We start from the raw sequence: 105,322 nt of genomic DNA, 5'->3' as shown, positions 1-105,322 counted from the left end.
ATTAGTAATGTTTTAAATCTAATCCTTGTCTTGAACAAACGTTCATATTATTGTAATTTTCATACGGTCAATTTTTTTCTGAATGTTCAGCTTTAAAGTAGTTAAGGAAGGATATTGCATTGTTTGTTGTGCCTAGAACACACATTAAGTCTTACTGAAATGTACAGAATAAGGGCTGTTTAAAAGGCGTTCAGTAACACGGCATTTTCAATAATCCGGCACCACCAATGTCCCAAATGAAATTGATTAGCAAGTGTCTTGGGTACATGGAATTTTTTTAATCAAGGCAAGTATTTTTGATTCGGGTTTGGATTTTTTTTAGTTTCAGTATCGAGTTATGAAAATGTATGATTTTGACCATCTTTATTAGACGGAAAGTATAAACTGCACGCTGACTGTGGTTACCTTGGAACTTTGACTTTCATGTTAAGTCTATCTTAAACAATATTGATTGATAGGAAATATAGTCAGGATACATAAACAAACATACTAAGAATTTCAAAAAACCACGCATATATTTTTGATAATTTGACATACACACATAACTTTGTTTTTTATTTACATCCAAAATTTACATAAAGGGGTGAAACTTAAAGTACAATACCTGCATGAACTTGTATAAATTAAAATAAAAAACTTATTCAGAACACAATTACACCGATTCCAACCTGCAGACAACTTGTCAACAAGTTAAACAAGTTTCTTGGCCTCAAAGAAACTCTTGAGATGCCTCATTTGCCAGACACCCATTACGAGCAGGATACAAAGCTGCGACAGCGACCACCAAAACACTCTTTGGTTTGTGCTCTCGCTTGTCAATCGGAATCTTTCCTCTCGATACTAAAACAAAATTTTAAACACATCAATGTGATTTTCAATTACTTTGCCTATACAGTAAATATTTCATAACACATTGCATGGCTATGAACTTGAGGATTTATACATGGCAAATATGTTACCTTGAGACGATAGAGCCGCTTTATTGTTCACTTAGAACAATTAACTGAATAATAATAATTTGGAATATTTTGCAACAAATTTAACCTTAATTTCAAAACAGAGAGATGTTAAAGAAAACACAAGTTTATCCGTACAAAATTTCTAAAAGAATCATTTAAAGCAATGTGACAAAAATGTTTCTTAATTTGCAAAGCATTTTCAAACTGAATACATTGAAAATAAAAGAAAACAAATTGAAACATTGAAATGCTTTTGTTTTGAGTAAAACCTGATCATAAACAGGAAAAATTGCCCTTTTAAGTAAACTATAACACAGCAATTTTTGGCAGGAAATGTCAAAACAAAACAATTGAATATTATAGGTTATCTAATCAATAATTTTAATGAACAAAAATAAACCATATAGACCAGCTTTGAAGATAAAATATTTGTTATAGCTTACCCTCTGATAGCTCTGCTCTTTGGTAATTTGATCGACCTGATCCAGCAACTGCCTCACCCTGAGTTGCAGTTCAGTAAGCTTGTCCTTCTGAGCTACAGTTGCATAGTCAATGGCATGTTCACCAACCTGGATGTCTAAGTGTACTCTCTGTAACACATAGCAAACCTAACTGACACTTTGTATCCTACTTTTTTCTGCTTATAATATTCTAGTTTATTTTTTATAAAGTAACTTCTTAGAAAAAAACATGCGTATAAAATGAGAATTTTTCCCTCCCTATTTTTGCTCTAAGCACAGAAAACATACTACTATAACCCAGAATGCCAACCGCATGGTAAAAAGCATTAAGTGTTTTGAGAGAGCTTTGCCTGTCAGAACAAAGCAAGGTAGCGTCACCAGCATGGCAACGCTGGTGGCGTTGCCTACGAATTGACAGGCAAAGCTCTCTCAAAACACTTAATGCTTTTTACCATGCGGTTGGCATTCTGGGTTATAGTAGTATGTTTTTTGTGCTCTAAGTGAGATATGGTAGGGACTAAGATATTGAAAACATATCTAGTCTCAAAGTATCTGAATTATAATAACATTTATCATATCCCTCCAACGAATCTGTAGTATCTGCCTAGCCTTTCCCACCAATAAAAATAATTTTGTTGCAATTAAAGCAATGCGTTGTTTCATATTCCAACGATACCAATTTAAATGTTCTTGCACTTAAACTGTATATACAATGATTTGAGTTTTATTTCAAAATATGTTACAATTATAGGGCCAGATTATTCTAAAATAAACGGTATCAGCATTCTGACACATACTTTCTCCCATAAGTTTGTCAACAACCTTTATCATGTGTAAGCGGGGAGAGTAAATATACGGAAATGGGAATCGTACAATTTTGTTCAGAATTTAAAGGACTATAACATACTAAATTTTTATCAAAATCGTTCGGGCAATTTTTGGAAAAGTCCTATTTTTTCCGTTATTTTATGGGAAAATCCCCATTAAAAATCAAAATTACTAAAAAATGAAAAACTATCAAAATTGTAAGGACCATAACATACTACGTTAAATCAAAACCGGATTTTTTTTTAAATCCTATTTTTTGTCTTTTATGGGGTTTTATGGGAAAATAACATAATTTACAATAACTTTTGAACCGTAATTTTTACAGAAATGGGATTTGTACCATTTTGTTCAGAATTTAAAGGGCTACAACATACTAAATTTTTATCAAAATCGTTCGGGCCATTTTTGAGAAAATCCGATTCTTCCGGTTTTTATGGAAAAATCCCCATCAAAAATAAAAATTTTGAAAAAATGAAAAAAACACCTGGAGATACCATGGATTAGAACCTACATACCAAATTTCATCGAAATCGGACCACAGGTGTAGTCCCTAGCTCTGTACACATCCAGACACACAGACATCACTTCCTAAAACCACTACGAATATATCCACTCACAAACTCTAACTCGAAAATTTTGACGAAAACAATACTTTCTCCGTATACTATGGTATAGGGGGAGAAAGTAAAAAGGATTTTCAATTAAACTAATTATTCAAGATGGGGACGCCACTATGTGCGTAACCCAAATATTAACCCAAATATTAGTGTAGGATGAGTGGCACGATCTTGTAGTCTTGTTAATGACTAAGGCCGACATGTTCCAGTTCCTTAGACACAGCTGTTAATTAATAGGAGCCCATACAGCCAATGGCAACTAAGGGACCTACAGTTTATGTTGGAATCCGAACCACATTTTTGCCTTGGTATTAACGAATTGGTCTAATTATCAGGATAGTACTGCGGATAGTCGTAGTACTCACTAGTGCGGACGTTAATCCACACCAGGGAGTATCACATCCACAGTGCATGCCTATAAATATCCACAATATGTGACCTCCTAGTAGCTGGATTACAGGACGACGCCACCGTCCCAGTCCTGACAAGACTGAGCTCAATCTCTTCAACACTCATGTCTGAGTCTTTTAGTGAAAAAACTGATGATTACCTAAAGAATAGCATTTAAAGCTTTTTATTTGGAAATAGGACAAAGAATGAAGCATACCAATTGTGTGCCTCCGATCCACTTGGTGCTGTTTGAGTACAAACATAAGCCGTGTTCACCAGGAGTATGTGAAGTGAAGGAAATTCTCCCCTCATAACTGTAGACCTGTGAGAATAAAACAATTATTTTACAACAAAAGATCATTACACCCATACAATTTTGCATTGTAGTTCTGAAGGTTTATTCACACAAACAAATTCTATTTTCATCACTCTGTATAAAACATAAAACAAAAAAACAATTAGCTTATTTATCTGCAAGCCTCATCCTTTTATAAAATAAAAACCTAACAGAAATATTTAAACAAGGTTATTAAACAAACATTAGACACCCCTATTGATAAAATTATTTAGGCCCAACTTTTTAACACTAGTAAATTTATTGGCCTTAAATATTTTTACAAAAGTTAAATAAAACCCACAAATCAATTAATAATAAAAAAACTAAATCTTCTGACTGTAAGATGGAGGAAGAGAGGGGGTGATATCGTGTTCGTCAGTGGTGTGTGTTGGTGGCACGATAGCACCAGTGGGTTTCTGTCAGGTTCTATCACAGCTATCACAGATCTGTCTATCACAGATATATTTAGGTTTTTTAATAAATCAAGATTTGAATATATTGTGTGAGTAATCACTAATCAGGCATGTATTTCATGTAGGCCTATTTTATTTTATGTACATAACTATATTTTATTTTCAAACAAAACATTAATTCATACGAGGGTTGCTATTTAAGTTTCTAGCCTATTAAAGGAAACACAATCATATATAAATAAAATCAGTTTTATTGTTTTTCAAAATATTCCCCATTAAGACTTGTACATTTTTTCATGCATATAAACCAGTTTCCAAAGCACTTTTTCCATTCTGAACTTGGTAGCTCCAAAACAAGCAATTTGAATGCTTCGACAGCTTCTTTGGGTGTCAACAATCATTGTCCTCGTAGTTTGTTTTTGATAGTTGGGAATAAAAGTAGTCATTAGGGGCCAAATCAGGGCTGTATGGGAGTGACATTAATTCAACTTTTTGACTAGTCAAAATGCCAATTTTGGAGCCGCCGTGTGGGAGCTGGTGTTTGTTGTCATAAGGGTGAAGGATGATTCGCTCTTCTTTGATTTTTTCAGATTTCTTAAAAAACTTGTGGCAAACAAATGGATGTGTACTACGTTGTATTGATAGTCAAAGGTACTACTCAGAATTTACTATCTTTCGATTCCTCTAATGCCACTGTAGCCACATGCCCAGCAATACCGAAGAAACAGGCAACCATCTATTTCAATGTGCTCTTTTCATGAACTACTTTGGTTGGATTAGGTTCATCTTGAAAGACCCACACAGTGGATTGCTGTTTGCTTTTGGGATCATATGCATATATCCACGATTCATCATCTGTGCAGATGTTGCATACAGCCTTTGAAGCACCTCCTGCAAATCTTTTCTTGAGCATTGCCTTACTGTTACACCAATTGACTCGAGCCTCCTTTTGAGCAATTGTCAGGTTATGATCCATTTAGAACAAATCTTTTTACGCCCAAGTGATCGTGTAATATTTTATTAATACTAGTCATACTAATGCCTCACGGTATGTCACTCGACGACCTTGCATTATCAGTTCCTGCACAGCATCGATGTTTTCTTGCACAAGACCAATTTTGGAAATTGTATGACCTTCACGCTGTTTGTCCTGGAGCGAACATCCACCACGATTAAACTCATTATTAGTACCAGTTTTTCACGGTGCTGAAAGAAGGCGCAAATTCAAAGCATATAAGGCACTAAGTTCATCGGCGCACCCTTGATCCTCGTAATAATCCACGACGAAAGATGTGAAAAATAATTGCACGGTAATGTTCACGTGTTAATTGAATTTTTCACCGTGTAGATAAACTTTTAAAATCACTGTAAAAACACTAATAGTGACAGATTACAATAAGTCATGTTTGAGGTTATGTTCAACAATGCAAGGTTTCCGCCGGAAACATTAGCTGGCGCCTAGCACTAATCAGTGTTGCCAAGGCCAGAAACTTAAATAGCAACCATCGTATGTTAGGACAACCATCCTGAGATTTGAGGCAGGAAGTCATGCATTGAGTAGTTTAATAGCCACACATTCAGATATAATAAAGTTGTACAGTAGGCCTAGCTTTAAGAGTGTTAATCACCCCTCTAAAAAAGGGCAAAACGTGTCTTTTTATTTAGCTGCTTCTGATACGATTTGTCAAGACTGAATAACGTCGGCCGAAACAGCCAAATAATAAACCATGTTTTGACTTAAAGCGTGTGGCTGTTGCGTACTACTAGCCGTTAGCAAAATGTCCAGCTGTTGTTTACGTCTTGTCATTGACAATGACACACTCCAGCCCCTTCTTTCTAGTCATCGATTGGCATGTTTGTATGTAATCAAATTAAATGCCCTTTAATGTAATTGTGATCAAGGTCTAAAAGTATAATCCACCTGAATCACAACATTTTCGAGACCTAGACAATCATGCAAAACACTATTTAAAGAACTAAAATGATTAACTTTACCAATGAAAATTATAATCATAATTACTTGACTAGGAAGAGATGATTTACAATTGCCGATTCACAGGCCTACTGCACTTGAAAATTTTCCACAGTATTTGGGGAAAAAATGTATAGTAAATTTCCATGACAAATCAAAGCTGTTAAACAATAGACAAATTCAAAAATAGGGTATATTACAATGTAATAATAACTCTTTTATAAATGATGTGTTGACTTAATTTTAGTAATTTTATGTGGTCTTTTTAGTCTTAGTCTTAGTTTTGTTTTTATTTTTAGTACCGTACTGTACTTTATGACAATTGGTATGTCAGCTTTGCTGAATTTTTTAATGTAACGTAATGTGAAAATAAAGGATTAATTAGCCTATTGACTATTGAAGGTGGAGGATTAACATGTAACAATGCACCAACAGAATATTTATAAGAATGGGAAATAATGTACGTATGAAGTTTGGGCATATAAAGGCTACAGATAAATGTGATTGGCCATAGTTGTTTTGTTAGGCTGAAACGCTCTGGTTTACTCTCAAAGACAAAAAACATTCTAAATAGGAAGTGCAGTAATTCCAGTGATATAAGATCGCTATGTGTGGCTCGATGTCCAAAGGTAGAGAAGTTTGCCCCTATGCGGAGTCGCGTCTCTAGTACTTTCCGTCTCTAGTAGTCACATATTTACGATGTTTTCAGAATGGCGAGCAAAATGACCCGGCTCTATTTACCTGTCCACACAACCTTCCCCAAGGCCATACCCCCAAAATACAACTACCCTACTGGTGATGAATCAAAGTCTCCCCTCATATCAAACCAACACCTTGATATACCCAGCCAGACAAGTCTCTTGAGACTTAATTTCATGTCTTTGTTTTTTTTTTCATAGGCTAGGCCTAATTAATTTATATTTTAAATATGATGGATAGGATTTATATTTGCCTTACCTCTAATGATTTGAATCAAACTTACCCTAGACAGTATGACTTTTGCATCAGGATCTTTTACTTCAACATGCATTCCGATCCCGGGGCTTGAAGGCATGAACCCTCCACTACGAGGATCATACAGCTCAACTTTGTAGTTAACTAAAAAAGGTTTGTTCAATAGTTTATTGTAGTTCTTTCCAATTACAGTAATTTGAAAATAGATCAATTAAAGTTATGCCCCTAAAATATTCATCTGTAAACTAAACACTTCTTTGTCTGTTATTGCCCCTTTTGGAGCCCCGGGGCTCGGGCCCCCCTGCCAGCCCTCTAGCCGGCCCTGGTATAGGCGTATGTGGTTGTATCGGGAGGAGGCTGAGTAGGACTCATGTCCACAAATCAAACTCCAAATGACCAAGTGTTTAGGACGATAGCTAGATTTCTTCGATAGTCAACAACCTTTTAGTCTTGAAATATCACATCCAACATTGAACGCCCAGAGTTAGCCTACACTAAAAAATACCCCCTCACAGCAAACCTGCAGACTAAGCATATTTCCATTTGCCTGAATTGATTTGAAATTAAATCTATTTAAATAATATTACCGGTAACTAAGGTTTAAATAGTAGGCCTAGCCTATCTAGGTTTGGTGCTATATAAATAAAAATTAAAATCATTATGATATTAAGCTATTATCGAACCGGATAAAAATCTATACATTTCGATATATATCGTTATTCATTCGATAGTATATCATAGGTTCTCTGCGGAAGTGTACCCATAAATAAATTCATAGGCCATATAACATTTTGAACGGTTGGCGTTTTTGGCCTCTGGAGATATCAAAATGAAAAAGAAAATCTGCCCCGGGCCTAGGTCTTACCGTGCCACCATGGTCGGATTTCCCAATAGGCCCTGGCCTATGGGTGCAAGCCCCCAGGGGGCGCATGGCGAAGGAGAAAAAGTTTTTTTTATGTCTACAAATACAAATAAATAGCCATAACTTAACTTAATTTACGGACTCATTTTTAGCGAATTTCCCATATAGGGAATAAGCTATTACCGTAGTACTCATGGTAAGACCTGGACGCGGGACCGATTTTTTTTTCGTTTTGAGGTCCCTAGAGGCCAAAAACACCATCCGTTCAAATTCATATATATATATATATATATTTATATATTTATATATTTATATATTTATATATTTATATATATATATAATATATATGTGTCCGTCAGCACGATAACTCGAGCAAAAATGATCCGATTTTGATGAAATTTGGTACAAACGTGTAAACCTACGTTTATTCGAACGAGTTCGCGATCCAGCATGATCGGACCATGGGAACGGGTGTTTACGGGGGGTTTTATGGGGTAAAAATAGGTTTTTCCCATTTTTGACCCAAAAAACATAAAATTTAGCAATTTATTTCCAAACCATTTTGTAGAGCTTCAAAAAACAAATAATTTAGTATATTGAAGCGTTATTATGCGCCTAATGGTTACGGAGAAAATTCCAAAAAATTGTAAATTTAAAATTCCCATGTTATTCTTATGGAGAATGAGTAAACTGCTGAGTAAGTTTGCTTGTTTATGAACATATTTTGATCAAATTTGGAAAATGTTTTTATTTCTTACTAACTATTAACATTTTACAAAAACAGTTTTACCCTCCCTGATGCAGCAAACCTAAGTACTTGTTAAACTAATTCTATTTAAATCGGGAATAAATGTTATATTTTTAAGTAGACATTTCAGTGTAAATCCAATCAGTCAAATGGAAATTCGCTTAGTCTGCAGGTTTGCTGCGGCGGGGGTATTTAAATAATCTGGCTATTAAAGCATTCTAATTTTTAAGTTTATTGCAAGAAATAATTGTTGGTAAAATTAAACAATGTTTCAACATTAGCATCAACTTCTTTACAACATGGTCTTAAACACGGGAAAAGGCTGTAGGTTTGTTGGCGGTACGCATCGTATTGCCACTGCCACTGCCAGTTGGCTCAGCGCTACTGCTCAGAGGGGTAGGCGCTCATGCGCGTGTCAATGTTTGGTAACCAATGTTAAGACACTGTTACCACCCTCACCTCGCAAAACAAAAGTTACCAACCAATCATTTGATTTGCTTACAACAACCTGCAGGATCAAGTTAAAATGTATCATTCAATAAACTATGACTTCCTCTTTGAATTTAGGCTAACAAAAAAATCTGAGTTTGCAATAGGTTAAAAAAATGCAATACCTACTCTCCAAAGCACCATTTATATTGCTTTGTTTCGCCTTGCGAATATAATTTACTTTAAATTCCATGTTGATGGCCTCCGGATTACTATATATGACTAATAATAATTATGAGTAATATATAATTTAGATGCAGTATCAGACTTACCAACACAAGTAGACTTCTAATCACATGTAAAATATAAAAAAAAGGTTTTTCATGTCTAGTTCATGGCAGTGACACTGGGTGCTAGTGATGACGAAATTTTGTTGATTTTGTTTAAGGGTTAATTCTATGATTTGTGTTTTATTTTCTTGTAATAAAACCAGGGGACAAGCTATTGTTTATTATTATATCGTTTTATTTGGTTAAACGAGGTTTTAAATAACTGGAATAAAAAGAATTGTCTTCAGCTGATCCATAAGGATAGCAAATCTACATAGGGAGTTTGTTTAATCTATGGTATCATGTAGTGTAGTGGCTTCAAATTTCAGGCCCAAAAACTTAAACTCCGTACAGGAGTTACAGGAGTTTAAGTTTTTGGGCCTAAAATTTGAAGCCACTATGGCACCAGCAAAGGCCTTGCTTTGCTGCAGGAATGTTCTGCTGGTTAGATTGATTTGTTTCAGTCCCACAAACGCGAGCTCTCTAGGCTACTTATTTCATAAACTTACTAAAAGTGTTGATGGCATTCGTTAGGGCCAGAACCAAGTAAATTATTCAAAAAACTAGCAATAATACTACATTGTTGAGTGGTGTTTAAGCAATTATGGTATAGGTCTGGTATAGTTTTTAACAAAGGTAGTAAGAAAGTAACTTCAACTAGACTAGGGGGCAGCAAAATTATTGATATGGTGCCAAAATGCTAAATCCGGCTAACTTAGGGTACAGTTTCTTAACTGGGTATTTGTTAACTTTAGGGGCTTCTAACAAATTTCGAAAAAAATATTTTTTTTCATTATTTGGCCTATTTTAAATAATTATTACATTTGGCACTTTTGGGGCAAACGCCTATTTCACCCTGAAAATCGCGTTTGAAAATGGCAAAAAGTTCTAAAAATCTATTTTTCTGTAGGCTACTTTCAATGTGTTTTTACTATTATTTAGGACATTTTAAACACCCCCTGGCACTTTTTCGTCAACTACTGTTTTTGCCCAGAAAATCAGGTTCCCGTTTGAAAAATCATAAAAACTGCAAAGTGCCAAAAAATGCCCGGCCCAATCCTCTGCCAAACTAAATATAAGTTAACTAGCTGTTTGCCCGTTCTACGTACGGGAATCTTGTAGTAAGTTGATACCTTATATTCAGAACAGGAGTTGGTTTGCATATTTAGTGTGCATTTTTCCATATATGCTGCCAAAACTACTACTGTATAGGAATACATATAAACTTTCGCGAATACAATATCTGACAGTTTCAAAGCCAAAACGAATCCTTCGCAATTAAATGTCACCCGATCGTGTTAGTCCATATTTTTTATCTAATGATAAAAGGACTTGCTTTTTAGATATATGAGGCACCATAGTTATTATAATCTCGTACTTAGTTTTATTTTTTTTTAAGTTTTTGAAAATCAAAGTTATTTCCCATTAATAGCATTATTTGTAATTAACTTTAAATGTTAACATATTAATGACAGTTTGAAGAAACCACCTTTATCCAAACAAAGGTTTCTTATAAAATATTACGTAATCTCTAATCGATAATCGATACTTATATCTAGCAAACATTTGGAGGAAATGTGACAAAAAACTCACAAATCTGGGGTTTTGGACGTTTGTAGTTTTACTTCCTAAGTAGAAAAAATGTACCGATATCGTTGTCGAAATGTAAGTAAGTAGAAACAAAAAATGACACTTTGGAAAAGCGAGTTTAGCTACATCTGTAAGTTAAACCTCTGTTACGATCACAGTGAAATCAGAAAGTTCTTCCAAGATCGCAGCAACATCCACGATCACCCACTGCAGTTGTGATTTTTTACTTTGCACTTTACACAACTGTCCTTGAAGGGCCATAAATGAGTGCGGAAACCTTTTTGTAAGCATTAGTGACTGACGATTAAAAAAATGTAAGTTTCCCAGCACTAATACAACACTGATTCACGGTATTTTCCCCGGTTATAAAAACTCAAGAACACTCGTTGCACTTGCAATTAATTAAACAGGTTAAGTAAGGCACAACGTTTCTAATCTCACTTGGTTTGGATGTGCTAACAAAACTTGATCGGAAATGGTTGCGGTATTTGTAAACAACTTTTAATGTAAACATATCAGTGACAGCTAGAAGTGAGAACTAATCCAAACAGCTGATCGTTATTTCATAAAATGTAATAGGAAACATTGGGAGAAAATTTGACAAAAATCAAACAAAATTGGGTTTTTGATTGTTCGTTATTTTGTTTTCAAAGAAGCGAGGCCATGTTTTTATAGCCCAAGACACTCTCACCAATCCAGTAAATACAGAAAAATGATTAGAACCTTGATCGGTACTCTAGTCTTCTAGAAGTAGGCCGCGTAAAATGACAATTTGGCGTCACAGACGGAGTCACAGAATGGACAGACAAACAGACAAACAGATATACAGACAGAAATTGAGATAAGACTCGTTTCGGCTTTCTTAGGCTATGAAACGTAAAAATAACCAAAAACTGCATGATTCTAAGCAATGTACATACAAAACTGTAATTTTATTTATATAGATATCAATCAATCAATCAATCAATCAATAAATCTTTATTCAATACATACAACAAGTGTACATGAATGTGTCATCAACCTAAAACTACTTCACATGATTTCACCTACTTCCCTACTTGCTTAGCCATACAGTTTTTTTGTTACAGTGTTCAAAACTTTCCAAACTATAAAATTCGCTATAAATTAAAAACCCCTTAAGTTTATTTTTGAATTTATTTACGCTACTTTCGTTTCTAATACTGCTGGGGAGGGAATGCATGAATTTGATTCCAATATAATTAGGACTCTCCTTAAATTTTTCTTTTTTATGTTTTTTAGTTATGAAGTTTAGTTTGTTTCTAGTGTTATAATTATGTACGTCTTTCTGTCTTTGAAGTTCTGATTCATGATTTTTAACATACATTATCGTCTTATAAATATAGAGACTGAAAACAGTAAAGAACTCTAATTCTTTAAAATGATTTTTACAGGATTCGTTTATATCGAGATTAAGGATACACCTAATGGCTTCTTTTTGTAAATGTAAAATTTTGTTTAAATTTAATTTACTTGTTCCTCCATAAATTTCTATATCGTAAGAAATATGTGAGTGAATAGTAGCAAAGTAAACCTTTCTTAAGATTTCTCTGTTGCATAATGGATATAAGCGTCTAATAGCAAAAATACTTGAGCTGATTTTATTACATAAGTTGTCAACATGTGAGGTCCAATTAAGTGTGCTATTTAAGGTTAGGCCTAAAAATTTAGTTTCATAAACAAAATTGTTAAACAGTTCTTTTCTAGATTTTTTAGATTCAAACTCAATGAACGTTGTTTTATTTTCATTTAGTAAAAGATTTTTTTCATTCAAGTAATCTTTAATTATTGTGAGTGAATCATTAGTTTTATTTATAAGAAGCTCCATATTCTTATCATGTATCGACATACTTATGTCATCTGCATACAAGCACAGAGTATTATTTTCTACATGTTCAAATAAATGTTTTGGCATCCCTCCCAAGTAGCACAAGAACAAGAATGGGCCCAACACTGATCCTTGTGGCACTGAGTATTTTACTGTCCTAACCTCAGATTTAATATGGTACATTTTATTCCCACTTAAATGAACAATGTTAACAAACTGTTGGCGTCCCTCCAGATAAGATTCAATCCAGCTTAACTCTTTGCCACCAATTCCATACATTTTAAGTTTATTTAGTAACTTTAAATGGTGCACGCTGTCAAATGCCTTGGACATATCCAAAAAGGCACCAATTACTTTGTTGTCCTCATCCAACTTTTCCAACACATTTTCAATATAAGATATAAGTGCTGTAGTGGTGGATTTGTTTTTCCTATAACCATGCTGCTCTTTATCTAATAAGTTATTAATTTCAAAATAATCCACTAGCTGAAAAAGAAAGCATTTTTCAAATAATTTTGAAAGAGCTGGTTGAATTGCCAATGGTCGATAGTTATTTGGATCTTTTTTGTCTCCTTTTTTATATACCGGGATAATTTTTGAAATTTTCAGCTTATCAGGATAAACACCTGTTATAAGTGAAGTATTAATGACGTGTAAAAGTGGCTTTAATAAAACAGATTTAGATTCTTTTATTATTCTAATCGGAATTTCATCATAACCTGATGACCATTTAGGTTTTAATTGGTCTATTATGGATATTAAAATTGGTTCATCAATTGTTTTGCACTTAAACTTAGTGTTTGAAGCAAAATTTTCAGAACTAGTTTGGGTTTTATTCAGATTTGGTAAAACATGATGTTCCACCATATCAGCAAAATTATTATTTAATATATTTGAAACAGCATATGGGTCCTCTATTTCGGCACCATTCTGCATTAGTATAACATTATTATGCACCTTATCTTTTTTACTTTTAGTTTCAGAGTTCACAATCTGCCAAACAGTTTTGTTAACATTGGTCGAGTTCCTAATTTTATTGTTAAAATGATTTTTTTTCTTAAGCTTTATAATTTTTCTATATCTTTTTTTACGTTCTTTAATACAATTCTTTAACTTAATGTTACTTCTATCATTCCTGTACAATTGGTGCTCTGCAATTAATTGGCGGTGCTCATTGATAATTTCATCATCGATCCAGCTGTTATTTACATTACTCGTGACTATTTTAGTTTTTGGAAAATGTAAATCAAAATAATATTTAAGTGTGTTATAGAAGTAAGTAAATTTGTCATCAACATTACAGTTATAAAGCTTTGTCCAATCCTCCTTAGAGAGATCATGAATGAAGAGTTTAATGTTTTCAGGTTTAAATCTTCTTTCAAATTTATGTATTTTAGAATTTATATTGTTTTTACTTTTTAAATTTAAAATTTTGAAGAGTTGTCCATCATGGTCTGACAAAGCTGTGATTAAACTTTCTACTTTAAAACATTTGTCATCTATGTTGGTGATAAAATTATCAATAGCTGATTCATTATGTTCAGTAACTCTAGTTGGTATTTTAATAGTATATTGAAAACCATGCATTTGTATTATATTCACAAAACTTTTTTTCTTTTTGTCTTCCTTCAAAACATCAATATTAAAATCGCCCCCCAGTAGAATGTTACGGTTAATTTTATTAAAAATTCGCAACAGTTCATTTAATTTGTCTAGATAGATTTCAGCATTTTCAGATGGGGTTCTGTAAAGACCCACAACTAAAAATTTTTCCTTCCCAATTTTAATTTCAGTTATACAAGATTCAAATATTTTATCTTGATTAAGTGATGTCAAAGAATTAAATATAATCTAACCTAACCCAACCTAACCTGATTTAACCTAACCTAACCTTGGTTTAACAAAAAATCAGTCATTTTCGGCATATTGCTAACCTAAGCATGGGTTAGGTCGGGTTAGATTAGGTTAGATTATATTTAGTTTGGTAGAGGAGTGTAGTTACCAAACAAAATTTTATAAATAGGTAGATATAATCTAACCTAACCTAACATAACCTAACTTGACCTGATCTAAACTAACCTATAACCATACCTAACCCATGCTTAGGTTAGCAATATGCCAAAAGTGACTGATTTAAAGAAGAAAAATAACGCAAACTTTTAGCAATTTTTACAACTTTCAAACGTCATTTTCAGGGTGAAATAGGCGTTTGCCCCAAAAGTGCCAGGTGTAAAAAGTGTTCAAAATATTACAAATAATAAAAAAAAACACAATTTTTTCAAAATTCGTTAGAAGCCCCTAAAGTTATTGTCGTGAAACTGGCAATAGATCAGCAATAACTCCGCCCCCTTCTAGTACCGCCCCTCCGACTATCACTTGTCACAGTAAAACATCATGTACCTCAATCAGACTACATCATCACTAGGATGACATAAAGTAATCAGGGGTGGGAAATTTTTTTCTTCTAAACGCGGTCAAAATGTCGTTTGGCGGTACCCGCATAGCGTTGAGTATACTAGCTCTCTAATATATAGGCTATGTATAAAACTGCATAAATGAATTAATTCCTTGTTGTTTGTATATGTTAGTCACATAGTAAAACACAAGATATATATATCCTTATAAGGGCCACCCCGATCATAACTTACTATATAAGAAACATATTTAGGCAAAAAAATCAAAAATTAAACGATCAATTTTTCTGAACGCCAGCAATAGATTCATTTTAAGTGATTTTCTATCATGTGACCAATGTTGGGCTTCATAGCTCAGTTATGATAGATATGACCCATATGAAAGTATATACCTAGTCCTTATTTAGGCAATAAAATTCAAAATTAAACGATCATTTTTTTCTGAAATGGCCAGCAATAGATTCATTTATGTGATTTTCTATCATGTAACCAATGTTGGGCTTTATAGCACAGTTATGATCGATATGACCCATATGAAAGTAAGCTATATATGTCTAGTCCCTTACTATGTAAGGAACGCATTTAGGCAATAAAATCCAAAATTAAACAATCAATTTTTCTGAAATTGCCAGCAATAGATTCATTTTTAGTGATTTTCTATCATGTGATTAATGTTGGGCTTCATTGCTCAGTTATGATCAATATGGCGCATATGAGGTTATATAAACCTAGTCCTTTACTATATAAAGAACATATTTAGGCAATAAAATCCTAAATTGAATGATAAATCTTTCTGAAAAATGCCAGGTATAAGTTAGATTCATTTTAGGCAATTTTCTACCATTGGACCATCATTTCTATACAGGGTGGCCGTTAAGTCCTAGGACGACTTTATAAGTTTTAAACTACAAACGATATCACAACCACATTTGGTATACCGTTACTGGAAATTGTAAGCTACTTTTCTGTATACATGGTGGTCGGATATCACCTTTGGGGGACGGCCCGTCGGGGGTCAGAAGAAAATCTTTAATGACAGCCTATGTTGAGTTGTACATCATTTTAAAGGTCTACTTCAACTGAAAACAATGCCGCAAACTGCACTTCAAAAGGTTGATCCATAACTTCATAACTTAAAATGCTATGGAAACACCCATAGTAAACCTTCATCAGAACATCTAATTCCACCACATTTCTCAGTCTACGAGCCAGGCAGCAGACCACGGTCAGTCTCTCTATTATATTGTCAATATGGTCATTCCATCTCAAATTATCACAAATGTTAATGCCGAGATATTTAAAACTATCTTGAGGTTTGATATTAACTTGGTCCATTTTAATTAAAAGGCTGTAGTCTGGTTTGTTTCTGTTCTAAAAATGTAGAAATCCATTTTTTCCTTGATTTAATACCAACTTATTATTATGGCACCAATTAGCCACGCTATTTACACCGGACTGAGTCTTCTTAATTGATTCAGATGGATTTGAGTCGGACACCATATGACAGACGTCATCAGCATAAAGCCATACCTCACCCTGCTGCACAACCTCCGGTAGATCATTAACAAATAGTAAGAAAATAACAGGACCCAAGTTAGAACCCTGCGGAACGCCGGTATTCACATCATGTTGTATCTCTGACTTGTATCTTCTTATTACATGATCCTCACCAAGGTGTTTGACTACTACCACTTGTGACCTGTCCCTCAGAAATAACATGATCCAATCTAATGGTTGGTTCTTATTACCAAACCTTGACAATTTATTTTTTAGTAGGCTATATATGATTAATGCAATCAAAAGCTTTAGTCATGTCGTAAAACAAAGCAAACACATCTTCCATGCAATCAATCTTGTCATGAACTGAGGTCAATAAAGAGAATATAGCATCTGTAGTCGATTTTTTTCCGGAATCCAAATTGATTTTACAGTAAAATTTTGTTTTGGTAAGGTAAGGCAGTAGTCTATTTAGAAAGGCCACTTCAATTATTTTAGAAAAGACTGACTGAACCGCAACTGGTCTATAATTACTTATTACATCTTTCCCGTTCTTTTTGTGAATCGGGATTATTTTGGAAGTTTTGATTCTGTCCGGGAATTTCCCTTCCTTGAAAGATTTATTTATTATTGACATGAGGGGTTTAGCCACCAAGTGAGCACAAGACTTCACGATTATACATGGAATGTCATCTATACCAGAACTAGGTTTACTACATGTTGATTCAATAATCTCCAAGATTTCTTTCTCATCGATAGGCCAAAGACTCATCAAGTTGAAATTTGTCTCCTCCACCGTAACATCTTCCTGTGAAACATGTGAAAATGTTATGGCCACCACCTACAACATTAATAACCTCATAAAAGAATTTATTAAAAGTATTGGCAATCTTCACCGGATCATCAAGGGACCTATCACTTACTTTTATCCAGATATTTTCATTGACAAAAGTATCTTTAGTAAGGCTATGTACAACTCTCCATGATTCCTTACCAACATTCTTGGATATAATAATTTTATTGCCAAAATAATTCTTCTTACAAGAGCTAACCAATTGAGAATGCTGTTTCTTTGCTTCAATGTATCTCGCCTTTACCTCCGTGCTATCCGAGCGCCTAGTCATCCAGTAAAGATCAGTCAGTCTTGCACGAGATCCTCTCACCTCTTTGTTTTTCCAGTTTACATCACAATTACTATTTATTTTAATCAAATATTTAGGGACCCTATATACAGCAAAATAATAGGTAAAAGTATCATAAAAAAACATCAAATAAATCATCAGTGCCTCTACTATCACCGTCTAAAGGCCAACACTCGTGACTCAAATAATAATGAAATTCCTCCATTCCAGTTTTTAAAATTCTTGGTTTCTCAATCTTATATCCTAACATAACAGATCATCTCCCACACTAAATCAATGTGCAACCGGCTATGATCAGACATTGGAGTGACCATATTTATACAATTTATGAACTGAATATCATCGCTAACAAATATATAGTCTATTAAGGTAGCTGTGTTCTGTGTTACCCTAGTATTCTTCTTGACTGTATTAACTAATTTATGGGACATAATAACATCCATAAAGCATCTCCTATGCAAGGTATCTTCGTTGTTGTTGATATTGAAATCCCCGCAAATAATGATGGGAAGATTAAGATCCTTTATTTGATTTAAAATGTCTTCAAAAATCTCAATAAACTGATAGAAGTTAAGATCATATGGAGGTCTGTATGTAACAAGCAAAATAAACTTAAACTTATCGGAAGTAGTAATCACACAAGCACTACTTTCACAGACATCTTCAACCATGATATTTGTAATATTTTCATTTAGTGAGTAGGACTTTATATTAGTATTATCTTTTTTCAATATGGACACCCCTCCACCATTTCCATCCTATCTACATACACTGAATACTTTATTGTAACCATTTATTTTAAAAGATTGATTTTTTACATCATTTAACCATGTCTCGCAAAACATAAGATATCAGGAGAGCTATCATCTATTTCTACTTCAATCTCCTCAACCTTGTTAAAAATTGACCTTATATTTAAAAAACTAATTCTTAATGATGGACTACAGTATTCACATTATGTACAAAAGACTCCATCTCCATTTCTTGATGGATGTCTAAACCAAGTTTTTTTTAGACAAGCTTATGTCTGTTTGACTAGGCAAAGGCCTAGGCCTAACAGTTCTGTATGATCAATTCTGACACCAGACCAGTTTCTATTAGTTAGCCTAGATGGTACATATCTACATAGCAAAATTCCTTAAGGGGATTCATCTTCATTAAGTATTCCATTAAAATAATCAGAGCTGCAACCTACCTTGAAAGATGCATAACTGTCATACTTGGTTCTCAGTTTTTCACAAATCACCTCACATCCGTCTCCACATAGGCTCCTAACATGCAATTTTACTGATTCAGCATCAACTGTGGGTTTTAGTCTTGATATGAATAACCATGAATGCTTAGACGCTACTTCGAGTCCCTCACTAGGTTTCTGTTTCCCAAAAATAGGTTTATTCAACTTAGGCCTATTGTGTGATCCACTTTGAACCTTGCCTTTTCCATCTGTATTTCCCCGCTTATACTCTTCAGTGTTGCTATTACTACGTCTAGACCTTTTGCTTTGGTACACTTTCCATGTCTTGCTGTCACTTAAACTTGGATAATCCTCATCATAATTTGCACATAAATCATTGGGATTGTTAGTTTGAATTGGACTTTTGCTGTAATTTACACTGCCAGGACTAAGTTTGAAACTAAGATTTTCTTGTCTAGATTTGTCAGTTTCCCCCACTCTTGCTACAAGATTCTCATTTGTAGGTTTCTCAACCGTCATTGTATGATTGGAGTTATTTTTCATCTCACGATTGCCACTATGTAGGCCTATACCATTTGTACTCCTTTTACCATTTCCATTACTTGTCTTGTTTTTCTTATTAACTTCACTCAATTGAACTGAGTTTGTCATCTGCAACTTCTCAGCCCTAGTCTGTGAATTGATAGGCCTAGTCTTAACCAAACTTTCAACATTGTCAATTCGACAATTAGTCAAATCATTATCTTTAGCAAGTTTAGTAACCATTGTCAATAATTTACTTACTGAATCGTGCAGTAAAAATATACTCATCAATATCACCTGCCTTATTCACCAATTTATCAACTCTAATGGAGCATTCCTCACAATACCACTTGACATGCTTGGATACCATAGTAATACCGTTGTAATATCGTTATAGTAATATATAGTAATATCGTATATATAGTAGTTATATATAGTAATATCGTTGGGTGTTACTTTCGTGGCGGATCTTACCTTCGACAACCACATTGACGAATATGTAGCAGAGTAAACTGGCTTCTGGGATTTCTCTTTCGATCGACCCGTGGACTGAGCAACACTTGGGCGCTTAGGACTCTGTTCTGCTCTCTTGTTCGCCAGCTGCTCGAATATGCCTGCCCAGTTTGGTCTCCTCATTTAATCGGCCAGATAAGCCAGCTTGAGAGCATCCAGAGGAAGTTTTTGAGATTGGTTGGAGGTCGCCAGGGTCTACAGTATCAGGATGTGCCTGTGGATCAAATGCAAGAAAACCTAAATCTCCAGGATCTTCGGGCGAGGCGCTGTGCATCTGATATGGTCTTCCTCTCCTAGCTCGTAACCGGGTTGATTGATTGTCCTGCCTTGCTGTCTGAAGTGGACATTCGTGTTCCATCTGGTACAAGATCCCAGGACCTATTCGGAAGGAGGCACTATGCACGTGGATACCTGTACCATGGACCCCTTGCAAGGATGCTTCGGAATGGGAATGTCTTCTGTGCCACTTTCGACATCTTCACAGACAGCCAAAAAACAATCCGGAAGAGGGTACTGGCTGACTTCCACCGCTCATCATAGTTACCACCCAAAATTGCTCTTAAATTTTATTTGTTTCATACCAATGAATGTTTCTCTCTTCTTACAAATCTTGTTTTCTTTGTATTGTTGAAATTATATTTACTGTTATCGTTGAAATTCATATATTATTGTTATTTTAAAACTCATATATTTATTGTTATTGTTGAAACTCATTTATTTATTGTTTGTCGTTCATTTATTTTTTCACTTAGGCCTACTATTCTTATTTGTTGTTCTTGTTCATCGGTTGTTATTTAAAGTTCTGCTTTGTGTACGTCTATTTCGATACTGCTCAAATCAAATTGTATTTACTTACTGCATGTCATTGTCAAAAATTATTTTGTATGTTTATGTTTAAGTCAGATTAAGTCATCTATACAACATATTGTAAATTGGTTCTTGACCGTTGGAAGGTAAAATAAATAAATAAATAATAAATAAATACCATTATAAATGTCCAGATCAATTTTTATGCAATTTGGGTGATAGGCCTACCATTGTCCACAAAAACCTTCACAAAACAATCCACAACCATCTCCAGGTATAACTGATTCACAAACCGCACACGGTGCACATGACTAATCATTCTCGTTGATGACTGCACCTCTTTCGGGAGCGAGCTGGCGTAGTGGTTAGAGCGCGGGACTTCAGTCCCTGAGGTCCCGGGTTCGATCCCCACCAAGTCACCAATGGATTTTATCTAAGTGATAATGCCGCAACCCCTAGGTCTAGCCTGAAGTAATGAGAAAAACGATCCCAGGCTCGTGCCTAGCGTCCTAGGACAAAAAAAAACCACTTTCGGTCTCCGTTTCTTGCATCATAATGGTTTCGTTCTAGTTTTTTTTATTCTTCCGCTTTTCAGTTTTGCATTTTTTTGATTTGATTTCAATAGTTTTCCAACTACGCAATGACTAAAAATACTTTAATTCGTACTTTTTCCCTACCGCACATTAAGAAAAGTTTAGTCAATGCGCCATCTTGAATCCACTAATAGCCAACCTATGTAATTAACAAAGAGCCTATAAATAATAAAATCGAAATAAAATTGGTAGGGATTTAAGAAATGGCCAGCATAAGATTTATTTTATGTAATTTTTCTATCATTGGATCTCTTTCAAGCTAAGTTAGGCACTCCCTATGTTATAATCGAGGTGGCCCTTATAATGATATATATATATAGGCCTACCTTGTATTTTTCTATGTGACTAACATAATAGAAGCAGCAAGGCAATAATTTATTTTTGCAGTTTTACACATAGGCCTATATATTGGTTAGAGAGCCTATATATAGTTCTCTAACCAATATATAGGCCTATGTGTAAAACTGCATAAATGAATTATTGCCTTGCTGCTTATATATATATATATATCTGAGAGTATACAGAGAGTATTATACTCAACGCTGTGCAGGAACCGCCAAATGACATTTTGGCCGCGTTTAGAAGAAACAAATTTCCTGCCACTGATTATTTTGAGGTCATATCAACCTAGTTATGACGTTTTACTGTGACGTGTGATCGTCGGAGGGGCGGTATGAGATGGGGGCAGAATTATTGCTGATCTATTGCCAGTTTCACGACGATCCTAAAGGGTCAATCCATATCAAGTGGTCCAGAAATAAATTAATTCGTTGCTTCAAGATTTTTAATTTTTTTCATATTTTTATCCTTGAAAGTGTATGTTATTAGAAGTACAAAAATACATTTATTTTATTTTTATTTTATTTTTCTACTGTATGGCGGCCATTTTTTTTTACTCAAACGGCCATTTTCAGCGATTTCAGAGCTCTGCGTAAAATTTAATATCTCTGGTTCTACTAATCCTAGAACATTAAAATAAAAACCAATCTCTTCAGAAATATCTGAACTTTAATATGGTAATATATTGATGCACTTAAAACTAAATATATAGGTCTAATTACCTGTTTAAAGTTTAACGCAACAATGTTACGAATACTGATTTTAAACAATTTATTTTTATATAAAGGCAATTGACTATGTGTTTGTTATTTTTTTATCTGATAGTTATAGGTGTGTACTCCAAATTCTCAAAGTTTCAAGCTGTGGACTTGCATAAGGTTTTAAATAAAAATTGTCAAAATCTTAAAATTTCAAAAGTTTGATGCTTAATATTTTTGTTGGGCATGAAAATAAAAATTTCAAATTTGGCTCAGATATAGTACTAAGTAAGAGTATTATGCTGTAATAATTTTACTTTGTGGACTCAACTGGTTTTAAAGTTATGAAACATTGAAAAGTACTAAATAAGCATTATAGTCGTAATAGTGTAGGAAGCATAATGTTATATTATAACTCACTATCAATGTATTTTTAACACTGTTATTTTAATCATATATTTTAAGCATTCTGATGTTTTAAAACACTCTTTGTTTTCTGCCACAGGTACAAATCTGTGAGAGGATTGTGTTCAGGGAATTGGTAGACGTCTATTGAGTCGAAATTTAAGTTCAAATTTAATTTTTTTGCTAATTTGTTGCTGTCTACATAAAAGTATTGAATACCTTTAAGGGTTTGTTTTAACAAAAGTTAAACATATCCTTATCATTCAAAATTTGGTTGTCTATGGTACATTACTAATTACATTCACTAGGCCTAATTAGTGAATTTGCTCTTGGTAGTGCCTCCCTACACCATTGCAGGAATTTTTTCCTTGCGCAGTAGCAAAAAATGCCTCGCAGCTGGTATTGTAGTACCTGTGACTGAATATTTCTGTAAGAAATCATTTTATGATACTGTATAGCCACAGCCACCTTTAACTCCAGGCCGCATAGAGTTTGCAACGTCGCAAGTAGGGTTGTTTAGTGCCAGACGTCCCATAAGATAACATGTCAGACATGTATAAGATATGTATAAGACATGTAAAAGATAACATGTACAGTATTATTAATTCAAATTTAGATTTATGAACATATACAAAAAGGATTGAAAATAAAACACATAGCATTGAAAACCAATACAATATTAATATAAAATCCATTTCTATACGGTACATTTAAAGTGGAGTCAATATTTTCCGACGGTGTAGGAGGCACTACAAAGAGCGATGTCACTAATAGAGTCTAAAATGTACCATAGACAACCAAATTTTGAATTCTAAGGATATGTTTAACTTTTGTTAAAACAAGCCCTTAAAGGAATTCAATACTTTTATGTAGACAGCAAAGAATTAGCAAAAAAATTAAATTAGAACTTCAATTACGACTCAAAGGACGTCTACCAATTCCCTGAACACAATCCTCTCACAGATTTGTACCTGTGGCAGACAACAAAGATTGTTTTAAAACATCAAAATGCTTAAAATATATAATTAAAATATAACATTGTTAAAAAATACATTGATAGTGAGTTATAATAAATAATAAAATAGGCTAATATAACATTATGCTTCCTACGCTATTACGGCCATAATGCTTATTTAGTATTTTTCAGTGTTTCATAACTTTGAAACCAGTTGAGTCCACAAAATAAAATTCTTACAGCATAATACTCTTACTTAGTACTATATTTGAGCCAAATTTGAAATTTTTATTTTCATGCCCAACAAAAATATTGAGCATCAAACTTTTGAAATTTTGAAAATTTTAAGATTTTGACAATTTTTATTTAAGCCCCTATGCAAGTCCACTACTTGAAACTGAGAATTTGGAGTACACACCTATAACCATCAGATAAAAAAATAACAAACACATAGTCAATTGCCTTTATATTTAAATAAATTGTTTAAAATCAGTATTTGTAACATCGTTGCGTTAAATTTAAACTGGTAATTAGACCTATATATTTAGTTTTAAGTGCATCAATATATTACCATATTAAAGTTCAGATCTTTCTGATGAGATTGGTTTTTATTTTAATGTTCTAGGAATAGTAGAACCAGAGATATTTAATTTTACGTAGAGCTCTGAAATCGCTGAAAACGGCCGTTCAAGTAACAAAAAAATGGCCGCCATACAGTAGAAAAATAAAATAAAAAAAAAATAATTGTATTTTTGTACTTTCATATATACTTTCAAGGATAAAAATATGAAAAAAATTAAAAATCTTGAAGCAACCACCTCTGGACCACTTGAAATGGATTGACCCTAAAGTTAACAGGTTTAACTTACCCTTAACCCTTTGAGTGCCAACGTCCGGGGAACCGGACGTTTTTAAAACGAGCCAAAAGTGCCAACGTCCGGCCGACCGGACGTTTTTAAAACGAGCCAAAAGTGCCAACGTCCGGCTGACCGGACGTTTCGTAATGATCGAACAGTTGTCATAACAACCGAATGGATACTCGGATTCTTTTAACCCATATATTAACATTGAGTCGAAAGTTACTAGATGCGATACATCGATTTTCGTTGGTCGAAATATCGAAAATTCGATTTTTACGAAATTTTAACCTAAAAATCGCCAGATCGCGCTCGGCATTTTTAGCCCGACCTTCGGGAAAAATCATCGGCATTTTTTGAGCGTTACTTTTATTTCTCGCCTGGCACTCTAAGGGTTAACTGGGCTACACTAATATCAATTGAAAATATCAATTCGATTAGTAACTTAACTTATAAACTTAACTTACCTTCGTTTGATTTTTTTTATGAAACTTAACTTATAACCCAACCTATCCTGTTAACCAAACTAGCTGATAGTGAAATAAACAGATGTTACCACTCAAAGTGATATTTTCAATCAATATTAGCTAAGCTCAGTTAAGAAACTGTACCCCTAACTTATAGGTAAATTCGCTAGCCTAATAGACTAAAATCAGAAAATTGTGCTCATTTTTAAAGCTAACTTATATGTTAGTTTAATTTGTAACTTATAGGCCTTACTAGCCTAGCTAGTATTTACTTGACCAGTGGTAGGCCTACTGACCATCGGAGCAATCGGTAACCCCTCAGAAAGGGCTAAACGTAAGCCTAAGCGTAATCGTAGGCTATAGCCTACTGTAGGGTGGGACTAATACCTGACCATCGGTGCATACGGGCGACTCCCTACTGGTTACTGGCTAAAACAAAAAATGTAAAAGTGGCACAGACCAAGTAGGCCTACCTATCCTTACCCAGAACAGTTGTTTCATCCGGAATTTCTTCAATGAAACATTTCCTTTCAGTCTCACCTATGTGAAAATACAAGGCAAGCGTCGATCTTAAAGTGAAAGTAAATAATACTAACAAAACAGATATCAGTGCACTTAAGTTATTCATATTTAAAAAATATTTTATAGAATCCTCATTCACTTGAAAGAGGTTAGCGTTATTTTTAAGATAGACAAGCAGAAATGTTTCTACTACACCCGGACCCCGTGTTTCTGTTTCAGTTAACACGAGCTTCAGTTCAGTTCAGTTCAGCACCAAACCAAATTTACTACAGACGTCAGACGATGCCAAGCCAATCCAATCCAAAAACTACTACACAGTGACAGTTAGTAGAGACAGTACACGTTAGCATTAGCACTCTCAGACTCAGCCCAGTGCTTCTTTAACAGATCTCCATCATGATCCGTAAATGGTAAACTATTTTACTTCAACCCAGTCCAAAGATAAATTTACACCAGTGAAAACGACCGTCTGACAGGGACGAAGAGCGTAAACCTCAAAATAATAATAAATTTCAAGTAGGAAACGTAAGAAGGTACACGTCAGAAGCATGATGTTTTGACTGGTGCCATAGAGGTGTAATTGGTAAATACAACATAGTATAAATAAATTGCTACCATAGATTAATATGATAGTACAGTTGTAGTACTCATTTATATTGTAAACTAGCAGTCATAACCGTGCTTCGGGAAGAGGACGCTAAAGAGAATAATCATTTTCCATAGATTTCCTGTAAGTAGATAAACTTTTAGTGATCCACTAAAAGTATTAACTGGCTGGTTTCCCAAACATCATTTTTTTGGGAAATAACCATACAAACACAATAGGATGTTTAGTTTGTTAACAAATAGGAAAAAAGAAAGTCAATAACTATGCACTTAAAAAATTAAATGCCTTATTCCCACAATAGGCCTATCAAAATTTATTTATAAATTAAAAACATAAACATGATTCTGTAAAAATCCTACTTTGACAGTTCTCATTTTGTATCACAGCTTTTTGTTGCTGCTTGGTTCAAATTAGCTGTGGTCATCAATTTAAACTATTAATTGTTTTTTCCTTCCACCATGCTATTAATAGTACTGCACCCTGTTGGTAAACCTTATAACTTGTTAATGTTATTTAATATCATAGAACTAACTTGTGTAGTTGAAACAGCTGACAGTTGACAATAGTTATTTGTGCAACAAGTGAGAAAAGTGAGCAATTGACTCACTCGAGAGAAATCCTTACTCACGAGCCCTAGGCGAGTGAGGAATGGTTTCTCGAGTGAGGCAATTGTGAACTCGAGTTGCACATTATACTTTTCCTACAGTTACCATAAAACAAATAAATTGGTGAAGAAATATAACCTATTTTTCCACAGAAGTGAACTTTTAATATAACATTTAATGTGAAGTGACAAATACAAGAGTACAAAAGCTGACCAGCTGATTTACAGCCAGTGCTGCCAACGTATTTCGCGCGCATACGACGTTGCCTACATGTTACGCGTTCACTATTTCGTGCCTTCACGTTGCAGATCTGGAGTGAGACAAAGTAATTAGAGTGAGACAATGTTAACATTGTCTCACTGATGAGCGAATTGGCCACTTTGCTTTCTCAAATCAGTGAGAGAACTTGTACATTGTTAGGTAACTGTAGGAAAAATTCGTTTATTCCTTCTAAATATGATTACTCATAAGGTTAATATGGGAAACTCCAGAGCCACTGGGGCGGAGCCCGAAAGGACTTTATAGATAAGAATGCAATATGTTAATCGGAAATGTGAGCTATCATCACACCTAATTTCAGCCCAACCCGACCAGTATTTTTTGTGTTTACTTGTCACAAACATATGTCACAGCAGCCTCTCTTCTAGTCTTCGTAGCGGTTGGGAGCAGGAAGAACGAATATTAAAACAAGCGAATAGGGATCAGCTAACACTTTATTACTTAAAAAAATTAATCTTTAACAATTTCATCGATTACAAATAACACATTACAATTTACAAAACAAATCGCGACTAACCGAATAAAATACGAATTACAATAATGAATTTAAAAACGTACACGGATTTACAGAAGAAAGGAGTAAGAGTAAAAGAAAGGGGAGACCGCCCGCGCGGACCCTACCGACGTTCGCTACATTCCGGCACGATCTGAGGCTTCAGCATCGCCCAAGCGGAAGCGTCAGCGTGGTCACATGACCGTCATCGGCCAATCAGCACACGCTGAGCGCTCAGCCCATAATTTACTCGCCCGTCTGGTGCTGCAGCCAAACGATCACAACTGTCATTAATGAAACTAACTGAAGCGAGGAACCGAGTCTAGAAGTGTAACATTGTTTATCGCGGCACACGTGCATGCAGATTCAGCACATTCCAAGGCATATCCGGCCAAGCCACGACGTCTGGTTAGGATTATTGTAGGGTTACAAAGTAATGAAATGAATTGGAGTATGAGTTTCAAGGTTCACGTGGAGACTTATATGAAGTTAAATAAAATTCAATATTGCTAAATACGGTTGACACATCAACCTAGCAAATATTCGGTGATAGCCAGAGGGCCAGGTTTAGGGAGTAAGGCCAATCAGCTTAAGCTCAGAGTTAACAAATTACAACAAAATGAGGCAAATATGCCAGGCCGTCACACTCCCCCCACCTCAAGTTCATGCCGTCCTCGGCATGCAGTCTGCCCTTCCAACTGGGCCCTCTGCCGCAGCTTCAATCTACTGAAGTACATTGTACAAATTCTGTCGACGTAGCTTTCTCTGTCTCCAAGTTATGTCAAGATTTGGAAAGGTTTTTGGAAGGTATCTGTCATGTGGCTTGGGCGGATTTAAATTTTATCTATTCCCAAAAGTTTAAACCCCCCTCGAATTTTGATAATACGTCTCTTACTCTTTTCTTCGAATACAATAACAAAAGTTACTAAACAATTTTCCAACACATTACGATTAATAGTCCTTCCGAATTTACAAAGATTACTTAAGTAAATTACTACAAAAAAACTTAACTACATGGTCCACTTGACCATCAATCAGAACAATAACGACAACCAAAAAAAAACACTTACTGCACTAAATACAAAACAAAACTAAATACAAAACAAAACACCCGGAGTGTTTGTGTGTGTACACAAAATTACCGTATTAAACAAAAAGAATCCACAGTAAAAATTTGCAAGATACAACAACATAAAAGGTAATATAACTTAATAAAACTTAACCCCTCATACTAAGTTTTAACAAAAAAACATTTCACGCAAATTCATTATGTCTCATTAAATTTATGTCTCTACATTAAACAACCTAACGCCTATTAATCCCAACGGTGATACAACATGTATCCCTAACACCTAACATACACCTAAAATGTATCCTTATCAAACACTTAACCCCAGCACACAGCATCAGTAAATCGAATTGGATTAATGCCCAATTCACAAATAAAAAAAATAAATTAACAACAACAACAAAAAATTACGGTTGCATTTTCCACTTTCGTAATGATTTAATTACACATCGCGGACCAGCAGACTGTCAACAAATTTTAAACTCATGATTTTAATTTTACTATATCATTCATAGGCCTTACCGAACGCTATCATTTATGTCCACTTAGTCACAAGCATAATGTGTGTGCTCAGCGCATTGGTTTAAATTTTGAACGCTACTCACTCGCTCTGGAGAAGCCGCACGAGCTTTCACTTGGGGTCGATCCATTACTCAGTCACCCCTGTGCATGACCAGTCTACTTGCCCCCTTTTTACATTAACCTTTATCCAACTCATTAACATAAGAGTAAACACAACTACACAAACAACCCACGACACAACATTTTAACCCAACTACCGCTGTAGTTACTTAGACCAGAAAACTTAATGTTTCTAGGAGTGCTCACCAGCCAGGGTTATAGAGCCGGCTATTCTCTAAACAAGGCCTTTCCAGGCTTATGCCAGTTAAATTCTTTAACATATTACTGATTATTTGCAATTTTAACTTTCAAAACTAACTGGTATGGACGAGTCTACGATCCAGCCTATTTATTAGGTTGGGTTAGGAAAAGGGTATAGGGAAGTTAGTGGGAAACAGCGCTGTTTGAACCTTCTCGTAGTTCCTCCATTCCAGCTCTACAGGTGGAAATATCCATTAATTTCAGGTATTTAATTAAATACCAGACGCACGGGTCAAGAACTAAAGATTTTTTTTTTTTTTTTTTTTACCTAAAAGTTGAGCACTCTTTTCAACAAACAATATAGGAGCCTAGTATTCCGCGATAACCCTACAACCGCCTAGGTCCTTCGTCATTGAAACACCCAATGACCTAACAAAAATAACCACCACACATAACCGATAGCATAATAACATAAGAACAAATCGACAGTCACAACACTTATCAACTACCTAGATCAACCTAAGTAAAGTTGTCCATAGGAGATCTCCTGTCAATAAGTAACATACTAGCGTTAGACAAGTTTTCAAATTTGTTACACCGAATTACTTCATGGCCCTGAAACTTCTTCCACGAATTCACGCTCCTGCAGGCGCACCATTCCGTTTTAGTGTCTTGCTTTCCGTATAAAAGTCTTCCCGCCACGTTTACCGATAACTTGATGTCGAGCTCGTTCGAAACATGGTACCATTTACCTTCAGGGTTCGGTGATCACCTCAGTCTATCCTCAATAGCGCTATTCACTCCAACAGTGACTCTATTCACTCCAACAGTGACTCGTGACTGGTTTATAGTTGAAACCTGCCACTGGAACCTCCTGGTCTCCACCAGACGTTTCCGTTGTTGTCAGCCCCCTCACATGAGTAGTGGCCCTGTCTGCGTAGGCCATGGTTGCAGCTCGCTACCCTCCAGGCCGTCATGGAGCAGGTCACGTACTCGTTCTCTCCACCCTAACCACGGCCAGTTAAAGGCGACCGTGCCCTAACAGAAGACAGACAACAATCGTCACTAATTCCACGCTCGAATTCACCAGAGAACGCTGCTGATAAATCAGGCAGGCATTCTACAACTGTCAGTAACCAAACTACCCATGGTTCTGACTTGAGATCTCGCAATTCACATCAACATGACACGTGTCACTTTCTCCAGGGGAAGCTCTCACCACTCTCCCCTACAGCTCAAGTACAACTGGCAGCTGCCAGCAAGTTAGGCCAGGCAGGCGTACGCAGGTACGAGCAAGATTACTCTCACATTCACAGCACTAAACACATTAGGCTCAAGGGACGCTCTCTTATCACTCCCCTCCACGCTCAAGTACAACTGGTAGCTGCTAGCAAGTTAGGCCAGGCAAGCGTACGCAGGTACGAGCAAAAACACTCTTACACTCACAGCACTAAACACATTAGGCTCAGGGGACGCTCTCTTTCCACTCCCCTCCACGCTCAAGTACAACTGGTAGCTGCTAGCAAGTTAGGCTAGGCAAGCGTACGCAGGTACGAGCAAAAACACTCTTACACCTGAGTTACAGGGGGACCACCGGCAGAAAGATTTCTCGCCAACATTTATAAAAAAACACCATCCGTACCAGGACTCTCAGGGTCCCACACGAGTTAATTGCTGCCAATGAACAGGCCTAACTCAACAGTACAAATTTGCAGAGTCTTTAATGGAGCTCATGCTTACTTTGTGACTTCGACTTAATAAACGGTCCCCCACCCAAAAAAAACACAACACTTACACGACACCTGGACCTAGTCCACAGGGAATTTAGCATGTTGCCGTGCCTAATGTAATACAGCGCGGCAAACAAGGCAATCCCAAACGTGGTCAAACACCTAAGGCCCTGTACACATGAGGGCGGCAGCCGCCGCGGTGGCCGCAGCGGCGGCCGCCTAGGACCGTACACATGGCAGCGGTTGGAGCCGCGGTTACGCTGCGGTTGCGGTGTGAATTGACCGTCGCTCGACAGCCAGTACTGTATTTACCCAATTATTTTTCTTTTAAACGCGTAACGCTTGATAATTCTTTTAAGCAAAAAACTCAACTTACTCTTGCCACGAAATCTTTTTTAGTTTATGTCCTAAACGTAACTTAATTTTGTATTTCTTTACTGAACAGTTCAGTGTCAAAGTTTTCTGGTTCCACAGCACCACGCATGGCCATTGTAAACTTACACAACGAGCACTACATCAACTCCAGCCACAACTACACACTATCTTCACCAACACAGAGAACGATGTCCACAGGGCAAGCGCGCAGATGTCTGTGATCCTATAGTAGCAACTGCAGTCAACCGCGGCGGCTACCGCCCTCATGTGTATGCTCTCATGCCAACTCTAGTAACTTCAACCGCACGGGAGCCGCGGCGGTCGAAGGGAAATCTACGACCGCCGCGGTTTGTTGCGGTTGATTGGAAGTGGGCGGTTGCATGTGAACGGTCCCATTTGCTCCTTTGTACTTTCAACCGCCGCGGTTCCCGCGCAATGGCAACCGCGGCGGCTGCCGCCCTCATGTGTACAGGGCCTAAGGCTCAGACCACACCTCTACCTCGCTGACCACTCACCATTAAACGATGCCCATATCCGAATGGGGCATCCTCCAATGCACAAATTTTTTCAGGCTATGCGCCAATCCACTAACCCACGGTCAGCCAAAACTACACCAGAAATATACTTGATATACTTCCTTTCAAAATAAAATTTTCCTAACTGCTTCATCATTTTTCACATTTTCGAAATAATTTTCCCCCGCAAGTTACATTTTTTTTTTATATATACTTTTGCAACTAGGCTAAAGCGAGCATAATTTGACAACCCCAACTCAGTTCAGGGCCAATTACAGGTACTAATTTGGGTTATTTTACTGACTTATACACTAATCAAACCAGATCCATCGGCAGGGACAGTGTCGAGCTACTGCTCCACCAGCAATCCGCAGCAAGGAGTTTCCATGTGTCCCAGTCAACAAGAACAGCAAGGCCTGACTTACACTCCTATATAAAACTGTTCTGTATAACAAACAAAAACAATTATCCAGTGCACATCTATATGAATAAATTTACATATAATTATCACAAACTTTTAACCAGTTTATCAAAATAATAAGAATTAATTCCTTTTAATAACATCAGCTTGACCGTTTATTTTTAACCAATCAAGGGTTCCTCCAATTTTTCACGCCAGCTTCCTCTGGCGAGGGATTAGCCACGTCTCAATCACAATTGTTGCACGGATTAAGGTAAAGCCCTGTCAAAAGCAGGGGCAAAAGAAAATACTTCCCCCATCTCGAAAAAACATTGCAAGCAAAATCGTGACATTTCCCTCGGCCCATTAGAAACTCAACCTTTTGCAAAACTAACGTTTATTCTATGGATAATGCAATTTATCTATAGAAAAATTAATTTATTCATTTTTTTTATATAATGAACGTATATAATGAACACGCCCTACATGGACAAAACAAATTGACATGTCACTTAATTCCTGTTTACACTACACAACGTCTTAGCCCCGCTTTGTTCACTAAACTTATAATTTAAAAACCAAATAAAATATTCCCACTTCACGGTTGTACATCCCCACGTCTATCAGAGGGTCTTGGACCCCTACCGGGTCCGAAGGAGCACCTGCTTGATCACGTATCACATTATCCCTGGGTTAGGTGCATTGGCCTACCGCGGCCCCAACACGCTACCCAGTAGGCTGTCTAAAAATATATATATATTTCCTACCTCGCCACTTATTGTCTACATTAATGTTAGTGGCTCAAATCACGTTTCGAATCCTAAAATTATCCTAAAATTCGTGTCCCTAGGGTACATTTTCCAACTTTCACGCTGTTTTTAGACTAATTATTCATGCCAAAATATATAAAGCCATATTTTTATGTCATCAATGGTTATTAAACTTACAAAAAAGGAGCATATTATAATTTTATTGTCATTACAAACTGACTACCATGACAAAATAAGTCTGTCCCTCGATTTGGCGTCACGACCATTTGGGAAAAATTTTCAACTTTGGAGCACGACAGTGGCAAGCCTGGCGTCGATGGAGTCAGTTGGTTTTAGAGACTAGTTCGGGGTGTACGTCAGGATTGTAGTGGCGGTCGTTTCGAGTTGAAAGGAGGAATTACAAGATTAATAAAGGAAAGATTGTTTTTTTTTTGTAATTTTGGCGTGTCCATGACCGTACGTAGTCATTCGATGAAGTAGACATGGTGTTAATTTTTGTTTATAAGATATTTCAATTGCTAGATTAACCTAGAAGTCCACTTTGTATCCTCGAACATGAGGTGCAGGGCTACCACCAGAACAGAGCCAAATAACTCGTAATTTCACGACCAAAGTTTCACGACCATCGCGGGTTTTTTCACGACCAATCCAGCCTTATGGATTATAGAGTGTTTGGTCGTGACAATAACCTTAATATAATTGTAAATTAAACAGTTTAGTGCAATTGAAACACATAGTTTTATTATAACTAACAGGTTAATTGAAGGATTGTTTAGAAAGATTTAGATTATTCCAGACAATTCACGACCGTACCGCTTGTCCCTGACCATCACGTTTATGATTTCTATCATAAAAATTTCAAAAATTAAAATATCGTCATATTTCAATGTTTTATACACAAAAGAAGCACACCTCTATACAAACATGACGATTTTTTGGGTCTCGGGTAAGTTTTTTCGGAGTTATACAAACTTAAAAAGATTTTATTGGCTTTTTTTCAATTTTTTGAGTTTTTATTTTTTTTCTAGAAAGACCAAATATACCAAAAGCTCAGTGACCTTTTTATTGTTTAATGGTCATAAAAGTAAATTAGTTTATAGCAAAACATAGTTATAAAAATAATATTAACTATTTTTAATATTCATTTAAACGTCCGTTATGGTCGTGACAGGATTTTGTGTTTTTCCACTAAAGATGCTCTTTTAAAAAGAAACTACCAAACATATTGCGTTACCATGGACATTTTATGAAACTTCAAATGTTAATGAAATAAAAAAAATAATAAAAGTTTTGAAAAAAGGGGGAAAAAATTTGCAAAGTGCTTTTCCTGAAAACGTACGTTTTTAAATTTTCACTCAGCTATTACCGTAGGTCTCATGGTAAGACCTAAGCCCGGGACCGATTTACTTTTTCATTTTGATGTCCCCAGAGGCCAAAAATACCATTCGTTCAAATTTTTATATATCTATATATATATATGTGTGTGTCCATACGCACGATAACTTGAGTAATTTTTGTCCGATTTTGATAAAATTTGGTTTGAAGGTGTAAGGCGGGATAAACTTGAATGAGTTCGCGAACCAGCATGATCGGACTATGGGAACGGGGGTTTATGGGGGGTTTTATGGGGTAAAAATAGGTTTTTTCCCATTTTTGACCCTAAAAACATATAATTTCACAATTTCTTTTAAAACCATTTTGTAGAGCTTAAAAAAACAAATAATTTAGTATATTGAAGCGTTATTATGCGCCTAATTGTTACGGAGAAAATTCAAAAAAATTGTAATTTTAAAATTCCCATGTTATTCTTATGGAGAATAAGTCAACTTTTGTAGTTTGCTTGTTTATGAACATATTTTGATCGATTTTGGAAAATACTTTTATTTCTTACTAAACTATTATCATTTTATAAAAAAAATCGTTTTTACCCTCCCTGTTGCAGCAAACCTAAGTACTCGTTAAACTAATTCTATTTAAATAGGTGATAAATGTGCTATTTTTATGGAGGCATTTTAGTGTTAATCCAATTAGGTTAATGGAAATTCGCTTAGTCTGCAGGTTTGCTGCGGCGGGGGTATTTTAATATTCTCCGTAACCACTAGACATACAACAATGCTTCAATATACTAAATTATTTCTTTTCTAAGCTCTACAAAATAGTTGGGGAAGAAATTCCAAAATTTTATAATTTAGGGTAAAAAATGGGAAAAACTCATTTATACCCCATAAAACCCCCCATAAACCCCATGGTTCCCATGGTCCGATCATGCTGGTTCGCGAACTCGTTAGAATAAACGTAGGTTTACACGTTTATACTAAATTTCATCAAAATCGGATCAATTGTGTTCTAGTTATCGTGCTAACGGACACATATATATAGTATATATATATAAATAAATAAATATATATATATATATATATATGAATTTGAACGGATGGTGTTTTTGGCCTCTGGGGACCTCAAAATGAAAAATTAAATCGGCCCCGGGTCCTACCATGAGACATACGGTGATAGCTTATTCCCTATATGGGAAATTTGCTTAATCCGGACAGAACTAACAATAAAATTGGCTTCAGCTGTTCCATAAGGATGGAAAATCTACTAATGGAGTATGTTTGGGAGTATGTTTTATCTAAGCCAAAGCCAAACACAAAAAACATTTTTAGGCCCGGTTTCCCAAACTCATTTAAACTTAGTTTTAAGTTAAACGGCGATTTAAACTTAGTTTAACTTTGATTTGTGTTTCCCCAAATTTAAACTAGGTATTAATCTAAGTTCAAACTAAACCACCTCTCGACTTGGTTTAACTACTGGGGATAAAATAAACTGAGTTCAAATTAAGTGTGGCCTTGCTACGGCTAATTAAATAGCTTATCTTAGTTATTGACAAAGCTTCAAGGATCATCACGATCATACTTCATTCTACATTCATCCAGCTTCAAGGATCATCACGATCATACTTCATTCTACATTCATCCTTCACTCATATTTGAGTTAAAATACGCACCTAGTTGGCATCCCCATCTTAAATGGTAATATATTAAAACATTTCTACGATAATGTTCAACAACAAACTCGTGATAGTATTTAATAATATACATAAGTTTACCGGTAGTGAAACTACAAACCCACAAATTACGTAAGTTTAACTACATAAGAAATAAAATAAACGTATTTAATGATAATGATAAAAAATTTATTATACAGTTCAGAGGGGTACAATTAGGCAACAAACTACTGTTTTTGATTTAAAATGTTGGCAGCGCGGTCCCGGTCATGTGATTCTGATGTCAGCTGACTAGTTTTTTCCTTAGCTTCTGCCTGACGAGACGACATTCATGTCTATTCTATTGTCTCCTGTCCTGACAGTGACAAGACTAGTGAAGTGACTTCCAGAGTTATCATTTATCTAATGTTATATTATTAACATCGAGTACGAGAAGTTGAAAACGACAACAATTATTGTGTTTTTGCATAATATCTTTATTTAGTCAAGAACTACAAATTTTAATCCAACAAGTTTATTTTTTGACACTTGTATCTGAAATGGGAGCTTCAGCATTTCCTGTTATAATCATGTCACTTTTCTGGGGTGGTGTGGGAATCGTACTGCCGTTCTTGGTTCCCAAAGGCCCTAACAGAGGGTAAGATAAAGAAATAGTATTTTTCATTATAGGCCTACTTTCTGGACTTTAGGTCTTAAGAAGTAAAATAGCCTGAAGTAACCAGCCTTTAGGTATAGTGATAACAGTAGTTTAAAATACAAAATACATACATTTCTGATACATTTAAAATGTGAATCATTAAAAAATATGCCAGCACCACCCATAGCCACTGGGAGACAAAATCTCATCCCTGGGTGACACTTGTATCGCCTTAACCAGGGTTAAGTATGTCCCTAGGGTTGGCGGCGCCCGGAGCAAACGTGGTCGGGGTGCCCCCTCCCCCCCAGCAGTAATAGTCTCATTCGCATATTTTAATACTATGTTAATACAAATAGCTGGGTCGATGTTCCCCTTCTTAGGGTCCTAAGCAAGCTTACTCTGTTTAGGCCTTCTAAAAAGGTCGCCTCTGACCTCTTGAGACTAGACAGACGAAGAATTAAATTAACTGTTGAACTGATAACTGGTCATGGGAGATTCAGGAAACATCTACAACGGATGGGCTTATATGATGGTGAACCGATCTGTAGGTAGGCCTACTGTGATGGGTCAGAAGAGACAGCTGATCACGTACTCTTTGATTGTAACGAGCTCTCTGACGCTAGATTGATAACTCTTGGAAATATGGCTAGAGGTAGATATCGGGTACAGTTTCTTAACTGGGCTTTGCTAATATCGATTAAAACTATCGAATTGAAAATATTGATTAATAATCAATATTTTTAAATATATCTATTATAAAATTAAACTATCATAACCTAACCTAACCAACCAAACTTGCTGATGGTGAAAAAATCGCATGAAGGTTTACTAATCGAATTGATAGTTTCAATCGATATTAGCATAGCCCAGTTAAGAAACTGTACCCTAGATATCTTCCTGAGGATGAACTAATTGGGAAGCTAGAGGCATTCATTGGGCGCCTTAACTTGTAGGTGAACAAGAAAGCAATTGTCTGGGGTGCGCAATAATTCGATTTCGGACGAAGTGCTTTTAAGGTCTCGTCCTGCCCCTGTTAGATAAGATAAGATAAGACAAATAGCCGCTGCGCGGCGCCCCCTCAGCCACGGCGCTCCCCCCTTCGGACGGCCCTTGCCTTAACATGTTATTTTATGCCCTGCGCAATAATGTAAAACTTCCCTTTGTATTCATGATCATAGATTTTATATTATAATCATGAATATAAAATCATAAAACATAGCAACAGTCAATCGTTATAAAAGTGGTTTTGTAGATAGGCTCATCACAAAACATAAAAACAAACAAGGTGTGAAGATTGACAGCTCAGAGAAAAAAAAATATGTTTGCCTAGAATATAGTCACACTATCCAACACGCATTAAAGAAAGAACTTGCAAAATAAGGCATTGAACTAGCCTTCAGAACTACAAACCGTAGCCTACTAGAAATGTTTTGACAAATAAAATTGAGATACCGGTAGGTGACAAAATTGATAAAACCGGCCGGCGTGTATAGGATATCTTGTACAGATTGCACAAGTAAGTAGGCCTACATAGGGCAAACAGGTTGTGCTTTCCAAACCCGATGTAAAGAACACCAACCAGATCCTAAACACCATAAAAAAATCTATGTTTGCTCAACACCTTGTAGATTGTAATCACTCAATGAGTGATATTAAGACCGACTTGGAAGTTTTACATTATTGCGGGAAAGGTAATGAATTGGACACACATGAGGAGTATGAAATATATAAAATGAACATAAACAAAGAACGCAAAGAATACATCCTCAACAAGGCCTATAAAGTCATTTCCTACTGCAACGCGTTAAAAAGTAAACTGGGGATGTCCAGACTTTTCCCTAACCCTGTATTACCGGCACTACATACTTGAGCTGAAAGTGCATGGCCGTCCCATAAGAAAATTTCCTCTGTACCGGTATTTTACATCTCAATGATTATACTGCTTTTGAGATTAATCTGTTAAGTATTTCACTTCTTCTTAAGTCAAATCATCTTTATTTCTTTTCTAATTCTTGTTTTCTACTTGAATTGACTTTCTTTCCTCACCTTCCATACGATTGCTTGCAATTTCGGATTTATTTATTGCTTATATAGTGTTACTAGCAGAGTACCCGTCCTACGTACATGGTCGGCATATAAGTTAAAAATGCTTATTGCAGTTATACTCAAGCTTTGCAATTGCGATGGGGGAGGACAAAGTTTGATCAAATTTGCTTCTTTAAATTGACAGTATGTATGGTATTACACATCTACCATAGCCATAATGTTATACCACTTCACTTAAACAATAAAGAAAAATCTATATATATAAAAGAGGATGTTTGTATATATATTTGTTTGTTTGTTTGTTTGGGGGTGATAAATTCGGACACCGCTGAACCGATTGCCACGAAACTTGGTACATACGTGTAGAATGTCATGGAATAGGTTTATACACCATCAATTTCGTGATCCGTCCAATAGGCTCCGCCCCAGTGGCTCTGGAGTTTCCCATGTTAACCTTATGAGAAATGGAATTAATGAATCTTAACAGCTGTTTCAATTAAACAAGTTGGTTCTGTTCTATGATGTTCAATAGCATTAAAGTTACAAGGATTACCAACAGGGTGCAGCACTATTATTTCTTTTACATTTATGACAACAGCTAATTTGCAACCAAAAAGGTGAGTGAGCGTAGCGAACGAGCTAACCTGAAGGCAAGTGAGCGTAGCGAACGAGATAACCTGAAGGCAAGTGAGCGCAGCGAACGAGCTCCAACCTAAAGGTGAGTGAGCGTAGCGAACGAGCTCCAACCTAAAGGTGAGTGAGCGTAGCGAACGAACTTCAACCAGGACGTGATTGAGCCATGCGAACGAACTTCAACCAGGACGTGATTGAGCCATGCGAACGAGATCATCTTGAAAATTAAGAAGTTAAACGGGGCAAAGCCCGCGGGATACAGCTAGTAAATTATTATAAATTCGCAAAAGATCACAAATTATTCATGACATTAAAAACATAAACATAACTGTAAACAATCCTATTTAGACAGTTCTCATTGCGTATCACAGTTTTTTGTCGCTGTTTAGTTCAAATTAGCTGTTTACATAAGTGCAAGAAAAATTATAGTGCTGCACCCTGTTTGGTAAATCTTATAACTTTTTAATACAGTATATTATAGAACCGACTTTTTAGTTGAAACAGCTGACTAAAGTCTTTAATCCTATATTCTAATATGAGCAACTAGCAGAGTACCCGTCCTTCGTAACTAGCAGAGTACCCGTCCTTCGTACGAGGTTGGAATATAAGTATAAAATGTTTATTGCAGTTATACTCAAGCTTTGCGTTTGCAATAAGGGCGGACACAGTTTGATAAATTTGCTTTTTTAAATTTACAGTATTCTATAGTAAACACATCTACCATAGCCATAATGTTCTACCACTTCACCTAAACAATAGACAAAAATAAATTATCAACAATTCGCAAAATATCACAAATTATTTATGAAATTAAAAACATAAACATAACTGTAAACAATCCTACTTTGACAGTTCTCATTGCGAATCACAGTTTTTTTTTGCTGCTTAGTTCAAATTAGCTGTTTTCATAAATGCAAAAAAAATATAGTGCTGCACCCTCCCTGTTGGTAAATCTTATAACTTTTTAATGCTTTTCCATATCATAGAACCAACTTTTTTAGTCGAAACAGCTGACTAAATTCTTTAATTCCCTTTAAATATGAACTAGTGTACTTGTTGTTCGAATTCGAGCAATTGCGAAGCATTACAGGCGACTCACGAAGATTATGAAAATACTCACGATCTACACAACAGTTAGATATAGGCCTAATCAAAATCTTTTGTAAATATCTTATCTTTTCTCAAAAAGCTGATCTTGTTTTTTTAGTGTTTCTACAAATCTTAAAAAAAAAAAACATTATTTCTTTTCTTCTACTTGGTTGTGTTCTATGACTTTTTCTATGTTTCCATTGTTTGCAAATCGATTATTTCAATGATTGCTCAAGAAATGTAGCATATTGTTAATTCAGTTTTGTTTTTAGGCTATATCAAATTGTCCAGGATTTCTCGCGTTTTTCCATTGTAATAATTTCACCAACCCAAGTTTCGTCTACAGATGCAATACGCCAAATAATACCACCTACGTACAATCTCCAAGAAGTGGTAAAAAAAGGCAGAAACCAAGCTATACAATAGATATAAGTTAACTCCATAAGAAATAATTTTAAGAGTTACTGTGATATTAGGATTTTCCACTGATTTGGCAATAGAACATTATATTGCAAAACATGACACGATGCAGAATAAAATTGATTTTAAAATCAGAAAAACCCATTGCAAATACTGTACTTCATTTTGAAAATTCAATAAATCACAATTTAAATATTAACAGCTGTTTCATTAAAAAGTAGTGTAGACTTATGCATATGGTAAACAAATTTGAAGAGGCAACTTTAAAGGCTTCTGGGGCAGAGCCCCAAGGGAATTTACCTCGTTCCTCTTTTGATGGCTCATCTATAGACCAAGACCTTTCTTTAGAGATCCCTACCAAGTTTTTACGCCCAGCCGTTCCCTGAAATTAGCTGGGACAAAAACCCAGTTTTTCCTCCATAAGAATAACATGGGATGGGAATTCAAAGGCCACTGGGGCAGAGCCCCAAGGGAATTTACCACGTTTCTCTTTTGATGGCTCATCTACAGACCAAGACCTTTCTTTAGACACCTCTACCGAGTTTCTACGCCCAGCCGTTCTCTCAATTTAGCTATGACAAAGAAAAACAGTTTCAAATTAATATTATATAGATACTCATAAGGTTAACATGGGGAATTACAGAGCCACTGGGGCGGAGCCCGAAAGGAATTTTGAGATAAGAATATGCCTATATGTTAATCGGGAATGTAAGCTATCATCATGCCAAATTTCAGCCCAATCCGTCCAGTGGTTTATGCGTGATTGAACTTCAATCACACAAACAAACAAACAAACAAACAAACAAACACACAAACACACAAAATTTCACATTTATAATATTATATAGTAAGATGTTTGCTTGTAGGCTATGTATGTATGCTTGCACCATGATCTCGAAAACGGCTCCGACAATTTTCTTCAAATGTTGTAAATAGTTTATACATGGCCTGAAAACGAGTTTACTGCAGTTAGAACTGCCAACAAAAATCAAATTACGTAGAAAAATGAAACTGAAAGTAACATATTTTAACATTAGTCTTATGGGTTGCCAAGTAACCATCTTGGCTGAATTAAATAACAAGGAAGTAGTCTATCCACAGTATACTAGCAATACAAAATACAGTACAAAAGGAAAAACATCAGTTGTTACTATTGAGCAAAGATTATACTGAAGATTACTCGATACATCGTAGCGGGACTTTTTTTATTATCTATGATTGTAGTAAAGGCTAGCAGTCCGGAGTGTGGTAACTGTTTATGACGAGTACCTGGGGACCGAGCTTTGAACGGGGAACATCATTAGTTGACTCTGAAAGCAGTCTTAGTATTGCAGATACATGAATCCATTCCCCACACTCCGCACTGCTACCCTTTACTAATTCTTTCACCATTCCCTGTGTCGTGGACATGTTTCCATCCCTTCGCATAGCATATCAGTATTGCAGATACATTATTCTAACTGCTACAAACTGTTTTCAGTTCCCACACTCCACACTGCTGTTTCCCACCCTTCCACATCGAATCGTCATAAACAGATCCCACACTCCACACTGCTACACTCAACTACAATGTATCAAGTAAGCTTCAGTATAATCTTTGCTCAAAAGTAACAACTGATGTTATTCCTTTTGTACTGTATTAGCGAATTTCCCATATAGGGAATAAGCTATTACCGTAGTACTCATGGTGAGACCTGGACCCGGGACCGATTTTTTTTTTCGTTTTGAGGTCCCTAGAGGCCAAAAACACCATCCGTTCAAATTCATATATATATATTTATATATATATATATATTTATATATATATATTTATATATATTTATATATATATATTTTTATATATATATTTATATATATTTTTATATATATATATTTATATATATATTTATATATATATATTTATATATATATATTTATATATATATATATATTTATATATATATTTATATATATATATTTATATATGTGTCCGTTAGCGCGATAACTTGAGCAAAAATGATCCGATTTTGATGAAATCTGGTACAAACGTGTAAACCTACGTTTATTCGAACGAGTTCGCGAACCAGCATGATCGGACCATGGGAACGGGGGCTTATGGGGGCTTTTATGGGGTAAAAATGGGTTTTTCCCATTTTTGACCCAAAAAACATAGAATTTAGCAATTCTTTCCAGACTATTTTGTAGAGCTTAAAAAAACAAATAATTTAGTATATTGAAGCGTTATAATGCGCCTAATGGTTATGGAGAAAATTCCAAAAAATTGTAAATTTAAAATTCCTATGTTATTCTTATGGAGAATAAGTAAACTGTTGTAGTTTGCTTGTTTATTAACATATTTTGCCCAAATTTGGAAAATGTTTTTATTTCTTACTAACTATTAACATTTTACATAAAAAAAAAAACACTTTTACCCTCCCTGTTGCAGCAAAACTAAGTATGTGTTTTAACTAATTCTATTTAAATAGGGAATAAATGTGATATTTTTAAGGAGACATTGTAGTGTAAATCCAATCAGGCAAATGGAAATTCGCTTAGTCTGCAGGTTTGCTGTGGCGGGGGTATTTTTAATTTGCTATTATACTGTTGATAGACAACTTACAAGTCTTCTGTTTACTTTTTCGTTGTTATTTAATTCAGCCAAGATGGTTACTTAGCAACCCATAAGACTAATGTTAAAATAATGTGACTTTCAGTTTCATTTATCTACGTAATTAGATTTTTGTTGACTGTTCTAACTGCAGTTAACTCGTTTTTAGGCCAGGAATAAACTATTTACAACATTTGAAGAAAATCGTCGGAGCCGTTTTCGAGATCTTGTTGCAAGCATACATACATAGCCTACATACATACATACATACAAGCAAACATTGCTCATATTAGAATATAGGATTAGATTAAGGTATCTGCAATCCTAAAATGCTAAGGGAAGGGAGGGAAACAGGTCCGCGACGTAGGAAGTGGTGAAGGAAGTAGGGAGTAAATGCGAGCAGTCTGGAGTGTGGGAACTGTTTATGACGATTAAATTAAGGTATCTGCAAACCTAAAATGCTATGGGAAGAGAGGGAAACAGGTCCGCGACGTAGGCAGTGGTGAAGGAACTAGTAAAGGCAAGCAGTCCGGAGTGTGGGAACTGTTACTGACGATTAGATTAAGGAAAATGCCGTGGGAAGGGAGGGAAACAAGTCCGCGACGTAGGAAGGGGTAAAGGAAGTAGTAAAGATGAGCAGTCCGGAGTGTGGGAACTGTTTATGACGATTAGATTAAGGTACGGTATCCGCAATCTTAAAATGCAATGGGAAGGGAGGGAAACAGGCCCGGGACAGAGGAAGTGGTGAAGGAAGTAGTAAATTCAAGTACGGTAGTCTGGAGTGTGGGAACTATTTATGACTATTAGATTAAGGTATCTACAATCCTAAAATGCTATGGGAAGGGAGGGAAACAGGTCCGCGATGTAGGAAGTGGTGAAGGAAGTAGTAAAGGCAAGCAGTCCGGAGTGTGGGAACTGTTAATGACGATTAGATTAAGGTATTTACAATCCTAAAATGCTTTGAGAAGGGAGGAAAACAGGTCCACGACGTAGGAAATGGTAAAGGAAGTAGTAAGGCTAGCAGTGCAGAGTGTGGGAACTGTCTGTGGCATTTATGTATCTGCAATTCTAAAATGGTATAGGGAAGGAGGGCAAACAGGTCCACGACGTAGAGAGTGGTGAAGGAAGTAGTGAAGGTGAGCAGTGTGGAGTTTGGGAGTGGATTAATGTACCTGCAATACTAAACTGCTTTCAGAGTAAACTAATGATTTTCCGCGAGCAAAGCTCGGTCCCCAGGTACTTCCCTTTAAATGTGATTACTCATAAGGTTAACATCTATATAAATAAAATTAGAGTTTTGTCTGTACATTGCTCAGAATCATAAATTTTTAGGTTATTTTTACGTTTTATACATTAAAGAAGCCGAAAAAAGTCTCATGTAAATTTCTGTTTGTCTGTCTTTCTGTAACACTCAAGATGGCGTTTTACGCAATCTTCTCCGGGAAAACGAGAATACCTATCTAGATCCAAGTCATTTTAATGTATTCACTGGATTGGTGAGAGTGTCTTTAGCCATAAAAATATGGCCTCACTAATTTGTAAATAAAATTAAGGACGTTCAAAAATGCAGTTTTGTGCGTTTTTTTTCATGTTTTCGTCCTATTTTTATCACATAATCATCTATAAAATAACGAACAGCTGTTCGGATCAAGATTATTTCTTCTAACTGTCACTGATATGTTTACAAATACCGCAACCATTTCCGATCACGTTTTGAAGGCAAGTCCCATCCAAGTGAGATTAAAAACCTGTTTCTTACATAAAGGATTTAATTAACCGCAAGTGGAATAATATAGTGTAACCGTAAATTAAATAACTAGGCATCATCCAGGTCAGGAACCAGAGATTCTTTGTGTATAAAATTGTTCTTGAGTTTTGATAACCAGAAAGAAGACTTAAATTTAATAATGATCGTCGCCAATAGCTTAGAAACAATGTTTCCACTCATTGACGGTGCTTCAATGGCGGTTGTGTAAAGTGTAAAGTAAAAATTACAACTGCAGTGGGTGATTGAAACAGAGGTTTACGGATGATGCTAAACTCGATTTTCCAATGTGTCACTTTCTGTTCCTACCATGGACTATATACATATATAGTCAATAGTTCCTACTCACCGTGTGATGCAATCGCTGGACCATACAGCCAATAGGCCCGTAGCCCATCTCTTGGGTACGTACGCCTACCCAATTAGAACAACCTTTTTCGTCGACGATTTTTGTTACCGGTACTTTTCCTTAGAATACACGGCCTACCTAGGCCTACTTAAGAAATAAAATTACAAACTTCCAAAACACCAACGTTGTGTGATTTTAATCACATTTCCGTAATCATTGTTTAGGGAATACGTAGGCCTAATCTATTAAATAACAAAAAGTTGTTGTATAAGATTGTTTTTTTTTTTTTTTAACTGACACAGATAAGTTTACATTAAAAGTTGTTTACAAATAAAGCAATTAATGGGAAATAACTTTGATTGCCGATAACTTTTTACGAGAAAATCCAAAACCAAGAGATCAATAACCTTTATTAACGCATATAATTGGTCGGATGTACAATAGTTCTTAACCGTAAACGTTGGTTTTTGGTACTGGTTCTTTTCCTTTGAACCGGTAGTAGCAGCAAGAATCATTTTTACGTACCAACACATTACTGTAATTTACAAATTAGTTATCGTTGGTGTTGCACCTTATTTATTACAGGCATATTCAATTTAATTGATGTCTTAACTGTATAAGTTTTGCTTTTTCTGTCTGGATTCCAAAATGTTAGTTTATGCTAAGAAAACGATAACGCATTTTAGTAAAACAATTATTCAGCAAACCATCATGAAATGTTAATACGCTTTAAACGTTGTTTATGTATCAATAGTTCGTGGCCTATTTTGGTAATTTTTATTATAAATTACCAATCTAAATCGTCTATAGTACTTAATTTCATATAGCAAGCCGATTCATGTAGCATTTCAACAGCATTTCGGGTCATCTTCGGTCTAAGTAAATATAAAAAATTTATAACATTAACAAAGAATTCAAATAATAATTGTATATGTACTTTGTTATGCTTAAAGCATAGCAAATTCCCTAATTAAGTTCTGTATTTGTTTGTGTATGTCTGTTGGTAATGCATTAATGATCTAATTTCTCAGTGTTTCACGGAAAGGACAATACCACCTTGATAATGAAAATGTCAACACAAATAAAGTGTTAAACTGTGAGGTTGAGGTAGTACCTTAAATACTTTTAACCATTGTGGAAAGTAAATTTCAATTATAGGTCTACCTCAGGGCTATGCCTCATAGATATTTAAAGCATTTTTTAGTTTAGGCCTAATCATTGGATTTAACATATGGACCAACAAGATCCGGGTGACATTTAATTGCAAAGCATTATTTTTGGCCTGAAACTGTCAGATACTGTATTTGCGAAGGTTTATATAATAGTTTAGTTTTGTCAGCATATCTGAAAGTATGCAAACCAACTGCTGTGCTTAATATAAGAAGGTTTTAACTGACTACGATAAGATCCCCGTGCGTAGAACGGGCACACAACTAGTGGGGAACTACAGAGCCACTGGGGCGGAGCCCGAAAGGATTTTTGATAAAAGAATATGCCTATACGTTAATCGGGAATGTGAGCTATCATAATCATCATGCCAGATTTCAGCCCCATCCGTCCAGTGGTTTATGCGTGATTGAACTTGAAACAAACAAACACACAAACTTTTACATTTATAATATTAGTAAGATAAATATAGTATTATGTCTTCCTTTCACCGTTAAGTCACTGTACTTTTTAGGTTATTCATACAATCTGCATAACTTAGTAATAATGTTCTGCATTATTATTTCAGGATAATCCAGTGTGTACTGATGCTCACAGGAGCCTGCTGTTGGTTATTGTAAGTATATTCATATTAAAGTACCTGGGGACTGGGGGTGGAAAAAAAAATAATTAGTACCTATACTCTGAGGGCATTCTTTGGTCAGTGTAGGCCTAATTGATCTAAATCTTCATTTGTAGTATAGGCCTATCTGCTAAAATTGCCAATTGTAGTTGATACTTGATAAGCACAATAATAAATATAAGAATAAGAATTGTTTATTGCCGTTATACATGTACATGCAATAAGCAAAGTCACATTTAAAATATCTTAGCCCGCTTAAAAATAAACAGATATATAGGCCTAGATCTGAACACAGAATGATAACATTGAATTGTTGAAAGTCTTTTTCAGGAACTCGTTGACACTATACTTAGGGTTTTCCACTAACCAATCTGACAAAACTTTCTTAAATTTACTATTACTAACTTCTTTTGTGCTATGAGGCAGTTTGTTAAACAAATTAATACTAAAAACATTGAAAGACTTGAGGGTTTTACTTAACCTACAATGTTGCCTATAAACATGATGACTAGATCTTGTGAAATGGTTGTGGATTTGGTTTGACAAAGTGAGGTTATCTACATTTTTCTTTAACATAACATAAACACTCAAAAATATATACATTTATCACATTTAAATATGGGCTCGTTTGAACAAGGGCCTACAGTGCTCATCAGGGTCTACATTAGATAAAATCCTCACAGCCTTTTTCTGAATCACTAAAACTTCACTTATTTTTTAACTATTGCCCCAGTACAAAATAGCATAGAGCAAAATACTATGAAAAAAAAAACAAAATAACAAGATCTTAAGTAATAACTAGGTATGCTAAACCTAAGGCGACGCAACATGTGAACAACTTTGGAAAGCTTTGAACAAACCTTAGTAACATGAGTATCCCAAACTAACTTAGGATCAAGATGGAAACCTAAAAGTTTAACGCCACTGTAATCATCTGCCACTTTCGGTGCTCTTACGTCTAGAGAGAAAGTTATATTCTGTGTCTTATTCAAGTTGAGGATAAATTTGTTAGCTGCATACCATTCACCTGCCTCTTTAAGAACTACTTCATTCATAAAAAAGGTCGAATCATCAGCAAACATGACAGTCTCAGCAGAGATATTATCAGGCAAGTCGTTAACCATAACCAAAAATAGGAATGGGCCCAGGACCGAGCCCTGCGGTATACTTAACTCAACCTGGGTAGCGACTGACATTGAACCCAACACTAACTTTTTGTTGCCTATTTGTTAGATAGGCCTAGGATTCAAAAATTTTGATCAAAGGTTTTTTCCAACTTTTTTGAAAAAAAGTTTTTTCCCATAGTATGTCCCGGTCAACGCAGTCGAAGGCCTTGCTCAAGTCACATAACGAAGCTCGAGTGGCTAAGCCTTGCTCAAAACCCTCAATTACTGAGGAAGCAAGGGCCCCGACCGCGTCGGCCGTTGACATACCAGGCCTAATGCCAAACTGATCAGATCAGAAGAAATTAAACCATTGGATTCAAAGTAGTCACTAACCTGAGTTTTCATTACCACTTCCACAACCTTGGCAATGACGGGAACCACAGATATCAGCCTGTAACTGGCTGCCTCGTTTACATCCTTAGATTTATGATTTATAGATAGGTATGAGTTTTGATAACTTCAATTCGTCTGGGAAGATTCCTTCGCTCTAACAAGAATTAACAAGCAAAGTAAGGGTCAAAATGATAAAATCTGCAACATATTTCAAGAGATGATTGGACATCTAATCTAATCTAAATAACTATACAGCCCGATGTGTAACTCACGGGTGATACAAATTCTAGACCACTTCTAGAGGTGCTAGAGAGTTGAAATTTGGCACGCTTGTTGGTCTAGTGCCCAAACCCCTGGGAAAATTCTAAAAAGTGACATTTTTAAATTTTAACCCCCCTGTAATCTGGAATTTCCCCCCCCATGTTATTCTTATGGGAAATAGCATTGAAAATTGCCGATTTTGGTAAGCTCATCTGAACAACTTAGAAACGTGCTAGAGACTTCAAATTTGCGTAGTATTGTAGTAAGAGATCTTACATTACCGGTGGAATATGCAAAAGTCCCATTTTCTAATTTTAACCCACCCAAAAATACAAATGGGCGGAACACTGAAAACTAAAAAAACACTTTTTTTTCAACCGGATGTAGCTCGAAAACGGTAAGAGCTAGAAAAGATTTGAAAGCATATCCAGGAACAGGAATTAAATTTTATACAAAACCCTCTTAGGCGTTTTCCAAAAATCGCACTCCTTCAGCTTCAAAAAACGCCCTACTTTCAAAATTTTGTAAATTTTTATTACATTTTTACCAATTTTCGCCATGTTTTCATACTTAAATAATTTTTTTTTCAAAAACTATTATTGCTTTGTATTCTCCTTACTTTACTTTAAATTTTACTCATTACATGTTTTTTCGTAACTTTACTCCTTGATCCCCAAAACTTAATTTTAATCTCCAAATTTGAAGGTTTTTTGCCACTTTTACGAGCCCCATGTTATTCTTATGGAGAATAAGATTGAAATTTAATGACTTTGGTATGGTCATGTGAAGTGTTTAGAAACGTGATAGAGACTTGGAATTTGGTAGTATTGTAGTAAGGGATCATAAGCTAAGGGTGAAATTTTCAAAAGTCCCATTTTCAAATTTTAACCACCCTAAAAATCCAAAATGGCGGACCTCTAAAAACGACAAAACACATTTTTTTTCAACCGGATGTAGCTCGAAAACGGTAAGAGCTAGCAAAGATTTGAAAGTATATCCAGGAACAGGAATTAAATTTTATACATAGCCCTTTTAGGCGTTTTCCGAAAATCGCACTCCTTCAGCTTCAAAAAACGCCCTACTTTCAAAATTTGTTAAATTTTTTTCAAATTTTTACCGGTTTTTGCCATTTTTTCATACTTAAATATTTTTTTTTTTCAAAAATTATTGTTGCTTTGTATTTTCCTTACATTACTTTAAATTTTACTCATTACATGTTTTTTCGTAACTTTACTCCTTGACCCCCCAAAACTTAGGTTATAAGTCAAAAACTACTGTTACGAATTGGTGATTTGGTTCTCGCTCTTATTTCTGCGTTCTTATTTGACTACCTAGTTGAATTTCAGTTGCCTCTCTTAACTCTAATTTCTTCGGATTTCTTCGTGTTATTTGAGTATTGGTTACCTATTATGGATTTTACGTGCGTTGCTGTCGGATCCTTTCACCAAGGAGATCCAAGGTTCACTGACAGTAACAACTCTCAGTGCATGGCTAATGCAGCCTGTGCCCTCGCCTGGCAAGTGTTCTGCGGGGGGTTCAGTACCAATGCTATTGACGATATACTCATGGCGGGCGATCGCTTGTACACACAATCTCGCCGTGAGTATAGCATCAGTAACAGGTATCTGTACCCTGAGGACCTTTCCAGGGACTTTGTGGTTGCAGAACGTTCTGTAACCATAGAGGAAATTTCACATGTTGGGGATGGGTTGTATCCTCGTTCCTACGCCGAATTGGATGAGGTGGTCCGATCCTTATCATTATTGTTGGAAACAGCCATGCCCGAGGACTCTGTTGATGGCGGCTTTTTGTTTACCGGACAATTGGTAGCAGTAGCTTTTTGGCGTCACCAAGAGCGACTCTACCTCTTTGATTCACACGCGGTGAACGAAGGCCGTCGTCGAGACATTGATGAGACCAAAAATAAGGCTAGGCTGTTTGTTTGTTACAATTTTCCCTCCCTGGCCTCCCTTCTATTGGCAAATACAGTGTTCGTCGGTGGACAGTACTCAGTTACGAATCTTAAATTTTCCATCAATCAAACTGTCCACCCGAGCGCATGCCCAGACTCTGTATTATCACAATTATCTGAATCTGCTTCTGAGGCAGTCGTTAAGACATCTAAAGGTCCTGGTAGACCCAAAAAAATAAAACGTGGTCGTCCAAAACTTCTGGACACGACACGCGAAGAGCAAGCTGACGCGGCAAAGAAAAAGTATAGGGAGTCGCACCCTGATCTTATCAGACAGAAAAAGACTCAGTACTCGCAAGACAATCCGGAGGTTAACAGAGCGGCTGTTGAGCGGTACACCCAAACGCACCCTGAAGTCCACAGGGAGGCTGTACATCGCTATAGCCAAACTCACCCTGAGGTCAACAGGGAAGCGGTTGGTCGATACAGCCAACGAAATCCCGATGCCTCTCGTCAAAGGGTGCAGATTTTCCGGCTACGTAATCCTTTGTTTTCCGATCTTCGTCACTTGCCAGCTTCACTTGCTCGAAGCATTTCTGATAACGGTCCAATGGGGTCTTGGAAGGGGGAGCTGTTGAATGATATTCCAGCTTTTAGTCTTAAAAAAGTTAGTCTTTGGGACAATGATATTTTTAAGTGTATGCACTGTGGCGCTCCACTTTTTGAGGAGGAAAAGGGTAGGAAGAAGTGGTGTTGTGGACAAGGGGCATACAACGTCCTTGATCTAAGTCCCCTTGACGAAGTCTTCTATTCTGATCGTCGTTTCCTCGATAGGGCTCGTGCCTACAACGACCTGTTTGCGTTCTGTGCTTTGGAGGTATCTGGTGGGTACAGGCACCCCAGCGGTCTGTCTTTCTTCAAAATCGAGGGGAGAATGTACCACCAGGTCTACAATCTGTCCGACCCCGGTCAAAAGTTTACCACTAAGGCTGGGGACGTTCAGTTTGTGAACCGGTCCCGTCTTTACATCGACGACGGTGAAGAACGGCGGAACATTGCCTTGGGTAGATCACTTGACGGTGACGTTGCTGACTCTATCAATCGATACCTGTCACAGCAGAATCCATACGTCGCTCACTATCGGCGTTTGGGTAGTGAGCCAGCTGTGAACGCTCACTTGGATTTCCAAGTGACAAGTAGATCTACCCATGGTCCCGTTCTAGGCGACAGGCAAACAGGCGTTGTGGTGCACGCTGTCATAAGCATCGACGAGACAGTTTACGAGCCCCGCAAGCTATCCGTATGGAAAGTTGGATCCGGAAGACCCACTTCTATCAACCTTTTCAGTCCCCTCATGGAACCCTTCCAGTACCCTCTGCTTTATCCTCAAGGCACTTTGGGCTGGCATATTGGTCGCCGCGACAATTTTAACAACAAATTGTCCCAGTATGATTATTCCCGTTGCCTTCTGCTGTCTGAGCCTCGTTTCTCACACTTCGGCCGACTGTCTCAAGCTTGGCAGGTCGAAATGTATGCCAGATACGAGGACGAGAAGCTCAACTACATCAAGTTCACGCAGACGAAGGCAACTGAAAATGCCATGAGGATAGGGCCGTTGGATGAGATTGAAGCGGCGAATCGTGGTGGACGTCAGGTCCTCAACGACATTAACAATGACGAGACAGTTCAGGGGGAGGGTGGGGTACAGGCTGGAAAGGTTTACCTCCCAAGTTCGTTTACCGGGGGGCCGAGATACATGAAACTTCGATACGAGAATGCTATGGCATTGGTCTCACGTCTCGGCTTCCCCACATTTTTTCTCACATTCACGTATAGTGCGACTTGGGAGGAGAACAAAAAAGCCTGTCCTCGAAATAGCGGTCGCAGTGATCCCAGCACGGCCTGCAGAGTTTTCTATATCAAACTGCTGGTACTCCTCCGCGATCTGCGCAGCGGAGCTATGTTCGGTCGGTCTGTCTACATAGTCCACGTCATCGAGATGCAGATGCGGGGCCTTCCACATGCCCACATCGTGTTTAAAATCGAAGGCGATGGACCTGTGCAGGCTTCCGACATAGACTCCCTCATCCGCGCTGACATTCCATCTCCGGAGGAGGCAGGAGGCCGATTAAGGGCGTTGGTTCTGCGTCACATGATCCACGGACCTTGTGGTACGGATCACAGGACCGACTTCCCTTGCTGGGACACTGCCAAAGGCAGCTGTTCTAAATTTTTCCCCAAACCTCCCTGTGAATCAACCCATGTAGACGAGAGGGGCTTTGTAAAATATCGACGTGATTATTGTAACGAGGGGAGTATAACTTCAAGAAACAAATCGATTCCTGTACATGACGGCTGGGTCGTGCCGTACAACTCGGCATTACTACTTAAATACGAGGCACACATCAACTTGGAGGTAGCTTCCACTCGTCGGGTGATCAAGTATCTGTTTAAATACCTCATGAAGGGTGGCTCGCTTCAGAACGTCAAAGTTACTCCTCTTAGTAAACAAGACGATGAAGTTGAGCACTACGTCACGAAGCGTATGGTGGGAGCCAGCGATGCATGCTGGCGTCTCTTGGACTTTCCCATCTCAAAGTCTGAGCCCACAGTCGATTGTCTCCCTGTCCACCTAGAGGGAAAACAGACTGTGTGCTTCCGCCCTAACAACTTGACACACGCCACTTCGGGAGCTACCTCTGACCTGCTCTTGTATTTCAATAGGCCTCTTGACTCGGTATTCGACGATTTGACCTACCAGTCTTTTTTCGAGCAGTACGTTATTCATAACAAACGCCCTAGTAATGCTGAGGTGTACGACCATCCAGACGGCAAGCATTTCCTTACCTCAAGAAAGCGTGGTCAAAAGATCTGTCGTCTCTTCTGGGTCTCGCCAAACAGAAGCGAGCAGTACTTTCTTAGGCTCCTTTTGATGGTCATTCCGTGCCGGGGATACGCCGACCTGCTTGCTCGTGGTGGTGATGGTTGCAAGACATATCAACAGGTTGCGCGCACCCTCGGTTTGGTTGAGGACGAGGACGAGTACCACCAAGCCCTCAAGGAAGCGGCTCGTTTCATGGTCGGCCCGAGGCTCCGCTCTTTCTTTGTCCTTCTGTGCAACATGGGAGCTCCTGCGGCCCTCTTGTGGGATGCTTTCCGTGACGCATTGTGCGAAGACCATTTGGAGCGGAATCCTCTTGATCACGAGGTTGCGTACAAGCTGGCTCTGATTGAGATCGATCGAAGCCTTCGACGTCAGGGATCCTGCTTGGCCGATCACGGTCTCCCTACTGTAGACGACGACACGACCGAACTGGGGAGGGAACTTCTCATCTACGGTGAAAATCGACAGAGATCACTTGTAGATGAGTGGGAACCTAAACTTTCCCGCGACCAGAGGGCGGTCTTCGATTATGTTCGGTCTATACTGCAGGGCCAAGTCTACAGCCGGTCTAAAAAACTGATCTTTCTTGACGGACCCGGAGGCTACGGCAAGACCTGTCTAATACATGTTATTCTTGCATACGTCCGTAGTCGTAACCAGGTCGCTATTGCTGTCGCTAGCTCCGGCATTGCCGCTGGTAATCTGCCAGGTGGCACGACAGCACACAGCATGTTTCGGCTACCACTTGATCTCGGCGATGGCACTGGATATTGGAACTTGACAAACGGGTCTCAGCGAGCAGAACTCATCAGAGCAGCACAGCTCACTGTTTTTGATGAGGCCCCGATGGCTCACCGGTACATTTTTGAAATCATCGACAGATCTCTGCGTGACCTCATGAATTCACCTGAGCCATTCGGGAATAAGATCTTTATCTGCTGCGGGGATTTCCGTCAGATCGCACCAGTTGTTGCAAAGGCTCGTACTCCGGCCGACATTGCCTGTGTATCACTGCGTGCGTCATCTCTTTGGTCAAGTTTCCAAATCTTTTCTCTGTCCACCCCTCACCGGACTTCTGGGTCCACTGCCTACTCTGACTTCCTCCTTCAAGTAGGCAATGGAACAATTTCATCTGTTCCATTTGGGGAAGGCCGTGACTCTGTTGGCCTGATCCCACTGTCCGGTCTGAAATACGTGACATCCCTTCCCGACTTGATCGATTTTGTGTTTCCTGCTTGTGACCTACACCACACTGACAGAATTGCTGGCAGGTCCATTCTTTCAACCATGAACGCCAATGTCCAGCAGATCAACAACACCGTTCTCAACCTGATGGACGGCGTCGTTCATGAGTTGAGGAGTGCGGATTCCGTCGACAAGGAGAACGACGATGGTATGGATGTAGACGTTCACTTGTTGAACCAAGCTACTGGCAAGGGTGTACCAGACCATGTCCTGCGACTCAAGATTGGCTCCGTGTGTCTCGTCATGAGGAACTTGAACATTGACAGCGGACTCGTAAACGGCACTAAAGTGATCGTGACGGCAATAAGACCTCGTCTGATCACAGTGCAACTCCCTGGACAACATGATCCGATTTGTATTCCCCGGATTCAATTTGTTTTCCCGTTCGTCGAGGGGTCACCGCTTCGTGTCCGCCGTCTTCAGTTTCCTCTCATGCTGGCATATTCCATGACTGGCCACAAAAGCCAGGGCCAGACGATTGATCGCGTCGGAGTCGATCTTCGCAGTGACTGTTTCACTCATGGTCAGTTGTACGTCCTGCTCAGTAGAGTCAGGCATCCAGACCATATAGTCGTCCTTGTCCGTCCCGACCGTGTCCAAGGTGGAATCGCATACGCGAAGAATATCGTGTATGACGATCTCCTCCTCTAACCCTGACTTGACTTTCCCTGACTTGACTTTAGCTGTAGGTTGTTGTATATATTTTCTTTTGGTTTTTACTTTAGAAATAAGTCGTTTTTCGTGTATTTTTAGTATTTTAGTTTGGCAGTACGATAGGGGGCCTGCCTTATCAAAAGTCCCCGTTGTTGTATATATTTTTTTCTTCTTTTTATTAGTTAGTTCAGTTTTTGTTTATATTTCTTTAGGTACCTAGTTAGTAACGTTTACTAACTTGTACATTTGTAAATAATTGTAAATATGGTTCCGACGTTTCCTGGCCTCCTCGTGGCGGAACTGGATATGCCATAAAGTTTATGGCTAACCGACAGGGAAACAAACATTACTTGATCTATTTTCATAAATATATATACATGAATATCTACTATAATCTTTTTTGTTAATATAACACTTTACTATTATCTTTGCTATTATCAACTTATTCACTTATCAATCTACTTATCTTATACAAAATTTTACTAACTTGTACATTTGTAAATAATTGTAAATATGGTTCCGACGTTTCCTGGCCTCCTCGTGGCGGAACTGGATATGCCTTGCAGTTTATGGCTAACCGACAGGGAAACAAACATTACTTGATCTATTTTCATTAATAAATTTATAAATATTTACTAACATCTCTTTACTTGAAATACTATAACTGTTAATATAAATAATTGTAAATTAATATGGTTCCTACGTTTCCTGGCCTCCCCGTGGCGGAACTGGATATGCCTTACAGTTTGTGGCTAACTGACAGGGAAACAAAAATAACTTAATCTATTTTCATAAACATATACATGAATATTTACGATGAACTATTTACTTAATATAATACTTTACTATTCTCTACTTATCAATCTACTCGAATATTTTGTGAAATGGTTATTACTTCAATACCGATTTTCGCTATTACAACCCCACAAAGAATTTAGAGATGCGGAGAGTGCTTTCTAGACCACTTCTAGGTGTGCTACGGCTTGAAATTTCTCCGGCTTCTTGGTGATGGCCTCTCACCCCTTCCTCAATTTCTGAATGACGACTAACAGCTAGGGGGCCTGGGGGCGGAGCCCCCAGCGAGCCAAAGGCGAGTATCATATATATCCTTGGTTTTGGATAACTTCAAGATGGTTAACACTTTCAACACTGCACTAGGCTCAACATTTTGCCACACAAAGCTCTGCTTTACACTTAGCACTTTATTTCTCAGAAGATCTTCAGCCGTTGTGGTTACTGGAGGGATGGCATTACGTATCTGGGGGATGACCTCCATGAGAAACCTGCTGTAAACCTCTGCAGTAGGTTGACCTCTTTCCCTCGGAGCAGCATGAAGTTCATCTCTCACCACTTGCCATGCATTTTGAATGGCTTGCTTATACAAGTTTCTCGCTGCTACGTAAGCCCTTCGATCAGTCTCGGTATGTGCTATTATGTACAGGGACATAACATAGTTCTTCTGTGCTTCAAGCTGGGGGGTATACCAGATGCCTGATTTACTCTTAGGAGCAGATAAGTGATTTGTCGACCTCCTGGGGAAACACCAGCTCATAATACCAATTAATACATTAAAAATTGTAGTACCAATTGTATTGGTATTTTTGCCATAGAGTTGGCTCTCCCAGTTAATAAGGGCTAACTGTTCTTTGAAAAGTTCCATTTTGTTATAGGTTATAGGTCTCACAATAACATTAGGGCGAGTTTTTTTTGCTTGTCAACTACACTGGAAAAGAGCATATCAGTAAGAATGACATGATGATCTGACAAAGGAAGCTTAACAACATTCGCCAAAAGCATACACTGTTTCACATTTGTTACAACATTAACCCTAGTTAATGTTAAGTAGTTAATGGCAAGCAGGTCCTCGAGTTGGTTCCCAGACCGTGCATCGACAACCGACTAATTGAAGCTTATTATGAAGAAGTGAACAATTAATGTCGTTCTTAAGCACATCTATGTTGAAGTCACCACACATTACAACTTCAAACTGGCTTCAAACTTAGTGAAATAACTCAGTGTAGCCTCAAGTTGTTGCAGGAAAATTTTCTTGTCACCAGCAGGAGATCTATATAGGAATAATACTATGATCTTAGATTCAATTCAATTCAATTCAAACTTCTTTATTCATTATTTTGTACAATATATAGCCTACATCGAATAGTGTCAGGTTGTACAACTCAAACTAGCCTAAGTGACAATCTCATCCACTCTATGCAGGAGACTGAAAAAGTATTAATGTATTCATTATGACTGAGATGGGTGGAAAAAATTGTCAAAAGAATACAATAAAGTTGATTAGCTTCACATCACATATTTCAAAGTGAAGTTCCAATACAGAAGTAGCATGTATCCAAAACTTCAAAGTCCGTAGCATTGGAGATATAAATTGCCACACCACCGTGGATAATGCTTGAGCGACAAAAGATGCTCCCCAGGCTATAACCTTTAAGGTCATAAATATCGTAGTTGCTGCTATTAAGCCAATGTTCACTAAAGCACAATACTGAAAAATGTTGCACCTTGAACAGCATGTCCAATTCGTCAATTTTGTTGGTTAAACTTTGAATATTACTATAAAATATTGATAAGTTGTTTAAATTAGCCTGCTGACCCTCTAGACTAGGGCTCGACTGTAATGCTAAAGCTGAAGCTAGGCCTACCCCTTCGGACTGGGAAACCCTAAAAAAACCGACTGGTCCTTGCCTTCAGTACTAACATTATGAAAACTTTCACTATGTTCAGCTTTACCAGCTGGAGTCTTGTATCTCTTGCTCACAAATTTTGAAACAAAAACATCGCTTGGCCAAAAATTTGGAGTAAAGATATCGTTAATTAGTTTGTAGGGCACTCCCACTTTGTGACAAGTACTTATCAGAATATCTAGAGTTAAGTTTTTCTACGGTGAACTCCTCTTCTTGGTAACTTAGTCCGTTAAGTCACTTGGTCAAGTTTGAAGGACTCAGCCTAGAAACAAAAAGAGCTACACTTCTCTCCACAGATTTGAGGTTATGAATTTTATCAGAAGTTTGCAGGCTCCCTGTAATAAACTTATTACAACCACGTACGGATCTGTTGTGTTGAATGTTGCTATGCTTGTCAACAGACTTTTGACCCAATCTTGATTTATTTTTTTGGTTTAAGCTCTGATTCATTGGGCTTAGGCTTAAACCCACCAGACTGAAGCCTAGGCCTATTTATGTTGCTACTCTCCTGAGCAGCCGTTTTTTGGATGGGTTTTTCATTGTGATTTTGTAACTTGGGACATAATTTTTAGAGTCAGTAATACCCACGTTATCGTTTACAACATTGATGATAACCGATTGAGTAGATTTTTTAACATCTTGAGGTTGGGATGGCTGATTTAGGTTATGTTGTGAAAGTTTAGATGGAAGTTTAACATGGTTCTTTAAAACTAAGTCCAATTTACTTGTAATTGTCAAATTAGTAGTCACTAAACCATTCACTACATTGAAGAGTTTTCTTAGCAGAGTCTTGTCCTTGTCAGCAGTTGAATCTTTGTTCCTCGTTTCACTCATGTCAAGGCGGCACTCTTCACAGTACCAGAAAACACTACTTGAGAGTTTATTTATCACATCAAACTCTTTAACGAGTAAGTTGGCACATTTAAAATGAAATTTTAATCCACAAATTCCACCGCATCGCAGTGATCTGTCATTACTTTTAATTAATATTTGGCAGCTGCCACAATCCAAGTCTTCACTCCCCGCCATCTTGCAGACGGAATGTATAACAGGCCAAGACCATTTTGAACCTTATTCTTAACACAAAAGTAAATCCTTGTTTAAATTACAATTTATGCATACTCTAAATTGATAAATTAAGAGTGTGTGTCAACAATCAATATAAGTAATTTTACTCTATCCCAGAGGCCAGAATCGTTAAAAGTATTATATTACCAATGGAGATGGGAACGCCACCTTGGTGCGTATTTGTACCTAGGCCTATATTTGATCAATGGATGAGAGTAGAAGTGAGATGCCTTTTGTAGCTTTAATAAATCTTAATAATAATAATAATACATTTCGTAATCTTGATGTTCTTGAAGAACAGGTATATTTGTCTGATTCTACTGATGTTGACTGGTATTATAGGTCTCTTTCCAATGGCACCAAGTAGAGAGTCCTTAAAATGTTGCAACTAGTGATTGTGCACAATCTATAATATTAAAACGTAACAGAGTTTTTTTATTTCACGATTCTGAATCAACCACTTAACGGATTTTCATGATTTTTGTGTTGAAAGAAAGATCATTTTGAGAACTAGGGAATGTCGAAGCCATAATTTTAGTTTAGGGTTTCAGTTTTTTAGAAATTAAGTTTTAATTTTCAAAAGGTCTAGCAGCCGAGGGACGATTTAAAGTCGTTTTAGTGGTAGTTTAATTAACAGCTGGTTTCTAACTGTCATTGAAATGTTTATGTTTCAAGTTGTTTGTATACAATAATATTGATCGTCAGAGTTTGCCCACACACTACTTCACTTCAAAATGTAGTTTCTTTCCTACCGTAAAAGATCTATGTTATCAGGATATGGTGTAATTTTGAACTAAACATTTTAAACGTATAATCAAGTTTTGTCATAAATGCAATCCCTCTAAGTATAAGTGCTTAATACTTTAAGATATAAGTGGTTTACGTGTTGATACATCTTTTTCTAGATGTTTGAATATAAGTATGACTGCATACAGTACACATTTTATTCGTAATGAAAATGTCTTAACCGGTATATTAGGTCTCCAGAAAACTGACCAGTAAGCTGCAGGGTGTCATTAGAAACCAAAATAGATTCATACCATATCATAACTATCCCAGTAGTACTGTATGATTCAAAAACTTGATAAAGGGGTGCATTCCAAAAGTAGACCAAAAGGTTCGGATCTCGGATGGGCTGGACAGGCTTTGCATGGCGGAGAGAAGATACTTCAACTTTTAAAAGTGTATTCCATGTAAATAGGACACCGTATCGCTTTTCATGTCTTCGGCCAACAGTCACTTCAATTGGGCCAAAATAGTCAACACCAGTGTAAAAGAAAGGATACTGTGCCTTGACTACTCGTGACATTGGCAGGGGTGCCATTTGAGGTGGACTTGGTTTGGCGTTGTCAATCCTACAACGCATACAGCTTCTTTGCACTTTCTTCACTGTTGTGCGAAGATTAAGTATCCAAAACCATTCTCTTGTCATGTTCATTACGGTTTCTATTCCTTGGTGGAAGCATTTTTCATGGAAGTTCTTCACAATAAGTCTTGCTACATGACATTTTCCATCTAAAATAATTGGGTATCTTCGGTCAGTGCTGACCTCAGGAGAATTTCGTATTCTTGTAGACATCCTGATGAGGTCTTTCTCGTCAACGAAAGGATCCAATGTGAATATTTTACTTGACTTCGGTAGTGACTTGTTATTTCTTAATAAGGTCTTTTCTTCTTTAAAACTTTTGTCTTGGGAATTCAACACTAAGATGTGTTCAGCCTGAAGAATTTCATCTGGTTGAAGTTCCAGTATCAATCTGGGGTTATAGTTCTTCTTCAGTCTGTCTTTGTCATTTCTATTAATCCTGGATTGCAATATACCAATGTATCTCATAACCCATGCAGTTACTAGTGTTACCTTATTCCAGGAAGAAAATGTTGCCATCTTCCCTTCAATGTGTTTTAGTCTTTTAAGAGCTTTATCGTAACTCGAGGGATATTTAAAATCATCTGATTTCCACAACAGGCCAGATTCATAATGTTCTCCGATTTTCCTCAGTTTTTTCCAAGATTGACATTGCATCGTCTTCTACCGATTTGATTGATTTGTTTACTACTGGAGATGCACCTTAGTTGTCAATTTCAAAGGAACCTTTCACCAAATCATGTAATCTGTCGTGATCAAAGGACAATAAGGTGAAATCGTCAACGAAAATTCCGGACACTTGCCATGCATTGACCACCCTAGGTAGCTCCATGACAGTACGGGAGCATTTGGCGGGCCTTCGATAACTTTACATAACAAGTCACAGTTATCTTGATCTATCAAAATGGTAGGTTTGGCATGAGATGTTGGTAAAGGTTGATCCATTGACTTTATATGAGGCCATCTCTCACGAAGCTTTACTGAATCAGTCGACTGTTGGGGTAAATCTAGAGGTGATTGAGTTCTTACGTTATTTAATGTGAAAACTTCTCCTTCGTAGAGCCCTTTTATTTTAAGTTTAACTCGTCTGGACGTTGGGTCAAAATGTTTAGTTGCATTTGACCAACAAGTGGTAAGGGGTTCAATGCAACCACTGATGCCTAATTTATCGGCTGTAGTAGAATCTAGCAGAGATATGGTTGAACCGTCATCTAAAAGTGCATATGTGTCGATCTGACAGCTTGGACCATATAACGTTACTGGACATGTCCTTAGTAAAACACGGTTATTTACCGAGTGATTGCTTATAATTTCTTCTTTCGATATACTTTCCTGCCTGAAAGTGTTCTGTACTCTGTCCAACCTGATCTCTTGGGCATTTCTAGAGGCACTGTCAGTATGCAGAAGGCGATGGTGGGATAGTTTGCACCCATTGATTCCACAAGGTTTCTTTAACTTACAAAATTTGATGTGGTGACGACGGAAGCAAAAGAAACACAGTTTTTTCTCAATTATCATCATCTTCCACCGCTGCGCGACCTCTGCTTTTCTGAAAAGCTTACAATTATCGGTTTCATGACTCTCCGAGCAAAACATGCAAACGTTTTCATTGGGTGAATTAGTCAAAACTGGTTAGGGGTCACTTCTCTTCCGCGCTGTCTCCTCAGGTGGACGGAAATAAATACTCATAATGGAACATTGATTTTCAAGCCAGTTACAGAATACTTTCAGGTCAGTAGGTTTTTCTAAATGCATGATATTTACATGTTCAGCCCACCTGTACTTCAGAGTATAGGGAAGCTTGCTTAAAAGTTCATTCAACAAAAGAGGATTTATTAAGTACATATTCAAATCCAACGACTCTGCGGTAGAGGTCAGGTTTAAAAGAGTTGTTGAAAAATCAATAAAGCTGACAGCGTCATCCTCCTTGACTGGTTGGAGCATGCGCGCCTTCTTCAACATCGACTCGACTATAAACTCTGGACGTCCAAAACGCATTTGTAAAGTTTTCATTGCTGTACTCAAATTTTTACCTGATATAAATAGAGGTTTTACCATTTTAAAGGCATCTCCCTCCAGACAATTTCTTATTCTGTCAAGGTTTTCATCGTCATTAAAAAGGTGTTTAGTCTTATTGTAACAGGAATAGAACATGGGCCATTCGTCTGGTTCCCGCTGAAGGATGGAAGACGCTGTCGGCAAGAGACAGGTTGGTTGGGGTTAGATGAATTGATAGCTTTTGTAAAGGAGTCAGCTAGTTTACCAATAGCTGTGGACACGATGGCTGACAATGTCAAAGGAACTGACGGTTCCTCATTTAGCTACCTCTCGACTTTGACATTAGAGTCCTCCTCAACTGTAGCAACATTGAAGCTTACCTTGTCAGGGTCTTCATTTTCTTCCAAATGACGACTGCCCAAGACTGAGGCGGACTGATTACTTCCCAAAACCGAAGCAGACTCAAGTTCGGTCCTTACTCTCAGCAGACGCTTCTGTCGTTCTAATTCTCTTGCTTCAGCTTGACGTAGTAGTTCCATTTACCTCTCCTCTCTTTACCTTTGTTGTTCCTGCATTTGACGCTTTATCTCTTGTCTCTGTCGCTCCATCTCCTTTTCTTCAAATTCTTTCAGCCGTTGCAACTCCCTTTCTTCGTGTATTTTCTCTAGTCTGTTCATTTCTTCAATTTCTTCCAGTTGTAATTGAAGTAACCGGAGCTTGCTGGAAGTTGAAGATGTGGTTTTTGACTTAGAAAGGGGTTTTAGAGGTTGACTATCTCCTTCTATTGATTCATCATTCTTGTCATTTGCATTTTCTGGGGAATATCTATTTGGAGGGTGTTCCTCTCTAACTGACTTTCGGATTGACATATTTTTTGACATGATTTATAAGTCTGGTTTTGGCACCAATGTTAAAATTTCAAAGACAAGACTTAAAGACAAAAATTAATAGACTTGACAAAAAAGATGTGTATTTAAATTGGATAATGTTTTCAAAATCATCATAATAATTAATAAAACATATGTTAGTTCAATTAAATAAGAAAGAAGGCAGGCGTGAATTATCACACGAGGCACTATCATGTGCTCTGAAATCTATATGGACTTTCCCCGTATTTGAAGACTTGATAGAAGCTCAGCTCATTTGATTTCTGAGTAAGTTTGAGGGTGGCCATGAACTGGGAAACCTGGGAAATGTGCGTAAATTTTAAATTTTTGCTGGGAAAACCTGATTAATTGTGAACATTTGCTGAGGACACTTCAAAATTGTGAATATCATCTGCCATATCGGACAAATCTTCTTTGTGTACAGTAAAATCCCCGAGATTATCTTCCGCAGTCATAGTGAAATTATGGGTATCTTCTACAGTCACTGTAAAATTGTAAACATTTTCTAAGGTTAAGGCATAAATCATGAACATCTTCCACGGTCATGGCGACATCATCGTTTCCTGTGATCCAGACGAAATCATCAATTTTCAACTGCTCATCTTTGAAAATGCATTTTGCCCGTGTTTTAGCAGTCACAATAATACACACTTGGCTCGACTCAACGTGAGCTTGGCCTGATAGTCATTTTCAGTACTTACTGATCCCTTGGTCCAACTGTTGGTCCAACCCGACCCAAAATAATTGGGGACCTGCAGACCCTTAGTAAAAACGTACACTTGGCGACCAGGAATCATGACCTTTAAAACTAGGTTTTGCTACTGGGAAAACTGGTATCATGAGTGAAATTTTTAGGAGTTTTGTGGCCATCTTTTATTACTTTTCTGTGTAAAGTAGGCCTACCTTTAATCTGTGTAAATTCAGGATGTCCAACAGACCCTGGAAACCAGGAAAACCAAGGATTGTACGTAAGTTTTGACAGGGGCCGGAAAATTAAAAAATTGTCATATTAGCCAAAAATTTGCTTGAAATCACTTTTTTTTTGTTTTGCGTGGTGAAAATTACGATTGCAGCAAACTATCTCAAATCAGGGAGGTTGTCGCAAGTATCACATAAAATGATCATGGCCATTGCCACGATCACGAGAAACCATCATGAGTTTCGCCGCTATTGCAAGATGATCACAGATGTGGCAGCGAAAAATGTCATGGGTGTTGAGATAATCGCAGGAGATGATTGCAGGTGTGGCTGCAATCACGTGAAATCATCACAAGTGTTATTGTGATCGAGGTATATAATCACACTTATTGCCGCGATCGTAAGAAATAATGAAAGGTGTTGACAGGATTGCCAGAAAGATAAATGGATGTTCTTGGGATCACTATAAATCATGTGTGTTGCTGTGAGTGTGAGAAATTATCACAGATTTTGCCGTAATTGTGTAAAGGCTTATAACTTATAAATGTGTGAGGCTTAAATTCTGGCGTTGCCACAATCGTAGTAAATGAACCTGGCCATTGCCGCGGCAACGGGAAATCTCTAAAAATGTTGCCATGATTGCAAGATGATCTCATATGTGGCGGCAATCGCAAAAAATAGTCATGATCGCGGTATATCATCACATTTATTGCTGCAATCTTGAGAAGTAATCTAAGATATGAGATGTAATGTGACATGATTGCTCGAAAGATAAATGGATCTTACTGGAGTCAAAAGATGTTTTCCTGAGTGTTGGTGGGATCGGGTGAAATTATCACATATTTTCGCATGATCGTAACTTGCAAGTAATAATCTATGGAATTGCTGCGATCATGGAAAATCATCACAAATTATATGGCCATCTTAAGTGATCACGGATCGTGAGAAATCTGTAAAAAAAATTATTTATTTTAGCGATGGAGCAGGCAGTCAATATAAGAATAAAAAAAACTTGTTGAATGTTTGCCATCATTCAAAAGACTTTGGTCTCTCAGCAGAATGGCATTTTTTTGCCACGTCCCATGGCAAGAATGCCTGTGACGGTATTGGAGGGTGTTGTACGAAAAGGGCTGTTTCTAAGGCAAGTTTGCGAAGACCATATACAGACCAGCTAACTTCGGCAGAAGAAATGTTTAGAGAAGAACATAAACTTGGAGGTGTTGCAATATATTCCAAGGAATCCCTTGCTGATACACTATCAGCTATTAACATATCAAACACATGCCAGGAGTTAATTTTCGAAGCAGCAATGATTCGCATGCAGACAACAAAGAAAAAGGATATCTACATTCTGGGAATCTATAGACCACCAGTCAAAAATGCAAGAATTGCCCTTGACCTCCTATCAGACACGCTAGAACTACAAGAAGTACACAAGAAAAACCTCATACTCATCGGTGACATAAATATCGACAGGCTCACCCAAGATTCCAAAAACACCATGCTGGAAGAAGAGTTAACCACACAAAACATCTGGAGATATCCTCTAGAGGCCACCAGAATAACCCATGACACAGCCACTTCAATAGACTGTATATGCTCAAACATACCATATGCGTATATTACTGGACAAGTTGTGCATACTGGTCTATCTGACCACACTGCGCAGCTGTGTCTGCTGAAAACACACCAAGAAGACACTTCCCAAAGATTTGTAATGAAAAGAAGCCTAAGCAACACAAACCTAAACAATCTGAAGGCTCACCTCCATTTACAAAACTGGGAACATGTTTACTCTTCACCCAATCTTGAAACCTCCTACAGCAAATTTCATAATATTCTTCAAACAGCACTGGATTATACATGCCCATTAAAGAAAACTAAAATTAGTACAAACAAAAAACATATGAAGTACTACAATCCTGAAGCAAAATACCTTAAAGAGAACTTTTTGAAAGCTCTGCAAAAGTTTGAGTTAACGAACAGAAATGAAGACAAATTAGAAATGATTAGTAGAAAAAGGATATACGACATGAAACTAAGAAATCTAAAAATGTCCTCAACAGCTAGCTTCATAGAACAAGCTGACAACAAACCAAAAGCACTATGGCAAGTTATAAACAAGGAAAGGAAAGGAAAGGAAAATGTGAAGAGAAAACCTTTACAGAATTAGAAATAAATGGCAAACTCACAAACGACACAAAAGAAATGGCCGAACACTTCAACACATTCTTCTCAAATATAGCAGAAAATACCCTTGACCAAAACAGAGCAATCGTTATAGACCCTGAAACAGTGCTGAATGGAGAGGAACCAGTATGCCCAATACACCTTACCCTAACTTCAACATCCTATAAAGAAGTTAAAACGATAATAAACTCCCTAAAAGCAAAAACATCAAGTGGAATAGATGAGTTTTCCTCTAAGATGATAAAGCACTGCTCTCAAGAACTCATCTCTCCTCTGGTTTATCTTATAAATAAATCATTTAAAGAAGGCAAATTCCCATCCGCCATAAAAGTCAGTAAAATATACCCCAAACATAAAAAAGGACCAACTGTAAATGCTCAAAACTACAGGCCCATCTCTCTCATCTCCAGTTTCTCTAAAATCATAGAAAAAATTGCTCTGGCTAGATTAATGGCACATCTTAATCATAACAAACTCTTAACTGACAACCAACATGGCTTTCGGAAGAACAAATCTACATCCTCAGCTATAACAGTACTAATTGAGTACGTCCTAGACCAGATAGAAAACGAACAATACATTTCCGCCATCTTCCTTGATTACAGTAAGGATTTTGACTGCCTGGGCCACGACCTGATATGCAAGAAACTTGAAAGACTCGGTATAAGAAACTCTGCGCTAGAATGGTTCAAAAGCTACCTAGGGACGTTCACAAGTCGTGGAACTGAAAAACTCATCAAATGAAGTCACAGAAAGTTTGAAATCTTCAAAAAGCAAGCTGACGAGAGGAGTTCCACAAGGCTCTGTATTAGGCCCGATTCTATTCATCTTATTGATTAATGACTTCCGCAAACAAATTGAGAGTGAAAATGCTGTTGCAATAATGTATGCAGATGACACAGCCATTTTGATCAAGGACAACACAGCCCAAAGCCTTTACCTTAATTCAAAATCGATCTTAAATAAAGCTATCCTCTACTCAAAGAACAATGACTTAGCAATGAACCCCACAAAAACTACAACTCTGAATTTCAGTAAAAAAAAGACATAGTCCCTCAATTAGAGGATGTAACAATAGAAAACCACACACAATTTCTCGGTGTTATCCTTGATAACAAACTAACATGGAAAGAGCACATCAACCACCTAAGCAAAAAAATCAGTATTGGAATATATGTCGTCAGAAGAATAAACTACATAGGCGGACTCTCTGTGGCCAAAACAGCTTACTTCGCACTGGTAGAGTCGCATCTTAGATATGGCTTGATAGTGTGGGGAGGAGCTTCAACAAAAAATATGAATCGAATTCTTGTCCTTCAAAAGAAAGCCGTAAGAGCCCTCGCCAACCTTGTCCCACCACAGACTTGAAGATTAGCATTCGCAAACCTAGGAATCCTCACAGTGGTGTCTCTCTACATACTTGAAACCATAAAGTATGTGAATGAAATAAACCCCCCGAGAAACCAAGACCTGCACCACTACAACACCCGTCATGGCTCCAAATTTGCACTACCAGTTCACTGAACAACTCTTTGGGAGAAAAAACCTTCCTACACCGGCTGCAAGCTGAGGAACCATCTACCTGACTACCTGAGAGACCTGACTGGCAACAAGCTACACCAGGAGTTGAAGAAGTGGCTAATCGCAAGACCCTTCTACTCAATAAAGGAATTTTATGAAAATTATGGAAATTAACATGTGCAATTCACTATTGTATTGACACTATTGTAATTCTTAACGAATTAACAATAAAGAATATTGTATTGTATTTAAATTTTGTTCTGAAGAAATTAAAGGGATTTCCTACATATTAGTACCAAAAGAAGAAGTAGAATCAAATGAAGCAAATCTGATTCAAAGATTTAAAATCTGTGAAAAGGTTCCAGAAACAAGGTCATATCACAAGTTTGTTCCACAGAATCCTAGCACTATACGGTGTTATATTCATTCAAGAAGTGACACCTACAGTGACCACAGAGTTTCTGTTTTGCCATATTTCAAAACAACATTTTTCAGAGAAGATGACATTGTAGTGTGTGTTTATGAGCATAACTGGTGGATTGGTGAAGTCAAAGATGTGAGTCTTGAAAACGCTGACTTGTTGATTCATTTCTTCTATCCCCATGGACCTCATACTTCATTTAAGATTTCTAAAGATGACAGAGTTTGGGTACCAGTGACAAAGATTTTGAGGAAGTTATTACCAATGGAATTTACAACTATGACAGGTCGAGGCTACAACATAAGCATCAAGTTATCTGAAGAAATATCGCGATTACACAACACAGTGCTGTATTTTGGACAGATGTAGCAAAGTTAGTTCCGCCAAAACTCTCCAGGAACTGTTATGCACACAAACCAAAAATATTTTGTAACTGTTACTTTAACATGTATTACACGAGTCAAGAAACATAAACAAAAATGTAAGTAGGCTAACACAGATCTAGTTTTCAACACACATTTTTTAAATATATTTTAGTCCTTATTGTTGGAATTTTTGAAACATTTCTACACGATTCTATTTATTTATTCATTTACATAAGTTAGTTAGGATACAATTTAGGCCTTTTAATATGCTGATAAAGGTATATAGGGCTTAAGTAATTATTTTTTTCTGTTCTACTCTTTTTAATGTGGCAATTCGGAAATCGCCATATCTGTAACATAGTATGATGATTGGCTTTTAAGAAAAAAAAAAAATACTTATGCTCAAAACACAATGATGAATTTTTATATTTCACTTATTATCTATTAGAAGTATATTTTGATAAAATTTCAAATTTTTAAGTTTAGTCCTTTTTGAGATACAGCACTCCGAAAAACTGATATTTTGCTAAAACGACAATATTTTTTTAAGGCTCGTAAAACTTAAAGGATGGAAATGACAGATCTCAAATTTTTTCTAAGTGTAAGCACCTGTTACATCCTTGTGGGGAAAAATATTGAAGATGTGTTTTCATCCCTTCCATAGGAAATAAATTCATAGTCGGCAATTTGTTCTAATTGAAACCTAATTTTTCAGTCAAATTTTAGGTAGCCTAATTTGCTTACAAGATACAACAACTTTGGTCATAACATTAATTGTAGATGGTTTGATTTAGAATTAGATGATTTTTGTTTCAAGTTGATATCTTAATAAATAAAAAAGTTATTAGACTTATCGCTAACCCTTGAAAACGCGTGAAATGCGCAATCTTCTTACACAAAATGGCCGCTAGCAGACAAAGCATTGATGAAAAAATTTTGGAAAATATTTTCTTGTGCTCTCAGATATATATTGTACCGGTAACAGAAAATAAGCAAATAAAAATTAAATAAATTATGTCAGCAATAAAATATTTTTTTATTGGTTGATTTCATTCAGATTGACCCAACAACAAAGTCTTGGATAAATTGCCAGGTGAGCCCAAGGTGTACGAAAGCATTGATAGTTTGCTTGCAGATAATTTAAACGCCCATCTAGAATCCCCAACAGAGTTTTTAAACAATATAGAGGTCAGTGGATTGCCAAGACACAGATCTTAAACAAGGGGGCAGTGGTTTTATTGATGAGGAATATCTATACACCAGAGGGCCTCATTAATGGAACAAAAGTGAACAAAACGGTTAACAGTTTAATAGAATGAAAAGTCCTAACTGGAACAAGTGAGAGGAACATATTTTGTTTCCGATGATAAAAATGTGTCCGTCTGAAACAAACTTACCATTTAAAATGGGAAGATGCCAATTTCCATAAGCTTTGTCATTTGCAATGACAATCAATAAAGCACAAGAGCAATCACTTAAAAGAGTACCCTAGCAATGTTCTTACCCAGACCCAGTCCAGTTTTCAGTCATGGGCAACTATATGTTGCTTTAAGTAGGGCTACACATTTTGATGGTGTATGCATATTCATCACGGAAAATTCTGACCAGGTGATTTCAGGAATAAAAACTTAGTAGCCTAAGTTATTCAAGGAAGTTCTTTTGTACCTACATAAAGTAGATTTTTTGTGATTATTTTTAAAAGGGGTTTCTTCAAGAAACATTTTTATGTTCTTCAAATATGCTATATATTGGTTTTATTAAAATGTTTTATTAAATTGTGTTTTGAAATCTTAAAATAACTATAAAACTAGTGTACCTGTTGCTCGAATTCGAGCAATTGCGAAGCATTACTGGCGTTATTTTAAAACGAATAACGGTCATAATTTCCGATGACTTTATTAAAGTCGACTCAAAGATTATGGAAATACTCACGATGTACACAATAGTTAGATATAATCAAAATTGTTTGTAAATATCTTATCTTTTTTCAAAAGCTGATCTTGTTTTTTTAGAGTTTTCTACAAATGTTTCCCACTCATAGCGGCGTTAGATTCTCTATAATAACGATTATAAATGAAGAAAAAAAAACATTATTTCTATTTCTTCTACTTGGTTGTGTTCTATGACTTTCTTGTGTTTCCATTGTTTGCAAATCGGCTCTTTCAATGATTGCTCAAGAAATGTAGCACAGTGTTGATTCAGTTTTATTTTAGTAGGCTTGTATCAAACTGTCCAGGATTTCTCGCTTTTTCCATTGTAATAATAATTACACCAACCCAAGTATCGTCTACAGATGCAATACGCCAAAGAATATCATCTACGTGCAACACGCCTACGTACATCAGAATGATGACACTCTTCAGAGGCTGACTGTTATGACAATAAAGATATTCTTATTCTTACAATCTCGAAGAAGTGGTAAAAAAAGGCAGAAACCAACCCATACAATAGACATAAGTTAACTCCATAAGAAATAATTTTAAGAGTTACTGTGATATTAGGATTTTCCACTGATTTGGTAATAAAACATTATATTGCAATTTAACATGACATGATGCAGAAGAAAATCAATTTTAAAATCTGAAAAAAACCATTGCAAATACTTCATTTTGACAAATTCAGTGAATCACAATTTAAATATTAACAGCTGTTTCATTAAAAAGTAGTGTAAACTTTTACTTATGGTCATAATGTAAACAAATCTGCTGAGGGGACTTTAAAGGCCTCTAGGGCAGAGCCCCAAGGGAATTTACCTCGTTTCTCTTTTGATGGCTCATCTACAGACCAAGACCTTTCTTTAGAGACCCCTACCAAGTTTATACGCCCAGCTGTTCTCTGAAATTAGCTGTGACAAAAACCTGTTTTTCCCTCATAAGAATAACATGGGATGGAAATTTAAAGGCCACTGAGGCAGAGCCCCAAGGGAATTTACCACGTTTCTCTTTTGATGGCTCATCTACAGACCAAGTCCTTTCTTTAGACACCTCTACCGAGTTTCTACGCCCAGCCGTTCTCTCAAATTAGCTGTCACAAAGAAAAACAGTTTCAAATTAATATATAGATGCTTGATAACTTATTAATTTACTAAATATAAGACATATACAGCTAGAAAATGGATGGTCTGCTTTCCTGCTAAGGCTTCATTCATTACTGTATTTTACTGTATTTAACGACTTAAGAGTCAATGTATAACACGATGAATTTGTTTTCTAAATTCATATGTTTTTTTGTGGCGCATTGAGCCGCACGGGTTCACTAGTCAACCTTTAATTTTCTGTAGATGGGGCACAGGACATCCTGAAATCGTACCTTGTAACCTACCCTGTAAAAGTATACTATCTTACATGTAGGCCTATTTAATTTACTTTTTAATTGGTTTAACTGGGCTGGTAATTGATAGTAGATACACTAACGATGGCAATTATATTACTAGTTAAAGGTTCTGTGGAAATGTAAAATTATTGTTACTTAGCAACACTACACTATAAACTACAAACAGTAAAAGTGCAATTTGTTCTTACTAATAATTCTGTTTTCCAATTCAGCTGGCTGTGTTGCTACATGGCACAAATGAATCCATTGATTGGGCCCAAGATCGAGAACAAAACATTACTGTTGATGGCGAGAGAATGGGTAAGATAACACAACTCCCATTTAACTATGTTCTACTACATCTATATCTATCTATAGAGACATAAAATACCCGGGTATTTACTCAGGTATCAATTTTTCATAAATACCCGGGTATTTATAATAATTCAGCCACACGCTACAAACAAGGTAATTTAGTATTTTCCCATTAAATAGCATTGCAATGAGTTTATAATGTATATTTTACTTTAGTTATTCAAATTAATAGGAATTTAACACATATACCGGTAGTGCAAATTATGTGTATATTTATTGTTAAATTTTGATAATTTTAGTAGCCTACCTGAATTCCTCTAACTCGTACAGCAAACTAAAGAACTGTATCCATATATGATGATTCATAACTATAGGGTTTATTGTTTGGAGTAAGCTTATTTTTAACTAAAAATGTTTAATGATTGTATTAGAACATCCATACCATAGGTAAAACTAAAAGCCCATAATGTATCAATATTAAAACAGTATTGTGTACAAAACTATTCAGCAAAATTGTTGACAGTAATAGTGTTCATACATCGTCTAAGCATTAAGGACAATATTTCTGGATTAGATGTATACCTAGTACTAAGTGTTGCCCAAATTATATTTTTGTATTTGACTATTTATCATCCACCTTAATGATATTTGATCCAAACACTATAAAACACATTTTTAGGTAAGGTTAAATCAAATCCAAGCATGGACGAAATAAGAAACGCTGCAACAGCTGATCGTAGTATCTTAAGGGTTGCGAACTTTTTTTCAAGCATACACGTATTACAAACCTAATTAAAGCACACTATTTTGTGTTATTTGGTTGAAATTTTGGAATACTGGTGTGCTTAAAAAAAATAGTGCGGCAAAAGTAACTAAATGCAGCAATTAGCTAATTTGTGTGCTAAAATCAGTGCAAGGAAACCCACTTTTTCAGGTAACGTTAGGAAAAAATATATAAGTAGTATTTTGTATTTTTGAGATGATAATATCCTATGTAGCCTACCCTTTTACATTCAAACTTTTAAAACTATATAATGTTCACAAAAAAATTATTTATGTAACTAGTGAGCAAAGTGGCACTTTGCTGCACACGAGAGAAATGTTTCTCGAGTACAGCAAAGGCCATTTGGGCTTGTGTTAAACATTATATTTTTCCTACAGTCACTATAAAGCATAAATAATTAGTCTCAAACATTATACAATAAGTTTTTAGGTTAGGTTAAACCATAGACTAACCAACACAAGTAGACTTCTCATCCCATTGTAAATTTTGAAGCACGTTTTTCGTGTCTAGTTCATGTACGTGACACAAAGGCGCTAGTGTCGATGAAACTTTGTTTCCATTGTTTTAGGGTTAATTTCTTGATTTGTGCTTTACTGTTTGGTTATATAACTAGGGGACAAGTTATTGTTTATGATTAGATCGTATTATTTGGTTAAACGAGGTTTTAAATGGCTGTAATAACGGGAAACAAATTGTAAACAAAACACAACCTCTACATAAACCGTACATGAACTAACAATAAAATTGTCTTCAGCTGCTCTATAAGGATGAGAAATCTACTAAGGGAGTATGTTTTATCTATGGTTAAACCCAAGCCTCAAACAGAATGGGAAACACTACACCAGCTGATTGTAGGCGTAGTATCTTTAGGTGTTACTTATTTTCAAACCCTTATAAACAGTAATAATCAGTATAAACGGAATAAACAAGTAGTTTTATAACTTTCTTACTTACGCACCAAGAAGAAAACAGTTTGTATGCTCGTTAATACATCTTTCTTGATTTTTCAGTAAACATGTGTAATGAAACATATATTCTCAATCACTGATTTCATTATTCTCATACATGTTAGGCCCACTTATAATTATTCTTTCAAATACTACACTTTAGGTTATGTTCAAACCAATCAATGAAGGAAAATAGAATATAAACACGAAATGACAGGTTAAATCTTAGTATTAATAGTCAATCAGCTGATCATAGTAGCAGTATCTTTAAGTATTGCCAACCTAATTCCAAGTGTACACGGATTACGTGCATAATAAAAAACCACACTGTTTTGTGTTGTTTGGTTAGAATACTGGAATATATATTGAAGCGTTATTATGCGTCTAATGGTTACGGAGAAAATTCCAAAAAACTGTAAATTTAAAATTCCCATGGTATTCTTATGGAGAATAAGTAAACTGTTGTAGTTTGCTTGTTTATGATCATATTTTGATCAAATTTGGAAAATGTATTCAAACAAAAAACAAAACACACAAAACAATGGTTTATTTAAATCGTCTGTTTGTTTGGCACCTTGCTGTAAAATAACATATTTTAAAACTGTAACATGTAATTATTTAACTAGGTATACTTATATAAAAAAGTACATTTATAATTATTTTTAAATTTATGTAATACAGCTAGTAAAAAATCTAAAATAAAAGCAACATTAATTCATTTAAAAATGTGGTTCCAAGCGAGTCTCATGATTTTTAATTATAATTTAAGAGGAATAAAGAAAGAAAGAAATTTTAGCTATAAATATAGCTGGAAAATGTATTCATTTCATACTAAACTACTAACATAAAAAAAAACACCTTTTTACCGTCCCTGTTGCAGCAAACCTAAGTACTTGTTAAACTAATGTTATTTAAATAGGGAATAAATGTGATATTTTTAAGGAGACATTTTAGTGTAAATCCAATCTAGTCCAGGCGCTAAACGGGTTGAGTATGCACTGAAAGTCTGACAAAATTTGACTTTTGATTATTGTTGGGGACATCTAGTAGATGAAAAAAAATCGATGATGTCTAGGGTGGTCACAACTCGGGGGGAGGGGGGGAAGTTGCGCGCGTCGGTGGTTTACGTTTCCACGTATAACTCTCAAACGGTTAATGATAGAAAGGTGGTTTAGCTGTCTATCTACGCCTAAATATATTGTCCTTCAAAAAGGTTATTACAACCTTTCTTCTATCTCTTATGCTGTAGGCCCCAATCAACGCTTATTGCAAAAAGGAAAATTTGAAACTACCTTAAAATCAAATATCGGAAGTATTGTACGCGTTTAAGACATGTTACAGATGATTTATGGTTAGAAAAACTAACAAGTAGTACAACAACACCAAGTTTAAGGGAATCTGTGCAAAAACAACAGAGCTACGTTTAATTCTGTAAGAGTAAACGTGGAAAATTCGTAGTAGTATCGAGGCGCGCCATGGATAATACGGAGCCCACAGTCAATATAGGTTTGATGTTGTAAGTAATTATGGGAAAGCTGGATTTTTCTATGCTGTTAGACCATGTTGAGATACGTTATGGACTCCGAAACCGCTTGACAGATTGTATTGAAACTTTCAGGCATTATTAAGCATCTTTCGAGGATGGTTCGAGTGAAGTTTGGTGCAGATCTGTCAAAAGGGCTCTGCTCCAGAGGGTTTTAAGTGGGCCAATGTCAGACTTTTTGATCTACAATGTTTACAAATAAATATAATTTAAAAGCAGATGTTTACTTTCACCAACTGTTTTGTAGGTTTGAATAATCACAACATTCTGTATTAGCATTAGTCATGATTTGAAATAGTGTCACAGTGTTTCTACAGAGTGCAGCACAGAAAACTATTTTACTTTTGAATAAGTCCAAATGTATTAAACCCCAATCGCAGCACACCTGTGCACTCAACGTTTAAATTTTCCATCAGTTTTTTTCATTATCACTTATCAGTGGTAGGTTTAAGGGAGAAATGGTCTTAATCCAAAAAATACTGATGATTTCATCCGAATTACCCTCTGAATTTAAGCAACTACAATTCCCTTAGTGTATTGCTTTCATAATCACCATTATAAGGCACTAGGGCAATCCCTGACTATCGTCGGTTTAAATGTAGAGAAAACATGCTTTTCACACAGACAGATATATTTTGGTAGCGCAGCAACGCGCGCGCCGGGTAACTGCTAGTTCTGCTATAAAATGGTACACCGTTTCATCCCGGTTGAGATTACATAGTAAATATACATAAATTTGATTTTCCATATAGGTAGAGTTAACTTTTTATTAGACGATCCCCTTTATTAAAAAAAAAATGTTTTAAGGGATGGTTACGAATAAAACATATATATCCGCCATTTTCCAATATGGCCAACAACTTTGTTGTTTCTTATAGAATACGCTGTATTTTAGGATTGTTTTAGAATTTAAATGCCATTTAAAAACGTTTTTATTTGTGACATTTTTTCTCTAAGGTTACTCCTTTTAGGAGATACAGCGTGTTATATCTAAAAAAAGGCTTGTGGTGTACATTCGACATCCTGTAGCTCATAAACGAGTAAGTTAAGAGAGAGAGTGCAAACAATAAACAAGCCACATAATAAGTCTACATTCCAAAAAAATATATAAAATACGTTAATAATACTGATTCTGTCGTTTTAAAAATGGCCACCATTTTCAAAAATTGTAGCTTACTTTGATATTGGAACAATTTATTTTATGTTCTTTTTTGAATGTAGATGTGATTTGAAGACTTGTTTATTCTTTGTATTTTCTCTCTTAAACTTACTCGTTTATGAGCTACAGGATGCAGGATGTACTCACAAGCCATTTCTTCTTTGATGTAACATGATGTAACTCCTAAACAAGTAGCTTTAGAGAAAAATGTCAAGAATAAAAAGGTTTGAAAATTGTGCGTTTACATTCTAAAACAATCATAAAATACAGCGTATTCCATAGGATTAACAAAATTGTCAGCCATATTGGAAAATGGTGAACATATTTTTAAAATTTGAAACCACTCAAAAAACATTTTAAAAATAAAGGGTAGTGTCCCATAAGAAGTTAACTATATATCTCATAGTAAAAAAGTTATCTATTGGTTCACTTTAGGTAAGACACCCTGAATATTAAAATGAGGCTCTGGCGTACAGCAGCAAATGCACAATATTCATTCATATGTATTCACAACAGTCTGTATATGTACTGAATGACCTACAGAACGTTAATATAATCTATATAAAGCGGCAAATTCAAATACAAGAACCATAATATACGTAATTCTTTTCATTATTGCTGTGCACAAAAAAGCCAGAGTTCTGTAAAATCAATTTACTGTACTATCTATAACCACTATATGCAAACAAACTGTTAATAACTATATATAATTTTAAAGCGTAAACTATGCACCCCAAATTTTATACCAAACGTTTTGTCGTGCGACCTCGTATAAAAAATCAACAAGGAAAATTTTCATAAATTAATCCGTAAAAGTTAACAAAACATCAAACCTATATTGACTGTGCGCTCCGTACTATAGTTGTCGACAGGTCAACGCCGGCAGAAACCATGGGCCCGTAAGTAAGTTGTCCCTATTCAGACGCCTCCTCGAGACGTAATCCTATTATTGCCGTTTCGCTGGGTGCGTGATGGACTGCATCGACAGTGCAGTATGCCAATTAGAAATTTGTTATTTTATTAATTTCATGAAAACAAATGAAATTAACGCATTGTGATGCGTCTTGAAATCCTGATAAAATTGATATAAAACTTATATAAATTGGCCAATATTTACTATAGTTTATAAGTAAAAAAAAACTTGTAGCATATAAGATTACCTTAAAGATAGGTCAGCACGTACATTATTTATGTTATGTGCGGACCTTATTTTCTCAGTTACTATGGTTACTATACTGTATGTATGAAAATGTTTAATTATATGTTTCTATTTTGTAAACAAGTCTAAAATTTAAATGGGTTAAGAATTGATTTTGCTATTGATCCATCACACTGTTCCCAGTTGTGCGCTATGTCACAACAGATTTTATTAGCTATGGAATGAAGATGACATAATGCTTTGAGTATTGAGTGATTAGTAACCATGCTAACTTTAGTAGGCTGTGATTTGGCAATGAGTAACTATGGCGACTTGTTGAATTTGCTGATGAAGAGAAGGATAACAACAACTAACAATAATCTTTGGACCCCCCCCCCCATAACTTCAATGATAGCCCACCCCTGAATTGGCAAAAATCCCTAAAAACAACAAAAATTATAAAAAAGATTTTATACACGCCTTTAAATTGGTGAGTGATTTCAAAATAGGCAGTCCACAGCCTGGGAAAAGTGTGATGGAAATCAATACCAAATTTAATTCCTAACACATTTAAATTTTAGACCTGTTTACAAAACATAAACATATAAATAATCATTTTTATACATGTAGTAACTGAAAAATAAGGTCCGCACATAACATAAATAATATCCTGACCTAAGGTAATCTTATATGCTACAAGTTTTTTTTTTTTTTTACTTATAAACTGTAGTAAATATTGGTCAATTTATATAAGTTTTATATCAATTTTATCAGGATTTCAAGACGCATCACAATATGACATTTGTTTTCATGATATTAATAAAACAAAAAATTTCAAATTGGCATACTGCACTGTCAATGCAGTCCATCACGCGCCCAGCGAAACGGCAATAATAGGATTAGGTCTTGAGGAGGTGTCTGAATAGGAACAAATTACTTTCGGGCCCATGGTTTCTGCCCAGCGTTGACCTGTCGACAACTATATCCATGGCGCGCCTCGATACTACTACGAATTTTCCACGTTTACTCTTACAGAATTAAACGTAGCTCTGTTGTTTTTGCACAGATTCCCTTAAACTAGGTGTTGTTGTACTACTTGTTAGTTTTTCTAACCATAAATCTTCTGTAACATGTCTTAAACGCGTACAACACTTCCGATATTTGATTTTAAAGTAGTTTCAAATTTTCCTTTTTGCAATAAACGTTGATGGGGCCTAAAGCATAAGAGATAGAAGAAAGGTTGTAATAACCTTTTTGAAGGACAATATATTTAGGCGTAGATAGACAGCTAAACCACCTTTCTATCATTAACCGTTTGAGAGTTATACATGGAAACGTAAACCACTGATGCGCACAACTTCCCCCCTCCCCCCGGAGTTGTGACCACCCTAGAAATGTGACATCATCGATTTCTTTCATCTACTAGATGTCCCCAACAATAATCAAAAGTCAAATTTTGTCAGACTTTCAGTGCATACTCAACACGTTTGGCGCCCGGCCTAGGTAAATGGAAATTCGCTTAGTCTGCAGGTTTGCTGCGGCAGGGGTATTGTTTACATGTAAATCAGAATGATGACAATAAAAATAATCTGTATCAGCTGTTTTTGTTAACTTCAGCTACAAAAAGATATTGACGATAGCATGGGCACTTTCAAGGGCTGAAGGACGGAAATTGGATTTTTCCCAGTCTTGTAACCAACTCCAATAGATTTTTCGTGGCCAAATACCCCCTAGGCCTATAAAAGGAAAAAATATAAAAAATTCTCGGACAAAAAAAAGTTTGCCCATACATGGCGCTTGTTTTAGATTATAGGATTTTCCACTAAATAATTGTTTGGTTTGAAGAAAAAAACCCATTTCTTAAAACTTGCTCTTTATATTATAGGAAATGTTTTACTTTTATTGTATGTTATTTAACCCAGAAAATGAAACACTTGCGATTAGCATGTGGATACTTGTAGAAAATATTAAAGGCTGACAAGAATTTTAGACAAAAAAGATATGTATTTAAATTGGACATTATTTACAAATCATATTAGTAATAAAACATATGTTAGTTCAATTAAAATAAAGAAAGAAGGCAGGCATAAATTAAACATATTAAAGAACACAAATCAATGTGTCGATATGAAACATATTACATCTTTTCCCCTCCAACGGTAAGGACTGCAACTTTAGTCAGGGCCGGCGATGAGTTCCTTTTGATGTTACGATGTCTACTATTCGTACTTGGCCATCGTGACCTGGGTAGACAGCCGAGATTCGGCCAAGGGGCCATGTATTTCTTGGGCAGTTTTCCTCAATTATTATTGCAAGATCGTCAATCTTTGGTGGGTCCAATTTCTTGTGCCATTTGCACCGTCTTGAAAGGCATGGAAGGTACTCGTGCACCCATCTCTTCCAGAAGCTGTCTAGGAGTGATCTAACACGAGCTAATTGTCGTTTACACAGTTGGTCTTCGTTTAGGTTGAATTTGTAAGCTTCTCTTAGAAAATGGTTTGGTGTGATTGGTTCGGGGTCATTGGGATCCAGAGAAACATGTGTGAGTGGGCGAGAATTTATTATAAATTCAACGCGAACCATGAATGTCTTAAGCTCTTCGTCTTTTGGGTACTGGCAGCGCATAACACTCCTTAATGCGGTCTTTACAGACCTAACAAGTCTTTCCCAGCAGCCTCCCATATGTGGTGCTCGCGGGCAAATAAAATTCCACTTTATCCCGTAGTTCACCACGTCTTTTTGGATCTTTTCATGTTTGAGTGACTTACAGCGTTTCTAAGTTCCCTATCTGCAGCTACAAAGTTTGTGCCATTGTCGGAATATAATTCTGAGGGAACTGGTCTTCGGCTGATGAATCGTTGAATCGCCATTATACAACTCTCTGTGTTAAGAGAATGAGCCGTTTTGATATGAATTGCTCGAGTCGAAAAACAGGTAAATAGGACACCATATCTTTTCTCATGTCTGCGGCCAATAGTAACTTCGATAGATCCGAAATAATCCACTTTAGTGTAGAAGAATGGATATTGCACTTTTGAGGTCCTTAACTGTGGTAGTGCAGCCATCTGAGGAGGATAAGGTTTGGCATTGTCTATGCTACATCTCATGCAGCTCCTTTGAACTTTCTTGGCGACTGATTGTACGTTTAAGATCCAGAACTGTTGTCTAGTCATATTGATAACAGTCTCGATGCCCTGATGGAAACATTTCTCGTGAAACATTTTTACGATTAGTTTAGCTGTATGACTTTTGCCGTCTAAAATGATAGGAAGGATGCTTTTGTTCTTCGCTTATTTCTGGTGAACTATTTACTACTCGACATTCTTATTAGAGACTGATCAATGAAGGGATTTAAAGAGAATATTCTACTGGTTTTTGATAGTGGTTTGTTCTTCAGCAGTAAATTATTTTCTTCAATGAAGCTTGCCTTTTGAGACATTGATATCAATGTATGTTCAGCTTTTTGAATTTCCTCTGGTTGAAGTTCTGGTATATTTCCAAAATCTACGTTGACAGTTTTCAGTTTCTTTTTGGTGGTGGCGGTAGTATGGGGCCTTAGCATGCTAATAAATCTGTGTACCCATGCTAACACACGTGTCACTTTTTTCCAAGAAGAAAAGTTTTCAACTGTCAGAAGAGGGGGGTTTTCATCACTGTTCACAACTCCGACGAATTTCTTCTTTCTTTCTTCATTTTCCTTGACTTGTAGTGTGGACGGTTGTATTGACCAGTCACTCGATTCTCGCATTAGAAATGAGGGTCCGTGGATCCATTCAGAATGCATGGCTGAAGTAAATGTTTTGTTACTTCTAGTTGCAACATCTGCCGGATTCTGTTTCGATGGAACCCATCTCCATTCTTCGGGTTTAGACAAATCTTGAATTTCTCCAATTCTATTGGAAACATACTGTTTGAATTGTCTAGGGTAGGATTTCAGCCAATGCAAAACTGTTACAGAATCTGACCAAAATATCTGACGAGAAATAGTTAAGTCAATGTCTTTTATGATGCTACAAGCTATTCTGCATCCAAGAACAGCTGCTTGGAGTTCTAGTCGGGGAATGGTTGTTTGTTTGAGTGGTGATACTTTGGCACGTGCCATAACAAGCATGGTCTTGTAAGTACCTCTGGCACATCCATGGCGTAGATATGAAACTGCTGCATAGGCCTCTTCACTAGCAACAACAAACGTATGGAGTTCAACTTTTTAAATTGTTTTGACGTTAAAATAGCATCGAGGTATGGTGAAGCTCTGCAGACATTTTACTTCTTGTAGCCAGTCTTGCCATTTTTTACCAAGTTCTATCGAAAGAACTTCGTCCCACGTTATGTTTGTTCGCCAAATGTCTTGAACAAGTATTCTCCCTTTTATAGTAGTAGGTACAACTAATCCCAATGGATCGAAAATGGACATAGCTCCTCTTAAAACTTCACGTTTGGTCGGATACCTTGTTTCAACTAACTGTACCTTTTCGGCGTTCATGTGAAATGAAAAGTGGTCAGTTTCAGCATCCCACCACATTCCGAGGATACGTTCTGTAGGTAGACGACTTTCAGGTTGCAGCTGTTTTGTAGAGTTTGCCTTCAAATCTCCCGGCATTTCAAGTTAAAATGTCTTTTGAATTTGACAACCAGTTACAGATATTAAAACCTCCGGACTTGTGAATTTCTGTTATCTGTTGTATTCTAAGTCTAGCTTCTTCTTCTGTATCAGTAGAGTCTAGTAGATCGTCCATGTATTCACTTGAGAGGATCGCTTTACTTGCTTCTGGGTAAATATGTAGAAACCTCTTGGCGTTGCTGTTTACTACATACAAGGCAGTACTCGGAGAACACGTTGATCCAAATATCATTGCTTCCATGATATAGGTATCTGGTTTGTTGTTCGGATCTTCTCTCCATAGAAACCTTTGCGAATCGACATCTTCTTTTCCGATACGTACTTGATGAAACATTTCTTGTATGTCACCTGTGATCACAAATTTTCTTAATCTGAATTTGAGAAGTACGGCTGGCAGAGGGTTCAAAAGGTTAGGACCACTAAGCAAACCATCATTGAATGATACACCATTTGCTTTAGCAGCTGTGTCAAATACTAACCTCGGTTTTTTTGGATTTATTACCCCAAAATGAGGCAGATAATAAGTCCGGTCATTTATTACATTAGCTTCGTCATCACGTAGTTTTCTGATGTAACCTTTTTCTTCATAGTCAGTGATCTTGGCCTTGTATTTGTTATGAAAGTTTTCGTCTCTTGCCATCTTTCTTTCAATACCCTTAAGTCTTTTCAACGCATTATCATAGCTCAGTGGATATTTAAAGTCTTCTCACTTCCATAGTAGGCCGGATTCATACCTATCCCCTACTTTTTTTGTCGTATCTTCAAAAATCTTAAGGGCTTTTTCGTCTTCAACTGATTTTACATTATCATCTTCTACTAGGGACACGCCATAATTCTCGATTTCAAAAGAATCTTTGATAATATCATGAAGTTTTTCACTTTCAAAAGACGTTAAAGTGAATTGACTATCTACTCGCCCAATGTGTTCATGACATTTACCGTGCAATGTCCAGCCTAAACGGCTCCAAGACAAGACTGGAGAGTTGGGAGGACCTTCAATTATTTTCCTTGCTAGAATAAGGTCACAGTTGTCTTGACCTATAAGGATTGTAGGTTTCAAATTTGCTGACAGTAAAGGTTGACCAATTGACCGTAAATGAGACCACTTCTTTTTCAGTTTGACAGTATCCACCATTTGTTTTGGTAAGTCCAATGGTGACTGGGTTCGTACATTGTTTAATGTAAACACTTCGTCCTCATATAACCCTTTAATTTTAACTTTCACAGTCATGGATGTTGGGTCAAAATGTTGGGTTGCATTGGACCAGCATGTCGTGAGGGGTTCAATACTTACCGTTGACGCCTAATTTATCGGCTGTAGCTGAATCCAACAAAGATACTGTTGACCCGTCATCTAAGAGTGCGTAAGTGTCAATCTGACAACTTGGGCCATATAATGTCACTGGACATACTCTTAGTAGAACACAGTTGTTAACAACATGACTGCTAATAATTTTTTTATTTTGCGGTTCGCTGTCCTGTTTGGGAAACCTCTCAATTTTGTCAGTATGGAGAAGACGATGGTGAAACAACCTGCACCCATTTATCCCACAAACCTTTTTTACTTTACATTTTAGGAGCTGAAAAATGAAATTAAATGAAATGAAATGAAAAATTCTTTATTTTACCAGGCAAAGTTAGGGCCACATGGCCCTCTCTTACACTTAACCTGACAAACTTAAGTATAAATAAATAAAAATACAATGAATTTTCCTAATCTAATATAAATATATATATTTAACACATCAAGAACACGTTAAACAAAAATTCAATTTAAAAAATAGTAATTATTATAAATAGAATATATACAAAAGAAAACACATTCACACTCTCACACGCACACACACCAGCAATCGCGCAAAGAAGCAGAAGCCCTAGGACACGCCAGCCGAGACCATTTGCTCAAAGTAGAGATTTTTTAGTGCCGCCACAAACTGGGAGCGTTTATCAAGGGATTTAATGTGTAGGGGGAGCTGGTGACGTCGAAAGCAGAAGAAACATAGTTTCTTTTCGACAATCATTTTCCATCTCTGTGATACATCTGCCTTCCTAAAAACTCCACAGTGGTCATTTTCGTGGCTGTCGAGACAAAACATACAGTTAAACTGTTTGTCTTCGGTAGAACTGGTATAAACCGGCTTTATGTCAGTTTTCTTCTGCCAGAGTTTCTCTTCTGTAGGACGAAAGTAAATACTCAGGATTGAGCATTGCTTTTCCAACCAAGTGGAAAACTCCTTCAAGTTGGGACTGCTTAGAGCATTATTACTTACATGCTCAGCCCACCTGTATTTTAAACTATAGGGAAGTTTGTTGAGACATTCATATAGTAAGTAAGGATTTAATACATAATTTTCTAGATGTAATAATGACTCTGCTGTAGCAGTAAAATTCAAAATATTTGTCGAAAACTCAACAAGATTTGTATTGTCGTCTTCCTTAACAGAAATAAAGAAAAATAAAGAAAATAAAGAAAGAATAAAGAAAAAAAATAAAGAAAGAAAAAATAAAGAAAAAAGAAAGAAGATTAAAATAAAGAAAGAAGGCAGGCATAAATTAAATATATTAAAGAACACAAATCAATGTGTCGATATGAAACATATTACAATACTTATTGGTCTATTATAAGTATTTTTTTTTTTACTATTTGATGGAAAGTTTTTTATGTTTTAGGGAAACCCTGTCGAGTAAGGATTTCATCTTTTCTTCAAAATCCATTCCAAAACATCTCACTTAACAAGGACGTATTCGTCAGTCGCAAAACCTTCAAGCCGATTAATTACCGATTAGTGTGGTTGTACATTGTTGTAGGTGATGGTAAAACAGTTTCATTTTAATGTAAATTTGTGTATATATTGCAACAGTCCTCTAATTTTAATTGTATTAGCTAAAAAATTTAAGTAATAATTTAATGCTCCATGAAAACAACTACTATTTAGAGTATCGATATGAAAATAAATTAATTTTTAATTAACTGTAATGGTAGTGTATTTAGAAATCCACAGTATTTTGTGTTTATTGTTAATAGGATTAGAATGAGCAAATATATATCCATCATTAATCAAATAATTTTGTTTTGTTTCCTACCTTATATAGAGTATTAAATGTTTTCAAACGACAGAAGAATCTCCCAACACAGTTTCAATCTGACATTTTAAGAGTAATTCACAATTATTCCCAAGTTAAAGTCACGACCATGTTTGTGACTGGAACTGATGACAAGACAGACTGACACCTGAGACTGATGGTGGTTGCAGATTGCATTGCTGAGAGATATTTTACAATTGGGATTACTATTATTCGAGGGGGATATTCAGAAAGTAAGGAACGTTTCTGTCTGACGCTGTCAGAAGTACGCCGATTGCGCACATTCTTGCACAGACGTGTTTGTGTACTCAGTGATTGCTCAGCCGACACAGAGCAGAAGTCTCGTTGTGGTGCCCCGTTGTTGCAATATTTAATTTTAAAAGTGTATTGCAATTGAAAATTATACTAATTGTGAGGTACGGTAATAGTTTTTGATGGGTATCAACTGAAAACCTATAGAAATTCATCATCAAGTGTGTAAAGTGTTTGGAAACAACGTAATAAATGAAATTCTTGGTCGGAAATGGTTCATTCAGTTTCAAATTGGCCAAACTAAGGTTAACATCTAAATTTTGTTTTTGCATGACAGTGCCACAAATTCCACACACAAGGAATTTCTCATTCATTCATTCAAATGGGCCATTTTCGCTTAACTACAGTCCAAACCAAGATCACACTAAATAAACAGGCGGTAATGCCATTGACTATACACCTCTACAAATAGTAGAGGTGTATAGTCAATGGTAATGCTCCTCAGGCATGACGTCATCGTAGGCGACGGCAATGACGTAATTTTTGTTTTTTGTGATCAGCTGCTTATTTAATTTTTTCTTGGAAAACAAAAATATAACTAAAAGTATAACATTACATCATTACCGGTGCTTGTTCTAATCTTTTCTTAGAAAACAAAAATATAACTAAAAGAATAACATTACGTCATTGAGGTCATCTATGATGACGTCATGCCTGAGGAGCATTACGGCTTGTTTATTTAGTGTTGCCTTGGTCCAAACCTTGGTCAGAGTGACTTACACTTGATACAAAAAAATGAATGCGTAGTTAGCATTACAGAGCTTTGATTACGACAATGATCTCAATTATCATTCGGTGACTGCGCTCGCAGGCGACAAAACTTTACCAAAGCTAGTCTACTGCTGTGATAAGTGACTAAATAATTTGTTTGGTGACAATGGAGAAAAGTAGTATTTTAATTGTAATTCCAATTGTATATGATATAATTTTTTCTCATAGTATTTTAATTTTATTTCAAAACATTCATTACTTTCTGAATATCCCTTGTCATTCCAACCAATTATTCAGATTCTCTGTGTCCATCAAGTAAAAGAAGAAGTCTCTGCTTAGTACAAAATACATTTCCATCTATTAATATAAAAAATTGTTACATATTGTTAATGAGTACACCTTCATTTGGCTGCACTGTGTGCATACACTTGGATGTACTGTGTGAACTATCTTGATGCTGACAGTAATACCTGTTTTGTTAATGTCCTTCCCCTGTAATAAAAAAATTATTAAAAGTAAAGTAAAACGGATTATGTCCATGTCAAACTCATCTTGGCCAAAGCTGCCTAGGCAATTAAACAATAAAGTGAACTAGGCAGTTAAAAAGCTCAGGACAAAAGAAATGGGACAGAAAAAATGGTTGGTGTGTTAACATTTTTGTAGTTGTTAGCAAACTTGTTGAAGTAAGCTTTTGCAGAAAGGAATTTTCCTCCAAAATTTTGTAAGTCTGTTAAAAACTTGATTCGTATATGTGTTGTTTTTTTAAACAATTAGGAAAACCAAGTAGTTTTTACTCTGATCTGACTTTCAGGCTCCGCCCCAGTGGCTCTGGATTTTCCCATGTCAACCTTATGATTTTTTATATTTAAAAGTAGTTTAGTTTGTTAATTAATCTTATAGCCCAGTCAACAAAGCTCAAAATATGTCCCTCAGCGGGAAAAAATGGTGTAGTCCCGGATTTTTGCACAGTTGTAGGGGATACCCTTCTGAACAACATACTAAAAGTCCTGACTGATGGGGTGTGAGCTATGGGGGGGAGGGGGTGTAAATGTACAATTTTTCGGTTTTCTGTAAATATCTCAAAAACGGTGCCCTCTAGCGGTAAAATGTACATATACAAAAATGAAGAGCATTAAATTTCCAACAATAATGCTCATTACATCGTGTTCCTAAAATCAAAACTTAACGAGATACATGGGTCATAAGAAAAAAAAAAACATTCAGAGTAACTAGTATTATTGTGGTAAAGTGATTGTTTTATACTACATCAAGTTATATAAACTGATAAAAATGTGCTAAATACTCGTCTATGCAGTACAGCTGTTGAAAAAATTGAGGGGAGAGGAAGTCGGGCCGGACTGGAAGCCGAGAGACCAAACAGTGGTAACCGTAATAACATACTGTAATATTAAAACTAAAATAAACTTGCAGAAAATTTTATTACACTTGTCTATTAACCCAGTAACCTAACACATTTTACCTTGCATGAAATGGGGTAGTAGGTTTCTTTTTTTTACGTTGTTTGTAATAGTACCGAGATGCTGAATCCAAATTTTCGACCTCGGCGACCTTCCGTATCACCTCCAAAAACCTTAAAAATCAGCGGAATTTCGCACTATTTTTACGTTTGTCCGATTTTGACCCTGAAGCATCACTTTTTCATAAAAAACTACCATAATCATTTTTAAAGTAAATTAGATTACCTATAATTTAAGACCAAAATGATTAATACAGACCTAATAGTTTTCAAGATATGGCACAGCAAATAATAGGCACCTAAATAAAATTAACAAATTTTGAACTTTTTTAAGTTCGGCTAACGTTAACCCTTAAGCATAACTTTCTCATTATTTTTCATTAAAACAACCATAATTACTTTAAAACTTCATTAAATTGCCCACAATTTAAGACCAGAATGGTGATTATAGGCCTCACACATTGAGAGTGGAATTGTTGGAGGGAAACTGTCAACTGTCATATGGCTAGAGATATTGGCAAGGAAGCGATGTTGAGAGTTTTATGAGGGAAATATGAATAAGTCAGATACAAAAGGAAGAATTAAGTAGTATCTCTTTCTTCCGAAGTTAATACTATGACTGTTGGCAATATAAAGGTGACTATTGACCCTCTCATACTGTTTCACAGGCCATGCGTTCTGAAGCAGTCGGATGAGGAACTAAAGCACTTCTTTACGCATGGATTTTCACCATTACCTCAATCTCAATCGTCATAATTGATGAATGAAAACTAAATTATAGTTCAAACATCCAAACGTCTCCAGTTAGTCAGACAAGTCAATCTTCAACTGATACCCCCCACAGGACGAGTCCATGTACAAAGGTACAAGGGTCATCTAATCACAGACGCCGTCACTCTCGGTGTTCTCCAACCGGCTCCCGCGACAATGCAATTAAATAAATACCTTTCGTCATAGGCCTGGGTTCTATCAATTACTATACAAGTCAATGGTTCTATCCACGAGAACCATTTATTGGAACAATGTACGTGTGTGTGTAGATAGATATGATAGATTGGTTTCCAATAATTTTTTTTAAAATAAAACTTACAATCTGTTGTTGAAATGAAAAAATTTGTTTATTTCTTTATATGGTTCTTTTATAAAATTTGACCTAATTGAATCGCTTGAAACTTAAAATACAAGTATTATTTACATTAAAGGTATTGCATTCTGGAAGAACTTCAAACAGTACCAAGGACGTCCCATAAGGATCTCTGGGGAGTATTTTTATTTTACAGGGCCCACTCAAATATTTTTTAACACCAAGCTTCCACTGCCATAGCTCTGTTTTATATTATTACTTTCGTGTCGTAAATGCAGCAAGAGATAGCTGGAGAGCTGAGTGTCTAGGCAGAGCGCGTACTTCAGCATCATTCTCAATACCTCGTCGTTGACTTTGACCTTGGCAACAATAGCTTCTTGGAAACTGGTTTAGACAACCGAACCATTTCTTGGATAATAAAATGTAGAGGAGAACTTATAGATCTCAACTATAAACCGTGGATTGTCGACAAAAACCACAAATGTTCCTTGTGTAATTTAAACGAGAATGAATCTGCTTTACACTTTGTGGCTAGTTGCCCGGTGTTCAATGACTTGCGACTCTTGTATTTTGGTAAACAAAAAATACAATATGAGGAGTTTGTGGATTATTTGAATGGGAAGGATTGGCGGGGCCTTGGAAGTTTTTTAAAAATTGCATGGAAACGTAGATGGGAGTTAGTTAGGGAATTTAATTTTTAAAATTTTGTATTACAATATGTTTAGAGTATACATATATGTGTATGTATGCATACATGTGTATGTGTATATATGTATGTATATGTGTTGCATTAAGAAGTGTTATTTTATTTTGTTTTAGTGCTTAGTATGTTGATTATGTGGAACAATTTTATTTCATTAATATTGAATGGACATTATGAGGACATTATGCCAACCCAGCAGACGGTCGTATGACCATTGTTGTATGTGCATGAATCAATTTATCGTACCCATTTCATGTAGCCTACTGTACATAATATGTATTTAATAAAGCACTTTCTATTCTATATTATATTCTATTACTTTCCAAGTTCTTCCAACCTAGGGGCAACCAAGATTTGTAAAGAATTCACTTTGAGAGCATTGCAAGGAGTAAATATATTTAAATACAATATTTAAATATATAAGTCTATATTTTTTATTTTTCTTTACATTGGTTACACTGTAAACCTAAGCAAGAAGCTGCAAGGAAACGATTTAGATCTATCTTCTGCAATCACACATGCTGAAACGGTAGCCTACTTACAAGTTTGAAATCCATAAGAAAAAATGTGGATCAAGAATTTCGTTCATTGTTTGAAGAGGCTACCCAAATCGCAGACAACTTTGGATCTTCAATCTCGATGCCTCGAACAGTTGGCAGGCAGGTAAACAGAAGCAACACACCAGCAGAAACCCCTGAAGTGTACTACAAGAGATCTATTTTCATCCCTTGGGTCGACTCTTTAGTAGCTTCTTTGGAATCTCGATTCATCAAGCATAAAGACATATTAAAGGGTTTCGACTGCTTAATACCATCAGCCGATGGATCACATTCAAAGAAAGAAACACCTCAAGACGGAACAAAACGTAATTTTCTGCAGCTATGCAGCTTTATGAAAATGACATAAGTGAAAGCAGTGGAAACAACGAGAAACTTCTCACCGCTGAGTTTGAATTGTGGCACAACAGCTTCAAGACCCAGGCTAACATACCAAGAAATGCAATTGATTTGTTGAACTTATGTGACATGGACTTATTTCCCAATATCCACACTTTGCTGAGAATATTGTGTACCATCCCTGTGACTACAAGTACAGCTGAAAGATCATTCTCTACGTTACGTCGACTTAAGACCTATCTTAGAAACTCCATGAGCGCAAATAGACTGAGTGGACTTGCAGCTTTAAATATCCATAAAGAAATCAAAGTCACTAGTACGGAGGTAGTTTCCATCCTCAAAAGATCGTCTAGACGTCTGGATTTTGTTTTGTAAATCTGTAACTTTAACTTATATGTAATTTGTTCTAATTATATTTACACTGCTAAAATTATAATTGTATTATTTTATTTCCTAAATACCGGTAGGCCTACCAATATTGTTTTTTGTATAAAACTCAAAATCACATGTAAATTAATCAGATAGTTGGTTTTAGCTTACTAAATTACCTGACGGCAATGTAATATCCATTCCTTTATTCCAATATAGTAATACTACTAATACTAAAAACATCCAAAAATCCGATCAAAAAAATCTTTTATTTGTCCCTAAATAGCCTAAAAACGTGAGTTTCAAGGTATAATTTTCAAAATTTTTCAAATTTTTTAGGGGTAGTGGGGGTAGGTATACTTGCTATTTGAAAATTTTGAGCTACTCCCTACCCCCACTACCCCTAAGGGCAAAATTTTCAAAACTGACCATAATTATTGTAGCCCTTCATATCCAAACAAGTTGCCACAAACCGATTTCAAATATCTCAAATAGTTAAAAAGTTAAAGGGGCTGCAAGTAAATTTTCAGCCACCCTCATGGTTATTTGGATTTGAACTGTTTTAGAGCGCCATTTTGTTATTAGTGGGCCGATTTTGGTTTTCTTTATGTCAATTTTTATGTTTCCTCAAGACCTGTAAAATGATACCAAACTCGACTATACTTGTCATTTGAAAAGTTTGAGCTACCTCCTACCCCCACTACCCCTAAGGGCAAAATTTTCAAAATTGACCATAATTATTGTAGCCCCTCATATCTAAGAAGGTTGCCGCAAACAGATTTCAAATATCTCAAATGGTTGAAAAGTTAAGGGGGGTGCAAGTTACTTTTCAGCCACCCTGTATAATGCAAAGCCCTTTAATGACTGGCTCACTCATCACTAATTCTCCTTCTTCCCATTTACCTTGGAGGCTGAAATTTGGTAAATGGGACAAATACATATGCATGGTAAATACGCATACACTGATTCGTTAGCCATTAAATAGGAAAACTAAGTAGTTTTTTATTCTGATCAGACTTTCGGGATCCGCTCCAGTATGGCTCTGGAAGTCTGTACATTACATATTTTTGGTCAAGTTTTCGACCACTGGACGACCTCTAGTATTATTAAAGTAATACATTCCAATTTGTGTAAACGTTTAAGGCCTTTTAAAATCCAATGTATGTATGTTTGTTTGTTTGTTTGTCCTTTATGGACTCCAAAACCGCTCGACAGATTGTAATGAAACTTTCAGGCATTAATCAAGGATGGTTTGTGTGAAGTTTGGTGCAGATCGGTACAGATCAAAAAGGGCTCCGCCCCAGTGGCTCTGGAGATTCCCATGTTAACCTTATGAGTTCTCATATTTAAATGGAATTAAAATAATCTTAACAGCTGGTTCAACTAAAGAATTTGATTCTGTGATATTCAATAGCATTAGGTTTACCAACAGGGTGCAGCACTATTATTTTTTAAATTTATGACAACAGCTAATTTGCAACCAAAAGGTGAGTGAGCGTAGCGAACGAACTTCAACCTGGAGGCGAGTTAGCGTAGCGAACGAGCTAACCTGAAGGCAAGTGAGTGCAGCGAACGAGCTCCAACCTAAAGGTTAGTGAGCGTAGCGAACGAACTTCAACCAGGACGTGATTGACCCATGCGAACGAGCTCATCTTGAAAATGATCAAGCATTTGACATAAAACCACATTAGGACAGGACGACGTCTGTCGGGCCAGCTAGTATCAAATAAAAATAAAGGCATATATAACACATCAAAACAAAGCTTAGAGTGTGTATAATTAATTGCCGAAAAGTATTGGTTTGGACAAATTTCTTAAGGGCTCTGCCCAGCAGGCCTATTTCCAAAGGGCTGCGCCTGATATGCTTCCATTGTTTAAATGATTTAATTTAATTTATTTAATGAAACAGCTGGTCAATGCAATTAAAACATTCGCTGCTGAGCGGTCGAAATCGGCCGTTCTCATGATTTAACTTTGAACAGTCAGTGTGAGCTCAGCCAGTGACATGGAACATTATATTATAATCGTTGCCAGCCTGTAGCTTAGAATGCGAGCTTTATTTTTGGTGTAGGTTGGTACTAAAATTTCTAGTTAAATCCCTTCTGGCAATACTTTTGTCCTGGTTTTGGGGATTATCTCTCTTCGAGCCGAATTACAAAGACACTGGCTACGGATGCAGTCAGTGCTGCTACCCTTGGCTATATCCTAGGTAGCCTAAATAAGCGTTCACTGTATGAGTTAAAAAGTTACTATTATCAACTAAAATAATACAGTTCAATTTTGTTTCTAAATTAAACAGTAGCTGTGAAACCATTTTTCAGGCATTTTCAAAGAACTTATATTGTCTCTTTTGCATACTGACCCCCTTGCAAGGCACAGGTATAGCTGCTAGTCTATACTAATACAGTGTATGTATATAAAAATGAGATGGTGTGTGTTTGTGTGTGTGTGTGTGTGTCTCTCTCTCTGTCTGTTACCTAATAACGCAAGAACCACTGAACCGATTGAATTAAAATTTTGAATGAAGGTAGCTTATATACCTGTTTAACATATAGGCCTATTCCTGTTATTATATTTCCCTTGGGCTACGCCCCATGGGCTTCCAAAGTTTCAATGTTTACATTTTGGAAGAATGTAAAATAGTAAAAAGTATTGATTGAAGTCAGATGTAAATACTATAATTTGACAGTTCAAACAGCAGAGGTACAGCTCCTGCTCCCAAGATTCTAAAGATTTATGATTATGAGAATAGTTTGATTAATATATTTATGAAAATATACTTATTTTCATGGAAACAGAAGGATCATTACAATGTATAATATTTTCTAATAATTTTGATATGGTAGCTTTATGTTTACAAATTTGAACTGATAAACAAATGTTTGGATCGGGATTTTATAGATTTTAAAAACTAAGAAATATGTACTGGTGCAGTTTTAAAAATTTCAATGTTTACACTTTTATTTGTGTTTTAATTCAATTTACAAACTAAATTTCACCTATACCTACTTTTATTCTCTCCAGAGGTACCCCTAGCTACTAATGATATTTTCTTCTATCATATACTTCACATTCACTGTTTTTAAATTTACCGAAATCTCCTTAGTAGTTGTATATTTACAACACTGCTTTAATTTGACTATGGAGAATATCACAAAACTAAGATGTGAGCAATTCACTTTTGTATCTAAAATCTGTAACGTAACTATGTTTCTTTACTTGATGTTTTAAATAATGATGTAATTTAATGCAAATACATACACATTTTGAACTATGGAACGAGTTAAAATAATTACTGTTATGTATTTCGTTGTTGATTTATATTTAAATTGGTGAAATTTGTGCCCTGATTAACAATAATAGTTATAGGCTTTCTAACAAAGGTAATACAAGTTTTCCATTAGTTTATTTTTGCTTATTATTGTGATATATAATACACACTGATCTCCAGGTAAAGATTGAACTTTGAAGAAAGCTCATTAGGCCTATATTAGCTACGGTAAAACATATCAATTATATGTGAAATCAATATAAACTGTTTTTTTTTTGCTTTACTACAGTAAATAGTAAATAGTAGTAGTTCTATCTTTATGTTGTGCAATATATTTTCCTCATTTACTTTATATGTACTTTTATGAACGAAATAAATTGCTATATTTGCTGAGTTGGTTACTTCTTTTAATCTATGGTTTAACTTATACTGGTTTTAAATTGCCAGCTGTTAGCAAATGTTGATATTAATGTGTATTAGAATAATGCTTGATAATAATTAAACACATGTTAATTAATTTTTATGAGAGAATGTAAACAAGAGTTATTAGATTTGTGTGTTGCCTTTTAAAGAAGATGTTAAAAATGGTTCAAATAAATTATTGTCATTGCCTACTTTCACTGAGTACTCGTTTTTTGTCAGTTTATTCGTAACATTATGGCGCCCAACGTGGGACATTGGTGGAAGTATTTTATTTGTTGGAAAAGTATAGATTGTATTTGAACCATGGATGCCTTGTTAAAAAGAAGGAAGGCATTGAGAACAACATTATTTAGTAGATCAGTATCGAAGTTTAATGAAGTTTGTCAAGAAGAATTAGATGAAGCTAAATGCTCTTTATGACGTATTAGAACAAAGATACAATGAGTTGGAAGAAATTGTTAAAGAAGTAATGAATCTAATGCTTGAAGAAAGTACTGATGAAGAAATTGAAGCTGAACTAGCAAAACAGGATGAATACAAGAAGACTTTTGGATTAATTAAATACAAGTTGCGAGTAAGTAACAGACTAGAAGATGAAGCTCGTTCTCTCAGCGATTCTGTAAGTAACAACAGTACTTTAGTACCTAAGCAGAACACAGTGAGACTTCCAAAAGTTGAGTTGATCAAATTTGGTGGAGATCCGAAGGACTGGTTACATTTCTGGAGTCTTTTTCAAACAATAGATAGGGAACCGACCTTAAATGCTGCAGAAAAGTTCCAATACTTGTTACAAAGTATGATTCCTAGGTCTAGAGCATATATGAAGTAGTAAAGAGTTTTCCACCAACAGCAGATAATTATCCTAAGGCTCTAGAGGAACTTAAAGGTAGATTTGGGTGGGACGGACTTCTAGTACAAGTATATGTTAGGGAGCTGCTAGCTTTGGTACTGAAAAACACAGAACATAGTTTGTTTCTGATGCAGTTTTACGACAAATTAGAATGCCAATTACGAGCCATGGAAAGCTTAGAGGTAACAACAGATAAATGTGCTTGTGTTTTGTTGCCTTTAGTAGAGTCCTGCTTACCAGATGATCTTCTTAGAGCTTGGCAGAGATGTAGTTTCTCTTCAGATGGAGAAAATAAAGAATCGTCAGAATCAGAAGAGCAGACTTTAAAGAGATTGCGGCAGTTGATCAAATCAGGGAAAGTTGAAGGTGAAGAAAGAATCGTTTTGGCTAAGACTGGTTACGGTACGAGTAAGAGGGTAAGCCCTAGAAGTTATATTGATAAAACATCAAACAATATGCCTTCAGCATCTTGCTTGACTAACAAGTCAAAAGAGTTAAATTGTATATTCTGTTCAGAAGCTCACAAAAGTGCAGATTGCCTTCAGGCCAAGAAAATGGATTTTAGTAAAAAAAAAACAAATTGTTTTGGATAAAAAAGCTTGTTTTACATGTCTATTTCAGGGACATACATCAAAATGTCCCTGAGAAAAACGTGAGACAAGATGGCGGACAGCTAATAGACTCTTTAAAGTGCTCTGTTAATAAGTTGAATTTAACTAGTATTTACCTTAATCTTTTTGCTTAAGTTGTGATATAAACATAGCAGTAACATACCTCTATCAATTGATGATACAAGTTCTATTGAAGAAGAATGTTTTTAAAAGGTCAACCCGGTTTTAACTATTAGACGCTCAGAGCAGAACTGGTTTACTGCTGGCCTGAAAGGACAGGATAAGGTACATACGCCTTGGTCAAAGGCTATCTCAGCTGATAACCCAGGTACCTACAATTTGTCATCTGTCTGTCTGTTTACATTTTACTGACTTTGACAAACTTATTTTTAACAATTAAAAAAAGAAGAAATATTGACTTGTAATTCATAAAAGTTTGTGGTTATTAATTTAATCAGGGTGAATTGAGTAGCCTTGGTTCAAATCACAAACAAACATAATGGGAGGTTATAATAACGATGAATTATTAACTAGCAGAACTAGAAACCAAAAGAAACTTGCTGAGCTTTCTACATCAATAAAAGGTAGAAAAAACTCTCCTTCAATAAATCTGGCTAAAAACATTAAAATCTCAGATGAAACAATCCAACCTACTTTAAAAAATGAAAACCAGAACCTTTTAAAAGAGCTAGAAGCTTTAAAATCCGAAATAGGAATAGTCAAAAATGAATTACAACTAAAAGACAAACAAATTTCTGAGCTAAAAAATATTAAAGATATTGTAAGCTTAAAAAATTGGTTAACCGATGATCCAATACACATGTATTTCCAATTAATAAATGACTATGTAATTTCTAAAACAGATGAGATTCACTTAATAAGTCCATCTATTAGTCATGCTGTAAACATGCTGCGAGACTATCACCATGTGTTAGATAGTTGGAGCATAAAACAAAAACAATGCTTAATAGTGCCAGTAAATGATAGCAAGGACTGTCAAAATGCTGATAAGGGGAGTCATTGGAGTTTGCTAGTATATATTAAAAATAAAAATGAATTTTATCACTATGATTCATTAGGAACTGCTAACCACTCTGCTGCCCTAAACATTGTTGATAAACTCAGTGATTACCTGGGAATACAAACAAAAGCAATCTTACATACACTTGAAGGATCAGCCAATCAAATAGCTATGACTGTGGAATTCATATAATCTTAGCAGCTGAAGCAATTATTCAAAACTTAAATTATGTAACGTCAAATAAAAAACTACCAAAATTTGACCAAAATGATTGTATTAAAAAAAAGAGCTTTTTTAGCACTTGTGCTACAAAACAGGAATTTTGTTACGGCAGATGTATTAAATACATTAATGATGAATCCAGATGTACATGCTAAAACAAGTGATGAAAATGTTAAAATCTTGGAGGACAAATGTGTACAAAATGATAATCTAAAGGAAAATATTAAAATAAATATATCACACAAGAAACAACATTTACCCAGCAATATAAGCATTTCAAAAAGCAAGCAAGGTGCGGATAAACCATCAAGAATAATGATTTATGGTGATAGTCATGCTAAAGACTGTGTCCTAAATTTACAACGCATTAGTAACAGCGTTGGTGCTGATGTGTCCAGTCTGGTTAACCCTGGAGCCCCGTTATCCTACATCTACAAGAATATTAGTTCTAAAAAGTCTTCTTTTACTAAACGAGATGTGATTGTGGTTGTCGGCGGAACAAATAGTATTGATGAAGACAGTGTGGATACATGTAAAATGATTGAAGACCATATTGAAGACCTTAAACACACAAATGTTGTCCTAACTACCGTTCCATATAGATATGATCAACCAGAACACAACACAAAGATAAATACACTTAACAAAAATATATATGAAATGGTAAAGAAACATCCAGAAGTGTCATTTGTTCCCATAAATAACCTTTTAAGCAGAGAACATTACACCTATCATGGCCTTCACCTAAATAAAAAAGGTAAGGAACTGTTATGGAACATCATTGCTCTTCATGTAACAATCAAGCTGCACAATTCTTCAAACGGATCAACATTTGTAACCAGCAAAGTTAGACATTCACCAGCGTCAGACAGAGTAAAAGAAAATGAGTTGGAGCATGAAGAGATCTGTGAGGCCCAGACTGACAACAGAGGCAGCAGCCTGTGCCAGACTCCACAACTCGTCCATGGACCAGATATTGTCAGCTCACCCTTCCTCGGCTTCTCCACTCCAGACATCATGAGCCAAGACAATTTAAAAAACATCAGAAACAAAACAAATCCAAAAATAACCTAGGTGGGTCACAGACAGAGTAAGTTTTAAATGTTTTATTTTGGAATGTTCAAGGAATAGGAAATAAAATTGATGTTATAGAGCATTTTGTCCATACTAATGATGTAAATGTATTATGTATAGCAGAACACTGGTTAAATAAGGATGAAATGAAAATGTTAAATATAAATAATTTTAGTCACATTAGTTCTTTCTGTAGATCTAATATGTCAAAAGGAGGCTGTGCAATTTTTACTAAGTATATAGATAATGTTAAAACTTTAGAAAATGTAAATAAGTTATCATCTGAACATGTTTGTGAAATATCCACTGCATATTTTTTATCACAAAAGTTGGTTTGTATTTGTATTTACAGACCAAACAAAAGTTATAGTAAGGAATTTTTAAATATTTTGTTTGAGTGTTTAATGTTAGTAAATAAGCTTAATGTTGATATTATTCTATGTGGTGATTTTAATGTGGATTTCCTTGATATTGACTGTAATCAACGAAAAGAAGTAACTAATACATTTAATGCTTTTAATCTACATTTGGTTACATCTGAAATCACTAGGCCTAATATGAGAAAAGGTAAAATTGTCAAACTTGGAACTTGTATTGATAACATTGCAACCAACATTCACAGAGATAACAGGACTGGTTGTGTTGTTCCCACCCTTGTATCAGATCACTATGCAATTATGTTATCTACTAGATTACATTCCAGGTGTATGAATGGGCAAAATAGTTTTAAGATCTCACGGCCCATTAATAAAATGAGTGGTGTTTTATTATGTTCAAATTTAAGTAAAGTAAATTGGCTTAGTGTTTATTTTTTAAGTGTTTTAGATTTTACAATGCCAATCAAATTGGTAGCAGATAAGAGTAGTGAGGATAAATATGACAACCGTTGGTATACAAATGAATTGCAGTGCAATACAAAAATGTATTGAGTTTTTGGATGAATTTAAAATGACAGGTAATAAAACATGCAAAGAGGAATATAAGATAACTAAAAGAACATACAGAAAACTTATTAAAGAAGCAAAAGTAAATTACAACTCAAACAAAATATCTACAGCAAAGAATAAGTCGAAAGAAATGTGGAGTATAATAAATAAAAAAGTTAGTGTCAATAGAAAAAGCAAAAGTAAAAATTCTCTCGACCCTCAATCTTTAAATAACCATTTCTTAGACTCTGTAAACAATTTGATTAATAATTTATCTACATCGAACAAATCTTCTGAGGTCTATATTAATGTGTTGAGGGGTATGGACACAATGACAGATATTAGTTTTAAATTAAAACCATTTTCTGTTGAACAGGTATTTGAGAAAATTAATAGGCTAAGTAGTAGTAGATGTCTAGATGTTTATGGATTAAACTCAGATATTATGAAAATGGCTGCAGTGTATATAGTTGAAGTACTAACTTATTTATTTAATCTTTGTATTGTTGAGGGTATATATCCTGATTGTTTAAAATGTGTTAAAGTAATTCCTGTACATAAAACCGGTGATAGATTAGATTTAAATAACTATAGACCCATCAGTATTATTCCTGTTATTAGTAAAGTTTTTGAAAGTTTGATAAATGACCAAGTTGTATCGTATTTTGAAGGAAATGATCTATTTAATTTTAGTCAATTTGGTTTTAGAGCAAATAGAGGAACTAAAGATGCAGTTCAGAATCTAATTTCTTATTGTTTAGATGAGTTAGAAATGCAAAATAATGTATCGTTGAAATTTTATGATATGAAAAAAGCTTTTGACACTGTGTCCCATGATCTACTACTACAAAAACTTGCCTTTTATAAGTTTGAAGAAAACACTTTAAAATTTTTTGAATCATATCTGTATAAAAGATATCAAAGTGTTTATTGCAATGGTGTTTTTTCTGATTATAAAGAGGTGTTACATGGTGTCCCACAGGGCTCAATTTTGGGCCCAGTATGCTTCATCATTTTTTTATTTTTTTTTATCACAATTTTATTTACAATCTGTTCATTTTTAGAACATTTAGCAAATACAATAACAAATTTTAGTAAAACGTTAGTTAATCTCTGTCCATTGACAGAGCTAACTTAAAAATATTTCAATGAAAACATAAATATGTAAATAAACAAGGGAAAATTAAATTGTTCAAACAAAACGTGTGCTTAGATCCAAAACATGAATCCTTTTTAGCCTGTATATACTGGTGCTGTTGTCCAAGAGGTTTAGAGCCAGGTGATTAGGGTGATTTTCAAGTTTCTTTAGATATTTTGCACTAAATTTGGTTATTTCCTCTTCAACCGTAGGAATTCCACTGTCCTTGTGAAGGATATTGTTATTAACATACCACGGGGCTTGCAGAATGAACCTTAAAACTTTTGACTGAAATCGTTGGATAATGTTTATGTTCGACATACTGGACGTTCCCCACAGTTGGATTCCATAAGTCCAAATTGGCTTCAGTATTACTTTGTATAGTAATAATTTATTTGCAATGGTCAATTTTGATTTACTATTTAGGAGCCAGGAAAGATTTTTAAATTTTAAATTTAGGTACATTCTTTTATTCCAGATATGGGTTTTCCAGGTTAATCTTTTGTCAATCGTCATGCCGAGATATTTCACATCGTGGGATTGCGGAATTTGGACATTATTTAAGGTTACAGGAGGACAAGTACCTAATCTGGTAGTGAAGGTCACATGAGTAGATTTGCTCTCATTCACTTTTATTTTCCATGTTTGCAACCATTCTTCTAAGTCATCTAGGGAATTTTGAAGATTAAGTGAAGCTACCACTGGATCAGGATGGGACGCTAAAATAGCTGTATCGTCAGCAAAAGTGGCCACAGAAGTATTCACATTTTCAGGTAGATCGGCTGTAAACAGAGTATATAGTACAGGTCCGAGAACACTTCCTTGGGGAACGCCAGCTTGAATTGGGTACAATTTTGTAATGCTATCTCCAAATTTAACTCTGAAATATCTGTCGGTTAGGTATGATTTAATTGTCATATAAAATGTATGAGGAAGATTCAGTTTGAGTTTGAATGAATGAAATGAATGAATGAATGAAAGAAGTGCTTTATTGAACAAAAGATTTTCCTTACAAACCTAGGCTCCTCGCAGGAAGCCACAATGACTTACACTAAAACCGTAATGGTTCATAGAACCGTCTACGTGGTTGGCATACACTTTTTTTACACTTTTAATTTAAAACTATAAATTAAATTCTGGACTAAAATCAAAAGTAAAAAGTCTGAAATAAAAATGTTTAATTAAAGCGAATGAAACTAAAAAATAAAATAGCTGGCTCACAACCCAATATATGTTATAGATCCATATATACACACACAAATTCATACACATACATATATTAAAACCAATACCCCCACCCTAAAAAAAAAAAAAAAAAAAAAAAAAAAAAATCTTGTCTTAAAGTCAGTGAATTTTACCTTGAATCTAATTCTGTAGTATGACAATTTCAAATAATTTTTATACGTTAAATTCGATTATCAATCCCCACCTAAAATGCCAAGCTTCTTTTAAATACCCACCCAACGCGCGCCAATCCCTCCCATTCATAAAACTCAAAAAATCTTCCCACTCCAATACGTGATTAGAAAAATACTTCTTTCTTATATGAGACAAAACTGGGCATCTACCTATAAAATGGAAAATGTTTTCGTCCTCTTGAAAATTACAAAGTGAGCAATGGAAATTTCGTTCTAAAATCCAAGGCTTATAATTCAGATTTATTGCCTCAGCTCTTGCCTTGAAAATCCAACGTTGTAAATTCATACTAATATTATCTGAAAGATAAGACCGATGGCAGAGATTTAAGTCAAGTGATCTATAAATGTGGTGATAACGACATTCCAGCGCGGCTTGATTCCAGGTCTGTTTGGTCGCCGTCCTAACTGACTCAACAACTCTTATCAGCTGACCCTGCATTGATCCTAAACATTCAATATTAAAGTCTATGTTAATACCATGCATTTGACCTAAATTCCTCCATTCTCTAGCCCAGGCTACGTTTTTAAAAATAACTTGCTTGGCAAAAAAGTTTGTAAGTCTGTTCGCTGGGAGCGACAAAGATTGTATTAAATAACTGACATTTGACATTAAGGTATAACAATACATATTTTCTATTCCTGTCTCTAAATGCAAAATATAATTTGGCACATTCTTTGGAAGGCAAAATATTTTCTTAATAAATAATTTCAAAATTCCCTCAACCTGTTGACTCTCTTTAAAACCCCAAACCTGGCTTCCGTAACACATTATTGATCTAATCAATGAATTAAAAGCGAAAACCTTGGAGCTCAACGGGACATTTCCATTGTTAAAAAAAATCTCTCCACAACGAATTCATGGCAAATTTTGCAGCTACAGATTTTTCTCGCAAATGACTTTCCCACGACAGTTTTGTAGTTAATAATATTCCCAAATACTTATATTGATTTACAACCTCTATTCGTTTCCCTTTATAAAACCACTTATCTCTGCCACGTAACCTCCCTCCTTTTCTGAATACCATAATTTTAGATTTATTTAAATTCACTCTTAGGTTCCAAAGATCACAATAACGCTCTAGATTTGCGATCATTTTTTGGAGGACTGTTGCGGTAGGAGCTAACAATACAAGGTCATCTGCATACAACAATACATTTACATTCAAACCTCCAAACTTGCAACCCCCCTCTAACTCGTCTGGTATGTCGTTAATAAAAAGTGAGAATAACAAAGGAGATCCAACACATCCCTGTTTCAAACCTATATTAGTATCAAAAAATCCTGTAACTCCGTGTTCACATTTAATTCCAGCTGAAGTACCTGTATACAAATCTTTAATTACACTTATACATTTAGTCGAAATTCCAAAACAAGATAACTTGTAGAATAAAGCAGTCCTGTCAATTGTATCAAATGCTGACTCAAAATCTACAAAAAATGCAAACAGTTTTTCTTTTCGCGCTTCAGTTTGTAGAGACACAATGTTTGTTAGATTAAAAATATTGTCCACTGTCGAGTAACCTTTCCGAAACCCTGCTTGATACTCAGTCAGAGTTTGCCGTTCATTTACCCAACTATTTATTCTATTAAAAACAATACCTGCGTATATTTTTGAAACACAATCAATAAAAGAAAGTCCTCTATAATTCTGAACATTATTTAAATCGCCCTTTTTATGCAGTGGAAAGATAATAGATTTTTTGAAACTGTTTGGAACACTTTTTGAGCTAAACATTAAGTTATAAACTTTACACAATTTTTGTAAAAAATTATCTGAACTGTTTTTATAAAATTCGTACGGAATACCATCGCTTCCGGGTGCTTTGCATTTTTTCGCTGTTTTCAGAACTGCTTTAATTTCACACACACTTATATCGCTATCTAGATAAGGATCTTCAATGTACGGTTCAGCATAAACTACGCTCGATATACATATTTTTGGATTCAACAAATTCCGGAAATGCCTCTCCCATTCATCAGCTCCAATTGAACCGACTACTACGTTCTTCTTTCTCTTAAACCGGTTAATAGCTTCCCATGTCTGTTTTGTATTTTTATGGTTGCCGAGATTGTTTATTAAATCGTTTTGAGATTGTGCCTTTTTCTGTTTGCAAAGTAATTTAAACTCTTTGTTTTTCTCCAAATACAAACTTCTTGCCCCTACGGAGTTCGTTTTTCTAAAAATATTTAAAAATTTAAATACTTTTTTCCTCATTGAAAAACATTCCCAATCAAACCATGATTGTTTGCCTTGAAATCCAGACTTGTCATAGTTTGTTTTACTGCCAAGCTTACTGAGTTTCACATGTGCCGATACCTTAATACAATTGATTAAATTGTTAACATCTTCTTGACAATCGCCCACAATATTTA

General features: G+C 36.0%; 2 protein-coding genes across 2 annotated transcripts; one reads left to right on the top strand and one right to left on the bottom strand.

Annotated features, from left to right (window-relative positions):
- Nucleotides 1-496: 496 nt before the first annotated feature.
- LOC128983955 (transmembrane emp24 domain-containing protein eca-like) lies at nt 497-30,482 on the bottom strand. The gene is made up of 6 exons (XM_054403232.1): nt 30,395-30,482; nt 25,623-25,904; nt 6,960-7,075; nt 3,473-3,577; nt 1,403-1,549; nt 497-840 (listed from the first exon to the last, which is right to left on the bottom strand). Exons 1-6 carry the CDS (start codon nt 30,480-30,482, stop codon nt 691-693), a joined length of 888 nt encoding a protein of 295 aa, XP_054259207.1. The 3' UTR covers nt 497-690.
- Nucleotides 30,483-36,679: 6,197 nt separating this feature from the next.
- Nucleotides 36,680-86,424, top strand: LOC128985718 (V-type proton ATPase subunit e 2-like). Its single transcript, XM_054405527.1, has 4 exons — nt 36,680-36,970; nt 47,595-47,642; nt 73,085-73,172; nt 86,029-86,424. Exons 1-4 carry the CDS (start codon nt 36,873-36,875, stop codon nt 86,044-86,046), a joined length of 252 nt encoding a protein of 83 aa, XP_054261502.1. The 5' UTR covers nt 36,680-36,872; the 3' UTR covers nt 86,047-86,424.
- The last annotated feature ends 18,898 nt before the right edge of the window (nt 86,425-105,322 follow it).

This window comes from Macrosteles quadrilineatus, unplaced genomic scaffold, assembly GCF_028750875.1.
Source record: "Macrosteles quadrilineatus isolate MER2022 unplaced genomic scaffold, UCM_ALF_1.0 Scaffold_2__2_contigs__length_208266976, whole genome shotgun sequence".
NCBI lineage: Eukaryota > Metazoa > Arthropoda > Insecta > Hemiptera > Cicadellidae > Macrosteles > Macrosteles quadrilineatus.
Note: the sequence above shows the minus strand (reverse complement) of the source record. Positions and strands in the feature narration are given on the sequence as shown.

Coding starts and splice junctions, on each gene's coding strand:
- LOC128983955 (XM_054403232.1), bottom strand. CDS start 30,482: ATGGCCTACGCAGACAGGGCCACTACTCATGTGAGGGGGCTGACAACA. Junction 25,905..30,394: donor CCAGGAGGTTCCAGTGGCAG/GTTTCAACTATA, acceptor TGGTGCTGAACT/GAACTGAACTGAAGCTCGTG. Junction 841..1,402: donor AAGAGCAGAGCTATCAGAGG/GTAAGCTATAAC, acceptor ATTTTGTTTTAG/TATCGAGAGGAAAGATTCCG.
- LOC128985718 (XM_054405527.1), top strand. CDS start 36,873: ATGGGAGCTTCAGCATTTCCTGTTATAATCATGTCACTTTTCTGGGGT. Junction 36,971..47,594: donor CCCAAAGGCCCTAACAGAGG/GTAAGATAAAGA, acceptor TTATTATTTCAG/GATAATCCAGTGTGTACTGA. Junction 47,643..73,084: donor GGAGCCTGCTGTTGGTTATT/GTAAGTATATTC, acceptor TTTCCAATTCAG/CTGGCTGTGTTGCTACATGG.